Here is a 144,179-nt window from a genome sequence, read left to right on the forward strand (position 1 = left end):
GGCGTGTGACTGTGTCCCCTGCTGCAGAGCAGGTTACAGCCTTGGTTTAAACTTTTGTTTTTGTTGCCTATTTTTTCTAAGTGGCTAACGTTACCTCTTAAGCCAAGTAGTGAGAACTTCGGCTTTGCACACTGCAGTGTTCCCAAATCGGCTAAGACTGCTCAGCGCACGGCGGGCACAAGGCCGGTGTCTGCTGAGTGGAAAGATGAACCAGCTAACGGAGGTTCAAGCTTTGGTCTTTTCAGTGTATTTTTAACGCACGTGGGGAACCTTGCCTCAGTGGGCATGTTGACCTCATGATGAAACAAGAAAGCAAAAGAGGTAGTTGTCCTAGGCAGCCAAGGCTTTCCTTCCTTTCCAGCCTCGTCTCCACGCCCTCATTCTGGGCTTCGTCCTTTCCTCACTTCTACTGCTGTTTCCATTCTTCAGATTTCTGTTCAAACGACACTTCTTCAGAGATGATTTCTCCTGCTACCTTGTGAAACACAGGTTCCTCTCCACATCTTTTGACCCCATCTTTCTCAGAATTTCTTTCTTTCCTTCTTCTGAGCCTTTCGTAATTTGCATTTTTATTCAGTCATCTGTTATCTGGCATGAGAGCAGCACCGGGCAGGGACCTGATGTAGCGCTGGACAATCAGTGAGGTCCACAGTGTGAGGTCCATGGTGAGGTCCACGGTGTGAGGTCCACGGTGTGAGGTCCACGGTGTGAGGTCCATGGGGTGAGGTCCACGGTGTGAGGTCCATGGTGTGAGGTCTACAGTGAGGTCCATGGTGAGGTCCATGGTGAGGTCCACCGTGTGAGGTCCACGGTGTGAGGTCCATGGTGTGAGGTCCACGGTGTGAGGTCCACAGTGAGGTCCATGGTGAGGTCCATGGTGTGAGGTCCATGGTGTGAGGTCCATGGTGAGGTCCACAGTGTGAGGTCCACGGTGTGAGGTCCACAGAGTGAGGTCCACGGTGTGAGGTCCATGGTGAGGTCCACAGTGTGAGGTCCACAGAGTGAGGTCCACAGTGTGAGGTCCACAGAGTGAGGTCCACGGTGTGAGGTCCACAGAGTGAGGTCCATGGTGTGAGGTCCACGGTGAGGTCCACGGAGTGAGGTCCACGGTGTGAGGTCCACGGTGTGAGGTCCATGGTGAGGTCCACTGTGTGAGGTCCATGGTGAGGTCCACAGTGTGAGGTCCACAGGGTGAGGTCCACAGTGTGAGGTCCACGGTGTGAGGTCCATGGTGAGGTCCACAGTGTGAGGTCCACGGTGTGAGGTCCATGGTGTGAGGTCCATGGTGAGGTCCATGGTGTGAGGTCCATGGTGAGGTCCACAGTGTGAGGTCCACGGTGTGAGGTCCATGGTGAGGTCCACGGTGTGAGGTCCACAGAGTGAGGTCCACAGCCCTGCAAAGGACAGCTGCTGCCTGGAGGGAGGGTTGAGTGAGAGAATGAACCATGGGCCTCTTCACTGGGCCATCTGCCGCTGGCAAACCCTCTGAATCTATTTTTCACGTCCACCCCCAGCAGGATCCATGTAAAATATAAACCTGAGGACCCTGCAAACATTTATCACACACCACAGGAGAGAGTCCACAGAGCTCAGAATGGCCTTGTCTCTCTTCATTTCCCCAGAGAGGAGCTCCTCAGATTTTCCAGGACTTATAGCAGCTGAAGGTGTGAGTTAAAGTTTCTCCACGTGCATTCACCCTGCCTTCCTAGAAGTATCGCACTGTTTGTGTCTGATGTCGCTGAAACCGAGCTCCATCAGGACCAGTTATCAGACTGCATCTGATGGGTGTCAAGTATCCCAAATGCTCTGCTGATGGATTGCATCATAAAAGTGGCAAAAACAGAAGTAGTGCTGCCACGTTCAAATGTTCCCATGATTACAAGGGGCAGGTGACCAAAAAATAGACCGTTCCTACGTATTCGTGTCCCAAGCCAACCAACACACTTGTCTTCCTCACTTAACAGCGGGTCCTGTGCTGCCTCAGATTAGGGCAGTGGCCCTCACCCGCTGGTCTGAGTGCAGCTGGTCACATGGACTGTTAATAGTTCTGGATGTTTCAGTCCACTTTCTAACTATAGATTCTCCATGCAGCTGTGAACGAGTCACCAAATTCTGCTGCCCCAGACACTGTAGGATTTGGATGATGCTCTCTTTCACAGAGTATTGTAAGAAGTGCAGAAAAAGACTTTTGGAGTGGGGCGCAGGAGTCAGACGAGCCGCGCCCTCCACCCTCCTGGGCTCCCTGGTCCGCAGCCTGCTCCCAGCAGCCTCTCACACTCCAGACCCCTGTGGCTTTGTGCACTCAACTTGGCCTTGGACACGCACGTCCCTCATCCCCACGGACAACCCCCATCATTCAAGTGCATTTCAAATATCACTTTTCCTACAGGAGTCTTATGAGATAGCTTCAGCTGGAGATAATGTTTTCTTATTAACAGTGTATTAGTTGATGGCACTCCACTCCAGTACTCTTGCCTGGAAACTCCCATGGATGGAGGAGCCTGGTGGGCTGCAGTCCATGGGGTCGCGAAGAGTCGGACACGAATGAGCGACTTCACTTTCACTTTTCATTTTCATGCATTGGAGAAGGAAATGACAACCCACTCCAGTGTTCTTGCCTGGAGAATCCCAGGGACTGGGGAGCCTGGTGGGCTGCCGTCTATAGGATCGCACAGAGTCGGACACGACTGAAGCGACTCAGCAGCAGCAGTCATAGCTTTATCATATGATCAGACACTTTCTAAAGGGATGTCCCCTCTGTCCATGGGATACTCCAGGCAAGAATACTGGAGTGGGTTGCCATTTCCTGATAAGTATTTAAGTCATGCTTTATGAGTATCTGTCAGAAAAATTATATAAAAATAATATCTTTATTCATATTTCAAACATATTTACTTTGTATGCACAATGTTCCCCATATGACATCAACATTGACGATCTAAAAGAGCTCCTGGCTGCAAGAGGATACAGAAAAGTAATGCAGGATGTTTCGGGAACTACATGGAGTGAGTGAGGTTAATGCCGTGATAGGAAGAAGCACAGATGCGAAGCTCAGGCAGGTGGGGGCCGGGGGTTCCCAGAAGATCTGCTGTCTGAATTGGGAATGAGCTATTCAGTGAAAGTGAGGAGTAGAAGGAAGTGGTTCTGCACAAAAAGAGCAGTCTGGATGAAGGTTCGGGGGCAAGAATTCCTGAAGCACAGCTACGTGGCTGAAGCACATATCTTGAGGCTGGGGTCTCCTTCAGGGAGGCCAGCGAGCCCTGCAGTCCTGCCTCTCTGCCCAGAGCCTGGCAGTTGGCAGCACAGGGCTGTCTGCTGGCAGACATTCTACCCTGTTCCACTGTCCACAAACAGGCACAGGCACCCTGACCTGAGGCCAGGGGTTAGGAGCTGTTGCTTCCTGAATTCCTTAAGGGAAAGAAAACAGGTCTTAGGTTTCTGAAGAGAGCCTGCTCCTGCTACTCACAGTGATCTGAACCCCACGGTGAGAGGACAAGCTGGCGTGTTTGGCGGGCTGCTGACCCCGGGCACTGGGCGGGGTACCATGTGCCAGCTCCAGGCCAGCTCCCACCACCCGCCAGGCCAGAGGCAGAGGGCCCAGTGGGGCCTTCCAGCCCAAAGAAAGGCAGCCCTGAGTGACAGCAGGGAGAGACCATGCCCCTCCGCATGGTAGACCCAGACTTGAAAGGTTTTATTGCATTAAGCCACTAAAATACAAGGACTGTCTGTTAGAGAAGTTGCTGCTGCTGCTGCTGCTAAGTCGCTTCAGTCGTGTCCGACTCTGTGCGATCCCACAGATGTTATCTGACTTTAAAAAGTACTACTTGGTTTGGGAATATCTTTGGAATATGGTATCTTTTTGGCACATTGGAATTGCCTACATAACCCCAATCATTACACACATCTCTTTTGATCAGGATGTTTGATCTCCTGCAGAAAAAAGTATCCAGAAAATATTAATAGACTGAGTGGGTGTATCACATTTTTCCTCAGCAGGACTATAGTCTGTACAGATATTTCCATGGGCGAACCTGACTGTTTACAAATTTGAGACGTATTTACCAAATAAGGAGTCTTTTTTTGATGTGGGGTGTATACATTTCAATTTACTCTCATTGTTGCCATCAAAAGGCACCAGAGTGTTACCTCTAAGGACAGAAACGCTCACCAAGCCTCAAGACACCTTCGCTAGCTGGGTTCTATAACCGAACCAGTCCCAAGGAACAAGGTAAGGTCCACACTCCCTTTAAGCTTTGCCCCTGAAGGGCGTCCTCTTCAGCCCTGGACAAAGATCTGAGCAGAATCAGTCAGTGGCGTCATCAGGGGCCCTCGGGCCCTGGCCTCTCTGGACCAGCATGAACACGGCTCTGCAGACTGAGAAGTGTGCACAGAAAAATGGAAAGTGGGTGGACGGCCTACGTATCTTTAGAATAGCGTGCTCCCTTCTCATGTCTGAGGGAAAGAACTATGTGGAAGCTAAATTTCGTTAATCCAAAATACACTGCCAGGTAGCATTGTTACTTGTATGTACATATAACAACGATATTCGTATTACATTTGTACTAAGAAGGTCGCTCCTGTTAGAAAGATTGTCTTCCTAAATGCACAGTTTCTAGTACATGCCTAGCATACTAACAGCATATTAATAGTGAAAATAACAGAGCTGATAAAAGTTAAACATTAAACAATATTTCATTATAGCAATAATGTTATCCTTTATGAAAGGTAATTGTTTTCTCCCTAGTAAGAGTTTAGTTAGACTATTAAATGATAAGCATAATGGTTTAACAAATGTAACAATTCATTTTGAAACATGTAGTTAATTAACATATACCTACTTTGGAAGCCTTTGAAGTTAGTTAATAGTTATCTCAAATAAAATATATTCCTTTTGGAGGGAAAGAGAAAATTGATGTAGCTGAAACACTGGAGTTTTACACTGTTTACAAAAAAACACTTTTCATCTCACAACATACATTTACAGTAAATACAAGTTAAACACAGCACTTCCCTTTATGATCCAATATTGCTTTCTCAAAAGACGAAATCAAATCTAGCAAAATAAATTATTTTTGTTGTTGTGTAATTTTCTCCCTTATCTTTTCTGGGCCCTTCAGAGTGGAAAGCTGTTCACTTACTAAAGGAGGGAATTAAATTTCTTAATATGAATATATCACCTCTTCTTGCCTAAAAACAGATGTGAAACTTGTAGAGATTATTTCAGTGAATTATCTTCAGCTTTTGTAGGAAACTTCCATTTTGTGGTTTTTAAACTTTGTTGGTAACCATCATGGAATTACACTTAGACTTCAGAAACCGTCCAGTCCAACCAGCATTTGACACAAAAGATAGTCCAGTTCAGTTCAGTCACTCAGTCGTGTCCGACTCTTTGCGACCCCATGAATCACAGCATGCCAGGCCTCCCTGTCCATCACCAACTCCCAGAGTTCACTCAGACGCACGTCCATCAAGTTGGTGATGCCATCCAGCCATCTCATCCTCTGGCGTCCCCTTCTCCTCCTGCCCCCAATCCCTCCCAGCATCAGAGTCTTTTCCAATGAGTCAACTCTTCGAATGAGGGGGCCAAAGTACTGGAGTTTCAGCTTTAGCATTATTCCTTCCAAAGAAATCCCAGGGCTGATCTCCTTCAGAATGGACTGCTTGGATCTCCTTGCAGTCCAAGGGACTCTCAAGAGTCTTCTCCAACACCACAGTTCAAAAGCATCAATTCTTCGGCGCTCAGCCTTCTTTACAGTCCAACTCTCACATCCATACATGACCACTGGAAAAAACCATAGCCTTGACTAGACAGACTTTTGTTGGCAAAGTAATGTCTCTGCTTTTGAATATGCTATCTAGGTTGGTCATAACTTTTCTTCCAAGGAGTAAGTGTCTTTTAATTTCATGGCTGCAATCACCATCTGCAGTGATTTTGGAGCCCCCCAAAATAAAGTCTGACACTGTTTCCACTGTTTCCCCATTTCCCATGAAGTGATGGGATCAGAGGCCATGATCTTCGTTTTCACAAAAGATAGGGGAGAGTCTAAACAATTTGCACATACAATTTCACATTTTGTGTGAGCCAGTTTATATATATTATACTTCAATTTGCCTTAACCGGCACAAATTAATTTAGCCAATCAGATGTGTTAACAGTCTGTACAATACACATATTTCTGGTGACTGGAGAGCTCCAGAGAGTTAATTCTGACAATACCACAAGTGGAAAAGCTCAGTAGAGATTCTAAATCAGTGCACTCTTTTATTAAGTTGAAAAAGTTTGTTAAAAAGGCTCATCCAAACTGAGGGCACCTAGTCATGTCAGCCTGTGCAAAGAATGGATGAACTAACGCATGACCTGTCTGAGCCCTCATGGGCAGATCTCATGAGTCTAAAGGCCGACTAAATACCAGTTTTGTCACTGCTGTTTGTACATCTAAGTATCTAATAAGCTGAGCTGAAGTGTTGGCATATATATAATTGGGTGATAGAAGGATTCATTCAAGAAATCCATTCGTCTGTCCCATTTAAACACTGCAAAATAAAAAAGGACAACAGTGATTACTATCAAGGGTTCTTTGGTATAATTTGGGGTGCAGTGGAAGATAGTTCTTACTGGTATTTTTTAGAAAAAAAATCTATTTTGATATGGTAAGATTTAGAAAGAAAGATTATATGCAAATTTAAAATAATATGAGATTGGGCTAATTTCTTTTTTCACTGCAGCAAGATGTTTTTACAAAAACAGATTTACACCAAAATATTTTTTCATAGAAACGTCACCTGCTTCCACTATGCTGGAGAGGAGTCCAAAGATGTCCCGGCTGCACAGGGATGCTGTTGAGAGCCGGCTGGGAAAGACTGGTCACTAGGCGGCGCTCTCCCTAGAGCAGCGTGAACTCCATCTACACACAGAAGGGGGAAAAGGAAAAATACCTCTTTCATCTGCCTCAGAGCAGTTTGATATGAGTTTTTACTTTTCTAGAGCACACCTTGACAGAAAGTTCACGTTTTAGTCGTATTGCTTGGAGAAAGAAAAAGTTCACTGAGAAATCAAACCATCTCCTTCAAACACATACCCCCAGAGTGTGTGCAGAAGGCGGTGCGTTTAGACGACACGGTTTTTCAGCTCTATTCTATTCACCCTACCCGACTCGGCCAAACACTTTCCTGAGGACTCGGACCTCCGGGAGGGAGCGAGAGGAAGGGACGCGGAGATCCGCGCGCGTCCGGCCGGGGTCGCCGCGCGCGCCCCGGGCGTCCCGGGCGCATCCAGCCGGCCGGCGGCCGCCACGCTCGCGGCCGAGGTTTCCATTCCCGCCGCCGCGCTCCCTGCGGTATTGCGCCGAGAATACCTTTCCCAACCAGATCGCCGGTTTGGAGAAAGTCCAGCTCTTGCCCAGAAAGAGCCAATAAAATGGGAAAGTGCGCAACTGATTGATAATACATTTTACAAGAAGAAAAATTAAAGGAGGTAAACTGCTGAACTCTCACAAATGGGCCTGCCTACAACCTAAAACTTTCTGCAGGACGCGGGCCTGGACGGAGGGCCCGGGGCCGAGGGTCCAGCGCGCCGTCCTCCGGGGGCTCGCCGGGCGGGCGAGGGTGGCAGGGCGCCGCCGCGGTCCAGCCAGGGGGTGTGTCCGGGGGTCCCAGCGCTAACTCAGACCCTGCCCTCCCCGCCGCGCCCCGGACCGGCCTGGGGCGAAGCGACCTCGCCCCCGGGAGTGGTCCCCAGCCTCGCCGGCAGATCCCCCAAAACACACAGACTCTCGTTGACTTATTAAATGTGAGGCAATCAGGCAGCTCCTTTTTTAATAGCCCGAGATCTACATTTAGACAAAAACAGATCCGAGTTCCTGGTAAAGGCGTTTCTTCTCATCCTGTCATAAGTGACAGGAACGGAGGGAAATAGACTGGAGGAGAGAAGGGGTGGGGGGAGGTGAAGGGGAGGGACAAGGAGGGGAGGGAGATGGGAGAGGGGGGCCGCCGGGGTGGGGGTGCAGGGTGGGCAGTGGGGGAGGGAAATGGAGGAGACGGGAGAAAGGGGGATCGGGTGCGTGGGGAGAGGGGGTGTAGGAGGGGGTCGGGGAGGGAGTGGAGGGGAGGAGACGGGGAGTGTGGGGAGACGGGGCGGGGAGACGGGGAGAAGGAGGGGGAGACGCGGAGGGGCGATGGGGGGGCAGACGGGGTGGGGAGACGGGGAAGAGATGGGGGTGGTGAAGGGGGTGTCTGACGAAGATCCGCGCGGGGATACGAACACTCCGGCGGCTTCTAATTAAAGACCGGAGCCGGGCCCTCGGGGACCCGCCTGACGTCGGCAGCCGCGGGGATAAGAGGCGCCCAGAGGTCCGAGGCCGGACTCCGCCAGCCCGCACCCCAAGCCACTGCGAGTTCCGCGCCCGCAGCTCCGAGGCGCCGCGTCCCTTCCCCGCGCGTCCAGTGCGCCCCGCGGCCGGGCGCCGCCGGGCATGGAGTAGGGAGCCGGCCGCCAGCTCCGGGGCGCGGGGACGGACGCCGGAGGACGCGCACGGCTGCGGGGCGCGGGGACGGGCGACCCGGCCGGGTTCCTGCGCGCAGGTGGCTCCGCGGCTGGCGCCGGGCAGGTACGAGCCGGGCTCCCTCCCCGGGGCCAGGGGTTTTCCAGAACCGGGCCCAGCGGGCGTCTGGGGAGAGGGTCTCGTCGCCGGGGCTTTTCGGCGGAGATCGGGGACACCGGGAAGAGGGGCGACCGCCACACAAAGGCGCTGCTGGAAACTTGAGCCCCGCCGCCGGGCGGGGCGCCCACACCCCCGGCTTGCCGGGGTGCGCGGCGGTTCCCTGAGGCAGACGCCTGGGCCCGAGCTCCCGAGCCCCCGCTGCCCCCGCTCGGCGCCCGTGGGGGAAAGAAAGTTGAGGCGCTGCGCCGCGCTGCGGGGCTCCGGCCAATGTGCCATCTCCAGGAAAGTTCGGGGCCGCGGCGGGGCCGAGGCGCGTGCCGCCCTGCGCGGAGGGCGCGCGGCACCCAAGGCGCGCTCTCCACGTCGCCGCGAGGGGCCTCGGGGAGGGGGCGTCCGCGTGGGGACCCCGCCCAGCCTCCCGCCCGGCCCCGCGGCGGCCTTCCCGGTCCGGACGGCGCGGGGCGCCCCTCCACCGGCTTGGCGACTCCGGGGCGCGGGGGCCGGGGCGCGCGGTCCGAGGGGAGTGGCCTCGCCGCCCTCCCTACCGACCGGCTCTCCAGGTCTCCGCGCACCCTGTCCCTCCAGCGAGCCGAGCTCCGGGAGCGCACCGACCCCACCCGGCCCGGCCGAGCGCAGAATGCACGGACCCGGGCGCCCCCTCCTGCTGGGGCTGCTGCTTGTGCTGGGGGCGGCGGGGCCCGGCAGGGGCGGCGCGGAGCCCCGGGAGGCCGCGGACCGACAGACGCTGCTGCGGCTCATCGTGGAGATCGTCCAGGAGCTCAGGAAGTACCACTCGGGGGAGTCCAAGAGGCTGCAGCTCTCGGGCCGGCAGGACTACACCCTGGACCGCAGGGAGGTCGCGGACTACGCTTACCCAGAGGAGCAGAGAGTGGGTGAGTCCCCGCCCGCCCGCTGTGGAGGCGAGCGCCGCCTGCAAAGGCCTCCAGCTTGTGGGGCTGGCCGAGCCCCCGGGTCTGCCTGTCTGGTATCAGGGGACTCTAGAAGAACCAGGACTTGCTTGGAGATAGAACTCTGAGAACGCATACGTAGTTTTAAAATATAAATGCATTTCTACTGTTTTTTTTTTTTTTTTTTTAAAAGCTGGGAAATATTTTTATTTAAAAAAGGAGATAGGAATTCCATGAATGATGCCTGGCAGATAACATAACTACCCCTCATCCACATCTAAGACGTGTGAGTTGTTACCCGGGTCGGTAATTTCAGCATGGAACTGTCATCTGTTATTTTGGAAATGGAAATATTTTCAGCAAAGCAGTTTCAACTGAGACAGAAATGTTTCAGAACCCCCCACCCCCATCCCCACGGCAGAGCCTTCCCAGAGTGGCTGCCCTCTGGGAAATTTCCAAGGAAAGCATGCAAGCTTTTAATGCTTTCGTGACACAATCAGGTCAAATATGATAAGGTCAATTTTATATAGACGGACTAAACTTAGTTGTAAACGAAGACTGACATTTAGGAGATGTCTAAACCTTGCAAGCAAGATTCTTACGGAAATTTTCCCTCTTTGAATGAGAATTGGTGGTAGTGTGACCACATGCCATCACATTACTAGTGCAGATCAGGTGAGTAAAAGTGAATCCAGATGACTGTTAAAAAGAGCAAAAGCAAGGCTGAAAGCAGAAAGGATGTCAGCCAGGCTAGTCACCAACACCAGCTGGGACTGTGCAGACACAGCTTTCCCTGGGAACTGTACTTGAGCTCATCTGCCCGGTTATGTCTGTTTGCATGCATTCATACCAACCTTCACAACAGGTGGTATTGACAGACCCTCACCCTTTTTCTAAGTGAATACCTAGAAGAATACGCCTATGGCAGATTTTTTTGTTTGTTTGAAGGATGATATCAGGTTTTCCTCTTAGAACTTTGAGAGACGGTTGAATTTGATTTTCTAGGTCTTCAAGATCAAAGTGTCTAGAGTGATTTATTCACTGGAAGATAACTGTCACACACACACACACACACACTTCATGGTCCCTGCCTCTCTCCTGATGGTGGAGACCGGTGTTAGTAGCAGATCTTGGAGTGTTGTGAACCTGATTTGAGGACAATGTGCCCACTCACCCGTCCTCATATCGCCGTGTATGGCAATCAAGGGGCTGCTATGATTGCTGTTTATAGCCGAATATCCAGTAATTTTAAAACACCCACTTCAGATCACATGAGAAAATGCTTCTTTTGGTCAAGTTAATAATTTACTTCTTTTCCCTTAAACAGAAATTGTCCCTCGAGATCTAAGGATGAAAGACAAGTTTCTAAAACATCTTACAGGTAAGCTTGCCCCTCGTTCCTTCGCCTCTCCCCAGATACTGGCCTCCCAGGAGCTCTCACTATCTGTTTCTCCTTGCACGCTCCAGGCCCTCTGTATTTCAGCCCAAAGTGCAGCAAACACTTCCACAGACTTTACCACAACACCCGAGACTGCACCATCCCCGCATGTAAGTGACCACGTCTGAATCGCTGCGTAGAGTAGACGTGAGTATGGGCCTCCCGCTGGGTGAACAGCGCCTGCCTTGTGTCACCCAGACTTGCTAGTATTTACTCCCTGTTGACTCTGCAGTCAGGGGCTGGGCTGAGCAGACCATTGAGGAAGATAACGACATGCAGCAGCTAGTGCCAAACAGAACACAGTTTACATTTGCTGGAATTAATCAACTCTTGGAATGGGCTGGACTCCTCCGTGCATTTCTCGAATTCTGGCCTCATGCCTGTCCTTGTATCCACTCGACTCTGACAGTGGAGCAGACGCTTAAAATGAGTCGCTAAAGTGACTACTGTAGGGTATAAAGTATCGAAGGATGGATCTGGACCATTCCCACCACCCTGGCCAGAGACTTTTTGTTTCTACCAGTAATTATAACCTCATCACCCAAGAATTTTACTGCTATTTCAAAACTTTGCTCTTCTGCTTGGTTTCATCATTCATTCAGAAATGCAGGTGCCCCTCTTCATGTGGCTCTCAGCTGTAACTTTCTGGGTTATCTACAACAAAATGGATTTCATTTCCCCCAAAAGTGGCTCCTTGTGCTCTTCACAAAACATGCAATGATGACAAGTAGCTGAGTAGCTGGAGTGACATGTGCTAGAGCCGTCAATCAACTTTTGTGTGTTGTAGGGACCACAACTTCCCTTCCCTTTAAGGCTCACAGGAGGACAGCTGTGCAAATAAGTCAAGCCTCTTAGAAGCAGTTTTCAGGACTGTCCTTAGGCTGTCCTTAGACTGTCCAGACCTGCCTGTCCTGCTCAAAACAGTAAGCCCCTTTCCATGAAGGGGAAACTGCTCTGCGTAGGCAGCAGAGCCACTTTGTGGAGCTCTCCCACCCCCAGACACAGCAGGAAGGCAGGGAGCTCCTCCTGGAGGGAGGGGCGGTGGCCTCGGTCAGCGCCGTCACAGGGACAGAGGCACAAGCGCTGTCTTTGGGCTGCGTATGCCTGATCGCAGACGCCACACGCTCATCCACAGACCCTCCCTGGGACCCCCCCTCCACACACACACACTTGCTGCCTCCTCTGCTGATGTAACTGAGTAGCGAGGCAGCGATTCTCCTGGCCATCCAGAAGGGGAGGTGGCAGGACCAGGACGCATGACGGCTGCACCTGGAGACAGGTCAGTGCCCTGGACGCGCGGCTGGCCACACGGCTCCCACCCTCTCAGCTCATAATGAGCTGCGGGGCCAAATCTGGGCACGTTTGTGCAGCTCGAGGCTGAATACAAGAGTTCCAGCATCCTGGAAGGTCAGACAGAAGGAACAATGGACCTTCTCACTCAAGGCGTGGTCTTGGGGTGAGCTCCTTTGAAGAGCAGGACTTTTGAGTCCATCACACCCGCTGAGCAGTCTGCACCTTAAGGGGACCCCCCAGGTGGACATCAGAGTGGAGACATGTTGTCCAGCAGGGAGATGGTTGACCTCAGAATCTTAGGGCGTGTGTCAAATGCCAGTATCTTCTTTGAGCTCATACAATCCACTGTATCACATATGGTCTGTTTAGGAAAACCGCATCCTAAAAAATGTGGTGCATCTGGTGAAGAGCCAAAAAGCCAGGAGTCCCAATGACCCTGCTTCCAGCTGTCAGATCATCCTTTGAGTCTAAATTATGTCCTCTAAATATTTATCAGGTGTGATTTTCGAAGAATTAGCTGCTTGTCTACCATGTGGTGCATATTCATTGCTGTTAATATATTCATTCACTCGGAATTTGGCCAAGAGTATGAACTCTTCCATCTTTAAGTAGGATTTTGTGACTCTTGAGAAGTAAACTCTGTCTTGAGGAATCCCTGTATGGCCGTGACTGCTGAGCTGCCTGTCCTCTGAGGCAGCATCTGCGAGACGAATGGAGCAGGCAACCACATGCGCTCGCTAGGAGGGCCAGGCCGCACCCAGAAACCAGCTCTTGCTTCCCTCCATTGTCCAGCCAGGTGTTTTCACTCTGGTACTTGGCTGCTGACCCCCTGTCTTTAGAATTTTTGTGCAGAAGGCTTTATGTTATGATCAACTCAAGAGGGGACCCAGCCTGCACGTGACCTAAAAGTTATTAAATAATACAGGGCATGGAAGACTGTCTGCCAGGAAGCAAACGAAAGCCATTTTGATGAGCCCATCAACCACTGTGCGGAGCAGACGGGCAGAGCAGGCGTGTGGACGTCTGCGTCCCCACCCCCAACAGCCTCCCGGTCACATCACCTAGCTTCTGTCACGTGACACTGGCGGTCCTGAGGTGCCATGAATTATTAAGTCAGCAGCTTCAAGCCATGATTGCAGACGACAGTCTGCGTGCTGCTTCCAGGGAATTTAGAGTGTATAAAGGAATGAATGGCTTTAGCAGCTGCTATGGTTTTTAAAGTGAATGCTGTTCATCTAAGCTGCTGAGGTATCTCACGAGGGTCTGTGATCTATTCCCACTTGCAGACTACAAGAGGTGTGCCCGGCTTCTAACTCGGCTGGCAGTCAGCCCGATGTGCATGGAGGGATAAGGTAAGTTGGCGGCCCTGTCACCATGCCCTGCACACCAAAGATGGGGTGTGTCTGGGACTTGAAAAATTCACGGGGGTTTAGAGACAGTCATTCTCAGTGAAAGTAGAGTTATTGTGGGTCAGGCTGACAGAATACTCCAAATGTCTCTAAATACTGGCCAGCAGTAAAACACACAGCCGCGCAGGCAGCCTCTGGGGCCCAGTCCCAGGAGGACGTGCTGGCCGAGTGCACGGTAATCTGCACACAGCCCACTGGCTACTGACTTCAGCACGCGCTTGGTGCATGCGTGAAGTCCTGCTCACCCACCTACAGGCTCTCGTTCAGACGTTCATAGATGAGGATATGACTAACCGTATCCATGCAGATTCTAGAGACATACTGTTTGAGGCGGACGTCTATCAGGATGTCAGGGCACTGATGAAGCTGTAAGAACAGCTGAGAACAGGTCTATCTGCATCTGATGGCTGCCCCCTTGTCTCCCATGAGTCGAGGAGAGGTGGTTTTTGTGGCGAAGGCCACGCTGACCAAGGTCTGTGCGGGTGTCCAGGGCAGCCGCCGTGGGTGCTGCCCTGAGCTCCATCCACAGCACTGCTTCTCCCTAGCAGAGTCTGTCCAGCAAACAGGGGTTCAGGGAAGCATGCGGTTACTGGAGGCTGTGACCCCACACCCTCCACAGGCTCATGGAACTTACAACACTTCCTATCTGCGGGGAGTGAAAGCACAGTTTTTAAAGTGAAAGCTGAGAAATCCCTCCTCCTTCGTGTTTCATCTGAATGCTGCCCAGTCTCTCCTCCACTGCCCACGTGGCAAACAGAACACTTATTTTTAAAGCAATGAATGGATTATTATAAGTCTCCCAAAGAACCTGCCAGGAGAGATGAGAATGCTTTTATTAAGTATTTCTTTATAGTTAAAGCATCACTGTCCCAAAGATGAACCAGGCACATCCTTGGAAACAACTGCCATTTACTCACAAGTGGGGAGACCCGGTCAGGCCGCAGGCTCCCTGCCTCCCTGCCTGTGAGCTGACCCCTGCATCCCCTAACTGCTCTCCCGCAAAGACAGCTCGTCCGAGTGCGAAGGCGGGAGTAGTGGCTTCCAGGAGCCCTGGCGGCTGTGGAGCTGCTCCCAAGCGTGACCCCGCCCCGCTCCGTGTCAGGAAGGGCTTTCCCAGCACAGCAGGCGTGTCACCACTGTCAGTAACCGTGTTTGTTTTGGCCAAGGTGTCATTTACAATATAGATTCTTATGCTAAAATAGCTTTATAGTGCTTTAAAAGATTAATTTCTTCCAATTCCAGAAGCTTTAAGCCACAATTGCAAACGCTTAACTGGTTGGTGACAGTGCAGAGTCAAGGGTCTCCCTGACCCCCTGGAGGGTAGAGCCCACATCCTGCATCAACATCCGACTTTGCTCACGAGCCATAAGCTGTGCCCAAGTGCCTCTTCTGTGGTCCTAACCCACGAAGACATCAGGATGCACCTGCAGAGGGAGATGCTTCTTCCCACGCCAGACCATGACCTCAGCCTCTTAAAGGCTGGTCTGAAGGAAGTCAGGCTTCAGGGGATCCTGAGCATGGAACCCCTCCACTCCGTGATCTCAGAGCAGAGCCCTCTCCTTCTTTCTGCACCTCATGACCTGATCTCCTCCAGCCAGAGGAGTCTAGCTTTCCAGCCCCTCTCCCACATGGCAAGACAGCCTCCCCACACACTCTCCTTGTCCTGGGCTTCCCCTCAGGTAATTTCACAGCCTCAGACCTGGAATATTTTCAGAGGAAACAAGTAGCAAGCATCCACCTCATTCTACAAAATGCAGCCCAGGATCACCGCAGTCAGTCAGACTGCACTGCCGAGAACTCACAGCAGACGCGGCAACACCGAGCTCTAGTCTTCAGCCCAGCAGGCATTCTCTTCATCTGAGACGATTTCACTCCTTCAGCACAGCAGGCCCATGGTGACAGCAGAACTGAGTTATTTCTCACAGTAAAAGACGCACAGGAACATGGGGAGACACATGCAGACTGAAAACTCCTCAGGTCTGGACACACATCAGTGTCAGTCACTCAGTCGTGTCCGACTCTTTGCGACCCCAGGGGCGGTAGCCCGCCAGGCTCCTCTGTCCACAGGATTTCCCAGGCAAGAATTCTGCAGTGGGTTGTCATTTCCTTCTCCAGGGGATCTTCCTGACCCAGGAATTGAACCTGGGTCTCCTGCATCGCAGGTTGATTATGTTACACGTAATTTAACATATAGGTCTTCCAGTGTGAGTCATTCTAGAAAACCAAGCCTGTCTGTTTTGCAGTGAGCAGAGCTGTGCAGCAGCCCAGGACCCATGAGAAGTGCCTTGGAGACCAACAGGACAGAACCCACTGCCTTCTGAACACACCCCGTGAACAGAGATTTATTTTTGCAGACAGACTTCCATAATTCCTTTACCTTGAGTTTCGTATGTGGTTGACACCATGTGTGGACACATATTCAGTAAATTTGTGTGCCTGACAGTAATGCTTGCCACTCAGTATTTTAGACAACAGGACTGCCTTTGACGTGTCATGCTGTGAAATGGCAGAGAGAGATCTTTTTCCTGATTAGGTGACATCACAGATATTTCTTTAGAAACATAAGCAGAGTCAGCAGAATCTAAAAATATATTTTCATATAGCATATGGTATTAATATTTTATTATTTTTACAATTAAATTCCCAGAATATTATTTGGAACTGCATGAAAAAAAAAAAAAAGAACTTCAGTGTGGAGACATCTGTGTACATGCTCAGGCTGATTTCATTTGTCCTTTTGTAAAATAAGTGTAAAGTGGTGTCCAGATCCTGTGCAATATGTAAATACTGTAAATAAAACACCAGTAATAAATGAAGAGTTTGGTACAGTGAAGGCTTCAGAGTGACTCTTTACTTCTGAACAAGTTTATCTGGGGAATTTGTGATTTACAAATCTTTATGACACTGAAATACTGGCAGAAGTCACAGAATAAAAAAGGCATAAATAAAACGAGAAAGCTACACATTCTTGTAAGGGACGATCAGCATTTTCTAGAGAGTGGTATTATATTGGTGACATACTCCATAAGACACGTGCTTTAGTAGTGAATAGTTCAAATGAGTGTGCCTCTATTTCCTATGTGACTTTGTAATGGAAACATGAAACCAAGAGGGACCTTAAAACTTCCAAGAAGCTCCAGATTTTATAGGCAGATATATTTTGAACAAATCTGACTGGATCTAATTTTTTTTTAAAAACAAGTGAATTCAGCAGTGACATTTTCTGTGCAGAGGATCCCTGGTCTGAATACAGCCTAACATGTAGTGTGCTGTTGCTTCAGTCCTGTCTCTTTGCAACCGCACGGACTGTAGCCCGCCAGGCTCCTCTGCCATGGGCTTCTCCAGGCAAGAATACTGGAGTGGGTTGCCATGCCCTCCTCCAGGGGATCTTCCTGCCCCAGGGATCTAATTTGTGGCTCCTGAGGCTCTGGCATTGCAGGTGCACCAGGGACGCCCCGGATATAGCCTAGGGACAAAGTCAACTAGAATCCTAGGATTTGTGTGATAATCCGCATGGAAGACATAAACATTAAGGGAAAGTAAACTATGAACATGAAAGAACAGAAACAGTAAAAAATTCTCTGGCCCTGAGATTATTAAGCAGTTACTAAATGGTCAAGACTCTGGGGTATAGCTTCTGAAGTACTTTGCTTCCCTGTTTTCTAGCTGCAGTTAAACTTTTCCCCTTGATTCTTTCCTTTTTAGAGCTACCATTATCAAACCCTCAGTCCACCTGACTCTCAAGTCTTCAGGATGAGTCTGACGTAGCAGTCTTCTGGCCAAACCTCCCCAGCGTTTCACCTCTGCTACCCCTGACGGCCTGGGGTGACGACAGCCTTATCCGCCCCTCAGGCCCAAGGACTAAATGCCCCCACCTGAGACCCTCACGAGACTAAGGACTGGACACCATGCCTCTGCGCTCTCCTTGCTGCTGAGTGACCGTCACTCAGACTGACCTGAGACTCAGTCCTCCCAGGGCTTCAGGTCACCAGCTATGGACAGGGGTGAAGACTCGGAGAACCGCTGTCCCTCATCGAGCCCTCCATGCAGAGTCTCTCTTGCGGTCCCAGGCAGCTATGGCTGAGGGCCACCAGCTTCTCCCATGAACAGATGAGTCAAGCGGAAGCAACATGCTTGCTCAGCAGGCCCGCTCCTCAGGCTTCTGCCCGACCCTGAGCAGACAGGCACACCACACCCCAAACACAGGGACAGGGGAGCCCAGGCGTTCCGACTCTCGGTAAAAAAGCAGGCAGACACCAGACTTGCACCTCAGTTGTATTTTTGTAATTTCCCCAGTTTATTTGAGAACAATTTTTTCTGACATATATTCATATGAATTTTAGATTAGTTATTTCAAAGTGTGCACAAATTATGTATATTTCCCTATAACCAGGCACTGACAAAACAATACTTAATATATTGATATTTAAGCATTCCAACATAAAAGGGCTTTTTCCAACTTAATACTTTTCCCACACAAGGTGATCTGTAATTGACATTCAGGCAATTGTACGCATGTAGAAGCAGACACAGTCCCCAGCTGACCATAATACAAACCAGCACACACGTCCTTCTCCGGGACATAACTACATTTCCAGAGGCAAAGGGGTTCCAATGGGAACACATAAGGTGACTTCCTCATGAAACGAACCACACAGACACAAACTAAGAAGGAGTGAAGGTGCTGAGGAGGAGTCCCACGACCCTCGCTCCGTCCTGTCCTGAGAGTGCGCGCCTGGCAGCTCACCGCCGCTGGGCGCCGGCCGTGGAGAGGCGGTGCCCGTGGAGAGGCGGTGCGGCAGGGCCCGTCCACAGCGGGGGCAGCGCAGGCCCCCGGGGGCGTCTCACTTCCCTTCACGATGGTCTACTGTGCTGCTCCACTATTTCGACGGTTCCACTCTTTTTGTAACTGGGGCATAGTGGGAAGTTTAGCTAGTCTAAGGAACTCTTACCCCACATAAAGATTTTTTATTTACTCTTTCGCCAAACACAAAGACTGATTTCCATCTACAATTATTTTTTCAGGTAGGAAACAGTGAGTCAACTGAAGAGAGGGCTGCGGCCTTGGCTCGGAACGGTGACACTGTTGACACTGGACACACGGCCTGGGGGGACGAGCCTGGGCCACAGCGGGACGGCCGGTCAGCGCACCTTCTCCAGGAAGGCCCTGCAGCACCGCACGCACTGCTGGTAGACGGTCTCAAAGTCGGCGTCGTTGCCCTGGAAGGACAGGGAAAAGGGAGAGTAACAAAACCACTCAGGAATTCGCCTTCAGGGAGCCTGCCTCTGACCCCCGACGGCAGGCACTCACGCGGGCTCTCTGTACGTCGCCCTTGTCTGTGAGCATCAGGATGGAAGTGAGACCACACTTACATAATAGGGATCTTCAATGATAAGTTGTTTTTGTGGATCATAGCTCCCGAGCAGTTCGATTTTCGCTCTGCAGTTTTTAACTTGATTACTTTTTCTATTCAAATCTCTGTAAAATTGAAACATGAACTTAGTTTTCTGATCTATGGCTTCCAGTTAAACTGGGACATCTGCTAGGGTTTTATGAAGTATCCATATCAAAATCCAGCAAAAGTGACCTGATTTAAAAAGGAAACCAAACACTCGGCAGTTGGGCACAGCCTCCGGGTGCCTGCCCCCATGGGCTCTCTCTCCCAGGCAAGGGGGCTCCGACGGCAGCACGTTTACACAGGATGTGCTCCCTCAGGTCGGACAATAATTAGCCCTCTCCTCTGAAGCACATGTTCAGAAAGACCCAGGGTCAGCAACTGAGCAAGAAGACAGGACGGAACTCAAAAAGCCACAAAGACAGGTCCCAGAGGGTGGCAGGCTCCCTGGGGAGGTGTCCTGAGCGGACCCTACAGCCACTCCGTCTGCTTCCAGCTCAGCCTTCTCACTGAGCTTTGTGGGGCCTGATTAGCAACCTCCACAGGGGAGGCCAGCGTCTCACAGGAAACCTGCAGCCCTCAGAGCAGAGCCTCCCCGAGAAGCCAGGAGGCTGAAACAAGAAGGGCGGGGAGGACTGGGGTGGCAAGGGCTGCACCACCAAATGCCAACCACCTCCGAAACTTCTCTAATAAATATGCACACAGAGTTCTCTATCAAGATACTGCTAGAGATAATACTGATAAGCTATTCAGCGAGAAAAATGAGGCCAAACAAGTGAAAAACAAAAATAGAAAATTTACGCATTTTAATGAACTTAACGAAAACCTAGTAAGCTTGGTGCATCTGTGCCTGACCACCCCACAACAGCGACTCAAGGAAAGTTTCTCTTAATTAAATGCATGCACATTTACGGGTTAGCAGGGAAGCAGTCAGGGTGGTCCGGTGCTCACGGGGAGGGCTGGTCTCTGTCCCCTTGGTGCGGGCAGACTGTGACAAGCAGCTCGGCGCCTGTCTCGCAGCGGGCACACGGCCACACAGTCCTCTGAACTGCCAGATGCACCGTATTCACTCATCTTTGCACCCTCGGCACGTCATATCATATTGTTTGTTGGGTTTAATTTCCACACACGTGGCCCACCCTAGACTTCACAAGAGGCCCAGGTGACCAGTGCTAGGCACACACCGCTGAAGAAATGCCACCAGGTTCCTTGTCACCCAGATTTAGGTCGTGAGGGTCAAACCCACGTGAGGTGGGGGTGTGACTCAGGCCATGCAGAGCCGAGGCCTGAAGCCCACCACGTCCACCCCGGAACTGTGAACCCGGGCACGTGACGAACCCCTCTGTGCCTCCAGTTCCCAGTGACGAGATGGGGCCAGCGTGCAGACTTCTGGGCTAGTGCTCTGGTGCGCAGAGCCACTTTTGTCTAATACCTTAATCTGACAGCTTTTGTTTTTAAACTGATTAAGGGAATCAACAATTTAAATGGAGTAAGACGACTTTTTTGGCCAGCCTTTCCTTCGGGGTGGGGGTGGGGCAGCACTAAAGGGGAGTTAGATGAGACACAGTAAAGCACCCCGCGAGTCATCACAGCAACAACAAAGGCTCTCTTCTGCAAAACAGAGTCACCTTACACACCAGACCTTTCCTTGTCAGAAGGTGTGCCTCAATGCAAACACACCTGTGAGGCTCAATTCTAAATGACTCTGGATTTCTCACTCTTCTAAATAAATAATTCTGCATACTATGACCACCACTATTTATTAAAAGTTTAAGGTAATAAAAAATCATTTGGACAACAAACTGCCTGGCCTATTACTGAAATGAGTTGAAGAGAAATACCCTTAAAAATGTGATTACCTCAGATTGCTCTCATCCATACATAGTATATAATCAAAAGTGACAAAGTCTTCTTTGGTAACCTAAAAGCAAATGAGAAATCAAAACTGTTTACATTCAGACCAATCAAGCCTAGAGGACACAAAACAACTTAAAAATAAAAAAAGCTATACTGGAATCTGCTACTAATTAAGTTAAATCATTTAGGGCACTTTAAAGTTAAAACAGAGTTAACCTATTAATAATTTCCTAAAATTGTATTACAAAGAAGTTTTATAAAGTTTCCTGGGGTAATCATAAGATAGTATTTTATAGTATGTGCATGCAAAGCTTATACTTCATCTTAGACTTCTTAGAAACAAAGTGAAATACAGCTAACTTTTTATACATTCCATATCTGAGTCCTGTTCTTCACTCTCCAGGCACTCATTCTGAGCCCCAGTGACGGGTGCCCACTGCAGGGCAGACACTGGCCTTGTGGGGCTTCCCCCATGCAGGGCGCGCAGCTCCCAGGAGTGACTGTCTCATGGAAAAATAAAGCAGAGCAGAGGGGAGAGGAAGCTGACATGTAAGTGGGGCTCAGGGATCTAAGACAGAAACGCATGAGTGACACTCCCTGGATCTTCTTTCTCCTTACTGAAAGTATATAATTTGGACATGACACAGAAGAGAGTGCCGCTCTGTATTTTTACTAATTCTAACCTAAACTTGGCATTTTTTGACATTTGTAAACACAAGCCTGCTAAAATATAAACGAAAAATTATTTTCTGATTTTTTACTGTTATAATGACAATAAAAAGAGCAACTATATTCAATTTTAATAACCTATAAGGGAAGAGAATCTGAAAAAGAATATATATAATAGAATCACTCTGCTGTACTCCTGAAACGAACACAGCATTGTAAGTTAGCTATATGTCAACTAAAAAAATGGCAGGAAGGGAGGGAGGGAGGAAGGAAAACATGCCCCAAACCAAAGGTGGAAATAATTTCTAGGAATGTTATTTCAATAATCATCTTCATCACTAAAAAAAGTCCTCTGAAATACAGTGGTACAGTGATAACCACAAGGAAGATTCTGATAATCTGGTTAAGAGAAGTGATACTCGACTATAGTCGGTGTTGCAACAGAACAATAAATATACTCATTTTCTGTTAAAAATAATAAATTTTGGCTCTCAGTATGCATTTGCATTAGTTTTCAGTATACTATATTAATAAAATACTGGAATCAAATTTTGTTCACATTCCCAAGGTACTAGATTATTTCAAAATGTTTTAGAACAAATATTACAAGTTATTTCCCCAAGTTAGCTGTCTGAAAATGTCCTGGGATTAAACATTGTTTTTAATTTTGCAAAGACTGTGACTGCAGATCCTAAAATTTAGTAACTGACAGCTACATGTAGCTACATGATGTTAAGATGTTAAAATAACTGTCAAAGAATTGACAATTAAAGAATGCATGGTAAAGGATTTTCGCTTGCAGCTATAAATCAAATAGCTGTGACAAAACAACCCTATTGCTAGAAAAAAACTAGAAAACGCCCATCAAAACTGAACACTTCTGCACAATCATTAACACGCTCCCATGATGGCCAGGCTGAAAAATCCCAAGTGCGTGCGCAGAGCCAAGCGTGCAAACCTGGGGACTCTCTGCCGCTGTAGACAAGCCTGGCTACTTGAGAGGCTGACCTGCCAGAGGCAGCCGGCAGCCTGCTCCCACCCCCAGAGCACTTGCTGACCCTGCGCCTAGGCTTGAGGTCGGAAGAGAGATCTTAAACTTCTTGGCTGCAGAACGTTTTAACTCTTAAAATATTTACCGAAGTTATTAAAAGTAAAACTGTTATAAACTGTTTGCTTAAAATAATAAAAATTCATTACTTGTTATTATAACATTTTTGTAAATGAAAAACAGCTATATTCTCCACACTGAGACACAGGGAGGAGGAGAGCTGCACTGTTTCACATTTCTGCAAATTTCTGTAATATCCACATATTCAAGACAGGTGGTTATCCTGTGTGCTTCAGCATCTGATTGGCTGAAATACGCAAACTCAGCCTCATACAAGTACAGAGTTTAAAAGAAGGCTTTTTACACCCATTGTATGACTGTGGATATTCTTTGATCTAACACCAAAACTCATTCAGCGGTGGTTTCTCACAGGTTACCTGCAACGTGGATTATGAAACCACATCAGCAAGCTTCTCCTACTCTGCCCATGTTCACTGGTTAGTCTGACCCTTTGAATGGATCCCTCCCTCACTCATACATTTTGACCTCAGGACCGAGGGTCCCTGGACCCCACTGTGGGGATCATGCTTTAGACTCACAGGAGGGGCTACCAGCAGTATCTGAGGACACTGTGATCATCACAATGGGGGGGAAAGTGGGTGCTCGGCATCAAGAGAGTAGAATCACACGGCCTCCCGGGCCACGAGAAGCCTGGGCAGAAGCACCAAAGGACAGCCAGCAACCTCACCAGCTGGAGAAGCTGGAGGTAAGGATGGCAAGACGGCCAGAGGAGGAGGGAGACCCCAGAGAGGGAAGCCTGGTCCCCACAAGGTCTCTCTCAGAGCGCCCGATGAGCTCCTAACAGACTCAGCTCAAGAAGCCAAGAGGACAGGGGGCCGGCGGCAGCAGGCCCAGGGAGGGAGAAACAGAACTCAGCCTCCAGACAGAAGCAGGCCACCCGATCAGGTGGGGTCCTGAGTTCCCCCGAGAGGAGCTGGCCAGGACGGCCAGAGCCCCGTGAAGCAGGATGAGCTCCCAGTCAGCTCCGAACCAGACCCTCCCCACCAAAGTGAAGCCCCAACGGCAAAGGACCTGAACCCAGAGCGTCCACACGGCTCACACATCATGCTCAGCATTTAATCCAAATCAGCACAGAAGCAATAAACAAAGCAGGAGAGCAGACTCACAGAAGACCCAGGTGTCAGTCACCAGACCTTATTTTATTGGGTTGGCCAAAAACCTCATTTGGGTTTTTCCAGAATGTTACGGAAAATTCCAAACAAACTTCTTCCAAACAAACTCTTGTCGTCGTTGTTCAGTTGCTCAATTGTGTCCGATTCTTTGCGACCCCATGGACTGCAGCACACCAGGCTTCCCTGTCCTTCACTATCTCCCAGAGCTTGCTCAAACTCAGGTCCGTTAGTCAGCGATGCCAGCCAACCATCTTGTCCTCTGTCACCCCTTCTCCTCTCACTCTAATCTTTCCAGCATCAGGCTCCGTTCCAATGAATTGACTCTTGGCATCAGGTGGCCAAAGTATTGGAGTTTCAGCATCAGTCCTTCCAATGAGTATTCAGGGTTGATTTCCTTTAGGAGTAACTGGTTTGATCTCCTTCCAGTCCAAGGGACTCTCAAGAGTCTTTTCCAGCGTCACAGGTTGAAAGCATCAATACTTTGGCACTCAGCTTCTTTATGGTCCCACACACATACATGACCACTGGAAAAACCACGGCTTTGACTATATGGACCTCTGTCGGCAAAGTCATGTCTGCTTTTTAATACGCTGTCTAGGTTTGTCAAGCTTTTTGGCCAACCAAATAAACAGCTATAATCAGAACTGTTCAAAAAAATACAGGGCAAGACGCATAATTTTACCCGAGAGCTGGAACCAATTTTTAAATGAAATAAAATAAAATTTATTAAATAAAACAACAGACATCAAATATTCAATAAAGGCTTATAACAGTTTGAAAACACAGAAAGATTAGTACATCACACAACACGTCAGTAGAAAATCTCAGACTAAAAACTGAAGTGAAAAGGATGGAAAAAGTAGAAAAGTCATAAGAAATTTATGTTTAAAATACATTTAGGTTGAATTTCAGAAGAATGAGGGGAAGAAAAATATACACAGATAACAGCCCAGAATTTTCTGATAAAAAACTGATAAAAACCATCAAGACACAATTCAGGAAGTGAAGCTGACCACATAAAATTATCGGAAACTACACACCAAAGAAAAGCTAAAGACAGCAGAAGAAAACGACAGCAAGGGTAGGAAACAGCAGAATCAGGGTGGAGCAGATGGACCCTCCCAAGCGGTTAGAGCAGAAACGCTGTCGCTGTTTGGCGAAAGTTTTCTAAGTGAAGAGAATGTTAGGCCACCTGTGTTACGAGGCTGCTCCACCCAGAGGTACTGATAAACAGACTGTCACTAACTGTGGAATGACACCGAATCCACAAATGAAGATGACTGAAGCTTTGCTAGGAGCAATATGGAGAATCTCACAAAGGAAAATGCTGACAGAAAGATATGCACTAGAGGATCCCACTGCCATACAGGCAGGAGGTTAGAAGGCATTCTGAGTGGGGCCCTCTGCAGTAGAGGGGAGCTGGGATGATGCAAGACGCACTGAGCACCCAGACATCTGTGTACGTGTCAAACAAAGTTGACTAAAAAGGAAAGAGTGTATGGTAAGGAAACAACCCCACAGAACTAACCGGATATGAGTTCACATAACCAGGGAACTGATTTACACGTGACAGAGAAAAAAGCACCCTAAATGTATTTTGTCTGTTAAACTCAGGTTTAGTAGAAGTATTATAGTTCTCATACAAGTTGTGACAGGAAGAGGAAACCTGTAAACATTAGAAAATGCTAAAAAATAACAAAGATCTGATGTGATACTGACATATCTTACTAGGACTTTGAAATTTAAAAAAAAATCATCGTTGAGAATTTTCTTAAAAGCAACAAGGAAAAGGAAAAAGTAGTTTATGTGGAGATACTACTTCAAAAACGGGTAATAATTTCATAAGCAATAACTTCCTAGCTTTGTTTTTTAAGGCATGTGTATTTAAAATACTTCATTTGTGTACATTTTTATTATAAACTTAGTGTATGAAAAATAATCTGACCTTAAAAATAGAAAACATGAAAATATGATTGCTCATAATTCTCAAGGACTACTCAAAATATTTAAAAAACAGAAAGTAGAAATTGGCAAGGAATCCAAAACCTTGAAGAGATTAGAGTGCAGAAATGATATAAAAAATGTTTAATCTCTGTCCAGTGAAATTCCACTTAAGAAAGGGTTTTTAAAATAGTTAAATAGTAAATTGTTAACACACACAGTCAATTGACATAGCCAGAAAATTAGTTCACAAATATCTCAGAATAAATTAATCTAAGACAAAAATAATCTGTATATTACTAATTCCTGAGACATAAACGTGTTAGAAGTATTTCTATAGCAATTTTGTTTTGTGAATTTTCTGGCTCACATTCCACCAAATAAACCTGTAATTAAATCCAAGTTCTACTACTTGGCAGCTGGGTAACCTTTAATAAGTCATTTATTTTCTCTCTGGAAGTGCTTCTTGATCTGCAAAATGTGTTTATCAACTACTTCCTCCCATAATTGGTAAAAATTAAGACATTAAGATGCATGGCAAAGCAATCTGCAGTTTTAAGTCGAGACAAGATTCAGTGTAACAATGACTAAGGGATCTTCATCCAGTTTTACAGCAAGTTCTGCTTTAAGCACTCGTGCTCAGTTACAGTTCCCACGCTGCCAGCCACACTTACAAACATGCAAGGTATCTGACAAGCGATTTGAAAATATTTGGCTTCTCGTTTTGAAGGCCTCAAAAGCTCTTCTCCAGGCGTGGGTTCTCATGCTCTGACACCAAGCCACAGCCCTTCTTGGGCTGTGCGTGGTTCAGCTGGAATCCCAGTCCACAGAGCTGTACATTTTGTTGGGATGATACAAAATGAAGTTTGAAGGTTTTAGACAGGTTTTTTAAAACATCCAATTGAATCTCCACAATATAATCGTACCGATAAAAGTTACAATTCCTGCAGAACAACACAGCATCAGAACGAAGCCTGTTTCTGCAGAAGCTGGTCCCATGGCTACAGAAGTTCCCGGTGCCAGCACCCACCGCAGCTTCTGCACAAGGAGGGACAGGGCTGGCTGCCCGTGGGCCCGATGTCTTGCCGGGCATGCCACCATGGACACCTCTCTCCCCCACCCCACAGGCCCATGTGAGTCTGGAACCCTACAGGCACCCACCAGACCAAGTGGCTATTGAAATGTGTTATAATTTAAAATTCAGCTCCCATCACACTGGCCATACCTCAAAGGTGAAGAGCCACACGCAGCTGGTGGACTCCACCCTGGAAAGCAGGTGAGATGCACCAGCCTCAATGTAGAATGCTCTCCTGGGCCACACTCCAGAAGCCAAACTCAGAAGTAAAACTGCTGTGTGCAGAATACGCATCCATAAAAATATCAGCATTACCCTGTACTTCCAAGGCACTTCACAGCTGGAAATGTTTTTGTATTAATAGCAGAACTGTATTCTATTGGGTTGGCCAAAAAGTTCATTCAAGCTGTTCTGTAAGATGTTGTGAAAAACCCAGACAAACTTTGGGTCAGGCCAACAGCAGCAACCTCGTGATGGAAGCAGAGTAAGCCGCCTGGACCAGAACATAAAAGGGCACCAGAAACAAAATGGGGACGACAGCGCAGGTCACCCAGCGCTCGGTCAGGGCTCTGGACCTTGTGCTCTAGTAAGCCAGTGCCAAGGTCAGGCAAACCTTTCAGAACTGTGGACCCAGAACGGGTGCACTGTGGCTGCTTCAGCCAACCCTACATAAACACATTCGTTACAGGTAAGTCTCACTAAGCTTTCACAATTCTCAGGTTATGGGATCAATGTATGAGAAATTAAACAAGGTTTCTTCTACCTGTCTTGCTTTATGGGCTGTGTTAATGCCATGATTTCTTAGGCAGCTCACAGCTCTTGGATCTGGTGACCGGCCCACGTTCCAGTCAGAAACAGCGCCACTGTCAATGACCCACTGCAACATAAAACACACAAGTGCACTTTCAAGGTCAAGTACGGTACCTGCCGGGCAACGTGACTCATGGGGATACCATGCTTCCTCATGCAAGCCTGCCCCCGAAAATCAGGAGGGTTTCCTAGTTCATACGTGGATGTCGCTGCACTGTCTATCCTCCACTGCAGGAGAAAAAAAGAATTCTTTTCACAATTTTCTGCCCCAAAGCCAATCAAGTTGGCCTCTTTAAGACAGTGAACAGTACTTACATTATCTGAAATGTTTTGATCAGTTACAAGTTTCCTGAAAACCGCTTCTGCGATGGGCGATCGACAGATGTTACCTTAAAAAGAGGTGGGGGAGCAGAGAGTGAGCGGCTGGTTTGAGGGAAGTGCAGGTGCCGAGCCCAGCACAGCACAAGCGCACAAGACTTCACACAGCTGGGGCAGCGAGGAGGCAAGGCCAACGCTCTTCTCTGCGGTGACTGTGCTACCAGCACGTGGCAGGACCCAGCAAGACGGCTGACCCAACCCCACTCCATGACTTCAAACCAACTGTCCAAACACACAAAGTACAAATGACAAGGACGTTAGAAATCAGAAGTCAGGACCAAAATCTTCATTTTTCAGTTTGCTATCACTAACCCAGAAGCTAACCATGAAATCAATGAAGTGGGTTGCAACCAGTCTATTTTAAAATGATATAGAATAGACTATTAAAATATATACTTTCAAGTATACTACACACAATAAAGCAGTATGTTGTTTCATAAAATACAGAAGCAAATACATTTAGGCCTAACGGTGGTTCTACACAGACTTCTACTCAAGGACCTGGGCAGAGCCCCTGCTTGAGTGCCGTGCACCCAGGAGCCGGCCAGCTTGGTAGGGACCATCCTCCAAGCCGTCCAGTCTGCCCAGAACTTTTATCAGCTGCAAGTTCATGGATTCCCAGGACCACCCTCAGTTCAAACTAGCTGGCCACAGTTTTGGGGGTCTGCACCTGATGTGAAGAGCTGACTCACTGGAAAAGATCCTGATGCTAGGAAAGACTGAGGGCAGGGGGTGAAGGGGGTGACAGAGAATGAGATGGTTGGATGGCATCATCAACTCATTGGATATGAATCTGTGCAAACTCCAGCAGATAGTGAAGGACAGGGAAGCCTGGCGTGCTGCAGTCCATGGGGTCACAAAGAGCTGGACACGCCTTAGTGACTGAACAACAACAGGTTCAATATTTCTCTAAAAGGATTGTAGAATTCAGGAAAATGTTATAGTTTCACTATTACAAAAAGACACAGAACAGAACCAGCCGAACTCAGAGGGCACATCGGAGATTCTGGAAGAGTTCTAAACAGGCAACTCCGGTCTTCAGGGACAGGTCACCTTCCCATCATCCACGTGTGACAATACTCAGGGTACTGTCAATCCAGGATGCCACCCGAGCTCCAGTGCCAAGGACTTATCGGGAATAACTACAATTAATTTACAGCTTAATTAACTATAATTAAACTCAATTAAAACAAGAAAATAAATGCTGGTAGATACAAGAGAACAGGAAAAGAAGATGACAACAACATTTCTTATAAGAAAACAAGAACAGTTAGGCTTGGTTTGTAAAGGATGAAAAGTATCTATCAATAAACCCTGATTAACTGTCGGGAAAGGCCACCCGGCGCCACTGAGCTCTCATCTTCCGAGGCGCTGGCTGGACATGAGCAGCACACACCCTCCAGTCGGTCCACTGCACAAAAGCACCCAGTGCTCGGTCTCGCCAAAATAAGCAGTTCCATTCTTTTCTGCTGTCACCCTTACTGACGGTGAACATGTGACACTTTTCTGCACTTCAATCTGAAAAAGGTCCACACAAATGCTCTGAAGGAATAAAACCTTCACCTTTCGGAAACGCACTGCTGTTACTGTCCTGCATACAGGCTGCCAAGTGAAATGGTAGAGTGACCTCAAATCCCGTCAGAACCCACGTCTCACCCCCTCCACAGCAAAGCTCTGGTCCAACACACAAGCTCTCGCAATGGTGGGCCTCCCTCCTGTGGCATCGCCCTTCTCCAGTCCAATCTCAACACAACAGCTGAACTTCCCACCTCTGCTCAAAATCCTCCAAAGGCTTAACTCACTCAGTGATCCAAGTCCTTACACAACCTCACCAGATTCTCCACAGGACCTACAGTGGGTCTGAAAACTAGGAGTCAGGACCCACCACCTTTGTATACAGTTCTCAATGCTAAAAATAATTTTTACATTTTTAAGCGATTGAAAAAACTCAAAAGTACAGTATGTTGTGACATGAGAATATTATACAGAATTCAAATTCCAGTGGGCACGACCAATCACACTGAGCATGACCACGCACTGGCTAGGGCTGCTCCCGCACTACTTCCGGTGTGAGCGTCGGAGCTCAGTGTATTTGTTCTCTGGCTCTTTAAAGGGTTCGCCGACTTCTGCCTCAGAACACTCACTGTTTGTGCACCAAGAATGGGACAAGTTTCGGATCCACTGGGCGCTGAGAAAACAAGTCAACATTACCTCCAAGTCCTCGGGAACTGAGGTAAGTCTGTCCAGAAGCAACTAGGGCACCGGGCCCAGTGCTGCAGCTTCCCTGCTGTGTCGTGAACATGGCCAGAACCCTCATTTCAGAATCTTTCACCTGCTTTCCTCCAGGTCCAGGATGCTTTTCCAAAATACCCTATGCTTGCTTCCCTACCTTTTCCAAGTCTTTCTTCAAATTGCACCTTCTCATTAAGGCCTCCCCACAAAACCCTTCTAACAACTGCACTCCACTCCCATCTGCCCTTCCTGCCTTAGTGTTAACACCAGCTGACTGAGTAGCCAAATACTTGATTGTTGACGACACAATGTGAACTCTGGAGAGGCAGGGATTGTTGTCTGTTTTCCTCACCACTGTATCCCTAGCACTCAGAACAGTGCCTGGTACCATGGCAGTTGCTGGAAAAAGAAAGTGTATGGAAGAAAAATACACACAAGCAGCTATCTCCCATCAACAGCCAGCAGAGTGCACTACGTCAGCCTAATCAACACTGCTAAGTAAAATAAGCACAGCAACGGATCCCTACTAGCTACTCAACATAGACCCTTTAACAAAGCTGCTGAGTCCATCAGTCACCTTCAGTGTAGAGCTTAAAATCAAATGACGCCCATTGTCAACGTGCAACAAGGAAGCCTTTCAGTTTTTCCTTCATAGATATTCAATTCCACAAATACTTGGTGAACATATTTTGTCTTAAAGCTGTAAACAGAAAGAAAAATAAGCCACAGTCATTGCAGCAGGCTTTCAAGTAATTATAATAAAATTTGTGTGAGGAAAGATGTCTATAAAGGGTCATGGGAACAATTACCTGTACCAAGAGGATCTGGAAAAAGTAAAGAAGGGAATGCTTGGGTCTGACCTTTTAGAAAGAGTCTCCTGGAAAAATGCAAAGTGAGTTCCCAGAAAGAAGTACACAGTGGAAGGCACGCTGAGCAGCTGTAAAGCAAGGGAGCGGGCAGCCAGAGGGTGTGTGGGTGGGAAATGGGAAACGGGAAAGGCCAAGCAGATCTCTCGTGGTCTTCCCTAAGAGCGCATCTGAAGAGGACTGGAAAAGCTATTATTCTGCAGGAAGTGCAGACTCATCCAGAGCTTTTTATGGACTACTGGCCATTTAGGTCTTTCTCTCTGGGAATTAAGGAGATGGAGTGGAAGTGCTGAGATGCGGTATCAAAAGACGAGTCCCAAAAACTAAAGGGACACTGAACTCTATTTTAAGAAACGAAAGCTGATTGCTGAAATCTTAAAAATGAAATACTTCCGAGCTGGAAAGTACCTGAAGAATTAAAAGGGAGAAAAATACCTTCATTTCACGTACAGAAATACTGACACATCGGGCTGTTACACAGCGACCTAGAGAATCACATCTCCCGGGTTTGAATTTTACAAGAAATCCTAAGCCTTCGCACCCCATCTGCCTTTAAAGTGCGCTCCATCTGGGAGCCTGAGGCAAGTAAACAGGCCAGCAAAGTAAACAGGCTATCATGGGTCTCGGCTATCAGCAGACCCTTAAAGGTCAGATCAGTTCAGTGGCCTCGGGTTTACCTGTAGGGGAAGGAATTATAGGCAAGTACATGGGGTCGCAAAGAGTCGGACACGACTGAGCGACTGAAGTGAACCGAACTGAACTGAACGGCAAGAGCCCCGGCTTGGAGTGCAGATGCTGCAGGTGAGCGGGGACCCGGGCTTGGGAAGACTGAACAAAAGCTAGAGACCCAGACCTGCACAGAGGAGTCGGCAGGCGACAGAGGTTCTGACTCAGACACCGGACTTAGAACCAGGCTTGTCAAGAGCACCCCACGTACAGAGCCGCCCGGCGGCCGCGGGGAGCAAACGAGGGGCGCCGCGCACCGACCACCCTCGGGTCTCCCCTCTCTGGCCGCCTCCCTAGCACTTTCCCTGGTTCAGCGGCGCAGCGCAGCTCAGAACGCATGACGCCCTACCCAGCCCTCCGGGAAGCTCAGAGCGGGGCTAGATCGGCGCCGTCTCACCCAGACACACGAACAGCACCGACTTGGTCACCTGCTCAGCCATCTTCCCGCTCGCGCAGAGGCGCCCAGTAATAACGTCGGAACGCTTCCGGCGCGGCGCATGCGCACTGCGAGCGGCCCGCCCGTGCGCCTGCGTAGTCCGGCGCCGACCTCCGGGGCGAGCGGGAGGTTTTGCGCTCGCGCAGTCTGGCCCAGCGCCGCGGCTGGAGGCGGAGCCGCGAGCCACCTGGAGGCCGTGGGGGAGGGGACGGCGGGGCGGCGCAGAGAGCCACCTGAGCGGGGAGGGCGCCGGGGAAGAGCGGGGTTCGGGCCGCCGAGTGACCGCCGGGGCCGGAGAGGGCGTAGCCCCGGGCTGCAGGGGCTCGCGGAGCCGCAGGGCGAAGCCAGCGCGGCGGGGCCTGCTCGGTGCCCGCTCGGTGCCCTCGGGTCCTTGCAGAGCGCTCAGGTGAGCGCGCGTCAGCGAGCCACCACCTGCACGTGACGGCCGCCCTCGGGGGCGGGTCCACTCGCGCCTCCCGAGACCTGGGGCCCCGCCCCCGCCCGGTGGGATCGCCGCGCTCGGCCCGCGCCGCGCGCGACGGCCGTGGGCTGCGCGCTCGTCGACGACGGGCTGGTTCCGGGCCCGAGGGCAGGCGCGCCCCCTAACTGCGAGCCCGTACCAAGCGCTGCTCCCCCGGCGGGAGCGTGTGGACCTGCCCCTCACCTGCCCCAGGTGTGCGCCGCCCACAGCGGCCTCACCTGCCCAGGTGTGCGCCGCCCACAGCGGCCCCCGCCCGGAGGCGGAGCCGCGGCAGCGCCCGTCCTCTGCCCGGGCGCGGTCCACAGCGCCGGGGCGCCGGAGCGGGCCAGGCTCGGGGTCGCGAGTGAGTAGGGGCGTCGGCGCGGGCCTCTCCTGGCCTCGGGCTGCCCCCGGGCCTCGGGAGTCTCGCTGGGGAGGGTCAGTCTTCGGGGGAAAAGGGAGAAGCTGTGTCTCTGGGATTGTTTGCTGTTGCGCGTCTTTTAATGCTGTCATCCCACAAGCTGTCAGAAGTTAAAAGGACTCTCCACAAACGTGGTTGTGATGCGGACTCAGCCCCCGTCGATTCGATAAACAGACGCGCTCTTGTTTCCAGTTTTTACGGTTATCATTCATTTTATACGATGTGTAAATATTTAAAGCTTGAAAAGCCAGGTATTAGTTGCTGTCCTTTCCGTTTCCTGTGTGTAAGTGCAGGTCATTCTGGACCTCTGTAAGAGCCGTCGGGGTTGAGTGGGCCTCTGACTCTGGCAGGAGTCCGGGTGCTGCCCTTGCTCCGCGACCTCCTGAGGCGTAACTGCCAGGCCTTCCAGGCTCGCTTAGGGCAGACTGACTGCAGCCCGGCTCTGAGAGCCCTGGACCCCGGTATCTCTTTGCTGTGGTAGTTTTTCCTTGTTTAAAGAAGCAGGAAACTGCTCTGAGTTGGTAGATGACCAGGCGGTAATGAGATGGAGCCTACTAGCTGGAAATGTGTCGTTTTCACTTCCTCTCAGTTGGAGTATCGCCACTGCTGCTGCTGAGGCTGAGTCGGAGAGGATGACACAGACAGGGGACCCCTGCCACAGACAGTAGGAAGCTGATGGCCCCCCAGAATGTTCTACCAAAGGGGCGAGGTTTCTAGGTTTTATTTTATATACAGAACATGCAGTGTTCTGCATTTTTGTCCTCATGAGACTTTTATTGGGATGTGAGAGATGCCTGAGTTAATAATGGGTTAGTCAGACACTCTGCACACACCCACCTCTGAGAAACAAGTCTCCAGTGGTATTGTTTAGTTCTTTGTGTGGCTTGCTGTTGAAATACCTGTGCAGTGACCAGCTGGAGGTTAAAGAAAGTTATTACTTCCAGCCTGTTTATCATGCTTAAACTAAGGAGAATTGGTTGCCTGGTTTACAAATGTTCTATTTAAACAAAGATTCTATAACCTTAGTTAATACTGCTCCTCATCTTTTGAAAGATTAAAAAAAATATTTAAAAGAAATTGTTGCTCATCAAGAGTGGTTTGATGCTTTTATTGCATTTAGGAAATTTTCTCAGGGAGTTTCTCTCTGTTTGGAAATTAGGAAGTGGTGTTTGGAAAGAAGAGACTGCCGACAAGTCAAGGGGATGCTGCTGCCGTGTCACTAAGTGACCGGTGAGCACAGACGTCTTTCTCCAAGTTGCCTTATGAGCAAGTAGTTGTGGTAAGACGTCATCCTGTGCAGTTGAAGACCTTAGCACACTGAATTTTTATTTTCTTTGGAGGAATCAATTTTTCACAGTCAGTGATCGAACTAGAGTGGCATATGTAGCCTTACTCTGAGCCAGGATCACTCTTCAGTTTGAGAAATGGTAAAGCGAGTATAAGTCAAGGGTCTCCTTACGCTGGAAGTTATGGGTCTCCTCACTCCATACTTCTGTCCCCTATCCAAAGCCTGCAGTCAGGGAACAGAACAGAGGCAAAGGCCGTGATAATGTTTGGGGTTCAAGTGATCAATTTGGTTTGAAGTTTGGACTAGAAGGTTAATGACCTGACCAGAGGGGCCCGTTTTGATTTCTAGAACTGACAGACTTTGTCTCCTTAAGACAAAGGAAGCAGTTAAGCCTGGACCACAGAAAGATAAGAACTGGTTTAAGAAACAATGGCCATAGTTATCAGGCAGTGGTGTCCATGATGATATACTAATAAAGCTAAAGGCAATATTTCAAGGATTTTTGAAAGATCACATATAAAGTTTCTTTTAGCTAAGATTTATAGCCAAAATAAAAATTTGTAAAAAATTTCCTGTAGATAGCCTTCTCGTAATTGAGACTCTGTTGAGGAAAATAATATATTGGATGCTTGTCGTCAACAGAAGGAAAGTTTGGAAGCCCTTGAAGTCTTACAATGTTGAGGTGCTGGGAGGGGCCATTCCTCTCCTGCATTCATTCCAGACCTCTGAAGGGCCAGACAGGAAACTAGTCAGACTTCTCTCCGAGGTGGCAACTTTCTCTAAGTAGATTCTAATGTCCTGGTTGTCCCCAGTGCCCCCAGCCCTGAGTTTAATACCCTCTGATCAATATGGAAATTATTTCTACATCTTAAGGTCGTTTCAAGGTTTTGAGGTTTCAAAAGTAAAAAATTTCTCCTTAGTATTTTAAAAAAGTCCTCTCAATTAAAAAAAAAAAGACGACTTAGTATGGGGATTTTCAATTATTTTAGTTACTTTTTAAAATTTTATTTTATTCTTGGCTGCACAGGGTTTCTGTTGCAGGGTGTGGGCTTCTCATTGTGGTGGCTTCTCCTGTTGCGGAGCACCGGCGCTAGGCACGTGGGCTCAGTAGTCGTGGCTTAGTTGCCCTACAGCCTGTGGGATCTTCCAGGACCAGGGATCGAACCAGTGTCCCTTGCATTGCAAAGCAGATTCTTAACCAGTGGACCACCAGGGAAGCCCTATTTTAGCTACTTTTTAAAGGAAATTTTGCCTCTATTTTCTTGGCTTGAGGTTTGGCAGCCATCCTTCTCTTAGGAGGGAACTCAAATATTTATATATAATTTGCTTTGCCTTGGAATTCAAGAGACTTAAAACTTTTATGAATGTTCAGATGCAAACCATAACGTAATAGTGACCTGTATCTTCATAACTTCAGCAACATAATGATACTAACCTGATCAGACCATGCCCCTCTGCCTTATGGTCAGCAGAAGAATGTGGAAGAGCCACAGCATGATACTGAGGACTGGAATTGAGGCTTGTCTCCAAATCATTATTGTTACTTGTTAGCTCTGACAGAGAAATTCAGTGTACACAACTATGGTTGGGCAATGTGCTTTTATTAGAGATTCAGTAGGATCTGTGCTATTCAAATGCATTAGGCAGGCTCTTCTGGAGTTCAGCTGAACATGAAGCTGTCCTCACCATTGCCAGCCTTGTGACACCAGTTCTCAGTGACCAGGGCTGTGTCTGGCACTCAGGCTCAGTGGTCTGCAGGCATCCCAGCTGGATCTGAATTCCCCAGCCCAGTAGCTTCCCTTCCCTTGTTTATAAAAGAGGCTCTGACCTTCCCTAAACAGGATGTTTGCAATAGCAACTCTCAACATGGAATTTTCTTGTTTAACTGGTTTAACTCTGCTTGGTTGATAGAGTTCAAAGTAGAAGGTCTTTTGAGGGTAGGATTTATGATCATTTACTAAACTTTAGTTGCACGTTCCAGAAAGTCTGATCCAAACTGGCTTTAGCAGAAGAGGATTTTACTGCCCCTGTGCCTGAAGAGGGGACTTCCCAGGTGGTGCTAATGGTAAAGAATCCGCCTCCAGTGCAGGAAGCGCAAAGAGACTGCAAGGGCTGCTTGTGGCTTCAGCTGTGGCCCAGCCCCGGCTGAAGCAGAGCCAGCAGAGCCCGGCTTCTCTCTAACTCTAGTCAAGAGCTTCTCTGCACAGCTCTGCTCTCAGGCTCTCCCCAGTGGTGAAAAAATCTTGCAATAAGTCCAAACACAAAGACCTGCAAGAAAGTTCTGACAGCTCCCACACAAACCCGGCTGGATGTTGGTGTGGATCAGCTTTGGTTACAAAGTACTGCTGTGGCACAGGGAGGACACTTGTTCTGATTCAGCAAACGGGTCACCTGTCCTGCTCTGGATGCTTCTTTAGGGGGAACAGACAAACTGCTGGTCCCCCCCCCCAAAAGACATATTTAGCAGCCAAAGGAACCAATTTCCACTGCAGTTTATTAATGCAAGGCAGTGAGAGAGACTGAGCATCTGTGTGCTTTGTAAAAGCACTCCTGACCTGCGAGGACTGCAGCTAAGCATGGTAGACTGGTATGTGGATGAGTCTCAAACCACACACTCAAGTGCCAGAAATGTAAGCATTTTATCCTGAGCCCTCACGTTCAGTCACTTTTCAGAGTGGGTTTGAGAAGAGGAGTTGGGTCTTTGCCATCTCTGCCCAGTCAGGTTTGCTTTTGGTCTTCAGTTCAGTTCAGTCGCTCAGTCGTGTCTGACTCTCTGCGACCCCATGAATCACAGCATGCCAGGCCTCCCTGTCCATCACCAACTCCCAGAGTTCACTCAAACTCATGTCCATCGAGTTGGTGATGCCATCCAGCCATCTCATCCTCTGGCATCCCCTTCTCCTCCTGCCCCCAATCCCTCCCAGCATCAAGGTCTTTTCCAGTGAGTCAACTCTTCGCATCATGTGGCCAAAGTACTGGAGTTTCAGTTTCAGCATCATTCCTTCCAAAGAAATCCGAGGGCTGGGATTCAGAATGGACTGGTTGGATTTCCTTGCAGTTCAAGGGACTCTCAAGAGTCTTCTCCAACACCACAGTTCAAAAACATCAATTCTTCGGCGCTCAGCTTTCTTCACAGTCCAACTCTCACATCCATACATGACCACTGGAAAAACCATAGCCTTGACTAGACGAACCTTTGTTGGCCAAGTAATATCTCTGCTTTTCAATATGCTATCTAGATTGGTCATAACTTTCCTTCCAAGGAGTAAGCGTCTTTTAATTTCATGGCTGCAATCACCATCTGCAGTGATTTTGGAGCCCCCCAAAATAAAGTCTGACACTGTTTCCACTGTTTCCCCATCTATTTCCCATGAAGTGATGGGACCAGATGCCATGATCTTCGTTTTCTGAATGTTGAGCTTTAAGCTAACTTTTTCACTCTCCTCTTTCATCAAGAGGCGTTTTAGTTCCTCTTCACTTTCTGCCGTAAGGGTGGTGTCATCTGCGTATCTGAGGTTATTGACATTTCTCCTGGCAATCTTGATTCCAGCTTGTGCTTCTTCCAGCCCAGTGTTTCTCATGATGTACTCTGCATATAAGTTAAATAAGCAGGGTGACAATATACAGCCTTGATGTACTCCTTTTCCTATTGGGAACCTGTCTGTTGTTCCATGTCCAGTTCTAACTGTTGCTTCCTGACCTGCATATAGGTTTCTCTTTGGTCTTCAGTTATCATTCATTCTGAAGATGATCCTTGTTGCATTCACAAGGTCTGACACTCCAGCTCTCGGATGGAACAACGTGGAGTTCCCCGCCACAGGCACAGCTGGCTCTCCTGTGCCTTCTGGGCAGAAGTGGTCTTAGTGGGGTGCGCACCATTTACACTGGAGCCGCACACAGATCTCAGCTTTGGTTTGGTTTGGTTTTGTCTTCCCTTTCCCATGACAACTTTGAAAGGACTATTCTAGGGCACCATACCACTTATACCTTACTACCCCCTTACCCTCTACTCTTTTAACGTCTGGGAAATGTTACAGAGTCTGAGAGGTAGGGAACCTTAGCTCTTATTCAGCACATATTCTTCTAAACCTATTGGATTTTCCAAGTAAATGAATCTTTCCTAGTCCACACAGAGATTTGACCTTTAATTCCAAAAAATCACAAATACTTTATTCATTTAACAAATATTTATTGGGCACTTACTGTATACACTTAGGGTGTGTGCTGGAGATATTACACCGAATAATATAGTCAATGTGCTTAGCCTGTGGCACTTACACTGTAGAGAGATTAGGTGAGAAAGATTAGATAGACAGGGTAGTGATATAGCCCATGTTGTTGTTGTTCAGTCGCTAAGCAGTGTCTGACTCTTTGCGACCTCATGGACTGCAGCACACCAGGCTCTGCTGTCCTTAGCTATCTCCCAGAGTGCTCAAACTCATGTCCATTGAGTCGGTGATGCCATCCAACCATCTCATCCTCTGTCGTCCCTTTCTCCTCCTGCCTTCAGTCTTTCCCAGCATCAGGGTCTTTTCCAGTGAGTCAGCTCTTCATATCAGTTGGCCAAAATATTGAAGCTTCAGCTTCAGCATCAATCCTTCCGATTCAGGGTTGGTTTCCTTTAGGATTGACTGTTTTGATCTTGCAGTCCAAGAGTCTTCTCCAGCATCACAGTTCGAAAGCATCAGTTCTTTGGCACTCAGCCTTCTTTATGGTCCACCTCTCACATCTGTACATGACTACTGGGAAAACCATAGCTTTGACTATATGGACCTTTGTTGGCAATGTGATGTCTCTGCTATTTATTACACTATAGGTTTGTCATAACATTTCTTCACTAGTGGATCAGATGGTAAAGAATTTGCCTGCATTACCGGAGACCCAGGTTTGATCTCTCGGTGGGGGAGATTTGCTAGAGAAGGGAATGGCTACCCACTTCAATATTCTTGCCTGGAGAATTCTATGGACATAGGATCCGGGCAGGCTATGTCCCTAGGAAAACAAAGAATCAGACACCACTGAGCAACTAACCCTTTCACTTTCACTTTTCTTCCAAGGAGCAAGTGTCTTTTAATTTCATGTCTGCAGTCATCACCTGCAGTGATTTTGGAGCCCAAGAAAATAATTGGGCTGTCTGTCATTGTTTCCATTTTTTCTCCATCTATTTGCAATGAATGGATGGGACCAGATGCCATGAACTTAAGTTTTTTGAATGTTGAGTTTTAAGCCAGCTTTTTCACTTTCCTCTTGCACAGTCATTGAGAGGCCCTTTAGTTCTTCGCTTTCTGCTATTAAGCCATCATCTGCATATCTGAAATTGTTGATATTTCTCTCAGCAGTCTTGATTCCAGCTTGTGAGTAATCCATCCTGGCATTTTGCATATGTACTCTGCATATATGTTAAATAAGCAGGGTGACAATATACAGCATTGACGTACTCCTTTCCCAACTTGGAACCAGTCCGTTGTTACGTGTCTGGTTTTAACTGTTACTTCTTGACCTGCATACTCTTTAAGAATTTTCCACAGTTTGTTGTGATCCACACAGTCAAGGACTTTAGCGTAGTCAATGGAGAAGTAGTTTTCTTTTTGGAATTCCCTTTCTTTTTCTATGATCCAACGAATGTTGGCAATTTGATCTCTGGTTTCTCTGCCTTTTCTAAATCCAAATTATACATCTGGAAGTTTTCTGTTCATGTACCGCTGAAGCCAGCTTGAAAGATTTTGAGGATAATCTTGCTAGCATGTGAAATGAGTGCAGTTGTACTGTAATTTGAACATTCTTTGGCATCGCCTTTCTTTGGGATTGGAAACTGATGTTTTCCAGTCCTGTGGCCACTGCTGAGTTTTCCAAATTTGCTGGCATATTGAGTGTAGGACTTTACCAGCATCGTCTTTTAGGATTTGAAATAGATCAGCTGGAATTCCATCACCTCCAATACCTTTGTTTGTAGTGATGCTTCCTAAGTCCCACTTGACTTCACCCTCCAGGATGTCTGGCTCTAGATCAGTGACCACACCATCGTGGTTATCCACATTAAGACCTTTTTGTACACTTCTTTGTGTGTTCTTGCTACCTCTTCTTAATATCTTCTGCTTCTGTTGGGTCCTTGCCATTTCTGTCCTTTATTGTGTCCATCTTTGCATAAAATGTTCCCTTCTGCATAAAATCCCCAATTTTCTTGAAGAGATCTCTAGATCTCTTTCCCACTCTACCATTTTCCTCTGTTTCTTTGCATTGTTCACTTAAGAAGGTTTTCTTATCTCTCCTTGCTATTCTCTGGAACTCTACATTCAGTTGGGTATATCTTTCCCTTTCTCCTTTGCCTTTCACTTCTCTTTTTTTCTCAGCTGTCTATAAGGCCTCCTCAGACAACCATTTTGCCTTCTTGCATTTTTTTTTTTTTTACTTGTGGATGGTTTTGGTCACCAACTCCTGTACAGTTCTCACTCTCACATGTCCAACTCTCACATTCATACATGACCACTGGAAAAACCATTGCTTTGACTAAGTGGACTTTTGTTGGCGAAGTGATGTCTCTGCTTTTTAATATGCTGTCTAGGTTGGTCATAGCTTTTCTTCTAGGGAGCAAGTGTCTTTTAATTTCATGGCTGCAGTGATTTTGGAGCCTAAAAAGATAAAGTCTGTCATTGTTTCCATTGTTTCCCCATCTATTTACCATGAAGTGATGGGACCAGATGCCATGATCTTAGTTTTCTGAATGTTGAGTTTTAAGCCAGCTTTTTCACTCTCCTCTTTCACTTTCATCAAGAGGCTCTTCAGTTCCTCTTCACTTTCTGCCATAAGGGTGGTGTCATCTGCATATCTGAGGTTATTGATATTTCTCCTGGCAATCTTGATTCCAGATTGTGCTTCATCCAGCCCAGCATTTCACATGATGTACTCTGCATATAAGTGAAGTAAGCAGGGAGACAGTATACAGCCTTGATGTACTACTTTCTTGACTTGGAACCAGTCTGTTGTTCCATGTCTGGTTCTAACTGTTGTATCTTGACCTGCATACGGATTTCTCAGGAGGCAGGTGAGGTGGACTGGTATTCCTGTCTCTTAAAGAGTTTTCCACAGTTTGTTGTGAGGCACACAGTCAAAGGTTTTGGTGTAACCAATAAAGCAGAAGTAGATACTTTTCTGTAACTCTTGCTTTTTCAATGATCCCCTGCTGCTGCTGCCAAATCACTTCAGTCGTGTCCGACTCTGTGCGACCCCATAGACGGCAGCCCACTAGGCTCCCCCGTCCCTGGGATTCTCCAGGCAAGAACACTGGAGTGGGTTGCCATTTCCTTCTCCAATGCATGAAAGGGAAATGTGAAAGTGAAGTCGCTCAGTCGTGTCCGACTCTTAGCAATCCCATGGACTGCAGCCCACCAGGCTCCTCCATCCATGGGATTTTCCAGGCAAGAGTACTGCAGTGGGGTGCTATTTCCTTCTCCGTCAGTGATCCCTTAGATGTTGGCAGTTTGATCTCTGGTTCCTCTGCCTTTTCTAAACCAGCTTGAACATCTGGAAGTTCATGGTTCATGTACTGTTGAAGCCTGGCTTGGAGAATTTTGAGTATTACTTTGCTAGCGTGTGAGAAGAGTGCAATTGTGCAGTAGTTTGAGCATTCTTTGGCATTGCCTTTCTTTGGGATTGGAATGAAAACTGACATTTCCCAGTCCTGTGGCCACTGCTGCATTTTCCAAATTTGCTGGGATATTGAGTGCAGCTCTTTACCAGCATCACCTTTTAGGGTTTGAAATAGCTCACCTGGAATTCCATCACCTCGACTAGCTCTGCTCATAGTAAAGCTTCCTAAGAGCCACCTGACTTCACTCTCCAGGATGTCTGGCTCTAGGTGAGTGAGCACACCATTGTAGTTCTTGGGTCATGAAGATCTTTTTTGTATAGTTCTTCTGTGTATTCGTGCCACCTCTTCTTGTATCCTCTGCTTCTGTTAGGTCCATTCCATTTCTGTCCTTTATTGTGCCCATCTTTGCATGAATTGTTCCCTTGTTATCTCTAATTTTCTTGAAGAGATCTCTAGTCTTTCCTACTTTATTATTTTCCTCTATTCCTTTGCATTGATCACCAAGGAAGGCTTTCTTATCTCTCCTTGCTATTCCTACTTTCTTCAATTTGAGCCTGCGTTTGGCAGTAAGGAGCTGATGATCTGAGCCACAGCCAGCTCCAGGTTTTGTTTTTGCTGACTGTATAGAGCTGCTTCATCTTCAGCTGCAGAGAATATAATCAGTCTAATTTCAGTATTGACCATTTGGTGATGTCCATGTATAGAGTCATCTCTTGTGTTGTTGGAAGAGGGTGTTTGCTATGACCAGTGTGTTCTCTTTGCAAAACTCTGTTAGCCTTTGCCCTGCTTCATTTTGTACTCGGAGGCCAACCTTTCCTGTTACTCCAGATATGTCTTGACTTCATACCTTTACATTCCAGTTCCCTGTGATGAAGAAAGTGTTAGTCACTCAGTCATGTCCAACTCTTCATGACCCCAGGGACTGTAGCCCTCCAGGCTCCTCTGTCCATGGGATTCTCCAGGCAAGAATACTGGAGTGGGTAACCATTCCCTTCTCCAGGGGATCTTCCCAAGGCAGGGGTCGAACCTGGGTCTCCAGCATTGCAAGCAGATTCTCTATCATCTGAGCCACGAGGGAAGCTGATTATGATGAAAAGGATATCTTTTTTTTTTTTTGGTGTTAGTTCTAGAAGCTCTTGTAGGTCTTCATAGAACCATCCAATGTCCTCTTCTTTGGCATTAGTGGTTGGAGTATAGACTTGAATTACTGTGATGTTTAATGCTTTGTCTTGGAAACAAACCAAGATCATTCTGTTGTTTTTGAGACTGTATCCAAGTACTGCATTTTGGACTCTTTTGTTGACTGTGAGGGCCACTCCTTTTTTTCCTAATGGATTCTTGCCCACCATAGTAGATATAATGGTCTTCTGAAATAAGTTCGCCCATTCCCGTCCACTTTAGTTCACTGATTCCTCTAATGTCGATGTTCATGCTTACCATCTCCTGCTTGACCATGTCCAATTTACCTTGATTTACCTTGATTCGTTGAACCTGGACCTAACATTCCAGGTTCCTTTGCAGTATTGTTCTTTACAGCCCTGGACTTGACTTTCACCAGCAGATACATCCACAGCTGAGTGATGTTTCTGTTTTGGCCCAGCCTGTTCCTTCTTTATGGAGCTGTTTCTCCATTCTTCCCTAGTAGTATATTGGACACTTACTGACCTGGGGGCTCATCTTCTGGTGTCATATCTTTTTGCCTTTCATTGTGTTCATGGGGATTTCAAGGCAAGAATACTGAAGTGTTTTGCCATTGCCTTCTCCAGCAGACCACGTTTTGTCAGGCCCTGACTAGCAGGGACATGCCCTTCAGCCACTCCCCGTAGCCGGACAGCATGCTGGCACCCTGGTTGTCCCACAGCTGGTCCTCACTGAGCCTGTAAACCTTTACTGGCCACCCAGTGTCGATCAGCTTGCCACCCAGGGGCCTTGGCAGAAGCCATGCTGGAGTGCCCGGAAAGGGGTCTGGGGAGGTGGGAGCTGAGGTTGGAGCACACTCGGAGCCCGTGGTTCCTCAGCCTCACCGCTGGCACTGGCCACCCTGGGGCTGATCCGCCGCCCACATGACCCGCAGCCCGCCGAGCTCTGGGCCCTGTCTGTCCTCTCCTCTGGCTCCTCGGCCTTATTGTTCAGTCCCGGCAAGCCCAGCCACCCCGCATCTGCCCCACACAGATACAGGTCATGGTGCAGGCTGAATGTGTTGGAGGAACTTTAAGGATGTTATCAGTGGACGGGTATTGTTTGAGATATTACCTAGAGCATTTCTTCGGAGAAATGACCACAGGAGTTCAAGACTGGAACCAGAAACCCCAGAGGAGGCTGCTGAATGGACACCACAGGACTGATACTCCCTGGGCCAGACTGGAGGTGGGAGGAGGGTGAGCTGAAGTCAGATTCTAAGCTGGAGGTTTGTGTTCGGAGCTGTGTACTGGGGGATGGCAAGGCATGAGAGAAACGTGGGAGCCCCAGCTGGCCTGGGGTTTGAGAGTGCGCTCCCTGATGGATGAAGCCCACCTGGAAAGGAAACTTGGGGAGCAGGCTGGAGAGGAGTTGGGCATCACTGTAATGTCTAAATGTGATTTATTTGAGATGCTGACTTGATTTCAATGTCAATTAGTAACTGATACTCTGAGTCTGGCATTTCGGGAAAGGATTACCAGATATAAATGGTGTTTAAAGTCACAGGCCTAGGGTTGAGTGTGAATAGAAGAGGATGGCGCCTTGGGGAGGCTGAGAAGACCGTAGCCTCCACCTCTTGGCTCATTCCTAGAGGCTGTTGACCGAAAGAGATGCACAGCGTGAGAGCTGAGAGTTCAGTTTATTGGGCGCAAAATGAGGACCGTAACCCAGCAGACCGTCGCGGAGGTTCTGCTGAGGAGCTGCTCTGAAGAGATAGGGCGGGGAGGCCAGTACTTCTGTTTTGCTGAAGGGGGTACCTGCAGCCAAGCACACATTTTGGCAGAAGTTGCTGCCCGTCACAAGGAAGGGGTGTCTCCATTTATGATTTTAGTGCTCTTCTAGATATGAGAAAAGGCAAGAAATTGGGCTCTTAAAATCTTCTCCTGAAAATATCTATCTGAAGGCCTGTTCTACCAGTTTTTCCAGAGCAGAGAGGGCTTTGTTCCTGATCTCCAGCCTGTACTCCCTTCAGGGTGTGTGGAAGGTCTGCACCTGCAGTGACCTAATCTTTGTAGAGTCAGATGACAAGTGACAGTGTTGAGCTGGCAAGGTAGATGAAGTCAGCGTTAGCAGCCTTGGTGCTGCTGGCCCCCGGGCCTCGCCCTCCAGGCCTGGGGTAGGGCTGTTCCTCACCCCTCAGCTCACCCGTGTTTTGTGTGGTCCAAGTGGTGAGGCTCTGCTTAGCTGCCCCAGGAAGGGATGGCCTGGAGCAGGGCAGGTGGGTGGGAGGGCTTTGTGCCAAATCTCAGGCCTGGTCTAAGATTTCAGTTCCTCAAAGGGCTGTCTGTGTGCAATGATTTCAAGTAGAAAAAGCGTTTAAAGTTGATCTTGAAGAATGAATGGTATTTTAAGAGGTTGCCATTTTTTTCCTATAGGGCCAGCCAGCCAGTAGATCAGGCTTTGGCAGCCAAGAGGCATTAACTGTGTATTGACACACAAGAGAGAAAACAACCTTCCACAGATTTTATTGGTAACTGGATTGTAACAATAACTGAGCACTTCTTCTGTAATCCAAGTGTACTGATGCGTAGAATGCGATTCTCTTTGTGGGAGAACACTTTCGACTTGAGCTCACTATTTAGTGCCCTTTATCACCACAGGTCACGAGTGTTTAGCTGTCAATGCTAATCTATGACGGGATTTTACCTATTTCATCTTTGAAAGTGTGTTCTCCCCCGAAACGTTCTTTTGATTTGGTTTTTTGCAACCAACCACTCTTCACATCCGAGAAGGCAATGGCACCCCACTCCAGTACTCTTGCCTGGAAAATCCCATGGATGGAGGAGCCTGGTAGGCTGCAGTCCATGGGGTCGCTAAGGGTCGGACAGGACTGAGCAACTTCACTTCGCTTTTCACTTTTGTGCATTGGAGAAGGAAATGGCAACCCACTCCAGTGTTCTTGCCTGGAGAATCCCAGGGACAGGGGAGCCTAGTGGGCTGTCGTCTATGGGGTCGCACAGAGTTGGACACGACTGAAGCGACTTAGCAGCAGCAGCAGCAGCACTCTCACATCCAGGCCATAGGAGAACAGGTGGCGGCTGGATTTGCCGAGTCCTTGGTGCTCTCGGCTCCGCACGCGGCCTTCATCGTGTGCTCCGAGAGGACCAGCAGAGTTCCTTTAGAGGGGCCAATGCCCAGCTTCCTCAGGAAGGGTCAGGCGGGGTCAGCGAGTGGTGAGAGGTCATCCGGCAGAGCCTTCTGAGCCACAGGCCCAAGAAAAGCCCTCAGAGAACTCCACACAGCCCCCTCCACTCAGAAACTGGAGCCCCCACAGGCTCTGAGGGTCCTGCCCCCGCCTCACCCAGATCCCACGTCTGCCTCTACCCTTGGGCACAGCTCCCAGAGGGGCCCAGGCTGGTGGAGCACGGCGCTGTGCTGTCTGCGGCTGAGCCTCATCTCCTCCAAGAAGGGCTGCGTCCTCGCACATATCCCCCTTCAGAGCGAATGGTTCCCACAGTTAAGGTCCCGGTATACCTGCCGCATGCCTCCACCTGCACCTCCTCCAGGCGGGCGGGAGGTTACAGCCACAGGAGCTGGCATAACTCAGGGGTCAGGGGGGGAGTGCAGGGAGGGCCCTCTGACGTGAGGCTGTTTACAGGTGCAGCCAAGATCCATCTTTTCATCCATTTTAACATTTAATGAAAAGGCAAAAGCCACATGTTTGCTTTCTTTAAGAAGGACTTGCAAATAGTTTATTATAAAAGCTATGTAATCAAAGAGAAAGATATTAACATATGTATGTTATATCTTAAAAGTGTTTTTACCCATTTATCTACCTCCCCAAACTAATTGAGTGATTAGAATGTATATAAAACAAGTCAAGTCTAGTTCTAAAGAAAATAAAAATTGCAAATACTTTCCCATATTCTGTAATGCCATGGAGAGATGATAAGTTTCAGCCGCAACAACAAGCCCACAAATCTCAATTTCTTGCCACTATAAGAGTTATTCCCCCCTCATGCTCCAGGTCATGGGCAGCTCCCCGCAGCCAGTGAAGGAGAGGGAAAGGGTGGGGAAACATGCTGCCCTGCTATCTGAGCAGCCGCTCCCGAGGACAGCGCTGCACTGACGTGGGTGGGAACTCCTGCCCAGCCGCGCGACTCACCCAGCAGCCCTCCGCCTGCAGCTGTCCGTTCTGTTAGGAGCAAGGCTGCGTAAGAGAACAGAGGCCTGCCTAGTCGGGTGCAGTGTGCAGACAGGTGCAGTCTCGTCAGTTTTCCCCTCGTGTCCCTGTGTGCCCTGCTGACTCTTGCGGCTCAGCGCCTCCCTCCCTCGTCATGATCACTGCAAGTGGGGCTGGCTTCCATCACTTGTTCACTCTGGCTGCGGTTTTCAGAGTCTGTTCACTGCGTCAGTACTGTGTTGAAAACTTGGAAATGCCCCCACCATATACACTTTTTCTGGATCACTGTGGAATATCAAAAACAGTTACATGTCTTTAGCCTGCTACTGGTGGCTCTAGTGGTAAAGAACCCACCTGCCAATGCAGGAGACATAAGAATCGAGGGTTCGATCCCTGGGTCAGGAAGATCCCCTGGAGAAGGAAATGGCAACCCACTCCAGGGTTCTTGCCTGGAGAATCCCATGGACAGAGGAGCCTGGTGGGCTACAGTCCTTAGGGTCACAAAGAGTCGGATATGACTGAAGCAATGTAACACAACATTAGTCAAGTCACGACTAACAGCTACTTCTATAAAATGTACTTTAATGGCCCAAATAGCTACATAAATATGTTCGTTAGGAATTTTTCTAGGTTATATTTTTTCTAAGACCTTTTAAATCCAGATTGTTTAACCAAAGCACTGATAATAGGAAATGTTTAAAGTCACTAGTACATTGACATACTTTTAAATGGGTGTTTTAAGATTGCTTCCCTATTTAAAAATTATGTCTTCTGAGAATTTTTCTGTGTTCATCTTTGTGCTTCATATCCACCGCTGAAAGTGAGAGCAGAGTACTGAGAATATCAGCCCTTCAGTATCTTAGTACCATCAGTGAAATGGGACAGTGTGATTTTAAATACATGACTGGGGAGACGAAGAGCAACTGCACGTTAGTTCCTAAAATTAAAGTTTAAGAATTGGCAATGATACACAAATGCATATGATAATAATTGAACATTTAGTGTGTAGCTACTCACCCAGTCCCTATCCTGTGAATTGTGTGTGTGTTTGTGTCCAAACATGCCCAGGGGAGGGGAGGCTGTCTACACTCTTGTTTGTGTAAAATGTAAGGATATATTTTTCACTTTTCTACACCTCTTCATACAAGACATGTTCATTGTGAGAGGTCACATTTTAAACAGAAGATAATGTATGGAGTAATTATTCATAATATACATTTTTTTAATAGCTGGAGTCATGCATTTCCACTACTACATTAAATATTTAATTGTTCAATATTCAATTTATGCTGAGCAATCTTTGTTATGTAATATTTCATACATACAACATACAAAGGACTATTGAGAATAACAATTTACCTCCATGACTTACGATACACAGTACAAGTTTCCAGCAAGCTTCCTATATAAGCCTTCCCCACACCCCACAGCAAGTATCATTATACTTGATTTTTATATATATTTATATAAACATTTACATGTGTGTGATGCCCTATATGTCTTTATGTAGCTTGCTTTTCCTCTCAATACTCATATTTTGCCATGCTGATACATGTAAACCTAGCTTATTTGAAGTTCTGTGTAGAATACAGTTTCAATACTATACCAAGCTAGGTATGTCCATCCTCCTCTTGAGCGGAATTTGTTTCCTGCTTTGAAAGTGTTTGGTTTTATGTGCTATTCTTACTATTTTGCTATTAAAAGCATTGCCTCAATGAACCTTCTTACACATGTAGAACTGGTTTCCTGGGTGCATGACAAGCTACCCAGAACTGGTTGGCTCACAGCAACAGGCAGGTCGTCTCCCACAGGGGAGGCCTCCTGTGCGGAGTCAGCGGCCGCACCTGGAGGGCCCCATGTCTCCAGAAGGCCCGCCTTCTCCCCAGCCCGCGGGCTCCAGGCTGGCGGCTGCACAGTGCGGGCTCCAGGCTGGCGGCTGCACAGTGCAGCCTCCCCTCCTCTCCAGGTCTCACCCTTTCTGTCTGCTTAAGGATAGTCATCTTGCACTTAGGGACCACCTGGGGAGTCTGGAGGATTAACTTAGTTACACCTGCAAAGGCCCTTTTTCCAAGTGAGACCCCTTTCACAGGACCCGGCGGACATGAATTTGGGGCCACCGTCCCGCCCAGCCACCAGTGTCTCCGTGAGTGCATCCAGGTGTGGAATTGGTGGGTCATCTCTGCTGTCCTCAGAGAGCTCCCACAGCAGCTGCCCTTCCTCAGGACCTCACCAGCAGGCCACAGGCTTCCCTCCGTGCCCCTGCCCGGCCTGCATATGGGCACTGCAGGCTTTGGTCATTGCTGTCCACCTAGAGGACGAGAAATGATGATGCATTATGGTCTGGTTTTGCACGTCCCTGGTTTCTTAGGAGTTTGATCCACTTTTCATGTATTTATTGGCCATGGTGGTCTCTTCTGTGGATTAGTAGTTGAATATTTTGCCTAATTTTCTATAGCAATTTCATATTTTTTGATATTAAAAGATCTTTATATATTCTTGATGTGGTACATATATACAGTGGAACATTACCCGGCCATAAAAAGGAATGAAATCATGTCATTTGCTACCACATAGATGGACCTGGAGATTCCCACACTGAGTGAAGTAAGTCAGACAAACACAAATACCATATGATACCACTTATATGTGGAATCTAAGAAAAAGGTACAAATGAATTTCTCTATAAAACAGAGTCACAGACGTAGGAAACAATCTTATGCTTACCAGAACTTAAAGGGTAGGGAGGGATGAATTGGGAGATTGGGATTGACATATACATTTGACTACGTATAAAATAGATGATAAGAACCTACTGTGTAGCACAGGAACTCTGATTAATATGCTGTAATAGCCTATATGGGAAAAGAGTGTTAAAAAAAAAGTAGATAAATATGTGTGTAAGTGACTCTTCTGTACAGAAGAACCTAACACAATATTGTAAATCAACTATATTCCAATAAATTTTTTTTTAAAAAAGGAGAAATTGAAGAAGCAAAATGTGCAGAACCAAAGATGGACTTAAAAAAGTCTACCTGAAGAGCTCTAAATTTTAAATACCAAAAGAAAAAATACTAAGGATATGATAGAGATACAAATTGAACAATTCAATGATTTGTAATTATAATAAATCAATTAACCATAAATTATATCAATCATAATACATGTAAATACATTTAAATGTATTAAAAAGTAAAATATCTTTATATATTATGGGTTCTAAATCTCTGTCATTTATACTTATGACAAATATATTCCAGTCTGTGGCTTATATTCTTATTTTTAAATGTATGTTGATATATAACTTTTTACATTTTAATGTAGTTGAATATATTTGTAGTTTCCCTTTATTTTGTGCCTTGTTTATACCATTCCTCCATCCTCAGATCATAAAGATACTCCCTATTCTTTTTATTCTAAAAGTACAAAGTTATGCTTTTAATATTTAGGCCTTCAGTTACACTGAATTTTTTGTATGATATGATGTCGTAATCTAATTTTATTTTGTTTTCCTTTGAATGACCCAGAGTTGTCCCAGAACAATTTATTAATCTACTGTGTCATCTCTGTCATATATTTTTAAACATGAGTATATATATTTATATGAATACTCCTTTCTTTTGTTGTGAATGTAGCACTGTTAATTAAGTGCTGTGGTTTATTCAATAAATTGTGTCATATATGTTTAAAATATTAGGTTCTAACTTCACATCCTATACAAACACGAAGTTTGAAGTACGTCAAATATTTAATGTAAAATAAAAGCTCTGAAAGAAAATCTGAAATAATACTCATGTAACTTTTTTCTTAAAGTAAGACTTTTAGTCACAATAATAGAAAGATGATAATGATAAAAAGCCCAGAGAGATATTGCCACATAAATGAAAACAAATACTGAGAAACTATACATAAAAGTGTAAAAAACAAGAAGCTGAGATGGAAACTTGCGACATGAAATTTTAATATGAAAATTATAGAGAAATGAGTATAGGACCAGAAAGATAGGCAGAGAGCACCAACAGAAAATACGCAAAACAAAATGAGACGAGTGAGACGTTGGCTGGTGTTGGATAAACACAAGTTTGCCGTCCTGTTCTGACATGCCCACCTCGCCTCTGCTGCTTCCCTGGTGACAGTACACGTCTCATGGTAACACTTGGTGGTTCTAAGGTTGGAGAGTGTTTTTAGAAGGCGACTTCATAATGGAAAAAAGCCTAAAAATTTTTTTTAAGTCATTAATTCCAACTCCTAAGATTCTCTCAAGATAATTACTATCCAACAGTGGTATCAATAAAAACTAAAAATGAAATAATCGACTTGTTTAACAGTAGGAACCAACTGAAGCCATGCTAAATGCAGACAGCGGTACTGGTGCATATCAGTGGTAGGGGTGTCTTTTTTCTTCAGTATTTGCATACCTATACTTTTTCTGTTATTTTTACAATGCACTTATGCCATAATTTGTTGTTGTTTTTTTTTTTTAACTTTTTGTCTCAAAATTCATGGGCCTTTTACACTATGAATTTGAAAAGTAATTCTCCCATAATTCTAATTCTTTTATGGTTTGACTTTTGGCATTTTGAATCATTGATAGATTTGGAGTTCATGTAGTGTGACACTGCGGATGATTTTTTCCCCCAAAGGATGACTATTGTGTAAGATAACTTTTCCACATTTATTTGAGATGCAGTATTCATCACATATTAAATTCCCTTATACATTTGGGCCAATTTTTGAATTTTCTATTTTGTAAAATTGATTTTTCTGTCCATATTTGTATCACCAGGAGGTAACTTATAGAGGCTTTATAATATGTTAGATGGAGGTTTTCACCTTCTTTTTCCAGGTTCACACATTTTCTTCTAGCCTTTCTTGCTTATTTTTCCAAATGAATTTGAGGACTACTTTATTTAGTAAAAAAAAATACTTGTTAGACTTAAACGGAGAAAGCAATGGCACCCCACTCCAGTACTCTTGCCTGGAAAATCCCATGGAAGGAGGAGCCTGGTAGGCTGCAGTCCATGGGGTCTCTAAGAGTCAGACAAGACTCAGCGACTTCACTTTCACTTTTCACTTTCATGCATTGGAGAAGGAAATGGCAACCCACTCCAGTGTTCTTGCCTGGAGAATCCCAGGGACGGGGGAGCCTGGTGGGCTGCCGTCTATGGGGTCGCACAGAGTCGGACACGACTGAAGCGACTTAGCAGCACCAACAGTAGTAGCAGCAGACTTAAAAGAGAATATGAATTTGATTTCATTTTTTAAAAAGTAGAAAAACTATTATAAGAAAATTGAAAAGACAAATGACAAAGAGGAAATCAATGTAACTTGTATTCTAGAAAAAAAGGTTAATTCCTTTAACATATAAATCAATAAGAAACAGAAATACCCTCCCTAAGTAGACAAGAAATATTTTTAAAAAAGACTTGACAGAAATGGAAGTATATTAATATTACTCATCATAAAAGAACAAATTACAAGTGCACTGAGAGCTTCAAAGGCAGAAGCTGGTGTTGGAATTGCCATTTGTGTAAACTGAAACTGGGGGAAGTGTTTAGAGCATCAGTTTTTACACTGAATGTCAGCAAATGGATCTAGGATTCCTGAGGGGAGGGAAATGAAGGCCAAGATTTCCCGCTTTTCTGCCTGGAAGCTGCAGCGCAGGAGAGAACCCACCTTAGCCTGTGTTGCTTCCAAACTGTTGCTATTCAGTTGCTAAGTCCTTTTAAGATCCTTTAGATCGCCGTGATTTTAAATTTCTAAGATTTTTGAGAGTTTAAGGTTTCCCAATCTCAGAGTGAATTTAATTTATTAGGAAAATAGAGATGAAATGATTACCAAGTAAAGATTTTCAATTTATTTCTTTTGTCTGGTAGGATACAGTTTGTTAATGCTTAATTGTGTATGACAAAAATGAAATTACAACAAACTTCTAACTTCTATTTAGTAGATTTTTTCATTAAAATCACTTTTTTAATCTTTTAGTGAACAACCCTATACCTTCCAATTTGAAATCTGAAGCAAAAAAGGCTGCTAAAATTCTAAGAGAATTCACAGAAATAACTTCCAGAAATGGACCTGATAAGATCATCCCTGGTAGGTGAATAATATGAGTACTTTCCACTTCTGCATTTGCTCTGTTTCCCAAATTATCTTCTCAACCCTTGACTGCGCACAGGTCCTCAGACCGCCTCTCTGCTCTGGGCCTGTCTTCCCCGCCCCGCCTCCTCTCCTGCCTGCCTTCCTGCTCCTTCCCCTTTTGTGAGTATTCCCTGTCCTTTGCCAGCGCCATTTCTCTCAAACTCACAGGTCCTTGTCCTCAGTTTCTGAGGGCTTTGCAAACTCACTAGCTAATCTCATAAATAAATTTTAAATTTGTGTTTTTTCTTTCTAGATAAGATAGTTATACCTTACAGTGGTTTAAGAAGACTAATCATTGATTTCCAGTACAACCAGAAATCTGTATTCCTGGGGTCCGAAACCTCAGTTCCTAAGCTCCCCCAGACCTGCTGAATCAGACTCCGTGATTCTCCTGTAGTCATGCGGGCCACACCAGACCTGGTCCAGAGGCAAGCCTTTGGGAACCACTGTCTGTTCATTACTACTACCCGTTGTTTCTAAAAGGTGTTTCAGAAAATACTTATCTGATGCTAAGAGACTCGTATGCAAACTAGCTTGGGAAGGCAAATTTCCCTCTTAGTGCAGGACTTTGATCCTTCATTAAAGAAAGGAGTTTAATTTCTTAAGCTAGATTTTCTGAAGTTATTTAACAGGTCTTTAAATGTTTTTAAAAATTACTAATTTGTTGTTATAATAATAATACTAATTGCTCTTATTTTGGCCTAGCCACTCCTCTCATCTTAAGAAAACAGGGCTTTTTAGAGCATTGATACTCAAAGAGCAGACTGGACAACATTCGGGCATCACCTGGGAGCTTGTTAGAAATGCAGGACCTCGGGCTCTTCTTAGACCTAAGGAATCATAATCCGCATTTTTCACAAGATCTCCAGTGAGGTACATGCATTTGAGAAGCACTGCATAGGACTTGAAGGAAATCCAACCAGAAAAATCTGAGTTTTCTTAGCTCTGTTCTGAAGCAGGAGGTAGAAGACATTTCTTGATATATATCAGCTACATATCAGGCTAGCCCAACTTACAGATAAAGTGTATTTCCTACCGTAAAAATATCTGGGTATTTCTCAACGATTTTGTCCAGCACAATTCTGTCTTGCCTTTTCTGCCTCCAGTTAAAGGTCACCCAACTCCCTTTCACTGGCTGTCACTCAGAAAATGAAAATCTGTTTACATAGGAGCCTTAGGAAGAAGAGCTTGCTCCCAGGGTATACAGACTGCGAGTGGAGGGTGGGGGTGGGAGGCAGGAAGGCCCAGCTGCCAGGGGACCAAGCCTTGCCTTTCCATGGGACGCGGAGGGAGGGCCGCTATGTTTACTTTAAAACCGGGAGCTCTGTTACGGAACAGGAGATGAAGTCTCCAAGCATTTTAAAACAGAATGCCCAGCCCTTTAGACCTCCTTGGCTGTGAGTTCACAGTTTTCTGGTGTAAGGGCTCTGAGATGTGAGACTGAATTTAGAGAGTAAATTTGCAATCGATCCATCCTTGTTACAAACAAAGAGCTAACTGGACAATTATTTAGCAATTGTTGGTAGTTTACTGTCCCTAAACTTGGGTGGATAAGATGTTAAAAACACACCTGACATTTGAAATGTGTTCATTAAAGAAATCTACTTTGGTTCTATTTAATGTTTCTGAACAGAGGCGGAGCTCACTGTAAAAGCAGTGGGAACGCCTGTGCGGTGTTGAGGATGGCCTGCCGGTTGTGCTGTATAAACAAGGCTCCTGGCTGTAACGAAGCTGTCCGTCATCATCGCCTTGTTACACCCCTTAGAAATGGAGCTCAGGCACCTCAGCAGGCCGCCCTCTGAACAGCATTACTTCTGACCCTGGTTCAGGACCAGCAGCTGCAGACAGTCTGTGTGTCACCCTCCTGGTGCCTTTGGTTGAATCATCTCTGAGGGTCTGTTGTTAATTTAAATTTTGAAATGGTATGCATAATTGTATTCGAAATTTAGTGTCTCCTAAGGACTGAAGGATACATACAAAGTCTTTTGTGTGTATTTGAGTACACTATTTGGTTTGACTTCTTCAAAATAATATATGACTAAAATGATGATAAACTACCTTAAAAGTAGTATTGGGTTCCAAGAATAATTTCAGTCTTAAGGCTTCCTTTGTTATTTGAAAGATGTACTATTGTGTAAATAAATCCACCAAATAGTGAGACACTGTGTTTAGTGGGACCTATGTTAATAACCTTGCTTTTATGGAAAGAACTTCCCTGAAATGTGAATAAACCAATATTTTGTAAATGGAAGTATATTTTCAGTGCTTTGGTAGTTATGTGTTATTCAAATACTGATCAAATCATTTTGTAAAGTTAAAAGCCTTTTTTAAGTGGCAAAATCATTAAATTTTTCTGGTTTTGAATCCAGATTTTCATATTATTAGCAGGTGAGCTCAGTGATGTGGCTTTAAGCTCAAACACTCTGCCACACACACGGCGTATCAGTCACTGTTTAAGTTTCTCCTTAATACTCTGTAGATCTTAATTTCTTTGAATAAATTTGAAAATTATACATTACGTTCTAAATTAATTGAAATCTCCAAATTATTTCCCCTGCTGCTAGACATCAGCACAGTCTCATTCCAGGCTCTCATTTCTTGTGGCCATTGCAGAATTTCTGAGCACCTCTCCTGTCGGGTTAGGGCCACCAAAGGCTTCAGGCTCTCCTGGGGTGGATTGTCCTCAGTTACCGGGGGGCCCGGGTCCGGGAAGCACAGCTCCGTGCCCAGGTCTGACCCGTCGGGGTGCACCCTGCCCTCATCTTTTGCAGCGCACGTCATCGCCAAAGCCAAGGGCCTCGCGATCCTGTCGGTGATAAAGGCTGGCTTTCTGGTCACGGCGAGAGGAGGCAGCGGGATCGTGCTGGCGCGCCTTCCAGACGGAAGTAAGTCAGCGGCTCTTCACCGGGAGGAGCGGAGAGCCCTCCTCCACGCTTGTGTTCCGTTTCCGCTGTGAGCTGCGTCCCAGGGAGGGAGGCAGGCTTTGTGGCTCCACCGGCACCGCCTCCCTTGGGCGGCTCCCGGGGTGTTTTCTGTTAGCCGGCCAGCCCGGGAGCCTCTCAGAACACCAGAAGGTGCTCCCCCGCCTTTGCGTATTTTCTCGTCCTTCCGTGGAGCAAATACTAAACGTTGACATTATATTTCTCTTGTCAAATATGCATTCTTATTCCTCAGCTTCAGGGTACTGTTTTCTAATGTTTTTAGAAGCTGATAAGGTGAAAGACCATTTGTAAGCTTTTCCCCCATTTTTCCTGTAGGAGACCTTAAAAACGGAAACATTTTAAAGAATATCCATCCCCAGGGCAGAATCATATCAAGATTAGTATAATTTGGCTTTACTTTCTGGTGTGAAATCTAATACCTGATTTTTCAGACATGACATCAAAATACATTTGCCTTGAATCTCAAGAACCAACATTTATCATATTTGAAATGTGTGTAGGTGTGTGTAGGGGCCGGAGAAGGCAATGGCACCCCACTCCAGTACTCTTGCCTGGAAAATCCCATGGATGGAGGAGCCTGGTAGGCTGCAGTCCATGGGGTGACTAAGAGTCAGACAAGACTCAGCGACTTCACTTTCACTTTTCCCTTTCATGCATTGGAGAAGGAAATGGCAACCCACTCCAGTGTTCTTGCCTGAAGAATCCCAGGGACGGGGGAGCCTGGTGGGCTGCCGTCTATGGGGTCGCACAGAGTGGGACACGACTGAAGCGACTTAGCAGCAGCAGCAGTGTGTAGGGGCTTCCTTCGTGACTCAGTTGGTAAAGAATCTGCCTGCAGTGCAGGGGACCAGGGTTCAATTCCTGGGTTGGGAAGACCCCCTGGAGAAGGAAATGGCAACTCTAGTATTCTTGCCTGGAGAATCCCTCAGATAGAGAAACCTGGCAGGCTATAGTCCATGGGGCCGCAAGAATCAGACATGATTTAGTGACTAAACCACCACCAGGTGTGTCATAACCATCTAACAGCCTTATTACATGAATTTAACATTAGCTGTTCAGTTATATAATTGAACACATTTTTTTCTGTTAATGTGTTAATGTGTCGGGCTTCCCTTGTGGCTCAGCTGGTAAAGAATCCCCCTGCAGTGTGGGAGGCCTGGGTTTGATCCCTGGGTTGGGAAGATCCCCTGGAGAAGGGAAAGGTTACCCACTCTAGAATTCTGGCCTGGAGAATTCCATGGACTATATAGTCCTCGGGGTCGCAAAGAGTTGGACACAACTGAGCGACTTTCACTTCACTTCTGTTCATAGCTCTTTTTAGTGTCAGTAATTTAATTTTCTGCTGAGAGAACACGGGCCATCCACTTGCAGTAGATAAATCTGGGCATTTGTGGGGTGCACAGCTCTGGAACATGTGTCAGTGGGACTTACTATCCCCTGTGAAGTGTCCCCACGGTAAATGAGAGTTTGCCCCCGAGTTTGTACTTCAGATTTCATAGCTCCAGACTTCCTATGAAACCAAAATGACAAAATTCTCTTTTTCTCAGGAGGACACGCGTTACCCAAATTTTCATAGGCAGATTCTCAGCAGTACAACCAGACAAGTAGGCACATTCAAATTGAGTCCACTGTTAGGCTCCAGGTTTGCAAGAACTCCCCCATCTTGCCCTGCAGGTCAGCGCTGTGGTGGACAGGTGCCTGTCAGAAAAGGGGAGGAGCTATCCACCCTGGGGCTCCTCTCAGAACCTCAGGGGGACCCACCCACTAGTTTAAGTACCCAAGTTTCTCTCTCCCATCTTCCCAATTAGCTGATGGTCACTCCGCAGAGAGTATTTCAAAAGCCAGCCAGTAAGGCAAGCATATCCCTGGATCCTGGCCAGGTGGGTGGTCTTTAAACAGGGACAGTCCCTAACAGAGGAAGTGGAAAACAACTTTGGGGTTACAAGACATTAATTTCTATAGTCAACCCCCCCCTAAGCCCAGACAGATGAGTTCTGGATGCATTCAGGCACCAGCCTGTCATCTGAGGTATCTGACAGCAAGAATGCTATCGAGCGTCTTCCTGAAGTGCTCCAGCAAGATCACCCCCATCCCCCCGGTTACTTTTCTCTAGACTTGTCTAACATAATTGTGTCTACATCAGGAAATATGCACAAATAGTCCTGAAATGTACCATATCATGGCAAATGGAGTTATTTTACTGAGCTTCCAAATGTCAGGTTATGTATCTTGTTAGAATTTTCTTAATCTTGAATTGATTATCTGTTTATTGTACTTCTACTAGGCACAAAGGGTGTCAAAACCGGTTTTTGCCCTCAGAGACTTACAGTAGAAACAGTTTAGTGTTATGTTACCCTTAGAAGTGATTATAACACTGTTTTGAATCCTTTTGCTCTCATATCTATGATAAAGTTCTAACTAAAGACTAGAATTCCAGTTCAATTATTTTGCAAAACATTATAAATAGTGATGAAACTATCAAATGCTATGTATAGTTAATCAGTGAGAATTCAGTAGTTTGGTATTATGCATATTTATAGGGAAAGATTGGAAAACATAGACTTGTAAGTCTATGAGGCTCATAATACATATCTAACACCTTTCAAACATTTTTAACTTAAAAAATTATATATGTTTATTAAAGAACATTTAAAAACATAGGCAAAAATGCCAAAGTCTCATTATTTTAAAAATAAATACTGTTCATTCACATTTTAGCATTTTTCCTCTCTATATTTATATGCCAAGGAGTTTTATTGTTAGAGTAATTGCTTGTTTATTTCTATTAGAATGGTCTGCGCCTTCAGCCATCGGGATAGCTGGGCTTGGTGGCGGATTTGAACTAGGAATAGAGGTGAGTGAGTGCTGTGTGTATGTACAGTTGCCTTAGTCTCTAGAAGCAGCTGATACGTGAAAGATGAGGGGTTTGAGATTTCCTGCTGTTCTTGTTTTACCACCTGCCGCAATTGTTCCCCTTTATTTTCTTGAATCTCTGCCTAAAACTATGTAATGTTTATCATTTGTCTCTTTTTCTTTCCTTGGCTGCAGCGTTTCTTCCATTTACCATCTCATGTGTTCCCATCTTTAGCACATCTGAAGAGCAGTTATTCTCAGATCTGACAAAATTTAATTGGCAGCTTCTGGCTTCTGATTGCAGTCGTGGGTGCAAACAGCTTAACGTTATGTATCATCATTGTGGCAAAATCCAGTTTGTGTTACTACTAATGTTCAAATTACTTCAAATTTTTAAAGTACGAATTGTCTTTGTATTATTTCATTTTGTAACTTTGCTCTAATTATGGTTTCTGTCAAATGGACTAGAAATTACAGCAGTACACACGCCTTTTCAGAGGTCTCTCCGTCAGCAAGCATCTGCATGATGTTAACCTTTCATCTGTTGTTTTACTGCTAGTGATGGTAAATCACAGCTCCTAATGTTCCCGAATCCTTTTCTTCCCAGATTGCAGCCAGTGTCTTTCTAAGCTCTGCTTTTATGCATTTGCTCTTCTGCCCCTGGGCTTCCCAGGTGGTGCTGGTGAAGAGCCTGCCTCCAGTACTGGTTACACATAAGAGGCGCGGGCTCAGTCCCTGGGTCAGGAAGATCTCCTGAGAAGGAAATGACAGCCTGCTCCAGCGTTCTTGCCTGGAGAATCCCGTGGAGAGAGGACCTGGCAGGCTGTAGTCCATGGAGTCACAAAGTGTCGAACATGACTGAAGCGACTTAGAACCCACACACGAGGAATTATTTCCACTTCTGTTTTGTTTTTGTTTTTTCATTTTTATTTGACCTTTACTTGCTGCTGCATAAATCTGTATCATAAAAAGAGGAACATATTTTAGTTTTGCTATTACGACTGCTTTTTTGTTGTATATTCAATGAACCCAGGTCTCCAGCATTGCAGGCAGACGCTTTACTGTCTGAGCCATCAGGGAAGCCCTTTCAGTGAAGTCATAGCCTTCAGCAACGCGGTGCTCGTACGCAAAGTGTGTTTTCAGCATCTGTCGTGCACCCCTGCTCACACCTCCTGGCACTGTACCCGAATGTCCCTGTTGTCACTGCCCTCTGACCCCAGATTTTGGGGCTCCATCTCAAATAACATTTACTTATATTTGCTATCTTTGGGAAATTTGGGGCTTCCCTGGTGGCTCAGATGGTAAAGAATCTGCCTGTAATGCAGGAGACCTGGCTTCAATCCCTAGGTTGGGAAGATCTCCTGGAGAAGGGGATGGCTACCCACTCCAGTATTCTGGCCTGGAGAATTCCATCGACTCTACAGAGGAACCAGAGATCAAATTGCCAACATCCACTGGATCATCAAAAAAACAAGAGAGTTCCTAAAAAACATCTACTTCTGCTTTATTGATGACACCAAAGCCTTTGACTGTGTGCATCACAACAAACTGTGGAAAATTCTTAAAGAGATGGGAATACCAGACGACCTGACCTGCCTACTGGGAAATCTGTATGCAGGTCACGAAGCAACAGTTAGAGCTGGACATAGAACAATAGACTGGCTCCAAATCGGGAAATGAGTACATCAAAGCTGTATATTGTCATCCTGCTTATTTAACATATATGCAGAGTACATCATGCGAAATGCCAGGCTGGATGAAGCACAAACTGGAATCAAGATTGCCGAGAGAAATATCAGTAACCTCAGATATGCAGATGATACCACCATTATGGCAGAAAGTGAAGAAGAACTAAAGAGCCTCTTGATGAAAGTGAAAGAGGAGAGTGAAAAAGTTGGCTTAAAACTCAACATTCAGAAAACAAAGATCATGGCATCTGGTCCCATCACTTAATGGCAAACAGATGGGGAAACAATGGAACCAGTGAGAGACTTTATTTTCTTGGGCTCCAAAATCACTACAGATGGTGACTGCAGCCATGAAATTAAAAGACGCTTGTTCCTTGGAAGAAAAGTTATGACCAAAAAGCAGAGACGTTGCTTTGCTGACAAAGGTTCATCTAGTCAAAGCTATGGTTTTTCCAGTCGTCATGTATTGATGTGAGAGCTGGACTATAATGAAAGCTGAACGCTGAAGAATTGATGCTTTTGAACTGTGGTGTTGAGACTCCCTTGGACTGCAAGGAGATCAAACCAGTCAATCCTAAAGGAAATCAGTCCTGAATATTCATTGGAAAGACTGATGCTGAAGCTGAAGTTCCAGTACTTTGGCCACCTGATGGGAAGAGCTGACTCATTTGAAAAGACCCTGATGCTGGGAAAGACTGAGGGCAGGAGGAGAAGGGGACAACAGAGGATGCGATGGTTGGATGGCATCACCGACTCGATGGACATGAGTTTGAGCAAGCTTCAGGAGTTGGTGATGGACAGGGAAGCCTTTTGTTCTGCAGTCCATGGGGTCACAAAGAGTTGGACACAACTGAGAGACTGAACTGTGGAAACTTTGAACACAACTTACCCTTGTGTCTGTATAGAAATTAACTCTAGAATTCTTTTTAAATACTGTACATGGAAAATACATATTAACTTTGAAAAATATCCACTTCAAGTAGAGATCAGACTGTCCTAGGAGTTTGTGCCTCTTGAATATGACCCGGCTTTGCTTCCCCAAGCACAGCTGTAAGGTTAAAGTCATCAGTCACTTTTCAGTGCTAGGAAGAGGCCGAGCTGGTCCCCCAGGAAGCATCTCAGACCTGGACGGGAGTGTGTTTCCCTTCTGGGCACACCCCTGAACCAGGATGAGTGAGGAAGCTGGTGGGTTGTTGGCCACGAGCCCACAGAGCTTCTGCTCCTGGATGCTCTTGTTAGCCCAGCTCTGGTCCCAGTGAAATGCAGCAGAGCCATGGCCAATGGTGCTGAAGACCCACGCCCCAGAGTCTGCAGCCCCCTGGGCTTCCTGGTCCTCTCTCTGGTGGTGTTCTTCCGCCAGACACTTGCTGTTAATGAGATGGAGTGCTTGACACACACTCCAGCCTGGAGAGTTTCTTGTCTGGCCCTTATCTGAATTGTGAGTCCTTCGTACCTATGTCCTTAGACTGACCAAGTATCAGCCACAAGTAGACACACAAAATAAGTCTGTTTCTTTAAAGCACTGGGGTTAGTGGTTCAGAGTATCAACTATTTGTTGAATACTTTAATTATCTGCCATTCTGTTTTAGAATGGAATAGTTAGCAATAATGGTTAATAGTCTCATAAAACGCTCACATATCTTCTTACAGAATCATTTCCACACCATGTCATGAAGGATGTCATTGTGTAGATAACTGAGTTACATGACCCCTCCACAGCCAGAGAGTGACAGGCTGGTTATTCAGAGGGAGGCCTCTGGCCCCAAACACAGTTATGAGTTGTCTGCAACCCTGGGTCCTGGTTCCCTCATGAGACATCTCGTCTGGCTGCCTTTCACAGGCAAGGAGAGGGAGGCTCAGAGACATCGAGCCCTGTGTGCTTGGTTCAAGGGCTGCTTCCGGTGCCCCATCTGGTCTTGCCTGTAACTGCCGACCCTGTAATACGCTGTGGATTTGAGGGCACATGCGAGGTAGGCAGGGTGCGTGAGGGTATTTCAGTACCGAGAGATGCTCAGCACCATGCAGAGGTGGTGTGTGGTTGTCTCTGATTGGTTTCCCTGGAGACAGAGCTTGAGACAAGACTCGGGGCACAGGTGATTTACTGAGCAAGTGTTCTTGGGGGTACTGTAAGGGGCCCAGGGAAGCAGACGGAGAAGGGGAAGCGTCTGGGCAAGGCTGTCATCCCTGGTAAACTCACCATGGTCTGATGACAGGGAGAGGAGGCGAGTCCTACAACAGAAGCGAACCCAGCTGGTGTCTGGGGATGGCGGCTGTCACCACCTGTCAGTGTGAACGTGGCTGAGTGCTGGGTGCAGGGCTGGAGGAGCCGGTGCTGCCCCTTCGTGTGACCAGACCCCTCTCCTGAGCCCTGGACCCCAGTGAGTTTCCGCCCTCCATGCTGCCTCCCACAGGTGGTGACCCTTCCATACATGTGGAAATGTGGATTTGACCACCAGGAAGTCTAGATTTACCTCTGCTTTGGAATCTAGGCCAGGCTGAGGCTGTGAAGTCCTTCATAGGACTGTCGTGTTTTGGCAGGATTTGTTGGCCTTTATTAGCTTGGACATTAGTTAGATATTCAGTCTGGCACTGGGCCACTGGAGACAACTGCTGAGAATTCCCAAGGCTGTAGAGCTTACACAACCCACCAAACACAGCAACAACAAACAAAAGTTTTAAAAGTGGAGTCAGGAAAGATAATGCTAAGATCTAGTTTAAATGCTACTAATATTTTCTTTCCAGGACAATTATAGCAGAGGGCAAAGCTCTGAAAACCCCAGTACTGCGGATTATCCCATTGTTTGTCGTTCACCAAACCCAGAATCCACACTGGGCCATGGAGTCTGATCAGCCTCGCCCCAGACTGTAATGCGAGAAAAATGGCTCAGTCTTTTCCAGGAGAATTTGGATGAACTCTTTTACTTTAATAATGAGAAAGGCTAGATCTAGGCTTAAGCTGAGAAGCTACTGTTAGAGATCAGAGTTCAGTGTCTAAGTCCCCTAAGGTTGCTGTGCAGGAGAGGATCTGTTGGTGTGAGGAGTGAGAGGCGCTGGGAGCCTCTCAAGTTTGGCTTGGATGTTGAGGCTGATGATGCCCCTGAGTGAGAGTGTGAAGCTTGTCACCCACAAGAGAAGGCTTTCCAGGGGAGTGGGGCAGACTCCCGAGCAGAATGGCTGGAGAGATGGAAAAAAAGACCGTCTGAGCTTCTGCAGAGGATGGAGGAGGTGGGGGCAGGTCTCACCAGAACCACAGGAGGAGCCCTGGGCTTTCTCACCAGGTTGCCTGGATGTGGGGCTTCATCACAGGACCGCAGTGTCAGGGACTCAGGTCCTCGGTGGGTAAACGACTGAGGGCAGAGGGCAGGGTGTGTGGGGCAGGGGGTCGGGGAGCTGTGGCCAGTGGCTCCTGAGAACACTTTTCCCTAGCTTTTCCTGCATGATAGTGATTTTTTAAAATTCTTGTTTAAGAATTGGATTTAATTATAAAACTTTCATTTTATTTACAAGTTCATTGTATCTTAATTCAAACTTCTTAGGAAGCCCTTGTCAGATTCTCAGCTGTCGGTCTTATATGGCTTATGAGCGCCACTGCTCCGGTTTTCTTTCAGGAAACCCGTCCTGCTTTTCGTTCTAAGCTGTGGAAATAAGTGGCGAGCCATTGACACTGCTGCTGCTCTTCAAACTGTGGGGCTTTGGAGTGGGCTCTCTGTCTAACTGGTCGTGTCACCGAAGAACACAGGATTATCTTACTCTTATTCCAGGAGAACTGAATTGAGATTGGACATAAAGGATTAATTTATCTTCTTTATTGACTCAGAGTTGTGCCTTACTTTACTAAGGTGTACCAAGCAGAAGGAGACATAATCACTAGAGCACCTACAATGTCATGACTGGAGACGTAGTGTGAAGTGTGCATACACTAAGCACTCTGCAAAGTAATTTCATGTATGTCATCTTAAAAAGTATGTACGATTTGTTGATACAATCATTGGCAAAATTGCTTAACTTTGCATGAGAAATGCTAAATAATTCTATATCATTAAACACCATGATCCTCAGAATTGTTCTTGTATAAAGTAGAAATAACAATTGATATGAGTCAGCGGTATGTTTTGCATGGGTCAGTTAGCTGGCATATTTACTCTGTCCTTCAGACCTGAGTGTACTTTTTCATGAAGTGATTCAAATTAAACTGTATCAGGAATTCTACTAGGCCCTGCCAAGTGCAATCACATTTGATAATAATTGGATTCTTCTGTCAGATGAAGACATCTACTTGAAAAGTGTAAAGAACAATATAAATGAACTCATCTTTTAAGCATTAATCTGCTTGGCCTTTGCATATTTTATTGAGATGTAGTGAATATGCCAGGCTTTACAAATTATTTTAATTCATCTTTCAAACAACTGTGTCTATGCATGCACATATATACATGCAAAAAAGCCAACTCAGTGGAAATGACTCTGATGCTGGGAAAGACTGAAGGCAAAAGGAGAAGGGGGTGGCAGAGGATGAGATGGTTAAACAGCATCACCGATTCAGTGGACATAAATTTGAGCAAACTCAGGGAGACAGACGGAGAAGGCAATGGCACCCCACTCCAGTACTTTTGCCTAGAAAATCCCATGGACGGAGGAGCCTGGTAGGCTGCAGTCCATGGGGTTGCAAAGAGTCAGACACGACTGAACAACTTCACTTTGACTTTTCACTTTCATGCATTGGAGAAGGAAATGGCAACCCACTCCAGTGTTCTCGCCTGGAGAATCCCAGGGACGGGGAAGCCTGGTGGGCTGCCGTCTGTGGGGTCGCACAGAGTCGGACACGACTGAAGCGACTTAGCAGCAGCAGCAGGGAGACGGTGGAGGGCAGGGGAGCCTAGCATGCTGCAGTCCATGTGGTCGCCAAGAGTCGGACACAATTTAGTGGCTGAACAACAACAATGCACATGCCTATGTGAGTACTGCTGCTGCTGCAAGTCGCTTCAGTCGTGTCCGACTCTGTGCGACCCCATAGACGGAAGCCCACCACGCTCCTCCGTCCCTGGGATTCTCCAGGCAAGAACACTGGAGTGGGTTGCCATTTCCTTCTCCAATGCATGTACTTATAAATGTGGGAACTACTATTATACCCATTTTACAGAGAAGGAGACTGAGGCTCTGAACTGCTCAATTTGCCCAAGGTCATGCAATGTGCTGGAGAAGGAAATGGCAACCCACTCCAGTATTCCTGCCTGGAGAATTCCACGGACGAAGGAACCTGGCAGGCTACAGTCCAGGGGGTCGCAAAGAGTCGGACAAGTGAGCGACTAACATGCACACACACATACAGTGTGCAGGGGGCATAAGAGGAGTTATCACCCAGATGGTTTTCATTTTGAGCCCAGATATCCAGCTAAGCCCTCCTGCCTTCTGCTTTCTGGGCACTTGACCTGTTTTCTGGGCACGTAGCTCAGGGGGTGGGTCCTCTTGTGGACTTTAAGTATGAAAAGGCCAAAGGTACCCGCAGCGGCCCTGGGACCCTGTCAGCCCTCCTGGCGGTCCTGCCCCAGAGTCTGAAGAATACACCCCCCAGGGCGTGTTCTCCCTCCAGCTTCGCTTGTATTGTACTTGGAGACTAACGTGGTGATAGGCACAGCTAGTGGCAACAAGTCTTCCTCCTGACATCTTGCAGGCCTGTGCGGGGTGGGGTGGTGTCGTGGGTGGGATCCAGACCTCGGACCCCCGACCTTCTGGCCTGCTCCTCACTCCCATTCTCCGGCTCAGCCTTCGCCGAGTGTTTAGTTTGAGAGAGTCCTTTGACCTTTCACACCTACCTGAGTGTGAGCCGGTCACTAGGACAGCCCACCCGGCCTCACTCACCCACGAGGCTGTGGAGAAGCTGGAGCGGCCCCTGGGGCCCCCCGGTGGGTGCCCAGCCCCGCTCTTTACCTGGGGGAAGGGGGCTGCTTAAGTCCTCAGCTGAAAGTAAAGCGCGACTCTGTTTCCGTGCTCTTCCTTTGACCACATTGAAATTCTTGCTGCATTACATACTGCATGTTTGAGTTGTAATAAACATATTTTAAATGATGTACAGGCGGGATTATTTTAAAATACATGGCTCTACTTTTCAGGTATCGGACTTGGTAATAATTTTGAACTATGACAGAGCAGTAGAAGCTTTTGCAAAAGGTGGTAACCTAACACTTGGCGGGAACCTCACAGTGGCCGTGGGGCCCTTGGGAAGGTGAGTGCTCGCAACCCTTTCTGAGCAGCTATGGACAGTAAAAACTTTAAAAGCCATATTGTTTTGCATTAAGAGAAAATTGAATTAGAATGACAGAAATTTATGATTTACACATGTCCCAGGGGATTTTCCCAGGTGGAGCAGTGGTAGAGAATCCACCTGCCAATGCAGGAGACAGAGAGACAAGGATCCCTGAATAAGGAAGGTCCCCTGAAGGAGGAAGTGGCCTCCCACTCCAGTATTCTTGCCTGGGAATCCCGTGGACAGAGGAGACTGGCGGGCTACAGTCCATGGGATCCAAAGAGTCGGACATGACTAAGCACACACACATGCAGAGAGGGTTTGAGGTTGCTTACAAATAAGAAACTTACCAAGCACAGCCAGTGTAATGAGAAAATCTGAAACTAACACATGTAAAAAGAAACTCAATTTTCAGCAATGCAGGATTAACATAAAATTTATATATATGCTTTGAAGGAGCCAGGTCAAGTCAGTTTTAATTAACTGAGAAATTGATTCAGGAAAAAAAAAGAAAAGCATTTTTCCAAACTACATTGTGAAAAACTGAAGTGGAAGTGTTTTACTGAGTGATGTTTATAATACTGTGGTTTTCCCTTCTCTATTAATGAATAACTAATCTTGAGTTAATTGAGCAATTAAATATTTTAAACTCAGACTGTTTGTAGAAGTCAGTAAAATCATTTAAAAATGTTTCTGAGTTCTATGAAAATACTCACAGTAAAAAGAACCACAGTCTTTTACTCTTGAGATGCACTTCCCTGTTTTGGTAAAAGAAGACAAAGTTGGAAAATCTCAGCTCAACATGTGTTCTTCCTGTGTATCACCTTGTCCTTCAACCATCTTGCCTACTATGTCGTGCTGTGAACTGTCCTTTCCTCTGAAGCACCTTCAACACACCTAGCTTAGGCCAGCAGGAAGTGAAATATATAAACATAAAGTAGGCATAGGGCGAGAAGTAGGTTAGGGCGAGACCCTTCTTTTGGGTTGGAAGTTAGTGCCCGTCAGACAGCCACCTTTAGGTGAAGATGCTCACAGTTCTGGGATGCTGTTTTGCAGGAATTTAGAAGGAAATGTCTCCCTAAGAAGCTCAGCTGCCGTCTTTACTTACTGCAAGTCAAGAGGCCTCTTCGCCGGCATATCTTTAGAAGGCAGCTGTTTGATTGAGAGGAAGGAAACTAACCGAAAGTAAGTCTAAGGCAAATAATTTTAATTGATCTGAAGAAAATGAGGCTTTGCAGATTCATATGGTTCTTAGGAGTGTACAGAGCACCTTCGTACGGCAAGTCTGCTGGCACCGAGTTTCCAACAGCACCTGCTCACTTTGCGTCTCTGTGTCACGTTTTGGTAATTCCTACAGGATTTCAAGCTTTTTCATTAGTACATCAGCTCCGGTGGTCTGCGATCTGTGACCTTGGATGTTGCGGTTGTGGTTGTTTGGGACATCGGGCGCTGCGCCCTGTCAGGGGAGAACCTAGTCAGTCAGCCTGTCTGTGTTCTGACCGCCCCTCCCCGAGGCTCTGTCCCTCTCCTCGGGCCTCCCGGTTCCCTTAGATACAATACATTGAAATTAACAAGGACCTCCAAATGTTCAAGTGAAGAGCTGCACATCTCTTAGTTTAAACCAAGAGCTGAAAACGCCCGAGCTTAATGAGGAAGGCACGTCAAAGCTGAGACAGGCCGAGAGCTAGGCCTCTGGTGCCGAATAGTCAGCCAAGCTGTGACTGCAAAGGAGAAGTTCCCGAAGGAAGTGACAGGTGCCACACCAGTGAAAGCATGAGCGATAGGAAAGCAAAACGCCTTATCACTGATACAGACAGTTTTAATGATTTGGATTGAAGATCCAAAGCAAGCACAACATTGCCTTCAGCCAAAGCATCATCCAGAGCAAGGCCCTAATTCTCTTCAACTCTGTGAAGGTGGTGAGAGGCGTGGAAGCTGCAGAAGAAAAGTGTGAAGCTGGCAGAGGCGGGTTCATGAGGTAGAAGGAAAGAAGCTGTCCTCATAACGTATTAGGTTGGTGTGAAAGTAATAGCAGTTTTACATTGTTGAACTTTGTCATTTGATATTGGAATCTATTCTTAAATAAATATGGTTATGTTATACTTAATTTTAATGCTCATTTCTCCCTTTATGTTTTTTGCTAATGACTTATTACTTGCTGTTTATTTTATATTTATTTTAGATAAGGGAAATGATGTTTAGACACAAAGCAAATTCGAGTGATTTTTTTATTCGAGTTCAAAATGGGTCGTGAAGTAGCAGAGACCACTTGCAGTACCAACAGTGCGCTTGGTCCAGGAACTGCTAATGAACCTGCAGTGCAGTGGTGGTTCAGGAAGTTTTGCAGGGAGACGAGAGCTTTGAAGGTGAGGAGCGTAGTCGTGGGCCATCAGAAGTTGACAACAATCAATTGGGAGCCATCAATGAATCTAATCCTTTTACAACTACATGACAAATTGCCAAAGAATTCAATGTTGACCATTCTACAGTCATTCTGCATTTGAAGCAAATTGGAAAGGTGAAAAAGCTCAATAAGTGGGTGCTTCATGCTGCTGCTGCTGCTGCTAAGTCGCTTCAGTCGTGTCCGACTCTGTGGGACCCCATAGATGGCAGCCCACCAGGCTCTACCGTCCCTGGGATTCTCCAGGTGAGAACACTGGAGTGGGTTGCCATTTCCTTCTCCAATGTGTGAAAGTGAAGTCACTCGGTCGTGTCCAACTCTTCTTGACCCCATGGACTGCAGCCTACTAGGCTCCTCCGTCCATGGGATTTTCCAGGCAAGAGTACTGGAGTGGGGTGCCATTGCCTTCTCCAGGGTGCTTCATGAGCTGACCAAAAATCAGAAGAATCGTTTTGAAGTGTAGTCTTCTCTTATTCTAAACAACAGTAGTGAACCATTTCTTGATTGGATTGTGACATGTGATGAAAGGAGGATTTTATTCAACAACTGGTGATGACCAGCTCAGTTGTTGGACTGAGAAGAAGCTCCAAAGCACTTCCCAAAGCCAAACTTGCACCAAAAAAGATCATGGCCACTGCTTGGTGGTCTGCTGCTGATCTTATCCACTACAGCTTTCTGAATCCTGGCAAAACCATTACCTCTGAGAAGTATGCTCAGCAAATTGAAGAGATGCTTCAAAACCTGCAGTACCTGCAGCTGCCATTGGTCATCAGAATGAGCCGAATTCTTCTGCGTGATAACGCCTGCCGCCTGTCACACAACTGCCGCTTCAGAAGGTGAACAAATAGGGCCGCAGAGTTTTGCTTCATCCACCGTACTCACCCGATCTCTCGCCAGCTGACTTCCACTCTTCAAGCATCTCAACAGCTTTCTGCAGGCAGAATTCTCCCACAACCAGCGGGAGGCAGAAAACACTTTCCAGGAGCTCACTGAGTCCTGAAGCACGGAGTTTACACTGCAGGAATAAGCACTTAGTTTTTGTTGGCAAAAATGTGTTGATTGTAATGGTTCCTATATAATAAAGATGCTTTTGAACCTAGGTATAATGATTTATAATGATTTAAGGTCTTCCCTGTAGCTCAAAGGGTTAAGAGGTCTCCTGCAATGCAGGAGACCACGGTTCGATTCCTGGATCAGGAAGATCCTCTGGAGAAGGGAATGGCAATCCACTCCAGTATTCTTGCCTGGAAAATCCCATGGACAGAAGAGACTGGCGGGGTCCATGGGGTCGCAAAGAGTTGGACACGACTAAGCAACTACTACTACGACTACTATAATGATTTAAAATTCATGGTCTGAAACCACGGTTACTCTCGTACCAGCGTAATAAAAGCGCAGTGCTCATCACTGTAAGAGGCTCCCGATTGGTATACTCAGCCTTTGTCTTTCTTCCATAACTCACAGACCAGTTTTGATCTAAAAAAATACAAGATTGGAAGTATCCTAACAGGGAACAAGGAACTTCCTCTTTAAGCTGGCATCTAGCTAATAGTTCCCAAAACTGCGCTTCCGAATTTCCACTAAAATGTGTCTAATTGCCCAGGAAAAGGTAAAAAGCTAGGACTGAGAGGACTTCTTGTGGAAACAGCAGGAATCCCACAACAGTGACCCTGACAGACCTGGCCCTGCTGGCGGCAGATGAACGCCTGCTGCTCACGGCTGACAGAGAGAAGGCAGGAGCCACGTCTGTGGTGCTTTTCCACCTGGAATCCCACACTCGTTCAGTAATGCTCAGTGCAGACCTCAACAACCAGAAAATGGGAGGAATGGGGAAAGCAAGGCTTGCAGAACTCTCTAACTTGTAAAGTCAAGAGAAATGTTTTTAATTCTGGTTTTATTAATTTGAGAAAATTAAGTGAAGAATGCTTTTAGAAATGTGTGATTCTAGGCCTTTGGAAGATTTTCCCACAAAAGTTCACCTAATTCCTGGATAAACTAAAACAAATATACTTTTTAATCAACTGCAGGGCTTCCAAACATGTAAGGCAAATCCTTAGATAATTTTGTTACAAATAAACATTTTAGGGAACTATAGGTTGGCACCATTTTTATAAGAAACTTGTAAAGCAAAAACCTGTAAAAAATGTATGTGCTTGTAGGTACATGTCCATAAGTGTTTAATATATGTGTATATATATGTTTATATATGAATGATATATATATGTTTTTATGTATAAATGTATGTGTATGTGAAGTGCTTTTATATTATTGGGAAAAGGACATAAATATCAGACCACTTATGGCAGTGCCTCTAGAGGTGAGCTTAGAGGGATGAATTTGGGCCCTAACATGGGTAGTTAGTGTTTGAAGAGTGGTTTCTGTAAAGTGCAGTAGGCAAGTGAAGCACCCCAACATACATGGGTGTGTGTCCTGCATTCACCTCTAGAAAAGCTAGGCAAGAATACTGGAGTGGAGAAGGAAATGGCAACCCACTCCAGTATTCTTGCCTGGAGAATCCCAGGGATGGGGGAGCCTGGTGGGAGAAAAAAATCTATGTCTGCAAAATAAGGGTTCTTCATATGTTTCCTGTTAGATTTTATTGTCAAGACATTCGAGCCTATGACATTTTATTTGGCGATATAACACGGCCTGCTCAAGCAGAAGACCTGTATGAAGTTCTGGATTCCTTTACTGAGAAGTATGAAATCGAAGGACAACGAGTCAACGCCAGAAGAGCCGCCCGGGAGCAGAAGAAGGCTTCGGTGGTGCTGGGTTTCTCTATTTTTCTTAGTAGCTTCAGAGAATTTCTTCATATAGACTATTCTGTCTTTGATATTGGCTTCCCGGGTGGCTCAGTCCATAATCCGCCTGCAGTGCGGTGGGCCTGGGTTCCATCTTGACCCAGGGAAGACCCCCTGGAGGAGGGCATGGCTACCCCTCCAGTATTCTCGCCTGGACATTTCCTTGGACGGAGGAGCCTGGTGGGCCAGTCCATTGGGTCACAAAGAGTCAGATGGGACTGAGCGACTAACACACACATCCTTCATATCCGATTCTAAACACCCTACGAAACCTCCCTTGTAATTTCATTTGCATACAGTTCTTGTGGAAAATGTCATAAAACCTTGACAATCATCTATACAAATTTCAGGAAGAAATGCAGTTTTCTTTGATTGCCTTTCTGCGAGGATAGACCTTTATAATACTAATTAATAATACTAATAACCGCTGCCGGCCTGGTGCCTTGATGCGCGGAGAGCCTTCTGCGCTGGGTTCATAGCTCCTCTCGGCTCATCACTGTCTCCTCCTGCGCAGTGGCGGGGCCGGGAGGAGGGATGCTTTTGGCTGCAGAAGCGCGGCCCCTGCGGTCACCCGCCTGTTGTCCAGTTCAACCAGGGGTGGCCGGGAGCAGCGTGTGTGCTCTGCTAATGAGTGCAGGGGCTAGCGTTCGCATGTACATGCACTGGCGGGGGCGGTACATATGCTCCTAAGTAAAAACAGTTTTAAAATCATGTGCATTTTTCCTGCTCTTCCCAGGCTAAATTGCCTCCAAAACCATCGTCAAGACCAGAGCAATCATCTGCACAAGTACAGCTGAGTTCTGGCTCTCAAAGTAAGTGTTTTTGTTGCAATTCAAATACAGTTATAATTAAGTAATTATGAAATATTATTAAGAAATCAAAAGTTATAGCTTTAGAGTCCAATAGAAGAACTGATGCATATTAAAGAAAAAAAAAAAAAACCAAATGCTTGGCCTCTTCTAAACACATGAGGCTAATTGTCATTCCTGTCATTTGTGAAAATGTTTATTCTCATTCAGAAAATGCTTTTTCCAGTGACAGAGATTTACCTTTAAAGTTTTTCTCTCTCCTCTTCTTCTTTTTTTTTTTTTTGCATCTCTTCCAAACACTGTTATTCTGCTGATTTGAAATGGAAACAATAAACCTGTTTTTCTCTTATACACATAGATTTATATTTCTGAATATTGATTTTACCATACATTCTTGGAAGCTCAGGGTTTCACAAAATAGAAACCCTATTTTCTAGGGTTACTAAATAGCTCAGGGTTGTAAAATAGAATAAATTCATAAAGCATCAGGTTTTTGGCCTTTACTCCTCTTTCCATTACTCATTTTTATGACAGTCACTTTTGGAATTCTGGTTTTCATGTGCAGAGGCTTCCAGTAAATAGCAATGTAGTAAAGTAGGCAGTGTTCCATACAATGATTAACTATTATGCAAGTGGCATTGTGCTATGGCTTTTAAGAGCACAGTGATGAAGCTAACTTATCTCCTGCCTTTAAAGAACTTTCCCTCTAGGAGCAGAGAGATGACATGTGGAAAAGTAACTGCAATTACAGGAAGATGTACCACGAACCCCCGAATAATGCAAGGGTCTGAGGCACCAACCCCTCTTGCCAAAGTCAAAAAAAAATATATATATATATATAACTTTTGACTCCCCCAAAACTTTACTAATAGCGCACAGCTGCCTGGAAGCCTTACTGATAACATAAACAGTTGATTAACACATATTTTATAAATCATATATGTTACCTACTGTATTCCTATATAAAGTAAACTAGAAAAAATATTAAGAAAAGTATAAGGAAATGAAAATATATTGATGATACTGTACTGTATTTATTTATACCAGAAGTTTACATCATCTGTTTACAAGATGAATTGTCTGTCAGTACCCATGTCAATATTGTCTTATGTGACACAAAACACTGTGAATGTTATATGTAATACTAACATAAAAAATTAATAGGAAAAAGAAATTCGCATTTACAGATATAATGATTCATGCATTGATAAAAGTAAGCAGCAATATGATTGCTTTATGGTAGCTTAGCTTATATACTGATGAATGAAGAACTGTAAAGTTTTTTGGCATACAGTATTACAGCCATATTCATAATAAATATTAGAAACATTGATACATTTTTTTAAAACCACTTACATGTGATGAAGACTGATAGTTTCTACAAGAAGAGAGAGAGAGGCATGCTATGCAGTAATGTAATTCTTTGAAAGCCAAGTTACTCAACAGTGAGAAAACTAGCACGTCGTTAGTTTCGTATCATGTGGCTCATCTTGGCCTGTGTGAGGGTTGCCTTTCCGCTTCTTCACGAGCCTTGCACACAGTGTGCTATGTGGTGAACACTTAGGCGATGTTGGTGGTGGCAGAGACCTCTCACAGTTACTAGAGTTTCACAGGGGGACATGCGCATACACAGCAGATAAGTTTGTTAACCGAATGACATGATGATTATTTACTATTCATTAAGTGGAGGTGGATCATCACAGAGGTCTTCTTCCTCCTCATCTTCATGTTGAGCAGGCTGAGGAGAAGGAGGGGGAAGAGAATGGGGTGGTCCTGCTGCCCCAGGGGTGGCAGAAGTGGAGCGGGGCAGGGTGGGGGGAAGAGAGGCAAGAGAGGCAGGCACCCTCGATGTCCCTTTATGGAAACACATCATAATTTCTGTCTGACTTTTTTGCTTTTTCATTTCTCTAAGAATGTGTGTACAGGGTCCCAGTCCTCCTTCCACTGTTTGCTTTTATCATACAAGATCCATGTTGAAAAAGAAGTTTAAAAGCAGTCTTGAATAAGCAGGGGCTGCCCGGTAGCTCAAGCATTAAGGAATCTGCCTGGCAATGCAGGAGATGTGAGAGACTCAGGTTTGACCCCTGGGTCGGGAAGATCACCTGGAGAAGGGCGTGGCAAGTCACCCCAGTATTGTCGCCTGGAGAATCCCATGGGCAGAGGAGCCTGGCGGGCTGCAGTCCTTGGGGTCACAGAGAGTCGGACACGACTGAGCGACTGCTGCTTTCACTCTCACTTGAGTAAGCAGAGCCCTCCACCAGACTGTCTGGTGTCAGTTTGTCTGGCACTGCTCCTGCATCTTTTTCCTCATTGTCTGGCACTGATTCAAGAGCTCTCATCTGCATCAAGTCATCTTTTGCTAATTCCTCTGATGTGGTGTCCATTAGCTCTTGAAAGTCTCCAAGACCCATGTCTTGAGACCCTTCACAGCCACCCTTCCCCCACCTATTTTGCTGTATTTGCAATCTATTTCCTGATTTCCTTGATTGGCTCTATTGTAAATTCTCTGAAGTCATGTATGACATCTGGAACAGTTTTCTCCAGCAGGAATTTATTGTTTCAGGCGTGATGGCTTTCATGGCTTTTTCTATAAGAAATGGCATCTTCAGTGGTGTAATCTTCCAGACTCGCATACTGTTCTCGCTCTAGGCATTCTCTTCCACAGCATCAGCAGTTCTTTGTGTAGAGTACTGTGTGTAGTGAGCCTTTAAAAGTCCTGATGATATAGAGGTTTGAAATAGAGATGTTGTGTTTGAGGCCAGCAACACCCCTTGGTGGTCTACTCATGGAGCTGAACCTGTGGGGTTCTTGGGTGGCCAGGGGCATTGTCCAGTATCAAAAGAACTTTAAAAGGCAGTCCCTTAGTGGCACAGTGCTTCCTGATGTCAGGGACCAAAAAAAGAAACGAGTTGTCATGATCCAGGCCTTCTCTTTGCACAGCCAAAGGCTGTCAGCTTGTGTTTATCTGTTCCCCTTCTAGGCTGGGGGTTAGCAGTTCTATAGAGGAGGGCAGACCTGGTCATGAACTCCAGTGCCTGTGCTCGGAAGAGTAGAGCTTGTCTGTCCCTTCCTGCCTTAAATCCTGGTGCTCACTTCTCTTCCTTACTAATAAATGCCCTTGGTTGCAATTTTCCCAGAATAGGGTAGTTTCATCTGCATTAAAAACTTGTTCAGGTAAATATTCTTTCTTGTCAATGATTTTCTTAATGCCGTCTGGGATGTGGCTATTGCCTCTTGGTCAGCAGAAGCTGCTTCTCCTGTTATCTTGATGTTACTTAAGCCCAACTTCTTACTAAAATTATCAAAGCAAACTTGGCTGGCATTTAGTTCTCCAGTTTTGGATCCTTCACCTTCTTTCTGCTCTAAGTTGTCATATGATGACTTTGCTTTTTCTCAAATCTTATTAGAGTCTATTGCACCCGTGTAACAGCTGCATTTGCAAGATAAGATAAAAGGGATTTCACAGAAGGTGCAGCGTTTCTGCGCCTGTGGTGTAGCTGCAGCAACAACTTCATGGATTTCCTTTTCTCTCTTAGAAACGGTTCTTGCCCTGAATTTACTTCTGTCGGAGCGGCGGGCGGGTGCAGTTGCAGGCCTGTTTCTACACGTCAGGCAGTTCAGCTTTCGCTTGTAATGACTTTTCTCTGCTTCCTGGGAGCACTTCTGGGAGCACTAGTGGTACTTTTTATGGGTCCCTTGGTGTTAATCAAGGTTTATAGTGTCGTTTTAAACACAACGAAAAATACACCAGAACCATGAAAGAGAGCTTATCATAGTGATACACAATTGACTGGAGAGACAGCTCGTCACGTGGAGACGATTAAGGTCAGCATCTTTGGCAGTTACTTGCAACACTCGTCACCTCAGCACAGCAACAGGGGGGTGGCTACACAAGTATTCCAGGGTATAGTATGTGTACTCGTGTATATACAATAAGTACGTTCATTTATATGGTTATGACTAAATACTGCAGCTTCACATCTGTTTACATTTCTCTCCACTGCAAATGGAGAGTGTGAGTGTGCATGTACATCAGTTTTGATAAATTTTAGCTCCTAGTAAAAGATTTGTGTGTATCCTACAGTGGCAAATGGTGAAACAGAATAGTATCTATATAAATGCCATGCATTCATGACACACCTAGCTTTTCCTTACTTCTTTTGATATTTCTAGGCTGTGTGTTTCATCTGAGTTTTTTCAGACAAATTTTCCAGTGTTATCAGGAAAAATCCACTTGTAAGTGAACCCACACAGTACAACCCATGCTATTCAATGGTCAGCAGCATATGATAAGCTCTGGGCAAAGGACTCTAAGTGCCAAAGTGCTGCCAAGGCCATAAAGCCGGTCCTGCCCTCCCCCTCCGTGTTTTGTATCCATGTGCCCAGTTTTCATGCCCAGGTGAGAAATGAGCATGAAACCCGACTCATGGTGCTCATACTGATTCCTGGCTATGCCTTTAGCTTGTCTAAATTTACCTCATCGAGGCAGAGCCTCAGGAACTAGACCTATTTTTCTTTATAGTGTGTATGTGTATGTGTGTGTGTGTGTGCTCAGTCACTCAGTCGTGTCTGACTCTTTGCGACCCCATGGACTGTAGCCCTCCGTGCTCCCCTGTCTGTGGGGTTTCCCAGGCAAGAATACTGGAGTGGGTTGCCATTCCCTCCTCCAGGGGATCTTCCCAACCCAGGGGTCAAACCTGTGTCTCCTGCATCTCCTACGTTGACAGGCGTGTTCTTTGCCGCTGAGCCCCACCCCACGCCCTAAACACACACACAACTTGCTGTGTATCCTGTTCTCTTGGGATGCTGCTTTCTTCCTCCAAAGGGATGGTCAATTTTTATTTATGTTCTGGTGATTGATTTGCTTACACTCTTATTTTCTGTAGCAAGATGTGAGCATTGAATCTATTTTTAATTTAGATAGGAGTGATTACATAAAATCTGACCTATATGTGAATACTTCAAAATACAGAGTGTTTCTGAAATTTCCTCACTGAGGGAGTAGGTATCTGTATCAAACCTACATGAAAATCCCGCTGGTCTTCAGTATCAGTTACTTGTCAGTGTAGATTAAAAAGCTACTTACCTTATCTCAAGGAACTCCTCTCAGCCAACAATGGAACAGTCTTGGAAGGTTTGTTTCTCTTGCGTATTCTTCCTGAGCAGGTATTTTAACATCTAGCCTCATTGGTCACGGGTCCCCCTGCTGCACCAGCCTTGTTCTGTCTGTTTGCCGCAGTGACCTCTGTCTTTGGAAGCTTCCTGTCCCGCAGGGGCTGTTCTCGCTGATTTCACAGCGTGCTTGCCAGCTCAGCTGCTCGCCTGGGCACGTTTCTGCAGACGCAACTCTATTCACCATCCACTCTTCTCCTCCCTTTACTGTTTCAGCTTTAGTATTTGTTGCTGGATTCCTGTTTTTTTCACATGCCCATCATCTTTTCTCATGTAGCATATCATGCCTGGTTGCGAACACCTGGTTTTGATTCAATAAAACCAAAGTTTAAAATTTGTATCTATTCTTAACCTTTCATTTTAAATATGACTTATTCCTAAGTGCTTTATTAAAAAACAAAATCTTAATTTTTAATTTCTTATATATCCTCACATATATAATTTTATTTAAGTGTATATGTGATTCATAAATACGGTTTTTGAAAGCATTTTTTTCTTTTTCTTTTAGGAGTCCTTGCCTTTTCCCCATTTCTCCTCTGTCCTAATTACACGTCACGCTCTTCCACACTCACACCAGCACACCATGGGACAGTAGGAATGACACTTGCCTCGTGTTTCTATAGTTCCTCCGTATTTTCTCCGTGTCGTCCACACACAAGCATGTGTACAAACGTGTGGACACGCAGGCCCAGTGTTTTGTGGTCATCTCACAACAGTGCTGCTACAGTTCCGTGCTTTCCCACAGCTTGTTTGTTCGTGGGATTTATTTGGTCCTTTTGCTCAGCAACATCTCACGGAAATCCCTGAATCAACTGTGTTCTTGCAATTATTGGATACTTACTCCTCAGTTCATTTAATTCCTTGTAGTGGCTATTCAGTATTCCATCATGTAGATGGACATTTTTATTCGGCCACTCTCCTACTGATAGATATTAACTTTCAGCTTTTATTCCATGCGAAGCAGTGTCACAGTTAATTTCTTAAGCTGTCTACATAGTGGAAAAAATTTTAAGATAATTTCCAGGAACAGACATGGTAGGTGAAAGGATGTATTTGTAAATTTGTAAGAGATTTGGTAGATTGACTTTTAAAGTTTTTACTACTGCAGTCCTGTTAGCCATTACCCACGACCTACGCACCCACCATGCACACGCCTATCAGAGGAGACCTACGCTCCCACCATGCGCACGCCTATCAGAGACCTACACTCCCTACTGTGCACACTCCTATCTGACCCCTACACTCCCTACTGTGCACACGCCTATCAGACACCTACACTCCCTACTGTGTATACCCCACTCAGATACCTACAGGCCCTACTGTGTACACCCCACTCAGATACCTACAGGCCCTACTGTGTACACCCCACTCAGATACCTACAGGCCCTACTGTGTACATCCCACTCAGATACCTACAGGCCCTACTGTGTCACCCCATCAGACACCTACACTCCCTACTGGGTCACCCCATCAGGCACCTACACTCCCTACTGTGTACACTCCTATCAGACCCCTACACTCCCTGCTGTGTACACCCCAATCAAACATCTACAGGCCCTACTGTGTACACCCCATCAGACACCTACACGCCCTACTGTGTACACCCCTATCAAACATCTACACGCCATACTGTGTATACCCCTATCCGACACCTGCACTCCCTACTGTGCACACTCCTATCACACACCTACCGTCCCTACTGTGTACACCTCATCAGGCACCTACACTCCCTACTGTGCACACTCTACCGCAACACGCCTCACAGTCATCCCTCATCACTGGTAGTGTTGGAGTGTCCTGAAGTGTTTACTAGTCTGACAGTGGGTTAGATTTCCTTGTTAAGTGACTGTGTTTGTCCCTATTCGTGATTTAAACACTTTTTTCATCTTATTGCTGGTGTTTGGAATTTAGTCTCTATTTAATTGGTTAATTTTTTTCTCTTGGAATACTTGTTGCGTTTTCAACTTGTATGAGTGTTTTGTATATTAAGGGGTTTCTCATTTGGATGACAGTTTATTTCTCTAGAGGTATTGTTTGTTGATCTCAGTTTTCATGTGGTTCATAATCTATATGAAATATAAAAGTTGATATATAAACTTTCATATGTCAGCGTTTTAACATTTATGTAAAGGTATCTGTCACTTATTTCTTACAGATTTTGTACGTTGGAGTTGTTGTTACTCAGTCGCTAAGCCATGTCAGCTCTTTGCAGCCCCATGGACTGCAGCGCGCCGGGCTCTGTACCCTCCGTATCTCCTGTAGTTTGCTCAAGTTCATGTCCATTGAGTCAGTGATGCTATCTAACCATCTCATCCTCTGTCATGCCCTGCTCCTTTTGCCTCCAGTCATTCCCAGCCTCAGGGTCTTTTCCAGTGAGTCAGCCCTTCAACTTCAGCACCAGTCCTTCCAATGAGTATTCAGGGTTGACTTCCTTTAGGATTGACCGGTTTGATCTCCTTGCTGTCCAAGGACCCTCAAGGTCTTTTCCGGCACCACAGTTTGAAAGCATCAGTGTTTCAGCGTGGTTAGGGTCTTCTCTCCTGTACATTGCCTTCATAGTGTCCTAGGTTTTCTTGAAGTATTTCATTCTTGCAGTTACTAGATACTTACTCCTCAGTTAATTAAGAGCATTTTACCAGTACTCCTGTCAAGTACCAATATGCAGTTCTGGTTAAAGTAATGTTATGTACTTATATGAACTCTATGATTTTTTAATATTAATTACAGTAACATTATATATATAGACAAATAAATTTGGCATTTGTATGATAATCTTCCTATTTTACTCTTTCCATTTGTAGAGATATTATGTCTTTCCTAAGATTTCATGTTAAATTTATTTTCTTGTTAAATTTATTTCTTGTTAAATTTATTTCTAAGTACTTTGTAATTTTGTTTTGCTGTGTTGAGTGCAAGACGCTTTCCCATTTATTCAGAGTGCTTCTTTTAATAGTTGAGAAAGCCTTAATTTGCACATCTTTTGTCTTATATATGGTCACCTACCCCAAATCTCTTACTTCTCATCAGTTTTTTAAAATAGATTCTCTGATATTTGTTCCCTCTTCCCCACCTTGCCAATGCTTATTTCTGTATTTTTGTATTCATAAACTTCTTAGGCCAGAGGCCTTCACACTGATTCACCTCTGTCCTTAAGGGGTACACAGAGATGAGGAAAGCATGTGCTTACTCGCTCAGTAGTGTCCAACTCTGTGACCCCGTGGACTGTAGCCCACCAGGCTCCTCTGTCCATGGAATTCTCCTGGCAAGAATACTGGAGTGGGTTGCCATGCCCTTCTCCAGGGTATCTTCCTGACCCAGGGGTCGAACTTGGGTCTCCTGCATTGCAGACAGATTCTTTACCAACAGAGCCACCAGGGAAGCCCTAAGGGCACACAGAGATTGAGAAAGCGCTTCTGGGCACAGGTAATTTAAGATACAGTTTACAGATGGCTGGCTTCCACTCGTGTTCTTTGTTGAGAACATGATGTACATGTTGCCCTCTTTGTCTTCTATTCTTTCACAGTAGTTTTTTTCACACTTGAATAAGAAAAGCAAACTCCAGACTATCTTATTAATACTACAACATTGTCCCCAAAATGTAAGGACAGTGATACAATTTGAAATATGAAAGTTGATATTAGTGTAGTTGGTAAGTCTGATGAACAGTAAATAATTTTGTAAATTAGATGAATTACATTTTTTGTCACTTTCAACAAAGCTGAATGGAGACCTAATGGACTGTTATCTGAGTTTACAATAAGAATAGTAATTAATATTATTATTATATATTAATTATTTATAAAATCACATAGCTATCATCAAAACAAAAATTATAGTAGTAATAGTTTATTAATTAATAAGTGATATTTTATTATTGCTATTGTTTTGATGATAGATCTCTATTATGAGAATTTTTTTACCTCTATCTAAGAAGGGAAATAAAAAATTCTGTCACATTCTTACAAAATATCTTTCTTGCCCTCTCTAGTTTTTCTAAAAACCATCTTTATTAGCATTGATATCTTTAAAAAAGAACACTGAGATACAATTTTATGTTGAAGCTATGTCATTCCATAAATAATAGTTATCCTCGGCATATGACCTAAATTCAGGTATGACCTAAATAAAATCCCTTACGATATACAGTGAAAGTGACAAATAGATCAAGGAATTAGATCTGATAGACAGAGTGCCTGAAGAACTATGGACGGAGGTTTGTGACATTGTAGAGGAGGTGATGATCAAAACCATCTTCAAGAAAAACGAAGGCAAAGTGATTGTCTGAGGAGGTCTTACAAGTAGCTGAGAAAAGAAGAGAAGTAAAGGGCAAAGGAGAAAAGGAAAGATATACCCATTTGAATACAGAGTTCCAAAGAATAGTGAGGAGAGAAAAGAAAACCTTCCTCAGTGATCAAAGCAAAGAAATAGAGGAAAACAATAGAATGTGAAAGACCAGAGATCTCTTCAAGAAAATTAGAGATACCAAGGGAACATTTCATGCAAAGATGGGCTCAATAAAGGACAAATGGTATGGACCGAACAAAAGCGGAAGGTATTAAGAAGAGGTGTCAAGAATACACATAAGAACTATACAAAAAACATCTTAATGACCCAGATAACCCCAGTGGTGTGATCACTCACCTAGAACCAGACATCCTGGAGTTCAAAGTCAAGTGGGCCTTAAGAAGCATCACTATGAACAAAGCTAGTGGAGGTGATGGAATTCCAGCTGAGCTATTTCAAATCCTGAAAGATGATGCTGTGAAAGTGCTGCACTCAATATGCCAGCAAATTTGGAACACTCAGCAGTGGCCACAGGACTGGAAAAGGCCAGTTTTCATTCCAATCCCAAAGAAAGGCAATGCCAAAGAATGCTCAAACTACCGCACAATTGCACTCATCTCACACGCTAGTAAAGTAATGCTCAAAATTCTCCAAGCTAGGCTGCAGTAGTATGTGAACTGAGAACTTCCAGATGCTCAAGCTGGATTTATAAAAGGCAGAGGAACCAGAGATCAAATTGCCAACATCCGTTGGGTCACAGGAAAAGCAAGAGAGTTCCAGGAAAATGTCTACTGCTTCATTGACTGTGCTAAAGCCTTTGACTGTGTGGATCACAACAAACTTTGGAAAATCCTTCAAGAGATGGGAATACCAGACCGCCTTACCTGTCTCCTGAAAAATCCATATGCAAGTCAAGAAGCAATAGTTAACAACCAGACTTGGAACAACGGACTGGTTCCAAATGGGATAGGAGTATGTCAGGGCTGTATATTGTCACCCTATTTATTTAACCTATGGACAGAGTACATCATGTGAAATGCCAGACTGGAGGAAGCACAAACTGGAATCATGATTTCCAGGAGAAATATCAATATCAACCTCAGATATGCAGACGACACCAACCATAGGGCAGAAATCAAAGAGGAACTAAAGAGCCTCTCGATGAAAGTGAAAGAGGAGAGTGAAAAAGCTGGATTAGAACTCAGTATTCAGAAAACTAAGATCATGACATCCAGTCGCATCACATCGTGGCAAATGGATGGGGAAACAATGGAAACAGTGAGGGACTCCAGAATCCCTGCAGATGGTGACTGCAGCCCTGACACTAAAAGACGCTTGCTCCTTGGAAGAAAAGCTGTGAGCAACCTAGATAGTGTACTAAAAAGCAGAGACATTACTTTGCCAACAAAGGTTCATATAGTCAAAGCTAGGTTTTTTCCCAGTAGTCTTGTATGGATGTGATAGTTGGACCATACAAAAAGCTGAGCACCAAAGAATTGATACTTTTGAACTGTGGTGTTGGAGAAGACTCTTGAGAGTCCCTTGGACTGCCAGGAGATCAAACCAGTTGACCCTAAAGGAAATCAGTCCTGAATATTCATTGGAAAGACTGGTGCTGAAGCTGAAACTCCAGTACTTTGGCCACCTGATGCGAAGAACTGACTCATTAGAAATGACCCTGATGCTGTAAAAGATTGAAGAAGGCAGGAGGAGAAGGGGAGGACAAGGATGAGATGATTGGATAGTATCACTGTTTTGATGCACATGAGTTTGAGTAAGCCTGCTGCTGCTGCTGCTGCTAAGTCACTTCAGTCGTGTCTGACTCTGTGACCCCATAGACGGCAGCCCACCAGGCTCCCCCATCCCTGGGACTCTCCAGGCAAGAATACTGAAGTGGGTTGCCATTTCCTTCTCCAATGCGTGAAGCTGCTGCAATCCACGGGGTCACAAAGAATCGGTCACGACTGAGCAACTTAAGTGAACTGAATGGTGTATATGAACCAATTTTTAAAAGTCTAGTCCACCTGTTGAAATACATTTCAAGTAACACTTTAATGTTTAGTAAATTAATGAATTTATAATATTTTTAAAGTTTTGATCAATGTGTGCTTATAATGATCATGATAACTCGATCTATAAGAAATTATTAAATAGATGATTGTGTTATGTAAAATAAAATTTTTAAAATAAAATTTATGTATAAATTCTTGTTGTAGAAATTTGCATAAGTTCAGTTCAGTTCAGTCGCTCAGTCGTTTCTAACTCTTTGCGACCCCATAGACTGCAGCACACCAGGCCTCCCTGTCCATCACCAACTACCCGAGTTTACTCAAACTCATGTCCATTGAGTCGGTGATGCCATCCAGCCATCTCATCCTCTGTTGTCCCCTTCTCCTCACACCTTCAATCTTTCCCTGGATCAGGGTCTTTTCAAATGAGTCAGCTCTTTGCATCAGGTGGCCAAAGTATTGGAGTTTCAGCTTCAGCATCAGTCCTTCAAATGAATATTCAGGACTGATTTCCTTTAGGATGGACTGGTTGGATCTCCTTGCAGTCCAAGGGACTCTCAAGAGTCTTCTCCAACACCACAGTTAAAAGTACAATATAATACACTGGTCAAAAATCTTTGGAACAAATGAAATGAAAATATGATTTAAAGATTAAAAATAATAAATAAAGATTAAAAATGAACAGTATATAATTTCTGACTATTAAAAACATCTTGTTGATTTTCTTTATGAATGGTGATGGGTTCAGATCACTATCATATTTAGATCCTTGTATCCAAAAAGGGAGTGATATGAATTTTAAGTAATTGACATTAAAATATGCTAAAAATACATCCTTCATCTTACATTTAACAATTTTAGGTATCAGTTTAAAAATATACATATAAATACTTCTTTAAAAACTAGATGTTAAACAAGCAAGACTGTCTGAAAACCACTGGCTTGGTGATTGCAAATTTTATTATTCTGGTAGTTTTGGAAGAAGATGTATGTGTTCTCTGTGAGTGTGTGATCGCGATGCCGTGAGTTGTAGTTTCTGCGCACGTGGTCATAGGTATTAGACATTCACTGTCTGCCTTGCATTTGGTCTGTTTTCTGTGTATATTCAGATATTCCTTTTGATTGAAAGAGGATAAAATAATTATATTTCGATCAATTTGAGTGATTTAAAATATCTGCTTATCAAGAACAGTATTTGGCATTCTTGGGTATCTTATATGTGCGTGAAGTCACTCAGTCGTGTCGGACTCTTTGCGACCCCATGGACTGTAGACTACCAGGGTCCTCTGTTCATGGGGATTTTCCAGACAAGAATACTGGAGTGGGTTGCTATTTCCTTCACCAGGGGATCTTCCCAACCCAGGGATCAAACCTGGGTCTCCAGCGTTGTGGGCAGACGCTTTACCATCTGAGCCACCAGAGAAGCCCTGGTTATCTTATATACTATATACTAATAAATTTTCTAAATGTTCCTCTCTTATGTATCTATTTACTTTTTGCAGGTAGCAGAAACGAATATAATCTGTATCCTGAACTTTCCAGCTATCGTGAGAGAGTTGGTAAGTAAAAATATTTCTGTTTTAAAAAGATTTGTAACCATCTTATAATCACAAACCTCCTAACTAATCTGGCAGGTTGTGAAAATATCAGTACCTCTTATTTCATTTATAGGATATTCACGTTACTTTGAGAAGCACTTCATTTAAAACATACTCTGCACAATTGGACTGATCAAACTTGATGAGGTCAGCAGATAGACTGGACCCACTTGGGAAAGGGCCATTGGGCCCTGAGGGGTTAGGGGCCTTGACTACAGCGGAGTAGAAGTGGCGTTGGCAGTGTGACTCTGGGGATTAGCGTTTCTTTTCTCAGATCCCTCTAAAGTCTGCACTTGTAGTCTAAGTGCCTGATAAATATTAGAAATATCTCTTAAAAAGCAATGAGGGAAGATAAGAAACAAAACCCTACGTGGGATCTGGGGACAGAGGCTCAGACTTCACACCCGTACTTTTATTCTCTGGCTGTGTGTTCCACACACTTTACTTCCCATGATTGGTCGGTTGGTTGGGTTTTGCTTTTATATTTGAGGGTAGCACAAGCTAAGTGTTTCAAACAGTAGGTAATAAGTTAATATTAATATTAATTTATTTTAGTACTTTCTCAAAATATAAGGGATTTTAAAAAAGAAAATGCAAGGAAAGATTTAAAGTCTATTTTAAAAATAAAGCTTACTTTACATTGCTGTGTGAAACCAGTTAAACTCTTACTAAGGACTTCCTTATGCGAGTCTATCAGCCTTGCAGAGAAAAGTCCCAGCCCTGTGACTCCTTGGTCCTGAGGCTTGAGTTGAAAACCCGTCTGAGCAGGACTCCTGGCTGCCTGGGCTGGCTCTCCTGGGCCTGCCCACGCTGCGTGGGCACAGCGATGGTTCTCCAGGTGGTGTGTGCTTTTGCTTCGAACCTTTGGAAGCTCCTGCTACCAAGTCTTCTGGCCTCACGGTAAAACAGGGGATGGGCATCCATAGCCCTGTTTACTGAGGTTTTCATACCTGGCGGTCCGAACCTCCTTGGTCAGCATCCATCACCGCCCCCTGTCCACCCTCTGACTGGCAGGGGCCCTCTGGGCCTGGTGCACAGCTCTCTGCCATGGGGCTGTCCTGAGCTGTGTGTGCCTGAGGACTAGGCCCACTCGATGCCAGTAATGCCCCCTCCCTGAGTGTGACAACCACGGATGCCCTTCATCTTTTGACTTTGCTGTTTGAGAATTGCGGGTCTCATGACCTCTCCTGGTGGCCCCATCCAGCTCACTCACACTCCTGTAGAGAGATCGCGGTCACCAAGGGTTGTGGATACCACCCGTATCCTGGGGCATGTGGGTGCCAGGATCGAGTCAGCTGCCCAGCTCATCACGGCGCCACATCTAGTGCGTCTTGGAGGAGACCTTCCAGGGTCTGAGATTGTTCCGAGTCATGTCTGGGGCCAGATGTGTCGATGTCATATGGGTCACATTATGCAGGCTCCACTGAGAAGTGGCATCCTGTGGACGCAGACTTGCTAATTATGAGCTCAGAGCAGCTGCCAGTCACCAAAGCTGACTGTAATCTGTTTCCTGTTAAGTGTGGCCCTGATTTGGGAGAGAAAAATAACTTCTATTTGAATAAACTTGAATATTTGGATACAAAATAGTCAATTGCTTCAAAGATCCTCCAGATTGTTTTGAAGTGTAGGAATGTAGGTCTTGAAGGCGCGTGTCCTCAGCAGGGAAGGCGCCTGTGTGTGGACACTGGCTGTTTGGGTGGCCCTGTGGGCCTTACTTCCCTGCGCTCCAGGGACCCTCTTGGCTGGCCTCTTCTAATGGATTACGTTGTGGACATTAAACTTCTCCTATGGAAGCCGTCCCTACTATTTACAGTAAAGCGGAACTGTAAGTCATTTTGAGCTCGTTGAAGAGAAAGCCAGCAGGGGGACCTGGCACCAAGTGCACATGGACTGGTCCCTGCTGGGGGCGCCTGCTCTCACCCAGGCCAGCTCTGTCCTTTGTTTCCCGTGGATGAACTTTCCCAACAAGCCCTCAACTCAAGACCCTTCTGCACCCTCCTAAAATAGAGGGATTGCCTGACTGGTGAGTGGGTGAGGAATTGGCACACCTCTGTCTGCCTGTCCTGCCCACACCCTTCACCAGCTCTGCCAGCAGCAGCCCCTCCCTCTCTGCTTCACCTCTGTGCAGAGTGGATGCCAGGAGGGACGCAGAGCGCCAGCCTCCTCCCACCCAGCAGTGCCGCCTTGTCCTCTGTTGGCTCAGAACCCCTGCTTGGCCCTGAGACCCGTTTTTCCTGTTACTGTTTTATCTTCATCTTATTTGGAAACTGCAATTCAGAGGCAGTTAGACAACCTCCAGCGGGGGGAGGGGCAAAGATTGAATCTGGTCTGCAATCCCTTCTGTCTTTTCTTAAGGTCATAATATCTTTCTTCCTCTAATTATTCGTTATAAAATATATTTCTAAAACTGCTAAGAACAAATTCAGGGATCATCAGCAACAGATATTCCTATTATTTGTACAGTCTGGATAACTCAGTGACTCAGGAAGATAGTTTGCCTAACTAAACTACAGGGAGGGAACACAGCCCCACCCATCAGCCAGAAATTGGATTAAAGATTTACTGAGCTTGGCCTCCCCGAGCATAGCAAGACCCAGTTTTCCCCACAGCCAGTCCCTCCCATCAGGACACTTCCACAAGTCTCTTAGAGGGCAGACAGACTGAAAACCAACAGTCACAGAAAACTACCCAAACTGAGCACATGGACCACAGCCTGGTCTAACTCATTGAAACTGTGAGCCATGCTATGTGGGGCCACCCAAGAGGGACAGGTCATGGTGGAGAGCTCTGACAAAATGTGGTCCACTGGAGAAGGGAATGGCAAACACTTCAATATTCTTGCCTTGAGAACCCCATGAACAGTATGAAAAGACAAAAAGATAGGACACTGAAAGATGAACTCCCCAGGTCAGTAGGTGCCCAATATGCTGCTGGAGAAGAGTGGAGAACTAGCTCCAGAAGGAATGAGGAGGCTGAGCCAAAGTGAAGACAGTGCCCTGTTGTGGGTGTGGCTGGTGGTGAAAGTAAAGTCCGATGCTGTGAAAACAGTAGTGCACAGGAACCTGGAACGCTAGGTCCATGAATCAGGGTGAATTGGAAGCAAACAGATGACAAGAGTGAACATGGACGTTCCAGGAATCAGTGAACTGAAATGGGCTGGAATGGGCGAGTTTAACTCAGATGACCACTATATCTACTACTGTGGGCAGGAATCCCTTAGAAGAAATGGAGTAGCCACCATAGTCAACAAAAGAGTCTGAAATGCAGTACTTGGGGGCATCTCAAAAGCAACAGAATGATCTTGGTTCATTTCCAAGGCAAAGCATTGAGTATCATAGTAATCGAAGTCTATGCCCCAGCCACTAATGCTGAAGAAGCTGAACAGTCCTATGAAGACCTATAAGACTTTCTAGAACTAACACCAAAAAAAAAAAAAAAAGTCCTTTTCTTTATAGGGGACTGGAAAGCAAAAGTAATACCTGGAGTAACAGGTAAGTTTGGTCTTAGAGTACAAAATGAAAGGCAAAGGCTAACAGAGTTTTGCCAAGAGAACACACTGGTCATAGCAAACACCCTCTTCCAACAACACAAGAGATGACTCTATACATGGACATCACCAGATGGTCAATACCAAAATCAGATTGATTATATTCTTTGCAGCCAAAAATGGAGAAGCTCTATACAGTCAGCAAAAACAAGACCAGGAGCTGACTGGGGCTCAGATCATGAACTGCTTATTGCAAAATTCAGACTTAAATTGAAGAAAGTGGGGAAAACCACTAGACCATTTGGGTATGACCTAAATCAAACCCCTTTTAATGATAAGTGGAAGTGACAAATAGATTCAAGGGATTAGATCTGATAGAGTGCCTGAAGAACTATGGATAGAGGTTCATGACATTGTACAGGAAGCGGTGATCAAAAACATTCCCAAGAAAATGAAAGGCAAATGGATGTCTGAGGAGACCTTACAAATAGCTGAGGAAAGAAGAGAAGCAAAAGGCAAAGGAGAAAAAGAAAGATATACCTATTTGAATGCAGAGTTCCAAAGAATAACAAGGAGAGATAAGAAAGCCTTCCTCAGTGATCAGTGCAAAGAAATAGAGGAAAACAATAGAATTGTAAAGACTATAGATCTCTTCAAGAAAATTAGAAATACCAAGGGAACATTTCACGCAAAGATGGGCTCAATAAAGGACAAATGGTATGGACCTAACAGAAGCAGAAGGTATTACGAAAGGTGGCAAGAATACACAGAAGTGAAGTGAAGTGAAATGGAGTTGCTCAGCTGTGTCCGACTCTTTGCGACCCCATGGACTGTAGCCTACCAGACTCCTCTGTCCATGGGATTTTCCAGGCAAGAGTACTGGAGTGGGTTTCCATTTCCTTCTCCAGGGGAACTTCCCGACCCAGGGATCGAACCTGGGTCTCCCGCATTGTAGGAAGACGCTTTACCATCTGAGCCACAAGGGAAGCCCGGAATACACAGAAGAACTATACAAAAAACAAACATCTTAATGACCCAGATAACCACGATGGTTTGATCACTCACCTAGAGCCAGACATTCTGGAATGTAAAGTCACGTGGGCCTTAGGAAGCATCACTATGAACAAAGCTAGTGGAGGTGGTGGAATTCCTGTTGAGCTATTTCAAATCCTAAAAGGTGATGCTGGTAAAGTGCTGCACTCAATATGCCAGCAAATTTGTAAAATTCAGCAGTGGCCACAGGACTGGAAAAGGTCAGTTTTCATTTCAAACCCAAAGAAAGGCAATGCCAAAGAATGTTCAGACTACCACACACTTGCAAAGTAATGCTCAAAATTCTCCAAGCGAGGCTTCAACAGTACGTGAATTGAGAACTTCCAAATGTTCTGGATTTAGAAAAGGCAGAGGAACCAGAGATCAATTTGCCAACATCTGTTAGGTAATGGGAAAAGCAAGAGAGTTCCAGGAAAATATCTACTTCTGCTTCATTGCCTACACCAAAGCCTTTGACTGTGTGGATCACAACAAACTGTGGAAAATCTTTCAAGAGATGGGAATACCAGACCACCTTACCTGCTTCCTGTGAAATCTGTATGCAGGTCAAGAAGCAACAGTTAGAACTGGACATGGAACAATGGACTGGTTCCAAACTGGGAAAGGAGTATGTCTAGGCTGTATATTGTCACCCTGCTTATTTAACTTATATGCAGAGTTCATCATGCTAAATGCTGGGCTGGATGAAGCACAAGCTGGAATCAAGATTGCAGGGGGAAAAAAAAAAAGATTGCAGGGAGAAATATCAGTAACCTCAGATATGCAGATGATACCACTCTGATGGCGGAAAGCAAAGAGGAACTGAAGAGCCTCTTGAAGTTGAAAGAGGAGAGTGAAAAAGCTGGCTTAAAACTCAACATTCAGGAACCTAAGATCATGGCATACTATAAAGCAATTATCCTTCCATTGAAAATACAATAATTTTTTAAGAAGGTAAAATGTACTGATGAATCCAAGTTCAATCTATTGAATGCAATTTAAGACTCCTATGGTTGCTGAAGACCCTGTGGCTTAATCTCAGTAGTGATTAAGATTGCCTGGATACAGGTTTACGAGATTCAAATCTCACCCCCTGGGCAGATCACTTAACATTTGCAGGTCTCGGGTTCATATTCTGGGGAGTGGGGTGAGAGCTCCCTCCCTGGAAGTGAGGAGCAAGTGTGATCATCACAGTGCCTGGCTCAAGGGCCCGCAGCCGCTCCACTTACCCACATGGAATGCCGCCTGCTATCATGGTGTTCACCATCCCGTGCATCCCGAATTGTGTAAGTAGTGCTACAGGTGTGTGCACGTACTGCAGCTAAGGTGGCTGTAGCTTCCAGAACATTCCCTCATATTCACAGGCACCCTTTTTACTTGCCTCTGTTATCCACAATGTTTGGGAGACAAGAAGGGGGAGGAGGAGTTAGTGAGGGCTTTCGTTAATTACGTGTGGTATGTTGAGACTGAGCTTTATGTATGGAAGTCGTGGATATGGTTATTGATACAATCATCTTCAGAGTGACTTTTTCTTGGACACCAGCTTGCTCTCTCTCTCCGACCGCAGTGAGGCTGTCACGAGGGCTCTCCACGCGTCCCCTCGGTGCAGCGCCAGAGCCAGTTTTCATAGAGCCCAGTGACGACCATTCGTATACGTTCACAGTCATGTGACTGCTTTGATTTTATCCAGACTGTATCAAAACTTTATTCTTTCATGACACACTTTTATTTCTTTAAAGTAATAAGTTAAAAGTAAATACAGTATAAAATATAAAAATACATAGACCTTCTCTGCTTTATAGAAAACTATACCAGCAATATCACTAATATAATTATGTTAAGTATTATTAAAGTTATTTCTTTAGGAGAATTCAAGTACATGGTACATGCTTTATTAAAAGAACTGTAGTACCATCTTGTGTGAGATACAAATTCAGTGCTTCAGTAAATGTAATTTTATTAGAGTGTTGACTATTTTCATTTCTTACTAATAGGTCAAGGTCACTTTATTTTTTATGATTATAGTATTATAGATTCAAGCAAGTAACTAGATTTAGAATTTGGTTATATACGCTTTCAGTATATCTGTACTAAGATGCGTTTAACAAGCATTTAACTGCCTAATTTGTGCACAAAATTATATGAAACATGGAAACACCAGATTCCATGTGCTGAGTACACAGTAAATATCTGGTTCTAAATCTCTTACAATTTGATACAATTTATAATGTTAATGTCTTTTGCTCATGTTACCCACTCAGTCCTCAAGGTATTTTTTCTGAATACTTGTTGAAGTTCTGGTCACACATATGTAGGCATGCTTCTTGATGTGCTAATTTGAATTTCATCTCCCTTTTGAAAGAAAGGATCAAGTATAGAAATAAAAACAGCCATAAAAGCCTAGAGGGAAGTAAGTGTCTACTGATGAAACAGCACATGCGTCTGAGCTTAATCCACGTTATCAGTGACCACAGAGCATGGTTCTTAAATTGAGTCTTGTATAAAATATCAGCTTTTACCTAATAGTGTAATTCATTGAAACTACCATGACTATTCTATTAAAATAGGGAAAACGTAATAATATTATCTTATAGACTGGACAAAATTTAAGCAGTTATAACCACAGATATTTGCCAAACACATATTTAAGTATATAATAATGTACAGCTTGACCTGTGTATTTTAGGAAATGTTATTACCAAATATTTGCTGTTTACGAAGAAAAACATAAGGTTAACCATGTGACGAAAAGTCACGCAGACCGTGTGCTCTGGGCTCTGCTGGCCTCCCACACTAGAACCTCAAGCCCCGAGTTGTTGATTTATCTCTTCCCTACACATGCTTCCTGTCTTTCTCATAAAAATGTGAATAAATATTTTTTTCTTGTTTTAGGCAATTCAAACCAACCCATAGAAGTGACAGCACTATATTCTTTTGAAGGACAACAGCCAGGAGATTTGAATTTTCAAGCTGGAGACAGAATCACAGTTATATCAAAAACAGATTCACATTTTGATTGGTGGGAAGGAAAGCTTCGAGGCCGGACTGGCATTTTTCCAGCCAACTATGTTACTATGAATTAAAGTTTATATTATTTTGTTCTTTGAGAATTACAAAAAAATTAGTTCTACACTGGAGGGAATTACTATTCAGTTAAATAATGTTTAGTATAAATGTAAAGACACCACCTCTGTTTATTCCATAAACTTTTATCCAGTATGTAAAAGATTTTGGTTATATAAATATATATATGTGTGTGTGTGTGGTTAGCTTACATATCTTTACTTTCCATTGATTTTTTATCACATATACTATTTAATAGTTAATATCACATTTTTCTTGTGTTCATTTTCAAACATACACTAAACCTTTGATTTGGCTGTGTGTATGGTGACTTGATTGTATCTTGAGAATCTAAGGATTAGGGTATGAATACCACTTCATATATTTGCAAAATGACTAGAAAAGAATAAATCAGCTTAAATAGTATATTAAGTAATACTTGGAGTTGGAGATATTGACTAGAATAGTAATCCCTAAAAATTATCTCTGTATCATCAAAAATTATATATGTATGAAACATTATAAAGAATTTCAAAGAAATTCAACTATGCATTAAAAAAGATGACATCTGTTAGCTTTACTTCTTTGGTGACGCTCATTCATATGTAGCAGTAGAATAAAGTTATGTTGATATGGTTCCTTTGTCTCTAAATAAATGTTTTTAAAATGCTAAGTTACTGTCTTGATTTTGTTTTTCATATTTTCTTTTTTTAACCAGAGGTCTGTGGTTGGTCTGGAGGTTAAAATCAACCTCCATGACTGTTTTGCTAGCTTCTTTTTTTTTTTTTTTCCAGCTTTCTTAACATGTAATTTCTTTGCAGTGATCGCTGAGGAAGGCTTTCTTATCTCTCCTTGCTATTCTTTGGAACTCTGCATTCAGATGCTTATATCTTTCCTTTTCTCCTTTGCTTTTCGCTTCTCTTCTTTTCACAGCTATTTGTAAGGCCTCCTCATACAGCCATTTTGCTTTTTTGCATTTCTTTTCCATGGGGATGGTCTTGATCCCTGTCTCCTGTACAATGTCATGACCCTCCATCCATAGTTCATCAGGCACTCTGTCTATCAGATCTAGTCCCTTAAATCTATTTCTCACTTCCACTGTATAATCATAAGGGATTTGATTTAGGTCATACCTGAATGGTCTAGTGGTTTTCCCTACTTTCTTCAATTTAAGTCTGAATTTGGCAATAAGGAGTTCATGATCTAAGCCCCAGTCAGCTCCCGGTCTTGTTTTTGCTGACTGTATAGAGCTTCTCCATATTTGGCTGCAAAGAATATAGTCAATCTGATTTTGGTGTTGACCATCTGGTGATGTCCATATGTAGAGTCTTCTCTTGTGTTGTTGGAAGAGGGTGTTTGCTATGACCAATGCGTTCTCTTGGCAGAACTCTATTAGCCTTTGCCCTGCTTCATTCTGTACTCCAAGGCCAAATTTGCCTGTTACCCTGGGTGTTTCTTGACTTCCTACTTTTGCATTCCAGTCCCCTATAATGAAAAAGACATCTTTTTTGGGTGTTAGTTCTAAAAGGTCTTGTAGGTCTTCATAGAACCATTCAACTTCAGCTTCTTCAGTGTTACTGGTTGGGGCATAGGCTTGGATTACGGTGAGATTGAATGGTTTGCCTTGGAAACGAACAGAGATCATTCTGTCAGTTTTGAGACTGCATCCAAGTACTGCATTTCAGACTCTTTTGTTGACCATGATGGCTACTCCATTTCTTCTAAGGGATTCCTGCCCACAGTAGTAGATATAATGGTCATCTGAGTTAAATTCACCCATTCCAGTCCATTTTAGTTCGCTGGTTCCTAGAATGTCAACATTCAGTCTTGCTATCTCTTGTTTGACTACTTCCAATTTGCCTTGATTCATGGACCTGACATTCCAGGTTCCTATGCAATATTGCTCTTTACAGCATCGGACCTTGCTTCTATCACCAGTCACATCCACAACTGGGTATTCTTTATGCTTTGGCTCCATCCCTTCATTCTTTGTGGAGTTATTTCTCCACCGATCTCCAGTAGCATATTGGGCACCTACTGACCCGGGGAGTTCCTCTTTCAGTATCCTGTCATTTTGCCTTTTCATACTGTTCATGGGGTTCTCAAGGCAAGAATTCTGCAAAGAAGTAGAGGAAAACAACAGAATGGAAAAGACTGGAGATCTCTTCAAGAAAATTAGAGATACCAAGGGAACGTTTAATGCAAAGATGCACACAATAAAGGACAGAAATGGTATGGACCTAACAGAAGCAGAAGATATTAAGAAGAGGTGGCAAGAATACACAGAAGAACTATACAAAAAAGATCTTCACGACCCAGATAATCATGATGGTGTGATCACTCACCTAGAGCCAGACATCCTGGAGCGTGAAGTCAAGTGGGCCTTAGAAAGCATCACTACGAACAAAGCTAGTGGAAGTGATGGAATTCCAGTTGAGCTATTTCAAATCCTGGAGGAGGATGCTGAGAAAGTGCTGCAGTCAATATGCCAGCAAATTTGGAACACTCAGCAGTGGCCACAGGACTGGAAAAGGTCAGTTTTCATTCCAATCCCAAAGAAAGGCAATGCCAAAGAATGCTCAAACTACCACACAATTGCACTCATCTCACACGCTAGTAAAGTAATGCTCAAAATTCTCCAAGCTAGGCTTCAGCAATACGTGAACCGTGAACTTCCAGATGTCCAAGCTGGTTTTAGAAAAGGCAAAGGAACCAGAGATCAAATTGCCAACTTCTGCTGGATCATGGAAAAAGCAAGAGAGTTCCAGAAAAGCGTCTATTTCTGCTTTATTGACTATGCCAAAGCCTTTGACTGTGTGGATCACAATAAACTGTGGAAAATTCTTCAAGAGATGGGAATACCAGACCACCTGACCTGCCTCTTGAGAAATCTGTATGCAGGTCAGGAAGCAACAGTTAGAACTGGACATGGAACAACAGACAGGTTCCAGATAGGAAAAAGAGTACGTCAAGGCTGTATATTGTCAGCCTGCTTATTTAACTTATATGGAGAGTACACCATGAGAAACGCTGGGCTAGAAGAAGCACAAGCTGGAGTCAAGACTGCCAGGAGAAATATCAATAACCTCAGATATGCAGATGACACCACCCTTACGGCAGAAAGTGAAGAGGAACTAAAAAGCCTGTTGATTAAAGTGAAAGAGGAGAGTGAAAAAGTTGGCTTAAAGCTCAACATTCAGAAAACGAAGATCATGGCATCTGGTCCAATCACTTCACGGGAAATAGATGGGGATGCAGTGGAAACAGTGTCAGACTTTATTTTTGGGGGCTCCAAAATCACTGTAGATGGTGATTGCAGCCATGAAATTAAAAGACACTTACTCCTTGGAAGCAAAGTTATGACCAACCTAGATAGCATATTAAAAGGCAGAGATATTACTTTGCCAACAAAGGTTCGTCTAGTCAAGGCTATGGTTTTTCCAGTGGTCATGTATGGATGTGAGAGTTGGACTGTGAAGAAAGCTGAGTGATAAAGAATTGATGCTTTTGAACTGTGGTGTTGGAGAAGACTCTTGAGAGTCCCTTGGACTGCAAGGATATCCAACCAGTCCATCCTAAAGGAATCAGTCCTGGGTGTTCTTTGGAAGGACTGATGCTGAAGCTGAAACTCCAGTACTTTGGCCACATGATGTGAAGAGCTGACTCACTGTAAAAGACCCTGATGCTGGGAGGGATTGGGGGCAGGAGGAGAAGGGGATGACAGAGGATGAGATGGTTGGATGGCATCGCCAAGTCGATGGACATGAGTTTGGATAAGCTCCGGGAGTTGGTGATGTACAGGGAGGCCTGACGTGCTGTGATTTATGGGGTCACAAAGAGTTGGACATGACTGAGTGAATGAAATGAACTGACTGAACATTTAAATGACAAAACTGTAAAATATTTAAAGGGCACAGCATGATGATTTGAAATACATATGAATTGTGAAAGGATCTCCAATTAATTAACACACCCATCACCTCACATATTTACTTCTTTAATGAGAACACAAGTTCTACTCTTAGCAAGTCTCAGTTATATAACACAATATTATCAACCATAGTCACATGCCGTACATTAGATCAGAACATATTGCTCATAGAAACTAGGCGTTTGTATCCTTTGACTTGTATCTCTTAATTTTCCCTCCTCCCAATCTCTGATAACCACCAGTAGAGTCTCTTGTCTCTATGAGTTTGACTTTTCGGATTCCCACTGAGATCATACGGGCTTCCCAGGTGGCTCAGTGGTAACGATTACGCCTGCCCAAGCAGGAGACGCAAGAGGCACAGTTTCGATCTCTGGGTCAGAAAGATCCTCCAGAGGACGAAATGGCAACCCACTCTAGGGTTTGTGCCTGGAAAATTCCATGGACAGAGGAGACTGATGGGCTTCAGTTCGCAAGGTTGCAAAGAGTTGGATACAACTGAGCACGCACAAGCACGCACGCGCGCGCACGCACACACACACACACACACACACACACACACACACGAGAGCATACAGTGTTTGTCTTTCTCTCAGAGGTTGACTTATTCGCTTCGCGTGATGCCCTCTAGGTCCGTCCGTATTGTCTCAAGGTCCGCGATTTTTTGCTTTTATTTATGTATACCGTATTTTCTTTGTCCAGTCTTCTGTTGATGGATGCTTGGGATTTTACAGATAATAACATGCCATCTGCAAACACAGATAACCTTACTTTTCCAATTTGGATGCTTTTCATTTCTTTTCCTTGCCTCATTGCTCTGGCTAATGATTCCAGTACTAGGCTAAATAGAAGTGGTGACAATGGCATCCTGTTTGTTCCTGACCTTGGAGAGAAAGTTTTCACATTTTCAGTTGAGTATGATGTTAACTGTGGGCTGGTCATATACGAGCTTGTTGTTTAATCTCTACTTTGTGAATTTTCCAGTTTTCTTCCTACTCTAGTTTCCTAAAATGTAGTCAGAAAGATGCTTGATAGTCTTTCAGTTTTCTTAACTTTATTAAGCCCTGTTTTGTGCCTAACATAGGCTCTCTCCTGGAGACCACTCCACGAGCACTGGAGAGGAAAGAGTCTTCTGCTGCTGGTCCAACATGTTTTAAGGACAGCGTCTCCTTGCTGATTTTCTGTCTGGATGATCTCTCTACCGGGGAGAGTGCGATATCACAGTTCTGCACTATTACTGTATTGCCATCTGTTTTTCCTTTCATGTCTGTTAATACTCGCTTTATATATTTAGGTGCCCCTATGCTGGGCACATAGGTATTTACCAACGCCATTGCCTATTGTTGAAGTGATCCCTTTATCATTATGTGGAGACCGTCTTTGTTCTTATTATAGTATTTGGTTTACAGTCTGTTTTCCCTGATGTATGTATAGCTACCTCTGCTTTCTTGTGGTTTCCAGTTATGTGGGATATTTTTTCCATCTCTTCATTTTCAGTCTACATGTTTCCTTAAAGCTGAAGTGAGTCTATTGCAGACAGCATATAGTTGAGTCTTTTTTAAAAAAAATCCACGTGGCCTCTCTAGACTGTTTTTATTAGAGAATTTAGTCTATTTACACTTACAGTAAGAATGGATAGGTATGGATTCACTGTTACCACTGTGTTCATTGTTTTCTGGTTGTTTTGTAATTCCTTTGTTCATATCTTCCCCTCTTACTGTCTTGCTTTGTGATCTGATGATTTTCTGTAGTGGTATGCTCATTCGTTTTTCTTTATATTTTGTGTATCTACTGTAGATTTTTGCTTTGTGGTTACTGTGAGGGCTTACGTAACCCGAGTTGATAAGAGTCTGTTTTAGGTTGATGACAACTTAGCACACATGTCATAGCTCTGCATTTTTACTCTCCCCTTCCCTTCATGTATCTTTAATGTTACAATTCATCTCTTTTATCTGTGTATCCATCAGCAAATTCTTACAGCTATTTTAGCACTTTGTTATTTAACATTCATACTAGATTTATAAGTGATTTAACTACCACCACAATCACAACAATAGAGTATTCTGAATTAAATGCTGGTGCTGCTGCTGCTAAGTCGCTTCAGTTGTGTCTGACTCTGTGCGACCCCATAGATGGCAGCCCACCAGGCTGTGCCATCCCTGGGATTCTCCAGGCAAGAACACTGGAGTGGGTTGCCATTTCCTTCTCCAATGCGTGAAAGTGAAAAGTGAAAGTGAAGTCGCTCAGTTGTGTCTGACTCTTCACGACCCCATGGACTGCAGCCTACCAGGCTCCTCCGTCCATGGGATTTTCCAGGCAAGAGTACTAGACTTAGACTATTCTCCCAGCTTCCAGCTTCAATTTCTTGCCTCCACACAGCAGCCAAACGATCCTCACATTCCAGCTTTTTTATCCTACTTCGTGATTTTATTGCCTTACATTTTATGCATAAATGTGTAGACTTTTTTATAAAATACCTCTTAAGGCATGAAAAAAGGAGAATAAAGACCCATATTATCATCACCCAACAAAAAATAAAGCAAACTTCCTTTTCTTACTAAAAGATAATCATCATGCTGAATTAGCTATTTATTAATTCCATATATTTCTTTATATTTGCATTACTTATGTATGTGTCCCTAAGCACGATGTGGTATTGTCTTGTATACTTGAAAGCTTACGAAATTTAAATTTTTAAAAATTATACTTGAATGTACTCATTTGCAATAAGATTATCAGAAATTATGATGTATACATTCAAGGAATTAAAAACATGTTAGAAAATTTCAACAGAAAGTTGACACTATAGGGAGAACTAAATGAAAAAAACGGGTGAAAAAATAAACTAGGAACACAATAAATGGATTTAACGAGAATTTAGACTCAGCAAATAGAGAATCATTGCACTGACGGTAGGTCTAAAGCATAGGGAGTTGAAAAAAGTTGAAAACACAGGAAACACTTGTCTGTACATTTTCCCAAACTGATCGGATTACAAGACTTTATGGTATATTTTACATGTAGCAGGGCAAGCAGTTCTTCTCACCTTTTTTTTTTCCTGCAGGTTTCCCTGGCTGTTATTTTTGCTTATGTTACATGTGAACTTAAGAATCAACTTAATTGTCTTTAGGAAAATAGACTGTTTTTTAGTGGCACTGTATTAGGTTATATTAATAATAAATGTATTAACATAAGGAAAATTATCCTTATGACGTTCAGTTGTCCAAAGCAAGGACAGTGGGTGTCTTTGTATTTGTCCGAGTCTAATGTCTTTAGAAGCATTCTAAAGTTCTCACATGACACTTGCATACTTCTGCTAAGTTTCCATCTTGGCATTTTATCACGTTTGTGGATATTTTAGTTTTTCATCCACCTACTTTAAATGTCTCAGCACCGCACTTGTTCATATGCTGCTCCTTTCACCAAAACTCTTGAGGAGAAGACCAAACCTTAGGCAATTTTGTATTTTCAGTGCCCAGCAAAATTCTCTGTTACTGAATGAATTTCCATTTCTCAACTGAGAAAAAAAATAGAGGACAAGACAATTAAACAGTTTGCCAAGACTAATGGACTTATTAAGAACTGGAACTTAAAATACACTCTTCTGAGTCTATAGAAACACCCTGTGTTTAATGGGATTCACAAAATCCTCCAACCATTACTCATATATCACAAGATATTTGTTTTATATCTAAGACTTCCCTAGAGCCAGCTTTTGTTAAAAAAAAAAAAAAAAGATAAACTTTTCTTTGTTCATCTAAGACACTCATGAGTATTTCTTCAATATTATCTACAATTTGAAAGCTTTATCAAGAGTTTCAACCAGAACTGAGAATACTTTTTTTAAAAAAGCTAGATGCCTAAACACCTTTTGAGTTTTGTCTTTTGTCATCTGGAGTATTTTCTGTACTCTCTCCAATCTCAGTAATCTCATTGTCCTGTCTATTTAATTGCTACGTTAATTTATGGTCACACTGAGTGGTCTGGCCTTTGGGACTCAATGCTGTGTGCTGTCAGTCAGGGCTGCACTTACAACCGTCAGTTCACTTCAGTCGCTCAGTCACGTCCAACTCATTGGCCCCATGGACTGCAGCACGCCAGGCCTCCCTGTCCATCACCAACTCCTGGAACTTGCTCAAACTCATGTCCATCGAGTCGGTGATGCCATCCAACCATCTCATCCTCTGTCATCCCCTTCTTCTCCTCCCCTCAATCTTTCCCAGCATCAGGGTCTTTTCCAATAAGTCAGTTTTTTGCACCAAGTGGCCAAAGTATTGGAGCTTCAGCCTCAGTCCTTCCAATGAACATTCAGGGTTGATTTCCTTTCGGATTGACTGGTCTGATCTCCTTGCAGTCCAAGGGACTCTCAAGAGTCTTCTCCAACAACACGTTTCAAAAGCATCAGTTTTTCGGTGCTCAGCTTTCTTTATGGTCTAAGTCTCACATCCATACATGACTGCTGGAAAAACCATAGCTTTGACTGTGTGGATCTTTGTTGGCAAAGTAATGTCTCTGCTTTTTAAAATGCTTTCTAGATTGGTCATAGCTTTTCTTCCAAGGAGCAAGCATTGAGAGAGTCAATTTCTAGGCAGGTTGATAAGAAGTCCAGGGGTCCCCAAGGAGAAAGGTGTCTGGAATTCTCAAGGAGGGGGAAAGGACAAAGTTTTTTCCCTCTACATTCCTTAGGATTATATAACAATGATGTATCCTGCTTGAGGACAGTTTCTGGAAAAAACCTTCTGGCTAATCCTGTAATCTTAAAACGTAAATTATGGGAGTGGGTCTAGTAAGGTCTTTACAACCTCCAGACATTCTTTTGATTCACTGTAATAAGTAATTAAAAAGTATATAACTCCATTTCTAACACTAGCAAGGGGAGTGTTCTCTCTGCCACCTTCCGATGTCTGTGTCAGAAGCTTTCTCTATCTCTTTTATACTTTAATAAAACTTTATTACACAAAAGCTCTGAGCGATCAAGCCTCGACTCTGGATTGAGTTCTTATCCTCTGGAGGCCAAGAATTCTGGCATCTTTCATGGTTCAGCAACAACCTTTCAGCATCTTTTAATTTCATGGCTGCAGTCACCATCTGCAGTGATTTTGGAGCCCAAGAAAATAAAGTCTGTCACTGTTTCCATTGTTTCCCCATCTATTTGCCATGAACCCATGGGAACTGATGCCATAATCTTCGCTTTTTGAATGTTGAGTTTTAATCCAACTTTTTCACTCACCTCTTTCACTTTCATCAAGAGGCTTTTTAGTTCCTCTTTGCTTTCTGACCTAAGGGTGGTGTCATCTGCATATCTGAGGTTATTGATATTTCTCCCAGCCGCTTTTTTTTTCTTTTTGTCTGTTTTTTCCTATGCATTTGCTAATTTTTTTCCTTTTTTAATTTATTTTTTAATTGAAGGATAATTGCTTTACTGAATTTTGTTTTCTGTCGAACCTCAACATGAAGCAGCCATAGGTATACATATCTCCCTCACTTTTGAACCTCTGTCCCATCTCCCTCCCCATCCCTCCCCTCTAGGTTGATACAGAGCCCCTGTTTGAGTTTCCCGAGACATAAAGCAAATTCCCGTTGGCTATCTATTTTACATATGGTAATGTAAGTTTCCATGTTACCCTCTCCATACCTCTCACCCTCTCCTCCGCTCTCCCCATATCCATAAGTCTGCTCTCTATGTCTGTTTCTCCATTCAGTTCAGTTCCGTTCAGTCACTCAGTCATGTCTGAATCTTTGCGACCCCATGAATTGCAGCACGCCAGGCCTCCCTGTCCATCACCAACTCCCAGAGTTCACTGAGACTCATGTCCATCGAGTCAGTGATGCCATCCAGCCATTTCATCCTCTGTCGTCCCCTTCTCCTCTTGCCCCCAATCCCTCCCAGCATCAGAGTCTTTTCCAACGAGTCAACTCTTTGCATGAGGTGGCCAAAGTACTGGAGTTTCAGCTTTAGATTAGTCCTTCCAATGAACACCCAGGACTGATCTCCTTTAGAATGGACTGGATGGATCTCCTTGCAGTCCAAGGGACTCTCAAGAGTCTTCTCCAACACCACAGTTCAAAAGCATCAATTCTTTGACGCTCAGCTTTCTTCACAGTCCAACTCTCTTATCAATACATGACCACTGGAAAAACCATAGCCTTGACTAGACGAACCTTTGTTGGCAAAGTAATGTCTCTTCCTTTTAATATGCTATCTAGGTTAGTCATAACTTTCCTTCCAAGGAGTAAGTGTCTTTTAATTTCATGGCTGCAATCACCATCTACAGTGATTTTGGAGCCCCCCAAAAATAAAGTCTGACACTGTTTCCACTGTTACCCCATCTATTTGCCATGAAGTGTCTGCTTTATGGACTATGCCAAAGCCTTTGACTGTGTGGGTCACAATAATCTGTGGAAAATTCTAAAAGAGATGGGAATACCAGACCACCTGACCTGCCTCTTGAGAAATCTGTATGCAGGTCAGGAAGCAACAGTTAGAACTGGACATGGAACAACAGACTGGTTCCAAATAGGAAAAGGAGTACATCAAGGCTGTATATTGTCAGCCTGCTTATTTAACTTATATGCAGAGTACATCATGAGAAACGGTGGACTGGAAGAATCACAAGCTGAAATCAAGATTGCCCGCAGAAATATCAATAAGCTCAGATATGCAGATGACACCACCCTTATGGCAGAAAGTGAAGAGGAACTAAAAAGCTTCTTGATAAAAGTGAAAGAAGAGAGTGAAAACGTTGGCTTAAAGCTCAACACTCAGAAAACGAAGATCATGGCATCTGGTCCCATCACTTCATGGGAAATAGATGGGCAAACAGTGGAAACAGTGTCAGACTTTACTTTTTGGTCTCCAAAATCAATGCAGATGGTGATTGCAGCCATGAAATTAAAAGACACTTACTCCTTGGAAGGAAAGTTATGACCAACCTAGATAGCATATTGAAAAGCAGAGACATTACTTTGCCAACAAAGATCCGTCTAGTCAAGGCTATGGTTTTTCCAGTGGTCATGTATGGATGTGAGAGTTGGACTATGAAGAAAGCTGAGTGCCAAAGAATGGATGCTTTTGAACTGTGGTGTTGGAGAAGACTCTTGAGAGTCCCTTGGACTGCAAGGAAATCCAACCAGTCCATTCTAAAGGAGGTCAGCCCTGGGATTTCTTTGGAAGGAATGATGCTAAAGCTGAAACTCCAGTACTTTGGCCACCTCATGCGAAGAATTGACTCATTGGTAAAGACTCTGATGCTGGGAGGGATTGGGGGCAGGAGGAGAAGGGGACGACAGAGGATGAAATGGCTGGATGGCATCACTGACTCGATGGACGTGCGTCTGAGTGAACTCCGGGAGTTGGTGATGGACAGGGAGGCCTGGCGTGCTGTGATTCATGGGGTCGAAAAGAGTCGGACACGACTGAGAGACTGAACTGAACTGAACTGATGTGATCAGATGCCATGATCTTAGTTTTCTGTATGTTGAGCTTTAAGCCAACTTTTTCACTCTCCTCTTTCATTTTCATCAGGAGGTTCTTTAGTTTTTCTTCACTTTCTACCATAAGTGTGGTGTCATCTGCATATCTGAGGTTATTGACATTTATCTCGGCAATCTTGATTCCAGCTTGTGCTTCCTCCAGCCCAGCATTTCGCATGATGTACTTTGCATAGAAGTTAAATAAGCAGGCTGACAATACACAGCCTTGACGTACTCCTTTTCCTATTTGGAACTAGTCTTTTGTTCCATGTCCAGTTCTAACTGTTGTTTCCTGACCTGCATACAGATTTCTCAAGAGGCAGGTCAGGTGGTCTGGTATTCCCATCTCTTTCAGAATTTTCCACAGTTTATTGTGATCCACACAGTCAAAGGCTTTGGCATAGTCAATAAAAGAGAAATAGATGTTTTTCTGGAACTCTCTTGCTTTTTCGATGATCCAGCAGATGTTGGCAATTTAATCTCTGGTTCCTCTGCCTTTTCTAAAACCAGCTTGAACATCTGGAAGTTCACAGTTCATGTATTGCTGAAGCCTGGCTTGGAGAATTTTGAGCATTACTTTACTAGGGTGTGAAAGTGAAGTCGGTCAGTCATGTCCAACTCTTTGCAACCCCATGGATGGTAGCCTACCAGGCTCCTCTGTCCATGGGATTTTCCAGGCAATAGTACTGGCATGTGAGATGAGTGCAATTGTGCAGTAGTTTGAGCATTCTTTGCCATTGCCTTTCTTTGGGATTGGAATGAAAACTGACCTTTTCCAGTCCTGTGGCCACTGCTGAGTTTCCCAAATTTGCTGGTATATTGAGTGCAGCACTTTCACAGCATCATCTTTTAGGATTTGAAATAGCTCAACTGGAATTTCATCACCTCCACTAGCTTTATTCATAGTTATGCTTTCTAAAACCCACTTGACTTCACATTCCAGGATGTCTGGCTCTAGGTCAGTGATCACACCATCATGATTATCTTGGTCATATCTTGGTCATGAAGATCTTTTTTTACAGTTCTTCTCTGTATTCTTGCCACCACTTCTTAATATCTTCTGCTTCTGTTAGGTCCATACCATTTCTGTCCTTTATCAAGCCCATCTTTGCATGAAATGTTCCCCTGGTATCTCTAATTTTCTTGAAGGTGTCTCTAGTCTTTCCCATTCTGTTGTTTTACTCTATTTTTTTTGCTTTGATCGTGGAAGAAGGCTTTCTTCTCTTCTTGCTATTCTTTGGAACTCTGCATTCAGATGCTTATATCTTTCCTTTTCTCCTTTGCTTTTCGCTTCTCTTCTTTTCACAGCTATTTGTAAGGCCTCCCCAGACAGTTATTTTGCTTTTTTGCATTTCTTTTCCATGAGAATGGTCTTGATTCCTGTCTCCCGTACAATGTCATGAACCTCTGTCCATAGTTCATCACGCATTCTGTCTATCAGATCTAGTCCCTTAAATCTATTTCTCACTTCCACTGTATAATCATAAGGGATTTGATTTAGGTCATACCTGAATGGTCTAGTGGTTTTCCCTACTTTCTTCAATTTAAGTCTGAATTTGGCTATGAGTTCATGATCTAAGCCCCAGTTAGCTCCTGGTCTTGTTTTTGCTGACTGTATAGAGCTTCTCCATCTTTGGCTGCAAAGAATATAATCAATCTGATTTTGGTGTTGACCATCTGGTGATGTCCATGTGTAGAGTCTTCTCTTATGTTGTTGGAAGAGGGTGTTTGCTATGACCAATGCGTTCTTTTGGCAAAACTCTATTAGCCTTTGCCCTGCTTCATTCCGTACTCCAAGGCCAAATTTGCCTGTTACCCTGGGTGTTTCTTGACTTCCTACTTTTGCATTCCAGTCCCCTATAATGAAAAGGACATCTTTTTTGGGTGTTAGTTCTAAAAGGTCTTGTAGGTCTTCATAAAACAGTTCAACTTCAGCTTCTTCAGCGTTACTGGTTGGGGCATAGGCTTGGATTATTGTGATACTGAATGATTTGCCTTGGAAATGAACAGAGATCATTCTGTCAGTTTTGAGATTGCATCCAAGTACTGCATTTTGGACTCTTTTGTTGACATGATGGCTACTCCATTTCTTCTAAGGGATGTGTTAGCATATGATAATTATTTTTCTCGTTCTGACTCATTAGTACTGACTCAAGTGCATTCCATTTTATGGCTGAGTGCTATGCCATGCTTGGCTGGATGAAGCACAAGCTGGAATCAAGATTGCCAGGAGAAATATCAATAACCTCAGATATGCAATGACACCACTCTTATGGCAGAAAGTGAAGAAGAACTAAAGAGCCTCTTGATGAAAGTGAAAGAGGAGAGTGAAAAAGTTGGCTTAAAACTCAACATTCAGAATACTAAGATCATGGCATCTGGTCCTATCACCTCATGGCAAATAGATGGGGAAACAATAGAAAGAGTGAGAGACTTTATATTTCTGGGCTCCAAAATCACTGCAGATGGTTTCTGCAGCCATGAAATTAAAAGACGCTTGCTGATTGGAAGAAAAGCTATGATCAACCTAGACAGCATATTAAAAAGCAGAGACATTACTTTGTCAACAAAGGTCCATCTAGTCAAGGCTATGGTTTATCCAGTAGTCATGTATGGATGTGAGAGCTGGACCATCAAGAAAGCTGAGCGCTGAAGAACTGATGCTTTTGAGCTGTGGTGTTGGAGAAGACTCTTGAGAGTCCCTGAATCTGCAAGGAGATCCAACCAGTCCATCTTAAAGGAGATCAGTCCTGGGTGTTCGTTGGAAAGACTGATGCTGAAGCTGAAACTCCAGTACCTTGGCCACCTGATGAGAAGAATCTACTCGTTGGAAAGGACCCTGATGCTGGGAAAGATTGAAGGCTGGAGGTAAAGGCAACGACAGAGGATGAGATGTTGGATGGCATCACTGACTCTATGGACATGAGTTTGAGCATGCTCCAGTAGTTGGTGATGGACAGGGAGGCCTGGCATCCTGCAGTCCATAGGGTCACAGAGAGTCAGACACGACTGAGTGACTGAACTGAACTGACTATTCCATCTTGTATATGTACCACAACTTCTTTATCCATTCATCTGTCGATGGACGTCTAGGTTGCTTCCATGTTCTAGCTATTGTAAATGGTGTTGCAATGAACAATAGGACATGTGTTGTTTTCAATTTTCGCTTCCTCAGGGTATATGCCTAGGAGTGGGACTGCTGAGTTATATGGTGGTTTTATTCCTAGTTTTTTAAGGAATCACCGTACTGTCTTCCATAATGGCTGTATCGATTTATATTCCCACCAACAGTACAAGAGAATTCCTTTTTCTCCACACTCTCTCTAGCATTTATTGTTTGTGAACTTTTTGATGAGGGCCATTCTGACACAGTCTGATGTGATATCTCATTGTATTTTTGATTTGTCTTTCTTTAATAATGAATGATGTTGAGCATTTTTTCATGTGTTTGCTAGCCATCTCTATATCTTCTTCAGAGAAATGTCTATTTAGGGGTCTTTTCCCCACTTTTTGATTGGGTTGTTTGTTTTTCTGGTATTGAGTTGTATAAGCTACTTGTATATTTTGGAAATTAATCCCTTGTCAGTTGTTTCATTAGCTATGACTTTCTCCCATTTTGAGGGTTGTCTTTTCACCTTGTTTATAGTTTCCTTTGCTGTGCAGAAGTTTTAAGTTTAATCAGGTCCCACTTGTTTACTTTTGCTTTTATTTCCACTACTCTAGGAGGTGGGTCATAGAGGATCTTGCTTTGATATATGTCATCAAGTGTTCTGCCTGTGTTTTCCTCTAAGAGTTTTATAGTTTCTGGTCTTAAATTTAGGCCTTTAATCCATTTTGAGTTTATCTTTGTGTACAGTGTCAGAGTTTTAATTTCACTCTTTTGCATGTAGCTGTCCAGTTTCCCCAGCACCATTTATTGAGAGGCTGTCTTTGCCCCATTGTATATTCTTGCCTCCTTTGTCAGAAATAAGGTACCCATAGGTACATGGGTTTATATATGGGCTTTATATCTTGTTCCATTGGTCTATATTTCTGTTTTTGTGCCAGTACCATACTGTCTTGATGAGTGTAGCTTTGTAATATAAACTGAAGTCAGAAAGGTTGATTCCTTCAGCTCCATTCTTCTTTCTGAAGACTGCTTTGCTGTTCGGGGTCTTTTGTGTTTCCATATGAATTGTGAAATTTTTTTGTTCTAGTTCTGTGAAAAATACCATTGGTAATTTGACAGGGATTGAATTAAATCTGTAGATTGTGTTTGGTAGTTTAGTCATTTTCACAATATTGATTCTTCTTACCCAGGAACACGGAATATCTCTCTACCTGTTTATGTCATCTTTGATTTCTTTCATCAGTGTCTCATAATTTTCTGTCTACAGTTCTTTTGTCTCCTTGGGTAAGTTTATTCCTAGATATTTTATTCTTTTTGCTGCAATGGTGAATGGGATTAATTCCTTAATTTCTCTTTCTGATTTTTCACTGTTTATAGGGATGCAGGTGATTTCTGTGTATTGATTTTGTATCCTGCGACTTTGCTAAATTCACTGATTAGCTCTAGTAATTTTCTGATAGTATTTTAGGGTTTTCTATATATAGTATCATGTCATCTGCAAGCAGTGAGAGCTTTACTTCTTCTTTTCCAATCTGGATTCCTTTTATTTCTTTTTCATCTTTGATTGCTGTAGCTACGACTTCCAAAACTATGTTGAATAGTGGTGAATGTGGACACCCTTTTCTTGTTCCCTTGATCTTAGGGTGAATGTTTTTAGTTTCTTACCATTGAGAATAATGTTTGCTGTGGGCTTATCAGATATGGCCTTTACTATGTCGAGGTAGATTCCTTCTATGCCCATTTTTTGGAGTTTTAACCATCAATGCATGCTGAACTTTGTCAAAGGCTTTTTCTGTATCTACTGAGATTATCAGAATTACAGGACTGGAAAAGGTCAGCTTTCATTCCAATCCCAAAGAAAGGCAATGCCAAAGAATATTCAAAATACTGCACAATTGCACTCATCTCACACGCTAGCAAAGTAATGCTCAAAATTCTCCAAATTAGGCTTCAACAGTATGTGAACCATGAATTACCAGATGTTCAAGCTGGATTTAGAAAAGGCAGAGGAATCAGAGATCAAATTGCCAACATCTGTTGGAACATCGAGAAAGCAAGAAAGTTCCAGAAAAACATCTATTTCTGCTTTATTGACTATGCCAAAGCCTTTGACTGTGTGGATCACAACAAACTGTGGAAAATTCTTCAAGGGATGGGAATACCAGACCACCTGATCTGCCTCCTGAGAAATCTATATGCAGGTCAAGAAGCAACAGTTAGAACTGGACATGGAACAACAGACTGGTTCCAAATAGGAAAAGGAGTACATCAAAGCTGTATATTGTCAGCCTGTTTATTTAACTTATATGGAGAGTACATCATGAGAAATGCTAGACTGGATGAAGCACAAGCTGGAATCAAGATTGCAGGGAGAAATATCAATAACCTCAGATATGCAAATGACACTACCCTCATGGCAGAAAGTAAAGAGAAACTAAAGAGCTTGTTGATGAAAGTGAAAGAGGAGAGTGGGAAAAGTTGGCTTAAAACTCAGCATTCAAAAAACGAAGATCATGGCATCTGGTTCCATCACTTCATGGCAAATAGATGGGGAAATAATGGGAACAGTGAGACACATTATTTTCTTGGGCTCCAAAATCACTGCAGATGATTCCTGTAGCCATGAAATTAGAAGACACTTGCTCCTTGGAAGAAAAGCTACGACCAACCTAGACAGCATGTTCAAAATTAGAGACACTACTTTGCCAACAAATGTCCATTTAGTCAAGGCTATGGTTTTTCCAGTGGTCATGTATGGATGTGAGAGTTGGACTATAAAGAAAGTTTAGCACCAAGAATTGATGCTTTTTAACTGTGGTGTTGGAGAAGATTCTTGAGAGTCCCTTGGACTGCAAAGAGATCAACCAGTCAATCCTAAAGGAAATCAGTCCTGAATATTCATTGGAAAGACTGGTGCTGAAGCTGAAACTCCAGTACTTTGGCCACCTGATGCGAAGAATTGAGTCATTGGAAAAGACCCTGATGCTGGGAAAGATTGAAGGCAGGAGGAGAAGGGGATGACAGAGGATGAGATGTTTGGATGGCATCACCAACTTGATGGACATGAGTTTGAGCAAGCTCTGGGAGTCGGTGATGGATAGGGAAACCTGGTGTGCTGCAGTCCATGGGGTCGCAAAGAGTTGGACACGACTGAGCGGCCGAACTGATTTGTTTGTCATTTGTTGCTAACTCTTCATCAATTACAATCTTTCTTATTTAGGAGATACCTAAGTTTTCATTTTGTAAAACCCAATAGCTATATTAGAATATGTTTATTTTTATTTAAAAAGTGGTCCTTTTCCTTTAACTCAGGCTTGCATATAAATATTTGGTGTTTTCATTCATGTCAGATGATACCAGTTTTCCATTTAGCATGCCAATACAAAATAAAATTTCCTTTTAATAAGTGTTTAGTAACAGAGAAGATGGTTTTCTAAAGTGGTAGGAAATTGTGAAATTATATATAAATGACTGATGTCTGAGAAACAGTTTCTCAGACTGGACAGTTTTGTGCTTTTCTGGACCTATTTCTGTTCCCATGCTTTTGGAGATGGCTTTATGTACAAGAACCCAGGTGAACATCTAAGGCGCTGCAACGCTGACATTCACGTCTAGAGAGCAGTTTCCAGTAAACTTCAGAGCAGTCTTTGGAGATAACCACGTAAATAAGCATCGTTTTAAACTGCATCAAAGAACGTGAAAGTGACATGACGTGAGAGGAAAACCATACAGTGAAGCTGCGTTGCAGGCGAGTCCCTGGAGGGCGCAGGAAGGAAAAGCCTTAGTCTAACTTTGACAAGATTGTGACTGAGAAAAACGGATTCAAAATCACGCACAAGTCCCACACTCCAGCTGGCGAGTGTGCTCAGCAGTGTGGGGAGCAGTCGTAGCCATGCGCGCCCTGGGACTGAACAAACAGAAAGGCCCTGTCTCTCACATGAAATAAGTTACAAGCGCAGCCTCCGGGAATAAGACGAGAAGGAGCCCTCAGTTTGAGGTTGGAGTCAGAGGCACTGACAGTCGCTCATGGCTTGTGATACGTGTGCAGACAAACGGACACAGACCGTCCACACCACGTGTTCCCAGCTCTGCACTGAGAGGGCCCCGGAGCCAGGAGCCCCTGCTGGACTGAGCTCAGCAGCCCCCCAGATCCTCATTCTGAAATACCGTGAAAAAAGCGATACCATCTGAACGTCAATGAAAGAACTGGCCGATGCCGCTGTCGGAGGTGGGGAAAATACCAGATGAGCCTGAGAAATCTTGTGGGGCCAGAAGTAAGGAAGAGCTCAGAAAGGGTCTGGGATGTGGGGACGGCCCAGGCCGTCACCAAAGAGAGTGCCCAGTGACCAGGCTGAATAATCTGAGCAGCAAAATAATGAAAGCTTTCTATTATAACCCAGAAAATAAACACCGAGAGTTCATACTGCTATTACTAACTGAATAAATAAATAAATGGGGAAGGAGGGCAGCTCTTCCTCAGGGAAGAATTCCAATCAATAATGTGGAAAGAATCAAGAAAATATAAAATCACCTAAGAGCACAATAGTAATCATTCTAGCAGGCCAGATCCACTCACAGATTCAAAATTAGGGGCAGGAGATTCATACATATTTCAAAGTGTCTCCCCAAGATAGCTGATTAAAATGGGAAAATGATAATCTTACAATGGGAAAGTCCAGTAGGGAGTTCTTTCGCCAAGTGACCGAGGCTAACAGCGTCAATAATAACAATGAGCAGCAGTTTGCATACTCTTCAGAAGCACTTTCTCGTCATGAAAGACGGGAGACCGAGCAATGCTGCACGTTGGAGGGGAGCACGGAGAGACCCCCGGAGCAGCAAAGGGCGGGGGGGAACGTGAAGCACAAATGAAGTCTAACGTTAGGCGTTTTGATAATTAACAAGGTATTAACAAGGAAGAAGACGGGAAAATCTACCTAGTAGTTTTACAAACTTTCTATAAGTCTAGAAGTACGTCAAAATAAAAAATGCACAATTGCAATTAACTTTTGTGCATGAAGAGATTTTTAAAAGGTTTGCACGTTTAAGCGTTGCTTGAGTATGCCTTTAAGGCCCAAATCCCTCTACTTGGCATTCTTTAGGGTTTAGGCTAAGTTGCTGTGCTTGGCTGGGTTGTTATTGTGTTTGGCTTTTCTGAATGTTTTTATATGCACGTTTACATTATTTAATAATTATGTTTTTATTATCATAGCAGAGTAAGCAGAGCTGTCTGTCTTCAGACACAGCTCTTATGGGACTACATCAGCAACGGGTGGAAAGTGGAAACCAGCAAGCAGGCTTTGCCTGAAGCAAAGCAAGGGGTCCTTCTCGTGAGCTTAGCGGGTCACCTGGCGGTCCTAGGGCTCCCTGCTTATGTAGGAAGAGAGAATCTGGGAAAGCTTCTCAGTATTGAACATTGGTTTGAAACAAAAATTAGTCCTGAGTGATTTCTCTTTCCTTTGTTGATCTGGACAAAGCCAAGCTGTGAACACACTGCTCCTTGGCCAGCTGGTTCCACCGGTAGTTTCCAGACTTCATTTGGTTTTCACAAATGATTAAGGTTCATGTTCAGATAAACTCTGTAGGGCAAGTTCACTCTATCAGACTGACCTCTCCACTAAATACCCCAAATCCTTATTGGCCACAGTGTAAATCAATATAGCTTCTGTGTCCTACTACAGAGATAGTGATTAAAGAATTTAGTTAAAAACAACAATAAAGCAGATGTTAAAATCTCATACAATTATTTTATATTCACAGAAGTGAACCATGTTTTTTTTACCATGTTGAAATGTCCATGCTTTCATTTAAGTCAAATAAAAATGTCAAATAGATGTGTATTTCAGGCCTCCTGGTTTATGAGTTACTTTCAAAACCATTCTTTCATTTAATCTTCACAGATGAACAAATGCAGTATCACTGTGCAAATATTAGTGGTGCAGAAACTGAATGTCCAACCACACACCGCTAGTAAGGGGCAGAGCCAGAGCTCCAGAACAGGTGGGAATGCTGGTTCCAAACTCACACAGGCATGCCAACCAGCTCTGAGACCGTGGGCACACCAGCTGTCTCACTGATGGCTCTCACCATCTACTACTCAAGGCCTTTCTTCCAAACTTTTCAGGATCCCGTGTTTGAAGCACTCAGTTCAGTTCAGTCACTCAGGCGTCTCTGACTCTTTGTGACCCCATTGCAGCACGCCAGGCTTCCCTGTCCATCACCAACTCCCAGAGCATGCTCAAACTCATGTCCATTGAGTTGGTGATGCCATCCAACCATCTCATCCTCTGTTGTCCACTCCACCTCCTACCTTCAATCTTTCCCAGCATCAGGGTCTTTTCCAATGAGTCAGTTCTTCACATCAGATGGCAAAAGTATTGGAGTTTCACCTTCAGCATCAGTCCCTCCAATGATTATTCAGGATTGATTTTCTTTAGGGTTAACCGGTTGGATCTTCTTGCAGTCCAAGGGACTCTCAAGAGTCTTCTCCAACACCACAGTTCAAAAGCATCAATTCTTCAGCACTCAGATTTCTTTATGGTCTAACTCTCACATACATACATGACCACTGGAAAAACCACAGCTTTGACTAGACAGACCTTTGTTGACAAAGTAATGTCTCTACTTTTTAATATGCTGCCTAAGATGGTCATAACTTTTCTTCCAAGGAACAAGCGTCTTTCAATTTCATGGCTGCAGTCACCATCTGCAGTGATTTTGAAGCCCAGAAAAATAAAGGCTGTCACTGTTTCCATTGTTTCCACATCTATTTGCCATGAAGTGATGGGACCAGATGCCATGATCTTAGTTTTCTGAATGTTTAGTTTTAAGCCATTTTTTCCACTCCCCTCTTTCACTTTCATCAAGAGGCTCTTTAGTTCTTCTTCACTTTCTGCCATAAGGGTGGTGTCATCTGCATATCTGAGGTTATTGATATTTCCCCCAGCAGTCTTGATTCCAGCTTCAGCCAGTCCAGCATTTCTCATGATGTACTCTGCATATAAATTAAATAAGCAGGGTGGCAATATACAGCCTTGATTTACTCTTTCCCTGATTTGGAACCAGTCTGTTGCTCCATGTCCAGTTCTAACTGTTGCTTCTTGATCTGCATACAGATTTCCCAGGAGGCAGGTCAAGTGATCTATTATTCTCATCTCTTCAAAATTTTTCCACAGTTTGTTGTGATCCACACAGTCGAAGGCTTTGGCATAGTCAATAAAGCAGAAGTAAATATTTTTCTAGAACTCTCTTGATTTTTCGATGATCCAACTGATGTTGGCAATTTGATCTCTGGTTCCTCTGCCTTTTCTAAATACATCTTGAACATCTGAAAGTTCACGGTTCATGTACTGTTGACGCCTAGCTTGGAGAATTTTGAGCATTACTTTGCTAGTATGTGAGATGAGTACAATTGTGTGGTAGTTTGAGCATTGTTTGCCATTGCCTTTCTTTGGGATTGGAATGAAAGCTGACCTTTTCCAGTCCTGTGGCCACTGCTGAGTTTTACAAATTTGCTGGCATATTGAGTGCAGCACTTTCACAGCATCATCTTTCAGGATTTGAAATAGCTCAACTGGAATTCCATCACCTCTACTAGCTTTGTTCATAGTGATGCTTCCTAAGACCCACTTGACTTTACATTTCAGGACATATGGCTCTAGGTGAGTGATCACACCATCATGGTTATCTGAGTCATTAAGATCTTTTTTGTATCGTTTTTCTGTATATTCTTGCCACCTCTTAATATCTTCTGGTTTTGTTAGGTCCATACCATTTTTGTCCTTTATTGCATCCATCTTTACATGAAATGTTCCCTTGGTATCTCTAATTTTCTTGAAGAGAATGTAGCCTTTCTCATTCTATTGTTTTCCTCTATTTTTTTGCTTTGATCACTGAGGAAGGCTTTCTTATCTCTCCTTGCTATTCTTTGGAACTCTGTATTCAAATGGGTTTATCTTTCCTTTTCTTCTTTGCCTTTCGCTTCTCTTCTTTTCACAGCTATTTGTAAGGCTTCCTCAGACAACCATTTTGCCTTTTTGCATTTCTTTTTCTTGGGAATGGTCTTGATCCCTGTTTCCTGTACAATGTCATGAACCTGTGTACATAGTTCTTCAGGCACTCTGTCTATCAGATATAATCCCTTGAATCTATAATCATAAGGGATTTGATTTAGGTCATACCTGAATAGTCCAAAGGTTTCCCTACTTTCTTCATTTTAAGTCTGAATTTGGTAATAAAGTGTTATATAATTATATAAATTTTAAGTTAACATATATACTAGAATTAGACCGCTGAGCACAGTGGTTAAATACCAGATCCGGACTCGACTGTCTACAAGCTCTATGATTTATATAAGGAACTTCCCATATTTGAATCTCAGGCGTACCATATGTAAAATGGGTATGAAATAAGGTAACGCATGTAAGTAATTTCATCGAGTGATGGTTGTTTAAGAAATGCTCAATAAGCATTGTCAAAGTATTATTGCTATCGTCAGATAAACTTTGCAACTTGAACAGGTGATCACTGTTAATCGATATTCATAAACCCATCTGGGTGCTCAGATTTCAGCCACCTGCAGAGCCAATATGCTTCATTTTGCTCTTGCCACTTTCTGGCACAATCATCAGTAGACATGATCACCAAGGAACATGAAGTAGGAGGTCCTGGAGCATCACACAGGACTGTCACCTCAGCAGTCTCCGCACCCAAGGGCTGTGTGGATACCTTCCGGCTCTGACTGCTGCTCCTGAGGCGTGTTTGTTGAGGACTGAACCCACGTATAGTGTACATTGTATTTTCTATGCCTGCTTCCATCCGTATCTCCCCGATAGGACAGAAGTTTTGTCATTGTGCCCTTGGAATTTAACCTAACTAAACTGCCAGTGTAGTAAATGGAAGTTGGGTAAGTCTTAAAATTCCCACGTTAAAATTTTATTACTGTACTGGTGCAAAATAGGAGGGGCCAACATTCGTCCTTCATCAGGGTCTAGAAGATACACAAGGAGGCCTCAGGACGTCCTCCATCAGGGTCTAGAAGATACACAAGGAGGCCTCAGGACGTCCTTCATCAGGGTCTAGAAGATACACAAGGAGGCCTCAGGACGTCCTTCATCAGGGTCTAGGAAGATACACAAGGAGGCCTCAGGACATCACTCATCAGGGTCTAGGAAGATACACAAGGAGGCCTCAGGACGTCACTCATCAGGGTCTAGGAAGATACACAAGGAGGCCTCAGGACGTCACTCATCAGGGTCTAGGAAGATACACAAGGAGGCCTCAGGACGTCACTCATCAGGGTCTAGGAAGATACACAAGGAGGCCTCAGGACGTCCTCCATCAGGGTCTAGAAGATACACAAGGAGGCCTCAGGACGTCCTTCATCAGGGTCTAGGAAGATACACAAGGAGGCCTCAGGACGTCCTTCATCAGGGTCTAGGAAGATACACAAGGAGGCCTCAGGACGTCACTCATCAGGGTCTAGGAAGATACACAAGGAGGCCTCAGGACGTCACTCATCAGGGTCTAGGAAGATACACAAGGAGGCCTCAGGACGTCCTTCATCAGGGTCTAGAAGATACACAAGGAGGCCTCAGGACGTCCTCCATCAGGGTCTAGGAAGATACACGAGGAGGCCTCAGGACGTCACTCATCAGGGTCTAGAAGATACACAAGGAGGCCTCAGGACGTCCTCCATCAGGGTCTAGAAGATACACAAGGAGGCCTCAGGACGTCCTCCATCAGGGTCTAGAAGATACACAAGGAGGCCTCAGGACGTCCTCCATCAGGGTCTAGAAAATACACAAGGAGGCCTCAGGACGTCCTTCATCAGGGTCTAGGAAGATACACAAGGAGACCTCAGGACGTCCTTCATCAGGGTCTAGGAGATACACAAGGAGGCCTCAGGACGTCCTCCATCAGGGTCTAGAAAGATACACAGGGAAGCCTCAGGACGTCCTTCATCAGGGTCTAGGAAGATACACAAGGAGGCCTCAGGACGTCACTCATCAGGGTCTAGGAGATACACAAGGAGGCCTCAGGACGTCCTCCATCAGGGTCTAGGAAGATACACAAGGAGGCCTCAGGACGTCACTCATGAGGGTCTAGAAGATACACAAGGAGGCCTCAGGACGTCCTTCATCAGGGCCTAGGAAGATACACAAGGAGGCCTCAGGACGTCCTTCATCAGGGTCTAGAAGATACACAAGGAGGCCTCAGGACGTCCTCCATCAGGGTCTAGAAGATACACAAGGAGGCCTCAGGACGTCACTCATCAGGGTCTAGAAAATACACAAGGAGGCCTCAGGACATCCTTCATCAGGGTCTAGAAGATACACAAGGAGGCCTCAGGACGTCCTTCATCAGGGTCTAGGAGATACACAAGGAGGCCTCAGGACGTCACTCATCAGGGCCTAGGAAGATACAAAAGGAGGCCTCAGGACGTCCTTCATCAGGGTCTAGAAAGATACACAGGGAAGCCTCAGGACGTCCTTCATCAGGGTCTAGGAAGATACACAAGGAGGCCTCAGGACGTCACTCATCAGGGTCTAGGAGATACACAAGGAGGCCTCAGGACGTCCTTCATCAGGGTCTAGGAAGATACACAGGGAAGCCTCAGGACGTCCTTCATCAGGGTCTAGGAAGATACACAAGGAGGCCTCAGGACGTCACTCATCAGGGTCTAGGAGATACACAAGGAGGCCTCAGGACGTCACTCATCAGGGCCTAGGAAGATACAAAAGGAGGCCTCAGGACGTCCTTCATCAGGGTCTAGAAGATACACAAGGAGGCCTCAGGACGTCCTCCATCAGGGTCTAGAAGATACACAAGGAGGCCTCAGGACGTCCTTCATCAGGGTCTAGGAAGATACACAAGGAGGCCTCAGGACGTCCTTCATCAGGGTCTAGGAGATACACAAGGAGGCCTCAGGACGTCCTCCATCAGGGTCTAGAAAGATACACAGGGAAGCCTCAGGACGTCCTTCATCAGGGTCTAGGAAGATACACAAGGAGGCCTCAGGACGTCACTCATCAGGGTCTAGGAGATACACAAGGAGGCCTCAGGACGTCCTTCATCAGGGTCTAGGAAGATACACAGGGAAGCCTCAGGACGTCCTTCATCAGGGTCTAGGAAGATACACAAGGAGGCCTCAGGACGTCACTCATCAGGGTCTAGGAGATACACAAGGAGGCCTCAGGACGTCACTCATCAGGGCCTAGGAAGATACAAAAGGAGGCCTCAGGACGTCCTTCATCAGGGTCTAGAAAGATACACAGGGAAGCCTCAGGACGTCCTTCATCAGGGTCTAGGAAGATACACAAGGAGGCCTCAGGACGTCACTCATCAGGGTCTAGGAGATACACAAGGAGGCCTCAGGACGTCCTTCATCAGGGTCTAGGAAGATACACAAGGAGGCCTCAGGACGTCACTCATCAGGGTCTAGAAGATACACAAGGAGGCCTCAGGACGTCACTCATCAGGGTCTAGAAGATACACAAGGAGGCCTCAGGACGTCCTTCATCAGGGTCTAGGAAGATACACAAGGAGGCCTCAGGACGTCCTTCATCAGGGTCTAGGAAGATACACAAGGAGGCCGCAGGACGTCCTTCATCAGGGTCTAGAAGATACACAAGGAGGCCTCAGGACGTCCTTCATCAGGGTCTAGGAAGATACACAAGGAGGCCTCAGGACGTCCTCCATCAGGGTCTAGAAGATACACAAGGAGGCCTCAGGACGTCCTTCATCAGGGTCTAGGAGATACACAAGGAGGCCGCAGGACGTCCTTCATCAGGGTCTAGAAGATACACAAGGAGGCCTCAGGACGTCACTCATCAGGGTCTAGAAGATACACAAGGAGGCCTCAGGACGTCCTTCATCAGGGTCTAGAAGATACACAAGGAGGCCGCAGGACGTCCTTCATCAGGGTCTAGAAGATACACAAGGAGGCCTCAGGACGTCCTTCATCAGGGTCTAGGAGATACACAAGGAGGCCGCAGGACGTCCTTCATCAGGGTCTAGAAGATACACAAGGAGGCCTCAGGACGTCCTTCATCAGGGTCTAGAAGATACACAAGGAGGCCTCAGGACGTCCTTCATCAGGGTCTAGAAGATACACAAGGAGGCCTCAGGACGTCCTTCATCAGGGTCTAGAAGATACACAAGGAGGCCTCAGGACGTCCTTCATCAGGGTCTAGGAAGATACACAAGGAGGCCTCAGGACGTCCTCCATCAGGGTCTAGAAGATACACAAGGAGGCCTCAGGACGTCCTTCATCAGGGTCTAGAAGATACACAAGGAGGCCTCAGGACGTCCTTCATCAGGGTCTAGAAGATACACAAGGAGGCCTCAGGACGTCCTTCATCAGGGTCTAGAAGATACACAAGGAGGCCTCAGGACGTCACTCATCAGGGTCTAGGAAGATACACAAGGAGGCCTCAGGACGTCCTTCATCAGGGTCTAGGAAGATACACAAGGAGGCCTCAGGACGTCCTCCATCAGGGTCTAGGAAGATACACAAGGAGGCCTCAGGACGTCACTCATCAGGGTCTAGAAGATACACAAGGAGGCCTCAGGACGTCCTTCATCAGGGTCTAGGAAGATACACAAGGAGGCCTCTAGACGTCACTCATCAGGGTCTAGAAAGGTACACAAGGAGGCCTCAGGACGTCCTTCATCAGGGTCTAGAAGATACACAAGGAGGCCTCAGGACGTCCTTCATCAGGGTCTAGGAGATACACAAGGAGGCCTCAGGACGTCACTCATCAGGGTCTAGAAAGGTACACAAGGAGGCCTCAGGACGTCCTCCATCAGGGTCTAGAAAGGTACACAAGGAGGCCTCAGGACGTCCTTCATCAGGGTCTAGAAGATACACAAGGAGGCCTCAGGACGTCCTTCATCAGGGTCTAGGAGATACACAAGGAGGCCTCAGGACGTCCTTCATCAGGGTCTAGAAGATACACAAGGAGGCCTCAGGACGTCCTCCATCAGGGTCTAGAAGATACACAAGGAGGCCTCAGGACGTCCTCCATCAGGGTCTAGAAGATACACAAGGAGGCCTCAGGACGTCACTCATCAGGGTCTAGAAAGGTACACAAGGAGGCCTCAGGACGTCCTTCATCAGGGTCTAGGAAGGTACACAAGGAGGCCTCAGGACGTCCTTCATCAGGGTCTAGGAAGATACACAAGGAGGCCTCAGGACGTCCTTCATCAGGGTCTAGGAAGATACACAAGGAGGCCTCAGGAGCGGTGTTCGGCATTATTCCGATGCCATACTATGAAATAAAACTGGATGATCAGGGTCTAGAAAGATACACAAGGAGGCCTCAGGAGCGGTGTTTGGAGGTGCCAACACTCGTCCTTCATCAGGGTCTAGGAAGATACACAAGGAGGCCTCAGGAGCGGTGTTTGGCATTATTCCGATGCCATACTATGAAATAAAACTGGAAGTCATCCAGGTTGCATGAAATCTGACCCTCTCTTTCCTGCCCCAGACACCTTGAAGTCAGATGCCTCCCACAGCCAGAACACAAGCCCGCCAGATACTAGGCTTTTCCTGGCCATGAGCTCTGATGGGCAGTCTGCACCTTGCTCACCTTCCCTCCACCAGCCTTTCACAGAGTGCACGTCAGGTTGGCAAAGGCCTAGCTAAGCTGAAGTGTCTGTAGCTTGCACTCTTCAAAGAAGTTGAAAACCAAATTTAGGCAGAAGACCTAAATACATATGGGCGTATGTTTGAGGAACTCAAAAACGATCAACAGACTAGCAAGGCTAATTTTTAGTCAGTGTTTTGGATTCTTATCCCCAAATTATTGTAAATGGTCACATTGCTTTATTCCCATGCAGTCAGCACAGGAAAAAGAGGAATACCTCTTTCTACAGAACTTGGCTGTTCTGAGCGGTACCCACACCTCCAAAGGCACCCTTGATTTGAATTTATTTTTATAATTGCATGCACATTATCTAAAAGAAGCAAAGAACATAGGAAAAGACAAAGTTTAAAACAAACTTTAAACCTTGAGACTGCAGGTGACCCAGCTGAAGAAAAGAGAATGACAGGGAGCGTGAGCCTAATGTCTGTGCTACAATATGTTCACCACAGTGAGATGACCTGACCATGGAGGTAAGGACCAAGATGCGGAAATGGAATCAGTTTCAAAGCATGTGAAGCCCAAGGAAAATCCAGCTGTTGTTGGCTGTGCAGGAAATACTGTTACTTTTTTAAGGCCCATCGTGGTTCAATATTATTTTATTCACAGTCATATGAGCAGTGTTGAGAAACTCTGAAATATTATACAGCCGTTACAATTATGATTATGACAACTAAATAACAACTCAGAAAAGTGCTTATAATATATTGTTCAGAGAAAATTAGAACACACACTTTTATGTGCATTATGACAGAGTAACATGTGCAAATGATGGGAGGTTGGAAGGGGAAACACGGGTGAGCGTGGACTGTGTGCAGGGAAACTTTTCTTTGACGTTTTATATCACGTTTTACTTTCTTAATAATAATAAAACCTAGAAAAGATTTTAAGTAGAAATTAATTTTTTTCCCCAAAGAGCCGGGGTATTTACTCTTCTTTGTCTGGCGGACCTTTGCCAAACCCGGCAGCAGCTCCAAGATTATTATTACAACGTCGGTTCCGAGGAGCGACCTCCCGGGCGGCTACACATCGGCCCTGCAGAAGCCAGGTCGGCGCCTCACGACATGGACGGCTCAGTGTGCCGCCAGGGTTTGGAAGGTACCCGGGCAGCCTTCCGCGACAGCGGGCACACCTACCGAGTCCTTCCGCGACCGTAGACACACCTACCGAGTCCTTCCGCGACAGCGGGCACGCCTACCGAGGCCTTCCGCGACAGTAGACACACCTACCGAGTCCTGTTTCCTGTTTCCGTCACTGGAAGCCAATCGTCTCCTACTGAACAGGAGTGACACGGCGGGGCCGGACCGACCCCTGCTCCCTGGCTGGGCGACACCAGAGGGGGCCTTGCTCAGGCCTCCCGCCGCCCCCTGCCCAGGTCTGCCTTCGAGGGCGGCAGCAGTTAAGTGGGGTCCAAGGATCCAAGTTTTTAGCTCTCAACAATATTTGAAGGGTTTCTTAAATATAAAACTTTGAAAACACTCTAAGATGTGTAGTTGAAAAAGGTTGCGTTCATAATATATGCAAGCAGGACAAACCGCATCATTCTAGAAACGAGATGATTAAAATCCGTAAGTTTCTGTTTCCCAGGCAGTGACACTGGTTCACTCGGGATCCACTTTCTATGGAATGGAAGTGCTGTTTCAGTTTAATTCTTCTCCTAAGAAGAAGCGCTCAGTATTGTGAGCTCAATACTGCCGTGACTGGTGATAAGGGGCCTCAGGTAAGAACTCAACAGCACTGTAGCACCAGAACTCCATACAAAATTGAGCTCTGGGTACGGAATGAAATCCATCCCAAACAAAAGTTATTTCCAACTACTGACAATGCGGACCTTCACGCAGCCCCGGGGGCCTAGCAAAGAGCGCGGTCTCCCCACCCTGTGTCCTGAGAAGAAACTGACCGCACAGAACACCCTCCCCACGTCTGAGATGAGAATCCCCTTGTTCACCCGCGACAAGGCCAGGAGCAGACCCTGCACATTCCCTTCTTTGCCCACAAACAGCCAGCTAAGCTGCTTTGTCTCCACTGATGCAGAGAACAAAATTCTGTTGGCTTACGAACCAAGCTTGGGTTAAGATTCTCTCCTCCTAGAGGCTCTTGAAGGCAATGGCAACCCACTCCAGTACTCTTGCCTGGAAAATCCCATGAGTGGAGGAGCCTGGTAGGCTGCAGTCCATGGGGTCGCTAAGAGCCGGACACGACTGAGCAATTTCACTTTCACTTTTCACTTTCATGCATTGGAGAAGGAAATGGCAACCCACTCCAGTGTTCTTGCCTGGAGAATCCCAGGGACGGGGGAGCCTGGTGGGCTGCCGTCTATGGGGTCGCACAGAGTCGGACACGACTGAAGCGACTTAGCAGTAGCAGCAGCAGAGGCCCTTGAACTCGGACTTCCCTTGAGCACTAAAATGAGCAGCTGACCTCTGACCTCCTCCCTTCAGTCTCGCCCATGGCTCACACCTCTCTCCACCCATGTCCACTACTCCTCAGAAAGGCAAAGCCTCTCCTGCCTGAGCTGGACATGCTTGAATACCCCAGTCCTCTCCATTGTCATAAAGTTCTCTCCTTTCCTTGAAACGCCTAAGTCGAGGTTTGTTTGATCTGACACTGCACTGATTGAGGATTACACTAAGTTCTTAACCATGGTGAACATGAATCTAGAGGGTTCACTCTCTGCAAAGTGGCGACCTGTGGGCCAGGGAGCCAGGAAAAATGAAAAGAAATAAGACATTTGAAAACTTACAGCTGAGGTTGCAGAAAAATAAAGCAAACTTTGGGGTCTAATCTGCAAGAACAGGCAAGACCTCATCGGTCTTGTTATTTTTCATTTTTTTGATTGAAGCCATTCTGGTGAGTGTGAGGCGGTATTCCTCTGTGGTTTTGATTTGCATTTCTGTCAACTAGTGATGTTGAGGAGCTTTCCTATTTACTGGCTACTTGTATATCTTCTTTGGAGAAATGTCTATTCAAGTCAATTGCCCATTTTTTAAATTTTTAAGTTTTTTATTTTAAAATAGATAAAAATTCACGAGAAGCTGTCAAAATAGCATCAAGATTTTTCTCTATATCATTAGCCCACTTTACATAATGACAGTCAAATATTTAAACTAAAAGTCATTAGTGCAATGTGTGCAGAGAGTTTCATATCATTTTATCCTGTGAGTGGATTCCTGTAAGTGACACTGGAGTCAAGAATTTTTGACGAGATTATTACTTTTTGTTGCTGCTGCTGCTGCTGAAGCCTGTGCTGTGCTGTGCTTAGCCACTCAGTTGTGTCTCACTGTGACCCCATGGACTGCAGCATGCCAAGCTTCCCTGTCCTTCACTGTCTCCCGGAGTTGGCTCAGACTCATATCCACTGAGTCTGTGAAGCTATCTAATCATCTCATCCTCTGCCCTTCCCTGCTCCTTTTGCCTTTAATCTTTCCCAGCATCAGAGTCTTTGGGACAAAATCAGTGATTTTTGGAGCCCAGGAAAATAAAATCTGTCACTGTTTCCACTTTTCCCCCATCTATTTGCCATGAAGTGATGGGACTGGATGTCATGATCTTAGTTTTTTAATGTTGAGTTTTAAGCTAGTTGTTTCACTCTCCTTTTTCGCCTTCATCAAGAGGCCCTTTAATTTCTCTTTGCTTTCTGCCATTAGAGTGGAATCATATGCGTATCTGAGGTTGTTGATATTTCTCCTGGCACTCTTGATTCCAGTTTGTGATTCATCCAGCTCAGCATTTCACATGATACATTCTGCATATAAATTAAATAAGCAGAGTGACAATATACAGCCTTGTTGTACTCTTTTCCCAATTTTTAACCAGTGCATTGTTCCATGTCTGATTCTAACTGTTGCTTCTTGGCCTGCGTACAGGTTTCTCAGGAGACAGTAAGGTGGTCTGGTATAAGACCACCTATCTCTTTGAGAATTTTCCACAGTTTGTTGTGATCCACACAGTCAAAGGCTTTTGCATAGTCAATGAAGCAGAAGTAGATATTTTTCTGAAATTGTTAAATGATACAATTGCCTTAATAAAGAAAAGTTATTTTTTCCCTTAAGCGATGCATGTGCCTAAAATATGATATTAGAATTTATATACAAGCATTAAAAAAGTAAAAATACGTCAGTTTGAGATTTCATTTAGTTCAGGTTTCCCCACATCAGCACTGCTGACATTTTGAACTGAATCATCTGTGCAGTGGGGGCTATTCTGTGCATCGTACACATATAGTAGCGCTTGTCCCCCTCAACGGTGGCAAACACACCTTCAGACACTGGCATATGCTGTGGGGACAGGGAACTGGACATCCCAAGCTGAGAATCACTTACTTAACTGAATGAGATCCGGGAGTCATTTTGATACTGAAGCCTCATTGAAGTCTTATTCTGCATGTTACCCAAGATACCAAATACCTGCTTTATCAGGGTTAGCCTTTCTCAGCCAATCAATATCACATTCTGGAGGGAGCATGATTTTGTGTGCCTTGTCAGCCTGTGTGAGAGAGTCCAAAGGAAGGTATCTGCTAATTCTCTTTTTGAAGATTCCCCATTGGTTAAACTTTTGGAATACAAATGACTCCAAGGGAAAATGTTGATATTTTAGAGGAATTTATACTTTCTTTTTAGTTAAAAAAATCTAATCAGCAAATGGTTTGAGCCAACATGGAGATACAATTTGTTCACTAAACAACTAGCTTAGTATTATTTCAATTATATTTGACATGTGTACTATACTCAAAGAATAAGGTCACTTATAAATAGTCTTTAAAAAATAAACTCTGTGAAACTGCTCTTGAATTTTGGCATGCACACATATTCTTTAGAAATGACAACAAAAGCCCTCCTTTTAATTCTCTCCTGCTGTCCACGTTAACAAATTATGTCTATATTTTGCCAAGCTGACTTAAGTCTATTAATTATTAAAGAAAATATCAGATAAGCCATTATCTCTTCTCTTACAAAAAATGGAGTATGATATATATATATTATTGTGTAATTTTAGCATATATGCACATGACTCTAAGTTATACAGATCAATTTGAAAATATGTAACAGTATTAAGGAAAAAAGAGTGTTTCTTCCAATCTTTGTAAGAATTAGAAAGTGATTGTGATTGCATTGTGTGTTGCTGTTTTTATACATTGTTTTCTAGATTTTAGGTTGTCTCCACGTTTAAAAAAAGCCCTGAACATAATTTTCATTATTATATAGTATTCCATTTCCCTTCAATTGCTAAATAATGTCTAATTGTTATACATATGGATTATTTCCAACTTTTGTTTTCATATACATCTTTGTGTGTAAAGTTTTCTTATAGCATGCATTTGCCCAGGGAAACTTCTAAAATACTAGTCAAAGGCTATATTTAAAAAGTTTTGATGTGTATTAACAAATTGTTTCTTTAATAAGTTGAACCAATTTGTTCAACATCAACAGAAATAAGTATTCTCAATATGATGTTTCCCAAAATCACAGAGGCATGCTGCTTAGAATTATATAGGTGTGCATTCAAAGGTGAATAATTAGAAAGGTGTGCATTTACAGATGAATAACTATATGAAGTGAAAGTTGCTCAGTTGTGTCTGACTCTTTGAGACCTCATGGACTTTACTGTCCATGGAATTTTCCAGGCCAGAATACTGGAGTGGGTAGCCTTTCCCTTCTCCAGGGGATCTTCCAAATCCAGTATATATAGGTGTGCATTATAAGGTAACTAACTGTACAGGTGTGCGTTTAATGGTGAGCAACTAGGTAGACGTGCATTTAAAGGACAAGGGGGGCTCAGATGGTAAAGAATCTGCCTGCAGCACAGGCAGCCTGGGTTCAGTCCCTGGGTCAGGAAGATCCCTGGAGAGGGAATGGCAACACACTCCAGTATTGTTGCCTGGAGGATCCCAAGGACAAAGGAGCCTGGAGGGCTACTGAGTGTGGGGTTCGAAAGAATCGGACCCATGTGAGCAGCTAAGACTTCCGCTTTCAACTGTGTAAGCATGCATTTAAAGATGAACAACTACACAGGTGTGCGTTTAAAGATGAATACATCTTTGTTTATCAAAATAAAGATGATAAGCAAAGAAATAGCTAAAATAGCTAACATCATATATTTCCTAAAGGCTGTTTTTAGATTTTTCAAATGAAAAGTGATAACTTTATTTAAAAACTAAGCAGTCCAGTGCTTTTGTCTTGTACACCTCTTCTTTATTTAGGGAACTCAAGTTGCTTTCTTACTGCCTATTGTTACTCTGGACTAGATAATGGTACAGGATTTTCAAGATCCTGTATCTTTGATATGTTGACCACAGGATTCCATTTGTAGATAACAACTCGTAACTAATCAAAAATATAAACTCCTTTGTTTTTGTTTTTAAACATAATTTCTTCTTTTTATTTTATTAAAAATTTTTATTATTGAGGTATAATTGGCATGTGATATTGTATTTATTACTTTCAGGTGTACAGTGTAATGACTGAATATTTGTACACCTTATGAAATGATCAGCACAGTAACTCTGAGTACCATCCATCACCATTTATAGTTACACATTTTTTTTGTGATGAAAGCTTTAATTTTGCATTTCTGCATATTCTCACAACTTTATTAACTACCATTTTTATAAGTTTTAACTATTCTCTTCTTAAACTGATCTTTTACATTGGCCTGAAGGGTAATTTTTTATTTTGCTATAAGTTGAAATAATTTTAAGAATATTATAAAAACTTTACTCTTTTTCTCCAGTTGTTCACATTTTGCTTCCTTTGCTTATTATTTCATAGATATTTATTTGTTTTTATATGTGCATATTGTTTTTTCTGAACCATTTGAGAGTAATTTGGAGGCTGTGGGCCACTTTATCCTTAGAAACTTAGGTGGATATTTCTTAAAAGTGAGAATTTATGGTGGAGGAATAGTCCCTTGGACTGCAAGGAGACCCAACCAGTCCATCCTAAAGGAGATCAGTCCTGGGTGTTCATTGGAAGGACTGATGTTGAAGCTGAAACTCCAATACTTTGGCCAGCTCATGCAAAGAGCTGACTCATTGGAAAAGACCCTGATGCTGGGAAACAGTGAAGGCAGGAGGAGAAGGGGACGACAGAGGATGAGATGGTTGGATGGCATCACGGACTCAATGGACATGAGTTTGGGTGGACTCCGGGAGTTGGTGATGGACAGGGAGGCCTGGTATGCTGCAATTCATGGGGTCACAAAGAGTCAGACACACTGAGTGACTGAATAACAACCACCATTTCAACCCACCCTAGGGATGGGAGTTTGTACAAACACATGAGAACCGGGAGACAGGATCATCTGGTGGGGGAGGGGGGACACCTCAGCTCTGCCTACAGCAAGAAAGATTTGAGCAATTCTGACCACCTATCTCTAGAGAACTTCCAATCAGATCCAATCAGTCGCTCAGTCGTGTCCGACTCTGCGACCCCATGAATTGCAGCACGCCAGGCCTCCCTGTCCATCACCAACTCCCGGAGTTCACTGAGACTCACGTCCATCGAGTCAGTGATTCCATCCAGCCATCTCATCCTCTGTCGTCCCCTTCTCCTCTTGCCCCCAATTCCTCCCAGCATCAGAGTCTTTTCCAATGAGTCAACTCTTCGCATGAGGTGGCCAAAGTACTGGAGTTTCAGCTGTAGCATCATTCCTTCCAAAGAAATCCCAGGGTTGATCTCCTCTAGAATGGACTGGTTGGATCTCCTTGCAGTCTAAGGGACTCTCAAGAGTCTTCTCCAACACCACAGTTCAAAAGCATCAATTCTTCGGTGCTCAGACTTCTTCACAGTCCAACTCTCACATCCATACATGACCACTGGAAAAACCATAGCCTTGACTAGACGAACCTTTGTTGGCAAAGTAATGTCTCTGCTTTTGAATATGCTATCTAGGTTGGTCATAACTTTCCTTCCAAGGAGTAAGCGTCTTTTAATTTCATGGTTGCAGTCACCATCTGTAGTGATTTTGGAGCCCAGAAAAATAAAGTCTGACACTGTTTCCACTGTTTCCCCATCTATTTCCCATGAAGTGATGGGACCAGATGCCATGATCTTCATTTTCTGAATGTTGAGCTTTAAGCCAACTTTTTCACTCTCCACTTTCACTTTCATCAAGAGGCTTTTGAGTTCCTCTTCACTTTCTGCCATAAGGGTGGTGTCATCTGCATATCTGAGGTTATTGGTATTTCTTTGGGCAATCTTGATTCCAGCTTGTGATTCTTCCAGTCCACCGTTTCTCATTATGTACTCTGCATATAAGTTAAATAAGCAGGGTGACAATATACAGCCTTGATGAACTCCTTTTCCTATTTGGAACCAGTCTGTTGTTCCATGTCCAGTTCTAACTGTTGCTTCCTGACCTGCATACAAATTTCTCAGGAGGCAGATCAGGTGGTCTGGTATTCCCATCTCTTTCAGAATTTTCCACAGTTTATTGTGATCCACACAGTCAAAGGCTTTGGCATAGTCAATAAAGCAGAAATAGATGCTTTTCTGGAACTCTCTTGCTTTTTCCATGATCCAGCAGAAGTTGGCAATTTGATCTCTGGTTCCTCTGCCTTTTCTAAAACCAGCTTGAACATCAGGAAGTTCACGGTTCACATGTTGCTGAAGCCTGGCTTGGAGAATTTTGAGCATTACTTTACTAGTGTATGAGATGAGTGCAATTGTGCGGTAGTTTGACCATTCTTTGGCATTGCTTTTCTTTGGGATTGGAATGAAAATTGACCTTTTCCAGTCCTGTGGCCACTGCTGAGTTTTCCAAATTTGCTGGCATATTGAGTGCAGCACTTTCACAGCATCATCTTTCAGGATTTGGAATAGCTCAACTGGAATTGTATCACCTCAATTTTGAGGCTGAACGCCACAACACATTGTCCCAAATCAGGAGATTATGTGTGCGTTATGTTACAAAAAACCAACAAGAACCAATAATGCTTTCAAATATTTATGATAGAAACACATTTCTATTAATGAATTACTTAACTGATATAACTGGAATATTAATCTCCCTCTGCTTAGTTCACATTCATGTTTCTGGAGGAACGAGAATACAAACCACACTCATAACAGTGTCCCTTCCACAATGAAGAACGGTGAATGTTTTGAAGCCATGTGATACTTTGCACATTTTCTTTAAAAGAGATAGCGTTCTGTTTATTTTTCTGTAAATATGCAAAGGAAGTTTTACACAACTGAATTCTGTAGGCTCCCTGATGGCTGCTTTACCCCGTCCTCAGGTGGACTAACCGAGGATCATTTTCATGGCTGAAGGACAAGCCTGTTGCTCTGGGGGACGTGCCAGGACCCGGGGAGCTTTGGGCGGCCACGTCCCCTCTGAGCCCAAGGGCCCGGGGATCCCCCAGGACGCACCTGCACCAACACACTCGCCTCCGGAGGCAGAGGACGGATCTCAGTTTGGGGCTGGGCCCTCTGACTCTAAAAGCATTCAGGAAATCTTGAGCTGGGCCCGACCCTGTATTTAACCTGCTCCTGTGGCTGCCAGGAAACGAGAGATGCTCAGAAATAACCGCATGGCAAGTGGGAAAGGTGCACAAACGGTGGGCTGCCAAGAGAGGCCCAGCGGTGAAGATCCTGAGGGTTAGCTGCCGGCCCAGATCCAGCCCTGCCTGCTGCCGGTGCAACCACGGCTCCCCTCTGTGTTGTTCACACGCCTGCCCAGCTCTCGGAAGCTGGTGCTGATGCCCTGACTCACACAGCACCCAGTACTGAATAAACCTGTGCGGCTCAACATTGTTCTAGGACTTTACCAGGCCACACGTTTCATCCACACTTTGGGCCTAAGACCCAGATATTACTATTTTTCTTTAACTAGAAGAAAATTGACGTTCGGTGTCCAAGCTCTGAAACCCGGTGCCTTTCCACATTCCGCTTCAAGTCCACTTACTTCCTGGTGGACAAAGGGCTCTGAGAGAGCTCGGATTCTTCACAACTTTCTACTCTGAATCAGAGCCCTCTAGCAAGATAGTCTTTTTTTTTTTTTTTTTTGCAATTTTTATGGCAATAGAGGTATTTGAGGCCTTTGCCAGATCACAATGCCAAAGTTAAAGGTGGTCTTTTTTCTGTTGTACACTGCATTGAGGAATTTATGACTCAGGATAGAAAACTTCATCTGGCTTAGCCCTAGGCATTTGAGCTCCTAGACCAAGAAGGATTTGTTTTTCCAATAGCTGACTAAACCTGGCTTGATCACAGCTTGTAGGAATGCAACACCCCCAAAAGACCCCAGCATTTCAGAGAGTTTTGTTTACATGACACTAACCCCTGAATGACCTTAAATTCTAAATGAAAGTTCTGTAGGCAATTTATATAAGAAGCTTGTTTTTAAAGAAAATAAATTATATGACAGGTTTATTATATATATTACAAACTAGACTGGTGAACATTTTACTCAACATTTAAAAATCTGTAATTAAGACCTTTTGGTATATATAAAGCTTACATGACAAAATCTAGGAGAAATCTACAAAATCTAAACACATTGCTAAAAGAAGGGATGGTGCCACTTAGATTTACTTGCTGAGGCTTCCAGGGAGGCTGCCCTGTGAGGAGGCGTGCATGTTCTCTCTAACTATCTCAGTGTTTTGCATCCAAGACAGCCTCAGCTCAAGGAACTTTCAAAGCACAGTTGTCGGCCTGTATCCTGTGGCTTTTGGCAAGTGAGACCTGCTTAATATAAGGTGTCAATAAAGCAAAGCTATGGTGTCTAAAAATAATCCACTCTAATCCCCCAGGACGCTCAGTTAGCGTGCCCGGTGTTCTCGCGGGGTCCACAATCTTATGCAGCAGCTCCTCCTTTTTTCCAAAAGAAGGAACAGCAACCTGAGGATTAAGCTGACTTGCTAATGTTCACAAAGTTCAGAAGAAGAGCAAAGAGCTTGTTCTATTGTTCTTTATTATTCAAGATAGGAATGTCAAGTGCATTTGAAATCACTGTCATTATTAATGAAACATGCTCTAGGTTTCAAAGGTTAAAACTGAATGTTTTTTCTTGGGAGTCTCAGAATTGCAACTTGTTTTATTTTTACACATTTCCAAAACAGATCAGTTGAAAGATCAAAGAGGTCTGTGTTCACATGACATGAAAAATCTGAAGAAAGTAGCAAGAACACACTTCATTGTGTCACACAGGAGACGAGCGACGCCTTTCACCTCCGAGAGTCTGAAGCCGCCAGAACTGACTGAGCGGTGATTCGCCTCTTTATTCCGGGAGGCCCTGATGTTGGCTGGGACAACCGGAGAAGCAGTGGTTTTGGTCTCAGTGGGGGTTGTATGGACGCCCACAGATGCGCCCAGCCACCAGCGTGGGGAATGAGGAGAGGCAGGTGTTTATTCCAAGTGTCCCTGATCTCTGTGGAGGGATCCGGGCTTTGAGTGGAGGTTTGTGAGTGGGGAGGAAATGGGGAATTCCTGTCAACTTCAACGCTGCTGCATTGACAGAGGTGGCGATGTGTTATATCTTGATAGAACACCAGGCCTCTGATCTAGTCTGACGTCTCCGCCACTCACCGCCCCCCTGAGGCTGCAGCAAAACACACACCACACAGCTACGACTCCGTTGCACTTGCTGGTTTTCAGTGGCGTCTTTAACACCCGGGGGACGTCTGTGCTTTATCAGGCTGTGAGGGGCTGATGCTCCTCCCCAGGCCCTGTGTCTCTCCACCTGCTACTCCTTCTCCCTCTCTCGCAGCTGCTCTCTTTTCCTACAGCCTGCATGAAAAAATGAAAAGGAAATCAGTTCTGATGAATCACAGAGGCGCCTTTTGGTTCTAAAGGGAGCTGAGCTGAATTCGGCAACCACATGGCCAGCAGTGCGCGACTGGGATTCAGTTCAAGACAAGACAAGAAGATTCAGTGGAGACAGCAGTGACCCTGCCCCTCCCACCACCCAGGTAGCTTGTTTGTCCTTTGCTTGAACAGCTGATCACGTATGTGCACACAGGTGTGAGTGAACATGTGATATGCACTCATATGTGAACAATGTACACAAGACCATGCACACACATGCGTGTTCGTGTGCATTTGCCACTTGTGTGCCTGCATGTGTAGCATGTCTGTGTATGTGTGCACGTGTGCACATGCATGTGCGTGGTCATGCGCATCTTGTGTTCTATATGTATGTTCGTGTGTGTTTGTACATATGTGTCTTTGTGTGCATGCCTCTACATGTGTGTACACGTGCCTCTACATGTGTGTACATGTGTGTGTATGTGTGGTGTGTGCGTGTGTTGTGTGGCTTGGTTGTGTCTGACTCTCGGCAACCCTGTGGACTATAGCCCTCCAATTTCCTCTCCTGGGATTCTCCAGGCAAGAATACTGGAATGGGTTGCCATTTCTTCCTCCAGGGGATCTTCCTGACCCAGGGATCAAACCCACATCCCCTGCGTCTCCTGCATTGTAGGTGGGTTCTTTACTGCTGTGCCACTGGGGAAGCCATTTGTTAATTTAGTCTCCAAACATCTAAGTCAGTCAGTCTTAAATTTTTATATGGATATAAAATTTTAAATTCCTTAACATGGACATTTGTGCAGTTATCTGGGTCATTCCCTCCAAGCGAGGGTTTAATTGCTTCACATCTGGAATACGTCAAGTTTACCGTTTTTGGAATTGTGTCACGAACGTTCCTTCCCTGAGTCAGTTCAAGAATCTGCTGCCAGCGTGATGCTCTCTGGTTACACGGTTCATTTGAGTTCTGACTCCATGAATATAAGTTCTTCTAGTTAAGGCTTCCTTCTCTTACCTCTGTTTGCATATTATCCTTCCCTTCATCTTTCCCCACTGCCTCTGTCTCACATTCTTTCCAGGGTCTCATCTTGGCCAGCGTCCTTTGGGCAGTGGAAGCAGAGGCCACGGCGTCAGTCAGCCGGACCGCTGGTCCCAGCTCCAGTTACTCGCTCAGTTAAAGCGATGTTCGAAGGAAGCTTCATTTATTTGGTCCTGGACTTCTCCACAGTTAACAACATTTAGGCATATTCATTTAATTACACAGCTGTTTAGAGTAAAACCAAGGCAGTTGATGTCAGTCATTTTGCAAACTGTAAAGTTCAGATCTTGCAGTCGTTGCTGTTCAGTCATGTCCGACTCTTAGCGACCCCGTGGACTGCAGCACACCAGGCTTCCCTGTCCTTTGCTATCTCCCAGAGTTTGCTCAAACTCATGCCCATCGAGTCGGTGATGCCATCCAACCATCTCATCCTCTGTCACTCCATTCTCCTCCTGGTCTCAATCATTCCCAGCATCAGGGTCTTTTCCAATGAGTTGACTCGTCTCATCAGGTAGCCAAAATATTGGAGCTTCAGCTTCAGCATCAGTCCTTCCAGTGAATATTCAGTGTTGATTTCCTTCAGGATTGACTGGTTTGATCTCCTCTCCAAGGGACTCTCAACAGTCTTCTCCAACACCAGAGTTTGAAAGCACCAATTCTGTGGCGCTCAGCCTTCTTTATGGTCCAACTCTTACATCCATCCATACATGACTACTGGAAAAGCCATAGTGTTAATTATGTGGATCTTTGGTGGCAAAGTGATGTCTTTGCTTTTTAATATGCTGTCTAGGTTTGTCATAGCTTTTCTTCCAAGGCCAATCATCTTTTTATTTCACGGCTGCAGTCACCAACCACAGTGATTTTGAAGCCTAAGAAAATAAAATCTGTCACTGTTTCCATTGTTTCTCCATCTATTTGTCATGAAGTGATGGGGCTGGATGCCATGATCTTAGTTTTTTTGAACATTGAGTTTTAAGCCAGCTTTTTCACTCTCCTCTTTCACCCTCACCAAGAGGCTCCTTAGTTCCTCTTTGCTTTCTGCCATTATAGTGGAATCATTATGTGTATCGCAGGTTATTGATATTTCTCCTGGCAATCTTGATTCCAGCTTGTGAGTCATCCAGCCTGGCATTTTGCATGGTGTACTCTACATATGTTAAATAAGCAGAGTGACAATACATAGCCTTGTTGTACTCTTTTCCTAATTTTGAACCAGTCTGTTGTTCCAGGTCTGGTTCTAATTGTTAATGCTTGACCTGCATACAGGTTTCTCAGAAGACAGGTAAGGTGATCTAGTATTCCCATCTCTTTAAGAATTTTCCAGTTTGTTGCAATACACACAGTCAAAGGCTTCAGTGTAGTCAATGAAGCAGATGTTTTCTTGAAATTCTCTTGCTTTCTGTATGACCCAATGAATGTTGGCAATTTGATCTCTGGTTCCTCTGCCTTTTATAAATCTAGCTTGAACATCTGAAAGTTCTTGGTTCACATACTGCTGAAGCCTTAGCTTGAAGGATTTTGAGCATTACTTTGCTAGCAAGTGAAATCAGTGCAATTGTATCTTCACTTAATTATAAAATCCTCCACTCCTTGCTTCTTCCTTGATTGTTGACCTGGATATTGAACTAATTTTATCCTTTCTATTTAAAGAAATTATTATGTGTGAAGTTGCTAGTATTAGACTATTTCACCTATAAGAAAGTCACTTTCGTGTGGTTTATCCTACTAATTAAAAATATAGCAAAGTGGTGCATTTGCTTGGCTAAGACCTAAACACGCCATTGGATGAGCAACGTAAAAGTGTTTTTCATGTCTCATTTTGCTGAGGGTTAGTTTCTCAAGAAGAAGCATATCTGCTTGTTTACTTTCATCTTTCTTTTTGCCTTGAGATGCTTTCCCTTAAATGTCTGATGATCCTTTATTTCCTGTTCAAACTTAACATTGTCACATCAAAAAGGTGAACAGACTCTACACTGTCATTAGTAAAGTCTGTCTTTAGTAAGGGGCTTGCTTTGGGGAAATTTGATAGGGAGTGCTCACTAAGCTGAAATTTCCCAAACACTAGAAAGTGATGTCTAGACTTCTTTGTTTCTCTAGAGTAAAGTCCCCCATCTCCTCTTGGGAGCAGGGTGCATGCATGCTGGTGCTTTGCTCACTGGTGGCAGGGAGGACAGGCTCACAGGGAGGGTTGAGGCGGGTCCCATTCCAGGCACAGGTTTTCATAAAACCCTCTGTTTTCAGAGGGGTGTCTCTGTTCTGCTCTGGATGCCCTGAGCCTCAGTGTCCAGAGGTCCTCCCATGTATGTGGACTGTGGTTCCCTTCACTTTGTGTGAGCTTCAGGGCACCTGCTGTGAAAGAGACACTGTAATGACGCTGCTTTCCTGGAAGCAAAGGGCAATAAGGGGCATACTTGCTTCTCATCTTTAAGCTGGAAGGTTTCTCCTCTGACAGTAAAACTTGAGAACACGTGCAGTAACTTCAGTTTTGGGACAATTTTAACATTTTGAGGCACCAACTTACTGTGTTTCCTGAAAGTGGTGATAAGAGAAGAGTTGATTATTTAGCTTCGGCTTTGTTTCAAATATATTATGCCAATCCTGTGTCATATTGTTTACCCTCAGAAAATACAGATCAAATTTTGATATAGGGTTTTCTTGGGAAAAATTACTTAACTACTCTTTAATGCCCTACTTAAGGTGTAACCAAATTTTATTTGAGAAAAAAATTTATTCTTTTCTCTATATAAATTTTTCCCCAGATAAAGATATTGTGCTTTGCAAAACATATAACATATATTATTCGGGAATTCTAAATGTCTTTATTGGTTTTCATGAAACATTTGGTTAAGACAAATGACCTGGCATCACCAGCTCTATGGACCTGAGTTTGAGCAAGCTCTGGGAGATGGTGAAGGACAGGGAAGCCTGGGGTGCTGCAGTCCATGGGGTCACAAAGAGTCAGACACGACTGAGCGACTGAACAAGACACCTGAGCATCTGGCTGGGAACAAGGAAGGAACGGGGAATTCTTAAGGAAAACAAGGAGAAGGTGGTGACTCTCACTGTCACCCTTTCCCAGAGGCATAAACTGAGCCTTAGAAAATTTTCAAGTGGAATTGAAATGGGTGCCTGATTTTATATTCTGTAGCTGAACGTTCCTTCTCTTCCATCCTTCTGAATTTCTTGGCCAAGCCTACTTGTGAGCGTCGGCCTCACACACTGAGCACACATTCGTGCTTCTTCTCTTCTGTTGGTGTGTAGCAGGTAGATTTGAGAGGAGTCTGTGTGGCCAAGTCCCCGCCCTCGGCACGGGGTGCCCTGGGGCCTCTGTTCCGGGCCGCGTCCCTACCATTCTCACGCCGCCCCCTTGTGGCCGACGTTCAGTCCGTAGCGAAGACTCTAGGACGCTTATCAGCGGCCCCCGCCTCCGGGGAAACACGTTCCTGCGCGTGGCTGTGTGCTGAGTCGCTGTAGTCCTGTCTGACTCTTTATGACCTCAGGGACCACAGCCCGCCAGGCTCCTCGGTCCATGGGACTCTCCAGGCAAGAAGACTGGAGTGGGTTGCCATGTGAAAAGTGAAGGTGTTAGTTACTGAGTCTGTCCAACTCTTACCCAAATAGGTGCCCACATAGAGGTAAATTATCTGCTTAGATTAGTGATACCTGAGAGGTTGAATACCTTTGATGTTATCAGAGTAGTTTTCAAAATGTGTTGAGAGAATTCCAAGGAGCTTCTTAAGGTCTAAATTTTATTTTTTAATTTTTATTTTATTTTTTAACTTTACAATATTGTATTGGTCTAAATTTTATATTTAAATTCCTGTTTAACCATTGTGTTTCCTCCATTCCTGGCATGCTTTTTCATGTTTTAATATTCCTGAAGTCAAGATGTGCATGACAGTTGATGCAGTGAGGTCTCTGGTCACTAGGAAGAAGTATCCACTCATGGGTGGTGACTGTTCAGTTAAAAGGATCTCAGCATCGAGAGCATTCAGGCCGTGATCATTACCTATTCCTCAAAGTTTAGAGGCAAGAGGACCACATATCTTTCTTTTTAGAAGTCAAATTATATCCAGTGGAAGCTCCCACGTGCCGGGATGTGGAAAATTCCAGTTCACAAGTTTCTTTTCATCTTCTGCACCAGGGCACCGGCCTCGTGTGCACCCCAGGGAAGCCCCACAGGATCCTGGTCCTCCCCCAGGGCATCGCCTCGCTCCCAGACCTGTGACCCCCACGTGCTGGCCCCTCACGGGACAGGAGAGGGCCGGCTGCCCTGGTTTCCTGGGAGGGTGCTCCTCAGAGGACTTCTTGGAGCTCAGATGCTGGTGGCACCTTTCTCCTTAAACTGTGGTCCAAATTATATTTTGTCTCAGGGTGGTCCTCCTGCCTCCTGCCCATACCCTGGGATCACGTGAACCTGACCCGTTACAGCGATAGCCTCGCTATTGTGCATCTTTATGGATGCTGCCTCCAAACTTCATTCCTGTATTGGAGCCGTTAGAAAATATAACTAAATAGTCGCTCCATTTCTATAGCTACTATCAATTATAGTTTGTGTTTTTTATCTCTATTTGTCATGCCAATGGCCTTTTTTTTTCCCTTTCAGTGTATCCAACTGAAATAACTTCTGCCCAGGGCGCAAAGCACTCAATCTTTTGACAGTTGTTAGGTGAACTTTTGCAACTTTTCCTGATATAAACTGAACTTGCATGGTTTTGCTTCCCACACTTGCTTTCATATAATATCTGGCTAATGTTTCTCTGGTCAATAACACTGTGGTGCTTACTTTTATGTGTCAACTTGAGGCCTAAAAGTGTCCAGAGTAAGGGTTATTTCTGGGCGTGTCTGTGAGGGTGTTTCTGAATGCAGGTAGCACTTGAATCAGTGGAATCAGCCATGCAGACAGCCCTCCCCCCACAGTGGGCATCGTCTCGTCTGTTGAAGGCCTGGACAGAAGCAAAGGCGGAAGGAGGAGGATCAGCCATGCAGACAGCCCTCCCCCCACAGTGGGCATCGTCTCGTCTGTTGAAGGCCTGGACAGAAGCAAAGGCAGAAGGAGGAGGATCAGCCATGCAGACAGCCCTCCCCCCACAGTGGGCATCGTCTCGTCTGTTGAAGGTCTGGACAGAAGCAAAGGCAGAAGGAGGAGGGCATACCCCTCTGCTTCCTGCCCTCCTGGACTTGGCGGGGGTTGGGGGAGCTCCTTCAACGAGAATACCCAGGCCAGAGCCGGCAGCATCCTCAACCAGGGCAGGAGCAAGGGGGTGACAGCCCTGCGCTGAGGAGTAGTTGCTGTCAGCAGCTGGCAGGATTTCTCCCAGATAAGGTTTCAGGCTGCTTTGTCTCCTGTTTTCTGGTTTAAACATTATGCTCTACATACCTCTTATATATAAAAATACTAGACATTCATTGGCTATATCCCATCTCATCTAACCAAAACATATGCTTTATTTAAACCAGTTTCTTAGTTGGGAGGCTTTTAATAACTTTATTTCTTCTTCACTTTCTGTCTTATATATCTTCATACAAATGTGCCTAAACAAATGTGATCATTTACTTTGGATGGATACAGCAAAGTGGAGTTAATTAGACAAAGACTATGAACTTTCTAATAGTTCAAATTTATATTGTTGCTTTTCTCATCGGACAGATAGTGCCAGTGTATGTGTGGTTCACTGAGCTTCCCTCGTGGCTCAGTGGTAAAGAATCCGCCGGCCAATGTAGGAGATGCGGTTTGATCCCTGAGTGCGAAGATCCTCTGAAGAAAGAAATGCAACCCACTCCAGTATTCTTGCCTGGAAAGATTCCATGGACAGAGGAGCCTGAAGGGCTCCATGGGGTCATCAAAGGGTCAGACACGGCTTAGTGACTAAACAACAGCACGCATGGTTTATCACCAACGTGCTGACAACATCGCTTTCTAACTTTTTAAAGTTCACAAACTGCAAATGTTTTGCTCTCATTTTATTAATTCTTCGTAAATGATATTTTATGTTTTTTAAATTACACTGCCCAGTTTCATAGTGTTTATGAATCATTTCTAATTGCAAGTCCCTGACTCGGAGGTTACTGTCTGGAGAATTTAACCCTGAGGTCCTTAGTGGGAGTTATAGCTGCTCTATATTGTTACAGGCCCTCATGTGTGAAGCTTGTCTCTCCTTCATTTCGAGGGTCCTGTGAGGTACCAGTACCACCTAGGCTTGGTTTAGCACGACGGCTGTCCAGCCTGTCACTGAGACACTCTCAGCCCTGTGCTCCTGGTGGATACTGGACTGTCTTCTTCAGATTACTTTCTAGCGTCCAGACACACGATGGCATCACAAGCTGGGGAAGCTAACTCGTAGTTTCTGATCACTGTGTTTTCAGGTCAAGAGGAGGCTTATTTTCTAAAGGCTCAGATCTCTAAACACTGACTGCAAGGGAAAATGAGCGTGCTTGCTCTAAGTTGACCTTGTTTTAATAGAAACAGCAGCAATGCTCTGAGCCACTGTAAGTCACTGGCTTGATGTAAATTAACCAAAGAATTCTTTGGGTATGGTTTAATCATTCCAGCTGTCCAGAAGCCTGGGGATGAAAAGGACTATGGTAAGCTATAATAGGCACTTTTAGGGTTTTAGAGAGCCCTGCGTTACCACAGAAGCAAAATGGTCTCCCTGCCGGACTCTAGATGGTTAGGGCGATGCAGTCCAGGAAGAACTGGAGTGATGTAATTCAGTAAGACCTTGATCACATGTCAGCAGCGTTTATTTTAGCCATTCAAAATACTTCCTTACCTTCTGATGGCAGAATTTCTAGAAAGCCCATTTCTGCCAAGTCCCAAGTCATGATGACCCTGGTGAACTTCCCTGCCTTGGATTAATGTTCTTCAAGGGTAGTGTTTCTGACAAATGGCACTCCTTTATGTCATTTCCTGAATTAATTGACCCTATTACAAGTGTGGTAAGAGTCCAAGATTTCCAGTATATACTTTTGTTCGAATGAGCTTGCTTGCGGCATGAAGAAGCCCCCGAGCACACAGTGGCTGGGACAGGCCCCTCTGCCTGGGTGTCCCTCGAGGATAAGCTCTGTCAAGTCAGCACACGGACTGGGAGCGCCGGAGGAGCCAGACAGAGGGCACGTGTGTCCCTGAGGGGAGTTTTTCGTACATTGCTTTCACATATTTACATACTTTGTATTCTTGAGATCATAATTTTGTAGTATTTTAAAATCAGTCATTTTCACCCTCTTTTTACTAAACATATTCCAAATTTCTATACAGTCCTGTATCTGTGAACAGTAACTAAATAAGTTTTAAGAACTAAACCTGATGACTCTCCACGGGTGTATGCTGGGAAGCTGTGACTGGTGCGCAGAGGTTAGGGTGTCCCTTGTAGCTCTGGCCCTGAGGAACGGCACCCAGTGCCAGTGGGTGCAGCTGAGTCTTCTCTGGGGTCTCCATGTCTCCCCCGCCCCCCATTTTTGCCTCAGTGCTCACACTAGGAGTGCTTTGGTGTTTAATATAATTTATTCAACACTGTATTTATAAAGCAAATTATGTAAGCGCATGCATGCAGGTTGTAGGTCTTTGCAGAGTGCCTCACTTCTGCAAAACGTAGGCTCCATGGCTGTGTGAGTGGCCACACAGACTCTGACTCTGCCCCGAGTGGGGCCCCTCTTCCTCGCCTCAGGAGGGTTGTGTGTGCGTTCTCTGGAAGTGCCCCTTTTTGTTTGCTGATAGATTTAAACAGGCCCTACTGTCAGCATCCAAAATCACTGCAGATGGTGACTGCAGCCATGAAATTAAAAGACACTTATTCCTTGGAAGGAAAGTTATGACCAACCTAGATAGCATATTCAAAAGCAGAAACATTACTTTGCCAACAAAGGTCCATCTAGTCAAGCCTATGGTTTTCCCAGTAGTCTTGTATGGATGTGAGAGTTGGACGGTGAAGAAAGCTGAATGCTGAAGAATTGATGCTTTTGAACTGTGGTGTTGGAGCAGACTCTTGAGATTCCCTTGGACTGCAAGAAGATCCAACCAGTCCATCCTAAAGGAGATCAGTCCTGGGTGTTCATTGGAAGGACTGATGTTGAAGCTGAAACTCCAGTACTTTGGCCACCTCATGCGAAGAGTTGACTCACTGGAAAAGACCCTAATGCTGGGAAGGATTGGGGGCAGGAGGAGAAGGGGACGACAGAGGATGAGATGGCTGGATGGCATCACTGACTCCATAGACGTGAGTCTGAGTGAACTCCGGGAGTTGGTGATGGACAGGGAGGCCTGGCGTGCTGTGATTCATGGGGTCGCAAAGAGTCAGACACGACTGAGCGACTGAACTCAACTGAACTGATTGTCAGCATCATGACACTTGCATCAAAGGGCTATAACTCATAAGTAGCACTAGAATTTTCCCATTTACACAGTATGTCTAAAATCTTGAGGTTTTGCAAGGTTATGATGTTACAAGTTGATCTTCCTTACTTCCTTCAAAAATTAAAACAGAATGCAGTGCTTTTCTTTGCTTTTACAATAAGGAAGAAGTGGCGCGGCTGCCGAGTCAGCTGAGAACGTCTGCTGGCGGCTGTGCACTTACAGGTGTCAGGGCGCCACTCCTGCCTCAGAAGGTCCTAGCTGAAGTCACCGCAGCCCAAGTGTCCGCTTTCTCCAGTTCCTCAACAACGGGAAAAATGTTTCTTTGAGTAATTTGGAATTCCTGCAGCTTAATTCCGAAAATACAGAAGTCTAGCATTAATTATCCTGGCCATTTGGAACCGGAGGCAATGCTGACCTGTGACCGAAGCCCAGGCCTGGAAGGTCGGCGGTGGAGAGATCAGAGCACATGCTCCTGTTCGGAGTCCTCCCTGGAGGGCGGCAGCTGCGCCCCACAGTGCCCACGAGGCCTGGTCCCGGGCTCATCCTACAGCTCCAGGCCTGGTCCTCCAGGGGGTACTGAGTTCTCTTGAGGCCATTATTCCAATGAACTGTGCTGTCCAGCTCAGCAAGTCCTGAGCCTGTCATCACACAGCTTTACAGATCATCGTTAGGATATGAGCCACGTGTGGAGCATTAAGACATAATGGTCATGCATCAGCCAAGCCATTCAGTTCTAGATGTGTCTCTTCACATGAACGACCCGACCCTACAAGTGAGTTTTATTTCTGCTCGCAGATTTCTGGGCTTTGACACAATTCCAGGTGAACAGAAGCACAGAATCTCCATGCTTTTTAAAAAAATGTCTTAGAGAATTAGTGAAAAAAACATAAATATTCAATTTCTGTGGAAAGCAGAAACTACCAACATTATGAGCACTGCCATTACTGAAACTCACCTCTTTTCAGCCTTCTGGTAAGT

General features: G+C 44.7%; 3 protein-coding genes and 1 long non-coding RNA gene across 12 annotated transcripts; 3 read left to right on the plus strand and 1 right to left on the minus strand.

Moving 5' to 3' along the window:
- Positions 1-9,213: 9,213 nt before the first annotated feature.
- On the plus strand, positions 9,214-16,541 carry ALKAL2 (ALK and LTK ligand 2). Its single transcript, XM_027550755.1, has 5 exons — positions 9,214-9,553; positions 10,896-10,949; positions 11,036-11,116; positions 13,586-13,651; positions 15,952-16,541. Exons 1-4 carry the CDS (start codon positions 9,298-9,300, stop codon positions 13,648-13,650), a joined length of 456 nt encoding a protein of 151 aa, XP_027406556.1. The 5' UTR covers positions 9,214-9,297; the 3' UTR covers position 13,651; positions 15,952-16,541.
- A 1,429-nt stretch (positions 16,542-17,970) lies between these two features.
- On the minus strand, positions 17,971-32,403 carry ACP1 (acid phosphatase 1). 5 transcript variants are annotated; one of them, XM_027550753.1, is made up of 6 exons: positions 32,297-32,403; positions 28,013-28,086; positions 27,651-27,764; positions 20,964-21,025; positions 19,082-19,187; positions 17,971-18,928 (listed from the first exon to the last, which is right to left on the minus strand). In XM_027550753.1, the coding sequence occupies exons 1-6, from the start codon at positions 32,337-32,339 to the stop codon at positions 18,851-18,853; spliced, it is 477 nt and encodes a 158-aa protein (XP_027406554.1). In that variant the 5' UTR covers positions 32,340-32,403; the 3' UTR covers positions 17,971-18,850. The 5 variants fall into 5 exon arrangements, 4 of the variants coding, with proteins under 4 accessions (XP_027406554.1, XP_027406555.1, XP_027406552.1 ...); XM_027550754.1 differs by lacking the exon at positions 27,651-27,764 and adding an exon at positions 27,812-27,925; XM_027550751.1 differs by lacking the exon at positions 19,082-19,187.
- A 672-nt stretch (positions 32,404-33,075) lies between these two features.
- Positions 33,076-94,588, plus strand: SH3YL1 (SH3 and SYLF domain containing 1). 5 transcript variants are annotated; one of them, XM_027550748.1, is made up of 10 exons: positions 33,076-33,159; positions 53,377-53,487; positions 56,304-56,417; positions 59,264-59,328; positions 67,126-67,238; positions 68,316-68,444; positions 72,254-72,425; positions 73,198-73,273; positions 86,238-86,294; positions 93,745-94,588. In XM_027550748.1, coding segments are annotated over exons 1-10 (1,029 nt in total). In that variant the 5' UTR covers positions 33,076-33,158; the 3' UTR covers positions 93,936-94,588. The 5 variants fall into 5 exon arrangements, with proteins under 5 accessions (XP_027406549.1, XP_027406550.1, XP_027406551.1 ...); XM_027550749.1 differs by having other exon boundaries at positions 33,082-33,159; positions 72,254-72,422; XM_027550746.1 differs by lacking the exon at positions 33,076-33,159 and adding an exon at positions 44,062-44,470.
- Positions 53,495-55,783, plus strand: LOC113897769. The gene is made up of 2 exons (XR_003512428.1): positions 53,495-54,405; positions 55,166-55,783. It is a non-coding gene; the product is annotated as an uncharacterized LOC113897769 (long non-coding RNA).
- Positions 94,589-144,179: the final 49,591 nt, after the last annotated feature.

The sequence above is a fragment of the Bos indicus x Bos taurus genome, chromosome 8, assembly GCF_003369695.1.
Source record: "Bos indicus x Bos taurus breed Angus x Brahman F1 hybrid chromosome 8, Bos_hybrid_MaternalHap_v2.0, whole genome shotgun sequence".
Lineage (NCBI taxonomy): Eukaryota > Metazoa > Chordata > Mammalia > Artiodactyla > Bovidae > Bos > Bos indicus x Bos taurus.

Coding starts and splice junctions, on each gene's coding strand:
- ALKAL2 (XM_027550755.1), top strand. CDS start 9,298: ATGCACGGACCCGGGCGCCCCCTCCTGCTGGGGCTGCTGCTTGTGCTG. Junction 10,950..11,035: donor GTTTCTAAAACATCTTACAG/GTAAGCTTGCCC, acceptor TGCACGCTCCAG/GCCCTCTGTATTTCAGCCCA. Junction 11,117..13,585: donor AGACTGCACCATCCCCGCAT/GTAAGTGACCAC, acceptor TCCCACTTGCAG/ACTACAAGAGGTGTGCCCGG.
- ACP1 (XM_027550751.1), bottom strand. CDS start 32,339: ATGGCTGAGCAGGTGACCAAGTCGGTGCTGTTCGTGTGTCTGG. Junction 28,087..32,296: donor GGTGCTGTTCGTGTGTCTGG/GTGAGACGGCGC, acceptor CCTCTTTTTAAG/GTAACATCTGTCGATCGCCC. Junction 27,765..28,012: donor ATCAAAACATTTCAGATAAT/GTAAGTACTGTT, acceptor TTTATGTTGCAG/TGGGTCATTGACAGTGGCGC.
- SH3YL1 (XM_027550746.1), top strand. CDS start 44,419: ATGGACACCACAGGACTGATACTCCCTGGGCCAGACTGGAGGTGGGAG. Junction 67,239..68,315: donor GCCGTGGGGCCCTTGGGAAG/GTGAGTGCTCGC, acceptor GCTGTTTTGCAG/GAATTTAGAAGGAAATGTCT. Junction 72,426..73,197: donor AGCAGAAGAAGGCTTCGGTG/GTGCTGGGTTTC, acceptor TGCTCTTCCCAG/GCTAAATTGCCTCCAAAACC.